Genomic DNA, 115,112 nt, shown 5'->3' on the forward strand with positions numbered 1-115,112 from the left:
TTTATAAGATCATAGAAACCTTTTTGGCTTCATTCTTACTGTCTGCATATGTTTTCATTAATTTGTTAATTTCCAATATTTTCACAAGTTTTCAATTCAGTTTTGATGATAACTTAACCCTTTCTAAAAAATTTGGACTTGCATTTACCATTGTCATGTACATGTATTAATATTTGTTTGGTACATGTATTGCTGGCTTTAGATTGATTTGTAGACATGTACTGATATTTCATGTAAACTTCATTAACAAATCAGCGATATTATTTGGCTTAAAATTATTTCCGAATAAAGGCTATTAGCGCTGGTGAAAGTTTCCTGATTAGTCGAAAAGAAATGGCTCAAAAAAATTCTCAAAGAAGATAAACTATTTCCCAGTGAGTAGTCAAAGGGTAGAATATGGTGTAGAACTGTTCAAAATTACATTGATTGATTCTGTATGAATTATCTTTCTCGACATCTTCTAGAAAATTAATCATTTTAAATAACTTAAATTAATCATTTACAAATTCAAGGTTTTGCATGCTTATTCCAAATTTCTCAATTTAAAAAAAAATGATGCATATTTAAATTTCCCTATGAAAAAAGGAGGAGGTAGTTTTGAAAAATGCAAACAATATCAATGTAATTTCATACCAAAAACTATAGAACAGTTGAATAATTACTATTTATCCAAAACAAAAATATATTTTCCATGGTACCCATTTAATGATATTACTAATGTCCCAGCTGACTTGGGTATAATGTCCAAATTTCTCCCATCTTGCCTGTTTGGTTAATGAATTAATAATTAGTTTTTATTCATTAGATTTAATTGGTGTTCACCTTCATGTTATTGATTAGTTTTCTCTGACATAAGTCTATCTAGCCCTATCTCATTAATATTTAAAATGGTTTGTAATTAACTATTGTTACTATCTTTTGAAGACAATGATACTTTTTCTAATAGAAATCTTATAATAGTTATGTGTACTTTACTAAATTTAAAGAAGGAAATGAGCATTGTGTTATTTGATATTTTGAACTACATGTATTCTGTTATTAAAAACTTGGGAAAACAGACTGAAGATAAAACCAGGTAGGAAATTAAAGATTGAATGTTTTTTTTTCTTTTCTCATTTATATAAATTCTGATATGAATTTACTTCATGGCAGAGAAAGAAACAAGGTTCACGGGTACATGTATTATTGGATTAGCTAGATTTTCCAAAAAAAAAGGGTCCTCAGTTCCTAACCCTCTGGATTTACCACTGATTTACATGCAAAAGTTTGCTATTCTATTGAAAGAACTACATGAACACTTTGTATGTGTAGAAAAATTAGGCAAAGCAAAGTGAAATTAAGAAAAATCACATCTGATTTTGCATCAGTGAAGTAATAGTCCATAAAACTTCTGTAGGATTTATCAAACTAATGTGTTAAGTAATGTTCTAAAGCCATAATCCTTATAGGGCAGTTGACACTTTTGTAATGATAGTTTTATGATTTTATGTCAGAATTTTATGGATCAGCTACTTTAAATACCTACATAAATGTATAAATCTTCAGGCTGTAAACTTTACTTTAGGGATTTAACCAGATAATACAGTGATGATTGTTACATAGGAACGTTTTATGGGGAGAACTTAAAGATCAAGCATTTTTTGATCAACTATTAAGGTCAAATACCCTTTATCATCATTTATGAAGCAAAGGGTCAAAAAGGAAAAATATATTTATGTAGTTTGAATCACAGATGAATGAAAGGCATATTGAATGGTAGTCAAAGTTCAGACAATCCTAAATGTTATGAATATGCTTTCTGAAATAATCAGTGGTTCAAGAGTTGAAAGAATCTTATTTAAGCTACAAACTACATTTGCAGATTTTGTATTCATCTGCACCATGAAAACTATTTGTTCAACATGTCTTAGTTTTCCTTTCCTCTTTTGTCTACCATGGACTTAACTTTTAATGAGCATTTCAACAGGTGTTTCTAGAAAACCAGAGGACGCTTACCCTACCTGTGCACCTGGTCCATGCCCCCAGTTTTTAATGGAGTCTGAGTTGCTCATTTACTTATGTTATGTTGTATGAATTATTATGGTTAATTTATGTTCTTTGTTGTGTGTCTGTTTGCCATATCTGGCCTTTGTCAATGGACAACATTCTTTTGATTTCCGCTAGAATACTGATGTGACAAAGTGAATGAAATAATCAATAAGACTAATATACTACACATTAACATTTGTACATCATGTACATTATATAGGCACATATGCATGTTATTTATTATGTTCTTTTAATTGTAAAAGTAAACACACTATAATATACATGTAGCTAACTAAATGAATGGATCATGTGTTGCCTTTGTTTGTAATTCAAAATCTATCTGTCTTTGATTAACTATATGGGTAAGTAAAACAAACAATTGATTACAACATTTTAGAAGTAAAGATAACCAATTCAAATACTTCAAATGAAGTAAAATCGGTCTCACTTGTAAATGAATTCCTTAACCAGAGAAACTGAAAGTCTTTTATACATACATAAATAGTGTTGTATAGATAAAACAATCTGCCTGACAACTGGTATACGGTAATGTTTGTCCAGCCAACACTGATAATGGAGAAGTAGCGAACTGGCTACCTGTTTGTACCTGTGTTAAAAAAATTGCTACTTGAAATAATTATACCTTTGTTTAATGATATGAAAAGATAATTCTGTCAATTGGAAAGGTGTCATTGGGAAAATGGAGTCGATTGTTCTAAAGTAAACTAATTATTTTTACTGGATAGGAGAGAAAATTAAGTTTGACTGTGTAGGATTATAACCAAACATGGAAGGTAGGTTAAAATGATAGACTAAATTGATTTATCAAAGCAGTTTGGTTTTAAATTCCGATAGTATGTCATCAATACATTTCTTCTTGACAGGTTGCCGAAATAACGACAGTAAATAGACAGCATCTATCAATACAATACTTTTTCATTACGTTTTTTGTTTCTATTATTTTATGTAGATAGAAAAAGAATATTAGACAATTATCAACAACATGTAATTTAGGTTTTCTATGACATGTATCAAATCTTCCCTTGAATTTAGTTTATTCTTCATGTAAATAATTACATGCACAAAACTTTATATCTCATGAAAAGGAATTGATTTTTATTTGGTACATTCTATTCCTTTAGCCTCTTGCGCAAAGGCTACAGCATGAGGTGAAATTCACATCAGGCTTGTGAAAAAATAAGTAATATTTTTATACAGATGCATATATTACAGCTGTTCATCTTGGCCAGTACCAAGTATTTAGAAATAAGAAGACTGTTAACCATTTATACCACTCGTACATAGTATATTGAGCATGATAAAAAAATTAATGTATTTTTATATGTAGATAAATGAGGGATAATGTACCATACTTCTGGACCAAGTTACATAAAAAGTTACTGAGGGCTACAGTCTATCCAAGTTTACTATATAGGGATAGTGATGTTATCTGAGACTAAACTGACAGTAAACAGGGTCCAAAATTCTTTAAAAAAAAGTAGGGCTATAACTGCCATAATAAGACCTAGAATAAATTCATTTACAGTTCATAAAAAAATTTTGGCTTGTTCTGAACAAGTGTTCCCTTCCTACAAATCTATGTTTGTGTAAAGCACATCTTATAATTTTGATGCTATAACACAACAATGATCTCAACATGTACATCTGTATTTTCTTGATAATTTCAGAAATTTTTTGAAAATTTCTTAATTTATCAGATTTTTTTTAAAATTTTGTGTGCAAAATTTATTAACCTCAACATCCTTGCACCGACAAAGTATTTTGTTAAAGTACATTGTATAATGTACATGTATATTTAACAATATTTGTGTTCGCAATGAAGGTAAGAGGATGCTAATCACTGATACTAAAACAGTTTAATGTCCTTCCAACTCGCATGCCAGTATGGTAGCACATGAAATTTTTCCTGTCTGTCCACCTGCAGAGGGAGTATTTATGATATTTTAAGTTCCAGGACCGTGAAGTGAGCACAGATACAAAATGTATACTTAGCTTGAACATGTACATGTGTCCATGTAGATGGATTGTGCCTATTGCAAACTGTCTTTTATGTTTAAGGAAACTTTCTAATGATATGCCAAAAACCACTTAAGATTGGCTTTTTGTAGATTATTGATATTTAAATCTTAACGATGCAAATAGATTAAATGGTTGCAAGAATTTTATGATTTATTTGTTTTCTATGAGATCTTTTCTCGTTTACCGAATTCCCAAATTTAAAGTGCTCTTTAATTTCTGAATCACTGTAATAATGGCAAGGTAATTAATGTAAACACTTTTCTATTTAACTGTGTTTGATGAAAAGATTTGATCCATTTAAAGTTTCATGTAAATCTGATGTGTATTCAGTCTGTTTATGAAGACTATCTTCTTTGAATTTTATGTAATAAGCAGGAAGTAATATTGGCTTTACGTTTTTTGGCGAAAATCAGGGAGTAAGTATTCCATAAGAAAAAATTGGGAAAATCATAAGAAACACTTTTGACTTAAGATAATATTCTATACTGATTTGTCAGGTATTAATGCCATCCTGTTATTGCATGGGAGAAAGGAAATGGGGCCATTTAATATTGAGGATGAAGGGCTATGATAATTTTTTAACTAAAATGCATGACCAGATGTCATATGAATTAATCACCCAAGGCCCCCCTTACACACACGCACACACAAACATACACACATGCACAACCCACAGTATAAACAACTGCCTCAATATCTTGGCTTGGAGTTCAGGAGGTCATGGGCTGAATCCTTGGCCAGGTCCTACAAAAAAAACTTTTTCTCTGCCAAGTATAGGGGATATACATTTAGGTGGTAGAGTGGGCTTGAGAGGCCTTTCTTGGGGCTGTTGTTTCTGTGTGAAACAAATTCAATATCTAGGTCACTTAGCATGTTTGATTATTGCAATGCAGGATCTGTCCTATTGATCAAATAGTTTTTATCCTGAAATGCATGAAATGTCTACCTATGCCATTAAATTATAATCAGTCAATCACAAATTAAATCAAGTGCCTGTTCCTTATAAAAGACGAAATCTCTGATCAATTTTATACAATATCCTTCTAGTTCTACAAATTCAGGATAAAATTAAAACAAATAAAGGATTTCACCCAGCCTTTCCACAATAAAAGTCTATAGCTTTTCCCTAATAGAGAATAAGGTAGTTTTAGATCAATTTTTATACTGTTTTATACAATCTTTGCTATGGTTTTTTTTTCCTGCCACCTGCTATAAAACCTGTGTATATGATCCTGTACCAGCAAACACTATATGTGAAGTAGTCCTGAAGTGTTTATTTTTTCCGCTGACAGTTGGTCTTATCAGCTTAATATCGTTTCTATGTAAGGTTTTCATTTCCAGTACAAAATAGGTAATATTTGTCTAGTGTTAGGTCTATAAAACGATTTGTATCTATAATCAAACATGATATTTGGCGAATTTCTTGTTTTCTAATTTCTTAAGGCTTACATTGTTTGTCATTGTGAGGTGCTTTGTTATAAATTTTGATATTTAAAACATGGGCATTTTCTACTTTTGAAATAAAAAAGGGTTATCTTTGTGGAAGTGGATGAGTCAATGTATTTCAAATTTTTAGTATATTTATGAGTGTCAGGTGTAATTTAAAGAATAAACACTGGTTGAGTTAATTTGTTTATTTTTGTGTTACCATGGAAACTGATATGTAATTAGAACATTTAACACCCCCTTTTAATTAAGGCTATTGCTTGAATGATGAAAGATGTACATTTTTTTGTTCTTATACTATACAGCAAAAGATTTTTTGATATTATCCATTAAAATTTCACAGATTTTCTACTTGCCTGAATCTATTTCAACCCAGCAATTACATGTAATAGCTGCAAACTCCTAATAGTACTGTCACATAGCAACAACTTGTAAACTTCTTTGGCATTGCATGGGAAATCTAATAATGAGATCTAGCATGACAGATTGTATTAAAAGTCAACATAAATTGTAGAAGATTGAATATCACCTTCAACAATAAAGGGTTACTGTTCTATGAATTGAAGTGCTTCTTCAAATATCCAATCTGATTAATTATTAAGTTTTAGGGAAACATTTTCTGTCAGATATCATGCATGCAAGGATTTGTTTGTGCAGTTAATTAACAGTTACACCCAACACATGTAAACAGAAAATAGATTTTTGAGATCAGATAGGTTTTAGTCTAATATGAAAAGGTTGGTTTGTATGTTTGTAAATATGTTATTTCATATTGATTTGAGGTCAGTCATATAAACTCATATTAGGTTGAGATGGCTGTATTTAAACCAAGGCATGGAAGAGGGCTAAATCAGTCATGAGGACCAATATGATTTGTTGGAAACCTATAACAGAGCCAATATGGAATGGCATTCAGTGAGGCAAAATCTAGTGATTAGGATTTTCATCATTTTGTCCTTCATTCAGTCCTTTTGTCTTTCACATCTTTATGTCCTTGTCTGTTCCTAAACCACTGAATGGATGATTTTTGTGAACATTCACAGATTGATTACTAAAACCATGCCATTGTGTCAGTAGTTTGATATTTTATCTGAGTGAATTTTACCTTTGATTTCCTAGTTTTAATCTTACAATTAAGGAACTGATATTCTTTGGTTTTGCTTGAAGAAATGTTTCATTATTACATGTGTATAATACCATTTTTCTATATTTTTACTGTTTCTTTTCCAGAGGAAACACCAAAGCCGCCTGAAGTAGAACCAACTTTCACATTTATTAAAGAGTCAAAAACAGCTGATCAAGGAACAGATCCTATATCTGAAGAACAGTCATTAAACGAGGAAGCTACCACTGAAGGTCAAGGTCAATCATTAAAGGTTGACCAAGGTACTGAAACAGAGGCCATGGGAGCAGGCGCCTCTAAAGATGGGGAAGTTGTAGAGGATGATGATCAGTATGTCAAGACAGAAAGGAAAAGGCCAGCAGACGACACCCAACAGCAAGGCCCATCATCACCAAGACAACAGCAGCCAAAGCGGCAGCGTTCAATAAGTAGGCGATTGGCACCTCACTCTAAAAATAGCTCAGAATCATCAAGAACCACTGACAAAAATGATGTTTTGAAATACATTGGTAAAAAAGCATGCAGCCCAAATAGTAACCAGCATCTTAACCTTTGACCTTTCTGAATTTCTTTCTTTTATCTTGCAATTATTCTGAATGAAAGCCATCACTAATAAATCTAGTTTTGCATTAATATTTTTTTGTGCTTAAATAGGAAGCTGTGCAAATTTGCAGCATTTGATATTTTTGAAGTTTGCTTGTGCACCAAAATCACTTATGAATTACAATTTTGAATTACAGAAAATTGCAAGAATGAATAAGTTTTCATTTTTTACATAATAAATCCTGTCTCATTCTGATCTTGATATATATGTTCTTGATGGTTATAAGTTTTGATTTATATTTTCTACCAGTTATTAGTGTATTGATGTTTGTTGCTAGCCTATTTGTATCCTATAGATAATTGAATTACCTCATAATGAGGTTTAATGTGAGAGTGCATGTGTATTCTTTAATAGATGATTTATTTGTACATGCATGATCGTAATTTATGGTCAACATTTTAAAATGTAGTGTCCAGAATTAGCATTTTCAAGCCATCTTTTTTTCAAATTCCTGAAAATTCCACTTGAACGTAATGATGAATTTCGATTAATAGGAAACAATGTTTGAATTTCCTGCAAAAATTGATATGTAAAAAAAATCCTCTTGAATAGTTCCATATTGACAGTACAATGTATATAGTATGCCAGAAATTTCTACATAAACTTCAAATCATGCATGAGATTTGTCAGTTAATATTTAAATAGTTGATCTCTTAACACTCCTGTTTACTGATATGTTTTGCCAAAAACTGCCAGTAAATGGGAGTATTTTTTTTTGGGGGGGGGTATCACTATCTTAATTAGATTGGAATTGCATGTACATGTATGTAAAATTCCAAAGTAGGGGAATCTGTTTAGTCATACCCATTGTTTTTAGAACAATTTATACCAGTGTTCTTCAAACATTTTTGTCAGGCATAAGGGTAATGGTTTCATTGTTTTGTAATGCATGTGATGGTTCCTGTAATCACCCATCTTGTCTGATCTTGCAAAATTTTGTTTTCCAATATTAAGGAACATTTTTTTATCATCTGGAACACAGTATAATGCACACAATTTAAAGAATAAAATGAGAAAAAAAATTCTGGAGACTTAAGAACGGTGATTTTTTATAAGATAGGTTTTACCATAGATTGTATATACATGTACAAAAAGAAAAATAGTCGCCTTTGATTTAGATACTGATAATATCATGTGGAATATATTGATGAGTGCCTGAGGGTGAGTTGAGAAGTTCCAGATGATATTGTCCGTATTAAAATCAAAAGTGACTATTTTGTTTATCGGTAATCTAATAATTGCATTTTTGATCATTTTAATGAATTTTTAGCAAAAAATCTAGTACTGTGAGTGCAAACTGTTCATGCAGGACATCATTTTTATTCAAAACTCTAAATAGGGTCTAATGATGCCACAGATACTCCATATATTTTGATGGATATTTTTTTTAATATCTTAGAAAAGGTAAAAAAAAAGGTACAGATTACCAATAAATACATGTATCTTAGACTACCTGCACAAAACAGACTAAAATGGATCTCACTTCACCATAGATATGCTAAATAGCTTTAATCCTAATTAAATTTTAAAAATAAATATATGTAATTTAGGGTTATCTTATGGCAGTGAAAATTATATTGATATAATTCTATGATCTTATAACCACTGATTGTGGGAGCTTTAGTCTGTGTCAAAAAAGTACATCCTGAACCATTGGTTTCAATGTGTTTGCTCTCATATGGATTTAAATTGCTGTGTTATTTTCACAAGCCACTTCAACTTGTTTCTACTCCTTAGCATGGAACTAGTCGATCAGGACATATTAAGGCTGAATCTCCAGTTTTGTGGCATGATGATTTAACATTTTTAGTACTGTAAATCGTAAAATTTTTGTGCCATCGTTTTTTCTTGGTTTCTGCTATAAATCTGCTTTTGCATAGTTTTAAATTCTTGTTCGTTCATCAAATTGTACTGCAATGTCCTTCAAACAAAATATTTGGGAAAGTTTAATTTTCAGGTTACAAACCTTGGCGCGAAAATAGCAAAAATAAAAGTCCCGCGAAAATTTCATGATTTACAGACCCGTAAAGTACTGTTGTAGCTTGAAAATTATTTTTGTGTTTTATACGAGAAATTTCTCATGGATCTTTATTACAATGCATAAATTATAAACCAAATTTCTTGTTTTATAGAGGGACATGAGGAACCCATTATATCAGTCTCTTCCTCTGGATTTAACATCCCAGAGATCACCATCATGGAAGGGCAGGTAAAATGTTGTTCTCAGTTAAATAAATAAATAAATAAATAAATAAATAATGGTCTTTTTGAATTACTCCAAATTAATCTATTACATTTGTTTATGTTCCACAATAAGAACTATTAATCACTGCATGTCAAGTCTCAAGATTTCCATTGACCAGGCAAACCATGTATTCCAATTCCCAACAAAAAGTGACGTTTCTATGATTGTTAGCTTAATAGAGGCAATCCTGAAATTCATGAGTTCAAATACCACTAAAATCGTAATTTTGACAAACCATAAAATTGGTATCAGTTACTGCTATACACTATGTGACAATCATTTGATATCATACCCTGTGTATGATGCTTCATAAGACCAATACGTCATTGATTCTATAGTAACACCTCCAGTAGATAAATTAACAAAACATCAAAAAAGCACATCAGTGACGGATTGTATTTAATTAGATTATTAAATGTTAAGTGTGTTGGACCATCTTTCTATTGATTTCTGATAAATTACTAGCTATTAAGAATAATTGTGTAAGTGAACTTGTAGGTCAAGTGAATAATTTATTAAATACTAGTACATTTGGTACTATCTTGATCATTGGCTAACCAAAAAACACCTTTTCTTAAATTTGATTTGTTATACATGACTATTCACAGACTTGGATTACTATGGGTGTGTCCTGCTTTTGATGCAAGGCTGAAGTGGCTATTCATGCACCTGCTGGAAATGTACCAAATTAAATTATTGTGTATGAATAAATGAATTAGTTTTGAATTCATTGCTTTTGTTTCAGACTGTGTCATTCTTATATGAAGAAGCCAGACCAACCAATAATATTATTCAGGTAATGAATTAGCCTTGTTTTCCGAATAAAACATGATATTTTTAATGTTTAAAAGCATATATTGTTTGTACATCATTTTTTTTTGTTCAAATATGTAGGATTGGTTTTGACATACATGTAGCATTTGGCAGAATCAGACCATGCAACCATATATTCATGTATATGTACTTAACCAGGCAACATGTGATGTAAATATCTTAAATCTTCCTTCAGCCATACTTTAAAATTACTTTGCAAAGGAAAATGCCATATGAAAGTAGGTCTGATTTTTGTAACTCGTACCATTAATAATTTTATATGTTCATGCTTTTCCTGTCAGATTTTATAATCAAGTGAAAGTAACAACAATACAGTGAATCCTGTCTAAACTGAACCATTTTTTTTTACTGTAGAATTTGTCAGGTTTAATCATGTTCATATTGCATTTTTATTGACCAGGAAGGGATTCAAAAAGTGGTGTAGACAGGTTTTCACTTTCTATTTTTTCAGTGTTCATTGTAGACAAGTTTCACTGTACATAAACTCCTATGGTTTACTGTATAATGAGTAATTTTTGTGTGATACTTATTTCAGGTTTCTTGTATTCAATTCAATTACATGGTATTAACTAACACTTTCTCTGATATATATTCCTAAGTATAGGGACTTATTTGAAAAGTGATTCATTTCTCTAATTTCTCTCGCTCGCACAATTAGCAAAAGATAAGTTGCTTACAGCATAAATAGGTGTGCTTTGATTATGTTTACTTGTTTTATTAATGTTTATTTACCATGGTATATTCCAGGTAATACATGATGGAGAAAACTTAAGACCAGTGCTTGGTGGATTTTCGTGTGATGTAACTAAAATCAAAGACAAATATAATCAACAGTTTAATCTAGAGGGAGAATATAAATTTGCTTTGTAAGTAAAGTGTTTACCTGTGCATGATGTCTTTGTATATGCACAAATATCTAGTTAAGTTGCTGTCTTTGAAAGAATCATGCAGAATCTGAAAAATGTGATAAACCCCCAAAAAGGCTACATATTTTTATTTTTGTAATTAAGTTGTTTTATGGGTCTACACTATGAAATGAGCAATTTTTCATTCAAATCTGCCTGCTCCTAGGAGATAATCAACATTGAAAATCCAGTAGATTCTATTGAATTTCAGCGTCATTTACAGAGTTATCTCCCTTAATTTTGAAATCTATAGTGCATTCTGTATAATTTTTATCTCATAAGAGCACAGGTTATATGAAAAACCACATGTTATTTTCTATTTACTCTGACATTTCAAACAAAATATCAAAAACAAAAATATGTAGGTTTTTTACCCATGAATCACATTTTGCATGATTCTTCTCTGGAGTGCTACTTAAAACTTCTGAGAGGTTTTATGATATGAAAGTTAAAGCTTTCACCAATTAATAAATCTAATAGTTAAAAATTTGAAATGCATATATCTTTATTTGCAATTTGTACCTTGATCTATATTTGTTTTTGTCAATTAGTAAATTTTCCCGCAATAACTTTGTATTGAAGATTCAATTAAAATGGTGAATGCTAATTTTTTGTACAAAGTTTTTTCATGATTTCAATACTCTGTTAATTGCAGGAGTAATGTAAGGTGTACACCACTAACAGTTATTGTGAAGAGACGAATAGATCTTTTAGCCGAGGTTTCCGATGATGGCTTTAATCCTAAGAAGATATACATAGACCAAGGTCACAGTGTGAAATGGCAGTGGAAACAGTGCACAGCTCCTCACTCTATACAGGAAGTGAAATACAGTATAGAGAAAGGTTGTTTTAAGAAAGAAGAGGAAAATGCTGAGTAAGTCAGATGTATTTAAAGTGTCAGTCTTTGTAAGAATCAGGCAGCGGTTGAAACATGGTATGACAAAACCCACATTTTAAAAATTTAAATTTGACAATTTGCACCATCAGAATCAAAGAAAAAAGAAGAGATTTTTCATGTTGGTGCATTGAGTTATAATTTCATTCTTACAAACACTTATACTTAATTGTATATCTAATTATTGTCATCTAAATCAATATATTTTTAAACATCTATAGAAGTAAGCCGGATTCAGTTACACTACATAAACTTTGCTTGTTTGTATAAATAGTTAATTTATATGTAATATTATATACTCTGTATGATATTGAAAATTAATGGAATTTTTCTTTTTTTTCATTGTTTGGTTTTCATAATAATATTTCTTGACTATGATAAATGTACGATTTGTAATGGCTATGATTTTATTTCCAGAGTTGTGAAGACTGTTACTGGTAGTTACAGACAAACATTCATGTAAGTTTGAGCTTGCATGAGGCTAAAAAAGAAATATGATAGGTTCTCAGGCCCTAAAAACCCTCCTGCATCTGCAATTTTTATTACCGTAAAATACGGAAATTTCTTATCTGTTCTGGAAATTTTCATATCCAGTCTGGAATCGACTTTTAATTAGTTAACGGATTCGTCTTGGCACTTGACAGAAAGGTAAAAAATATGATGGGGATTAGGCTGTTATTTAACATTGATCATTAAAAACATTGAAAGTATGTCTCGTTGGGGAGAGGTGGCTCTTATTTCTTGCCACATCTCATATGCCAATAAAGTTTTAATGCCATGCGGTATTTTATTTAACTTCTCAACATCCTGTATGTTTACAGAATTGTTCAATTCAATGAAATTTCTTGAAAAAAAGAAAACTTGCTTGTTATCCAAAAAAAAAAATAAATAAAAATAAGCCTCCTTCCCGCATAATTTTTTTTAAAAAGTGGCCTGAGAATCTAGGCATTTTGTATGGCCTAAATTAAGTAAACATTGTTTTGCTTGTTAAAAATAACAGTCTGTTTGGAGACAACTAAAACAGATGCTATATAATTACATGAAATTTTGCTAAATGAGCATCTACCGTATTTTCTGGACTATAAGTCGATATTTTTTTTAGCAAAGTGTCAGCCTTGACTTATTGTCCACTTCAACTTATATAAGGATTTGTCAAGAAAAAATGTTCATCTACAATACATTTCATTACATTTGATTAATTCACCTTTGGTTGTTTTAATTCAAATTTTTTGGTAAACTGCAATATTTAGAAAGCCGTCTGATTTCTGAAGCAGGGAGACATGAAAGAACAAGTGAGATAACATTCCAAAAACTAAAATATGGTAAAAGAAATTAAAAATAACTTCAAAAATTGAAAATATGAACAAAACAGATTATTTGAAGACTGGAGAATACAATCATTCACTTTTGTCTGTAAATTGAAATTCATATAATATTTTTTAGGAGACCAGGGTTATATTTTTTTCAAACAGAAAGTGCTGAAGTTGAAAGATTACACTATTGTGTGGTACATGTGAGAGAGACACAAAGGTTGGTAGTACCTACATTCCTTCTTACAATTAATCTCACTCTAGGTGAAAGAAGAGAATGATTGATCTGTGATGATTTTTTTTTCTATGTTGAACATAGATAAGATTAGCATGCCCAGCCCTGCCAGACTGCTATGTTTGCATTGTTATGTTATTTTTAGGTAAATAAGGTATTTGTAGGATACAGTCAATAGTGAGGTCTGTCAAATGACTTTCAGTACCACTTGACATGAAATGAACCACACATAACTCAGTTTCTGAATTACAACCATCACACACATAACTCAGTTTCTGAATTACAACCATCATACACGTAACTCGGTTTCTGAATTACAACCATCACACACATAACTCGGTTTCTGAATTACAACCATCACACACATAACTCGGTTTCTGAATTACAACCATCACACACATAACTCGGTTTCTGAATTGCAACCATCACACACATAACTCAGTTTCTGAATTGCAATCATCACACACATAACTCAATTTCTGAATTACAACCATCACATACATAACTCAGTTTCTGAATTACAACCATCACACACATAACTCAGTTTCTGAATTACAACCATCACACACATAACTCAGTTTCTGAATTACAACCATCACACACATAACTCAATTTCTGAATTACAACCATCACTCAGTTTCTGAATTACAACCATCACACACATAACTCAGTTTCTGAAATACAACCATCTCACACATAACTCGGTTTCTGAATTACAACCATCACACACATAACTTGGTTTCTGAATTACAACCATCACACACATAACTCAGTTTCTGAATTACAACCATCACTCAGTTTCTGAATTACAACCATCACACACATAACTCAGTTTCTGAATTACAACCATCACTCAGTTTCTGAAATACAACCATCTCACACATAACTCAGTTTCTGAAATACAACCATCACTCAGTTTCTGAAATACAACCATCTCACACATAACTCAGTTTCTGAAATACAACCATCACACACATAACTCAGTTTCTGAAATACAACCATCTCACATAACTCAGTTTCTGAAATATAACCATCTCACACATAACTCGGTTTCTGAAATACAACACATTCTTACCAAATGAGGGGTCATTGTCATCATATAGGTTGGATTTTTTGTCATAATGGGAGAAATGATGTCATTTTAATCTTATTCCAGAGGAAACACTTTTATTCTATTGACAGCAGCATAGATATGTCATATGTTTTAATTTTGTCACATGACCAATGCTACCTGAAATCGCAACAGTGATGGAAATAGGAAATAACCTATTGGATTATTTCTACACCATGATGTCAATTTAATATGTAAATTTATGCTAATTTATGGCAATGCCCTGAATGTGACAGGCAGTGGTAATGTACATGTTTACCTTACACTTACAGGGAACACAAAGTAGAATTACTGGATAGATCCTTTCAACCAATGATATTACTGATAGAAGAAGGAGACAGAGTCTGGTGGTTCTGGGATAAGTTTAAGGTAAATTAAAAAAAAAAAAAAACCTTTGTAAAGTAAAATATCATCACAAAAATATAGTGATGAATATCAGTTCAACCAACTTTTTCAGTTTTAAATGAACATAAAAGCAGTTTAAAAGCTTTCATATTTTACATTGAAATAATTAAAAGTAATATATTGATTCTCAGACCCTCAATTGTAACTTTTAAATGTGTCTCATGTACAATTTTTGTCACCATATCAATAAAATGAAAATAAAAAGGACCTCCATCAAGAAAAGTGTAAAGTTACTGTTTTGGGACAATAAAAAGGTGAGAAGAAATGTTTCTCTTCCTCAATGGTTTCATAAAAATTGGTATGAGAACCAAGAATTGACATAGAATGGCCTTCTTACCGGTAGAACAGGAATTTTAAAAGCATAGATCCTTTCTGTATTAAAGCACATAGGACATACTATTGACAAGAAAAGTACTGAGTAATCTTCATGGGACATACTTTTGACAAAAACCGCTGAGTAATCAACAAAAGCTTGATGTAATTTTGTCAGAATTTGGTCATTCAGTCATCGTGATGTCATCATGGGAATTTCCTTATTTCTATTTGTATTTATTCCTTATATATATGCTTTCTTTTCAGTGTAAGAAGTTACACAGTGTTTACCAGATTGAGGCACCAGAGAGGGACCATGGTGATGATGAACCTTATGTGGTAAATATTTCTGTCCTGTTTAGAGATGGTTTAAAATTTTCTATCAAATAAAGGAAACACTGACTATCCTTAAGTATTTAATGATGTCATCGTTTTAAAAAAGCTCTGATAGAAAATCTCTGATACTATTTAACATTTAGCTTAATATTTTTGTGATGGATTCTCTGTGATACTTTTCATAAAAAATATTTTATTTGTATTTTATTTTCAGCCAGTACAAAATGGATTTAGAAGCTCAAAGCCAAGGTGAGTCATGTATTGAATATTATCACGTCAGTATGGCATGAACATTTACCATTGTGTCCATAAACTTATTATTAATGATTTCTAGAATTTGGAGAAAAAAATTCAGTGATATCAAAATAATCCTATTACTCAGTGATGTAATAATTGAGTTAAAATACATTGCAAATTAAACCATAAAATATCAAGTGGCAGTTAGGCCTAAGATTTGTGTTTCTGAATCAGATGACATGCTTACTTTCGAATGTTGCTTCTGTGAGCTGTCACATTAAACCTTCAGATGAGAACATTGTATTAGTAGTATACAGGGTCTTTTTGTTTGATCCAATGCTTTTGTCTGTTATTTACAAATAACCATAAAACTTTTATTCTCATCCGACATATTTTGGTTATATTTACAGTAAACAAGGCCTTTTGTCATATGAGTTTTACACTCCTGGAGTATACTATTACTCAGACCAGAATTACCAGGAGGCTGCAGAATACATTGGTACTATTATTGTGAAACCTAAACAGAAAGAGCATTACATAGAACTTACAGAGAAAGGATTTACTCAAGGTATGGTATATATGTGATTGATGAAGGCTTCTTGTGATCAGCTATGAGCATGCTGGTTACTGGGTACTTATAAAACCTATTTCTGCCTAGAAAATACTCTATATGCTATGCTATGTTATTTAATGTGACTTCAAATTATGTTTTTTTACTATAACTTTGGAAATATTGATAAATTTTTATAAGCTTGTAAATTTATGCTTGTGTTTTACATTACTTGTATATTAGTCTTATTTTAGAAATTTTGGTTTGTATGAGATACTAGCCATGAAAATGTACATGTCTCGTTCAGGATGCTGTATTTTTTTCCTTGTTCCTTAACAAATGATAAAAGATGTGTTTTTTTTTTAATGAATATCAGCAATTTTCTATTGAGTTTTGTCCACTTATATGATTTTAAATACATTTTTATGGTTGCTTTTTTAACATTTTTAAACATGTATTCCTTCCGCTTATTAGATGTTGTCAATGCCCAGACTGGAGACAGAATATGGTGGACATGGGATGCAGATAAAAGTCTGGAGAAAAATCATATCTTCCATATTGCTGAAGAGGATAGAATTCTGAACCCTCTTGCCAAGGTTCCAGAAGAGGCTGATGGTAATTATATTTCTATCATGCTAAGCTGGTGATTAAAAATGCAAGTGATATTTTAACCACCAGCTGATGATTAAATTTCCATTTTCTAAGTTTTCTACAAATTTCATGGGAGAAATTGATCCTTCTTTAACCTATGCTTGATTTAAACTAGAGTTCCACTCTCTAAGTAAAATTAAAGATTTAGACATGCTTGTTGAAGTTTGCATGATGAAAATCTTAAATTTTACCATTTTATATGTAGAAATAGCTAAAGAAGAATCTATATTTCTCCTCTGTCATTCTGGTAGTATTTTTTTTTTTTAAATAATTATTTTATATATATCCAAAAGTAATAAAGTTTTAAGTATATTGATTGAATTCCTTGCCCATGTAAAACAAACCAAATGCTTTTACCATAACTACCTGTATATATCAATATAAGTGTAAGTTTCTCTGTACTTTTAAGTAATTATATAATTTTCAAGTAAGTTGATTCCAGGTTACACAGTTTGACTATTACTATGACATAACTTTGGATCTAACATGGCTGCTTTTAAATATTTTGATTTCAGAATGTGAAAGTGCATATTTTATAATCTATGTTTGTGCAGAAGTTTGATATTATCAATCTAGAAATACAAATGCTCCCTTTGATAACTTATCTTACCTCATTTGACAAATAGTGAATGTCTCTTGTGTAATTGCAATGTCATGTTTGATTAAATACAAAAAAATTGATACATGTCAATTTATCATTTGTTATCAGCAGATAATTCTTAAATGCAAGTGATTAGTTTTTTTTTTTATGAATGTTTGTTGTTGAATTTACAGGTCTTAATACAATTTTGAATGATAACCTTTGACCTTTTATTGATTTTCCAGAAGAAGACATGTTTGAAAGCTTTAAACACACAAAATCGGTTAAAGGTGTGCCAGTGTATTAAAATGTTCTTAACATACTAACAGCTTCACATTATTGATTAGAACCCATAATGTTGTATGTCTCCTTGCCTTGATTTAATGAAGGAATGACTCTAAATTGATGTTTTTTTTTAGTGTAAAAGAAATCTTGGCTGTTTCTGTTGAGAAAATATACTGTAATTCAGATATTACTGTATACATTTTGATTACTGCTATTTTGTTATTTTTGCCAAAAGTCTGGTTTATTTGTGGGTTTTTTTTTGTGATTTTTGTGAAATATCCCCCAGCAATAATGTTACAAATTCCATTTTTTTAAGTGGAAGGAGGTAGACCTAAGGTAAGGGACACAACTCTTACAAATCATTTGAATGTTTGTATTCAGCATTTTACATCAGGGTCATGTATGCATCAAAGTAACTTGGACTGATTTCATTCTGTTTGTAATGAAAGCTTGATAGGCGTTGGTGAAATTGAATATGATACAAACATATCACTGATTTCAAGAGTCATGTTCCTTAATATCTACCCCCTTAAATCAATTACTTTCTTTGTGCAGTGATAAAAATATTGCAATATTTTCTGAATTTACTATAGTGTAAACAGCTCATTTTCTGTTTCAACAAATAAAAGCATTGAAATTAAGAGTCATTCCATGTAAGTAAATTATTTCTATTGAAAAAAGTAACAAAAATGCACCATCTGTCAAATAAACCTAGATTGAATAAAAGTATTTCTGGTCTTTGGGACTTTCTCACATAAAATTTGATTTGTCCAATCATATTACATGATATTTATCTAAATTTATTTGTTTGTATCATGTCAGACAGAAAATGGAAACGTCGTCATGGTATTATTGTGTGCAAAAAGTGTTTATAGATGCACAGTTATGTGAGGAATGTCTTTTATAAATATCCTCTTCTTAATCTTGTTTTGCTTGTTATGAACTTTATTTTGTTTTAGAAAGTTTGCATCTCAGTTGAACCCAGACTACTTTATTAATTGTTCAGCTGCTTCTTGTTAATAACTGGACTAAAAAGGTCCAGTACAAATTTTAAAAAATTGCAGTGGAGACCTGATAAATTCTAGATTTAAAAATAACCTTCTGACCTCATACCAAATTTAAAAAAAGTATTAGAACTAAGGTAGTATAAAATTGGATAAAATATCTTTTATTTTAGACTATTAAATAAATACAGCGGAATAAATAACTGTTGTATATAACTTTCATATGTACAATTTGTTTGACCAGGTGTTCCTCTTTATCTTATGGATTCATACTTTTAAGGTTACTCAGTCGAAAATTAAAATATGATATTGGGTATATACTGACTGTCAATTAACTGCACAAATACTTCCTTAATCCTTATCATCATTAGATTCCCTTTGCATTGGAGTGTTGAGAATGCCCAAAACTCACTGTTACAATCAAATTAACAACTGTCACTGTTTTGTTATGTTTGCACCATATAATTGTACCACACATCAATTAGAAGTACAAATATGTGTGAAGAAAAATGATTTATTGTAATGATTAAGCTTCAGGGAAACTATTTGATAAAAAAAAATGAGTTGAAATTGTTAGTCTATTTATTTGTTTTAATGACTATTATAACCATGTCTATATCTCTTTCAACATATTAATGCTTGTGAATCAGAGTTTATTGTGAAAATTAAGTTATAACAAGTAAAACATGTAATTTTGATTGTCTATTATAGAAAAAGAGAAGTACCAGCACCTAGATGAAGAAGCTATCAGACTATGTACCAGTATTGGTATGGCAACCACACAGTATACAACTATAGGAGTCTATAACTACAGAGTAGTTAATGCACCAGATAGCATGAATACATGTTCTGTTATTGTTAACCCTGGACCAAAGGTATGTGCTGTTGTAACTCAAGTCTCATTGGGCAAGCTTATGTAATAAAAACATTGTCAAATAGTTAATATTGTGAAGCTCATGTTGATCAAAATAATATAGCCCCTAGAACTTTAGGCCCTGTGTTTTTAGGCTTATTTTTATAGGTATTTGAAAGTTTTGGTTTTGTCTCTTGATTGGTATACTTGGTAAGTATTGAATTCATCAACATAAAAACACAGTCAGATTCACTCTTCAACTTTACTTAAAGATCTTTTATATTGTCATGAAACTTCTAGTACATATACATAATGGACAAAAATACCCAAAATATCTTTGTTTGCAACCTACTTTGTTGGTATACTTGAATGCTTTCAGTATCTTTTTTCTTAAGTGTAACTCTGATTTTGATAAGGAAACAAATGCTCAGCATGATGAGATCTATCTGTGTTCATGTAAATCTGTTCAGTCAGCCATGTTGGAGTTATTGCCCTTTTTCAATGTTTTTTTTTTTTTTTCACTATTTTGGTTGTTATTTCCTTCACAACTTCTCCTTTAACACTGCTGGACATTGATATGATTGTTCCTTAGGTTTGAGCATTAGGAATTTTTATCCAAGAAAAAATATGGTAGCTTTTACAAAAATCGAATGTTGCTAAACAAACCAGGTGAGCCATTCATGCTCTTTAAAGCCTCTAGTTTTATAAACCCTATTGATGTGTACTAAGAACTCCATGGCTTTAGTGGGTTTACTAAAAGTTGACATCATTGGATAAATCTGTATTTTTCAGAATCATACCATACATCTGACAGACAATGGGTTTGAACCAAAAGTGATAACAGTCCGTCCAAATGACAGGGTCTGGTGGGTTTGGCAGTCCAGTAAGAAACCACATGATATTATACAGGTAAGATAAGATGTATGTTATACATAGTGTATATGATTGAATAACTTACTACATGTACTGAGAGTTGTATGTAAGACTGCGAAAGGGATAAATTTAGTTGGGATAGTGTAGAGGAATTCTTTTGAAAAATAGTAAGCCATTTTTTTCAGTAGTATATTCTATTATTAATACATTATTTGTGGAAAATTGTAATCCACACTGTAATTTTTGACTTACTTAGTGTTTATGAACATATTGAAGATACTTCTGTGCTGACAGTATTTATGGCGATGAAACAAGTGTAGACATTAACTGGTCTTGTTTTCATTACAAATCACTACATGATCAGTCAATTTTTTATGATTTAAAGTAGTTCTTTAATTACTAATGGGACATACTAGATGCATTTACACTATTAAGAAAGTTGACAATAGTATATGGCTTCATCACTCTCTGCATGATTTTTAGGAAAAACTGTACTTAATGCTTGGTAATTACCTTTATTGTCAATATTTTAGGTATCCCATCAAGGAAAGCCAATAGAAGGAGGATTTTGTAGTGGTATGGCTAGAGATGCTCCATCAGCCTATGTTCATCAGTTTATGACACCTGGTGTTTTCTATTTTATAAGTTCCTGTCTGCCTAAAGTATTTGGTGCTATTGTTGTGTCCACACAACCTCAGGTTTGTTTGTTTGATAGGAAAATATTTAAATGAATGTTAATGGGAGATAACCCTACTGAAATCTGAGGTGCATACATTTTTTTCTACTATTGCCATGTTAGTTTACTCTTCTTTCAAAAGATGTGATGTTCAATGAGCATCATGATAGGTGTCATGTGAGAAGCAATTCTTAGCACTTAAGTTCATGCCTGGTTTTTGGATGTTTTTTTTTTGTGTTTACTGTTTGAACTTTTTTATTTAACATTAATTTCTCCATTTCATTTAAATTATCATGCATAATAAGACTTTTGCATACTCGGTTTTTAATTTTGACAAAAAGATTTATGAAACTTATATTGTAATTTTTTATAGGTACATGAGGTGAATGTAGCCCTTGAAATCAAACCTGACCCAGTGACAATCAAATGTAATGATATTGTATGTTGGATATTCCGAGGGTTGAGATCCTATGATGTCTGTGAAGTACAGAATATTGAACAGCTGACGTCGGAGGAGCTAGACTCAAAATCTTTAACCCCAAGGTTAGTTAAATTATTTGATATCAGAGCATCCTGTGCTTTTCAATATTGGTTTGGATTTATTAGTTTTACTTTGACAAGCATTTGTTTCATACATGTACCTTGAGTTTTAGAGGATTTCTTGAATTTTAGATGATAAGAAATTTGATTTATAAAGACCTACTTGCATTGTATTTTATAAGTGAATGGAATCTGGTTTTCATCATTTAATGCTTTTTAAATGAGAAAACATCAAGTAGTTATTTCACACAAGAAACCAATGAGATTTTAGTGCTTTAAAAATTTTGGCAGTTTATTCAATATTTAAATCTCTTTTACAATTATAAGTAAAGTGATAGTTGTATCAGTCATTTTAATTTTGATAATTTTGTCCCCTGACTGCACATCTTAAAGAGGATCTGTAAAATATAGATTGAGATGTATTTAAAAATACTTAATATTGTACATAAAATCTGATTGCAAAAATTCAATGAGATCAAAATTTTTGTGAAAAAACTAAGAATAAAATCATTTGATTTTTGTAGGAGATGTATTTGCCAAGCAGTACAGAAAACAGGAGTCACCCATTACTATAGCAAATCTTTCAAAAGACAGAAGAAAGAAGCAGAAAATGTAAGTGTTATTCCTTGTGATTTGGTTAAATGTTTAAAGTAATTTATAAAACCTTACTCTTAAGATCAAATAATCACTGAGTAAGGTAAACATTGTGAAATTGTAATCAAAATTAAAATAAAATAAAAATAGAATGTGTTCATCAGTCACCAACTTTATTTCAAATATAAAATAAAATTCAGAAACAGGCATTTTATGTTTAGTAGTACACCAGCTAAGAATCATGCAAAATGTGATTCATGGGTGAAAAGCTTACATATTTTTATTTTTTATATTTTGTTTGAATTGACATAGTAAACAGAAATTAACATTTGGTTTTTCATGTTACCCCAGTTCCTAGGAGATAAAAAATTATATAGAATACACTGTAGATTTAAAAAATTAAGGGAGATAACTCTGTGGGTAACACTAAAATTCAATAGAATCTGTTGGATTTTCAATGTTGATTATCTCCTAAGAGCAGACAGATTGGAATGAATAATTACTCATTTCATAAACAACTTAATTACAAAAATAAAAATATGTAGCCTTTTTAGTTTGTATCACATATAGGGTGTGTAAGTCTCGTCATGTGACCCCGTGATTTCACAAGAATGGGTCCTAGTCTACCATTCAAAAGCATAGGGATTTTTCATTTAGAGAGTGTTGAGTTCAGTGTTGAGTGCAAAAAACTTTCTGTGTAAAAAATGCCAATTAAAATGACAAATAACTATTTCTACTTGATAAATGAAGTAAGAAAATACAATTACTATAATATTTCACATTGTTATACAGCGTTTCAAGGACCCGGAAGTAAATAATAAAATACAGATCGGTCTTTGGTCGTCAATATGTTCTACGTCGGAAATTCCAGTAAAGAAAATGAAACTAAAATGAGACTTACATACCCTATTACAGAATTTGCATGATTCTTACAAAGACTACTACTTAACTTTTTGAATATATACAATGAATAACATATTTTGAATGATTCTCATTGTGATTCGTTGTCTATTTTCATTCATCAAAGTAGCTTTGAATTTTAGCCTTTACCCATGCAAGAAATTGAGGTTGAGAAATATGGAGTAAGTTATAGGGGCCTAGATTGCTAGTATAAATCACTGTTAGCATTCAAATTTAACCAAAAGGTGCCTGTAGGTGCTCTTGGTTCATGTGGAACCTTAGGTCTATGCATTTGATGTATTAAGAAATATCTGCCATGGAAACCTGAGCATACCTTCAGGTTAAGGTAGATACTACTCAAAGATATAGTTGAACTGGATTTGAACAAGCAAAAAATGCTAAGGCAAAGAAAGAATTGAAATTTATTTCTAAATTTTGTATTACCCTGATCATGCTTTAAGAGTGGAAGAGCTACCATTTAGATTTTGTTGTTGTTTGTCTATTTCACTGAAGACATGTTTTAAAATTGTGACGCTAGAAGCCCTCATAGGAGATATTTAGAATAGGTTAGTTGTGTGATACTTTTGTCATGCTTACGCAAAGTATTGATGTTGCTTCCCCTAGTGGCTTTGGCAGTAAAACAAAAAAAACATACATTAAAAGATTCCTTACACCTGGCATTTGATAAAAAATTCTGACATCATTTCTTTTATTGATGCTTCATTATTCATTTCTATTGTATAACTGTAAATGATCTTTCTTCTTGTTCTTCTTTCTTCTTTCTCTTCTTTTATGTTCTTTGTTAAGTATGTCTGTTTTCCATGTCTGGTCTTTGTCCCTGGATTACATTCTTTTGATTACCGCTATTCCCTTAACTACTTTTCTCCACTTTTCTGGCTATGAAAGCACTTGCATCTTATAAGGCATTTAAAAAGAAAAATAAGAAATTGCCTCATTAATATTCTTGAAGATGACTTGAGAACTAGATCCTTGACATGCAAAAAAGCCTTGTATGGCGGATCAATGGTATGTGGTATAAAGTTACATTACCAATGTATTTCTAAATTTTAAACCAGCTTATGAAGTTTCATGAGTACTAATTCTGAGTTTATATGCAGTTGGAGTGACATGTTGCTTTAAAAAAAAATTCTTGTAAATAATGAAAAAAAACTTTTTCTTGTTTTTTTACCAGTTGATGGATGATGTTAGGATTAGCAGTGTCATATGTGATGAACGGTATGATAACCAAGTGTGCCGTGTAGACGGAGAAGGATTTCATCCACACTTTCTTTATGTTACTAAGGTAATACTCACTTTGAAACTAATTCTTGTTCATTTGAAATATGCAAGTCTTTTTAACATCTTGTAGATACTTTTCTTCTAAATTTATGGTATCAAATACTGTATAGGGGGTAATTTTTGTGGATGCCAAATATTGCGATTTACTCTGAAAATTTTTGCTGTCTTTGTTTTACACATCTTGTTTTAAAGAATGATAATTATAAATCTAATATCAGGACATAAATATGGCAAGCTTTTATTTTTACGATTCCCCAAATCACAAATATTGTGAAAATCAAAACCTGATGAAAATTTCCCTATATAAGGTATGCTGAAGAATTTGTATTATTTTTGAAAAAATAATTAACTTTTAACTTGATAACTTTAACTTTTGTAGTGTTGATATTTAATAATTTTTTGCTCTTGCATTTACAGGGTCAGAGTGTTTTATGGACATGGAAAGGAAGTGAAGAGTCACACAACATCATCCATGTGTCTTCACCAGAAAGCACAGTAAGTTTTCATCTTAAATGATAGTCTGCTCTTGTTGTAACATTATTGTGACATCTAAAGTTGACAAATAAATCTAAAATTTTCTTTTGTATAAAGTATCAATCTTGTTCTTTCAAATGTTGTCTCTTAAAGTGATTGACTGTATTAAATGTAATATAATGTATCTCTAATTCTATAATATGAGGATGTTTTTACTAGGAGAAGATACCAACAACTGGACAAGAGGGAGTAAGTTATCAGCCCTTGATGCTCTGTTATCTCCCTTGTATAGAATAGTTTTATGTCATTTGCATTGTTATTAGCACTGTTCATAGAAAGTTTCATCCATTTTTTCTAAAGAAATGTTAAATTAGAAATAGTTTTCATTAATAATTAAAAACTAATTATAGTGAATTCTTAATTTTCATGGTCACGTGACACTGATTAGAAGAATAACTGTAGTGTTTAGTGTAACTTCTTTTTGCATTTCTGATTTAATTCCAACTAAAACTTTCTTGAAAATTTTCCTATGTATTTTATAAAGTTGATGCTTAATTTTTTGTGTCTAACGAATACTTGACATGTTTTAAAATGCTTCATAAGTTATGATGTCCTGCAAGGGTTTTTCTTTTTATTTTGATGAGCTGATAAGTTAGATATTCCACAGATGGCATTGGTTTGTGGAATAGTCAAATTTAGGCCAAATAGGATAATTTTATAGTTCTCAGGTTCTCTCTTATAGTGGTTTTATAAGAAAGTGTTATTGACATGTACAAAAAATCAAAAAGCTTTTTATTATTTCTTGGGTTTGAAATTACAACAGGTCAGATAGCCAAAGGCTGGGAGATTTGGGTATTTTTTTGTGGGCTAGAAGAATAGGAATCTGACTAGCCCTGCTGTCTAGACTAGGATCCTCATTAATTTCTACCCCAGATTTATCCATCATTATTAACAAAGTTACTTGTCTTCATTGATTTTCTTGAGATTTAAATGGCAGGAGAACCATAAAATTGATTTTAAATGGCCTTAGATTATCATTATTGGCATTTGTTTTGCTGGATTGTCTTGCTACATTGTAGGGTATCTTCCATGCCGTTTATTTTTTTAACTTGTAGATTTATTTTTTAGTGATGAATATTGCAATATTTATAAGAAAAGTTTACTTAGTATGTGCTTCTAAAAAGACAATTTAGTTTATTATATTGTGTATCACATAAACTTCAGACAGTGAATACTAATTTTACATTTAAAACTATTCAATTGTAGACATTTTTTTCAAAACATGGAAATAAGCATATGTTTGAATCACAGGAAAGCTGGGTAGCATTATTTATAATATTTTTTAAATGTCCATGCATGAAATTGGCTCAGTAATTCTAATATTTGGTTATTTTAATTGTTGCAGGAGCCACTGAATGTGATATCTGGTCCGAAAGCCTTCAACAGTGGTAAACCCATGGCCGATAACAGCTTCCTGTACACTTTTGATGAGCCAGGGTCTTACACAGTGGCATCCCAGGGTGCACCTGGCTACTCCTGTGTTGTCTTTGTCCTGGCTTCAGGTAAGATGATTGTTACATTGTGTATACTGGTAGTTACTCAATTCTTTCACACCATAGAAATAGGATTTTTCTGTTTTCTGGATAGTTTCATTCTTTTTAAGTAATTAGGCAGATATAAGACCACAAAAATACCCACCTATGATGAAAAAAAAAGACATTTTACATCGTTAATGATGATATTATTTTATAACTTACTGGTAGTTGTCTAAAGAATTTTTTAGTAAAGCAATGTGCAAAGACATGAAATTGACTGTTTTCTGTTTTGACAGTCTGTCCACTTGTCAGTGGTATTTAATTTTCAATAACTTACCTAAAAACCACTTGCAACTGACATGGATTATTGAAATATAAGATTTAAACAAAAATAAAAACCATAACTTTGGAATTGGAGATTTTTGTCATTGAAGTATTCTTTGTCATCACATCTACAGCCTGTCTGCTAAAGGTATTTTAGCATACTGTAATTTTTAAATTTTAATCAGCTGGCAGAGTGTCAGATCCTTACATAGCATCACATACCAATGGAGGAACAGTAGACAGGGGAACAGTCATTAATCTTGAATGTGATTCTCCTGGAGCTAAGATATTCTTCACCATTGATGGAGCACCACCAGAACTTCATTTAGACTCTGCTAAGGTTAGTTAATTATAAGACATTTTTACAGAAGTTGTCTTTGTTACAAGATCTAGATTAATTTTTTGACCACATGTAGTGATTAATTATATGATGGGATTACAAAAAATGACTAATGTAGACATGTTTTGGGTTTATTTATTATTCCATTTAGATAGGCGTCACTGTGATACATCATAAAAAGTTGCTCATTGTAAGAGTTTAAACTTTTCTTAAGTCAGAATATTATATTGCTACCAAAATGACATTTATATGTACCTCATATTTTGTGCAATATGATTTAAATCTTGCAAAATCATTGAACATATAATCTGTAGCTAAATAGACAATAGAGAAATAAATAATACAGAGAAACCTGTTTAAGGAGGTAGACCTAGGGTAAGGGACATAACCCTTGAAATCAGTAATATGTTTGTATCATATTTAATTTCACCAAAGCCTTTCAAGCTTTCCTTGAAAACAGAATGAAATCAATCCAAGTTACTTTGATGCTTACACGAGATTGATGTAAAATGGTAAAAAAAAAACAAAAAACAAAAAACGTTCCAATGATTTCTAAGAGTTGTGTCCCTTACCCTAGGTCTACCTCCTTAAACCAACTACCCCCCTCTATTGTCTGCCTCCTTAAACCAACCCCCTAATGTAGTATTTATTTTACTCATTTACTATTGCAGCTGTACAATGAGAAAGGAATTAAACTTAAGAAGCCAGGACTCTGTTTTATCAGATTTATTGCAGTGAAAGAAGGCTTCTTAAACAGTCATATTGGTACCTCAAGGTTTGTAAATATATGCTTTTATTTTCCCACTTATTTGATTATGTAATTGATGTCATAAATAAAAAGTACTTTAAAAGTGTTGTTAAGTAGCAGTCTTTGTAAGAATCATGCAAATACTGTAACATGTAGTACACCTTGAAAAAGGCTACACATTTTTATTGTTTTATTTTAAGTTGTTTTATAGGTCTATATGATGAAATGTATAATTATTCATTCCAATCCATCTGCTCTTAGGAGATAATCCTCATTGAAAATCCAACAGTTTCTATTGTATTTTAGTGTCATTTACGGAGTTGTCCCCCTTAATTATGAAGACTTTACTACATTCTATATAATTTTTATCTCACATTTTGTATTATTCTTAGCTGGAGTGCTACTTAAATACCTGGTAGTACTTTTTTTACAGAATTTATTACTGTGGGCATTTATTAAATGTATGCGATTTTAACAGATACCATATTTTTTTAATTTATGTGGTATGCATTTTATTTTCCTGATACTTGTAAACTGATTTGAAAGAAGAAATTTGCAGAATGTTTAAATAAATTTTACATTGTTGTACAGGAGATTCTATGTATTATCTGGTGATTTGGAACAAGGTAGTACTAGTGATTCTGATGCTGAGTCAATGGATGAAAAACCACCATCACCAAAGGTAGGCCCATTATCTCATTGTGGGAATAGTTGTCTATATTGTATTATACAATGTCACCTTTTCAGAATAACACCATCACTGATTTTTGTGTATAGGGTTTTTATAGGATATTTTGACATTACACTTATTCTGAAAATTATGAAAGTGTTCTCATGTTTTGAATTATTTTGTTACTAAACCAATTAACAAAATATAGTATGCTCAACTTTATATAGAATTTCATTGTATGATGTACTGGTATTTCTGATAATGTTAATCAACTGTAATAATCAAAAGTCACTTTGGGCCTTTGGCCCTAAAATGCAAAAGTGATCCAAAAGATAGGGAGGCATGGGTCAATGGCCCATTTTTTTTTGGCAAACATTAATGTATTATTCATATTACTATAATGTAGTAATATTTGAAATCACCCACTTCATGTCACAAAAATGGGTCATTGACCCAATATTAGAAAATTCAAGAGTTAGTTATCTTTGATTCATAGATAAGTCTTGAATTTTCTCATATTGTGTCAGTGACCCATTCTTGTGGCATGAAGTGGGTGATAATAAAAAACATTACATACAAACTAACCACAGAGTTCTGTGTAATTGGTTAAATTTTGTCAACAGAGGAAGAAGCATTGGACATGGTGGGATTGTGTACCTACAGTGAAAGCTTGTTTCACAGAACCTGGAGTTATGGAGATATTTTGGGAACCAGCTGAAGAGAAGAATCAGTCCATGATTAAAGGCTATCAGGTAAGGTATTATCTGCTATTTTTTTTGAGTAAACAAGTGTCCTGCAATTAAAATGGCTGTTATATGAAAATAATCTTGTTGAATATGTGTAGGTACCAGTATATTATTAGCTCACCTGGCCAAAGGCTGTGTGAGCTATTGCCATCACTTGGGGTCCGTCGTCGTCGTTGTTAACAATTATTCAAAACTCTTCTCCTCTGAAACTACTTCACCAATTGGAACCAAACTTGGTATCAATGTTCCTTGGGGTATCCTGCATAGAACTCCTGTGGGGATTTTTTATCCGACGAAAAAAAATAGCCGCTGTTACTAAAAATAGAATATACGGGTCAGACAGTACTTTTTCGCATTTATCTCCAAAACCGTTGGGTTTAGCCAAATTCTGACAGCGGGTATTAGTGTTCAGCATGATGAGATCTATCTGTGGTCATATTTTCATGTTAATATGTTAAGCCATGTTGGAGTTATTGCCCTTTTTCAACTTATTTTTTTGTTGTTGCCATTTTGAATGTTATTTCTTTCAAAAATCTCCTCTGACACCACTTGACCAATTGGAACTATATTTTCATGTTAATATGTTAAGCCATGTTGGAGTTATTGCCCTTTTTCAACTTTTTTTGTTGTTGCTATTTTGAATGTTATTTCTTTCAAAAATCTTCTCCTCTGACACCACTTGACCAATTGGAACCAAACTTACTTCGAATGTTCCTTGGGGTATTGTGCATAGAAGTGATGTGGGAATTTTTTATCTGTTGAAACACAGGGCCGCTGTTACTAAAAATAGAACATAGGGGTCAGACAGTAGTTTTTCTCATATATCTCCTAACTGTTAGGTTTAGCCAAATTCTGAGATGGGTTAAAGGTGTTCAGCACGATTAGATCTATCTGTGGTCAAAATTTGGTGAGAATCTGTTGACTTATGTTGGAGTTATTGCCCTTTTTGGACGTTTTTTGCTTTTTTTAATGTTATTATTTTAAAAAATCTTCTCTTCAGAAATTATTTACAGAATTTAATTAAAGTTTGTATTTTTGTTTTGTTAACAAAGTGACCATTTGGATTTTTTATCTGTTATAAGGCATGGCCGCTGTTACTAAAAATAGGACATAGGGGTCAGACAGCAGATTTTTTAATACATCTCCCGAATGGTTAGGTTTAACCAAAATCTGATTCGAGTAAAATTATTCAGCATGAACTGATCTATCTGTGGTCAAATTTTGGTGAAAATATGTTGACCCATGTTGGAGTTATTGCCCTTTTTGGATGTTTTTTGCTGTTTTTTATGTTATTGTCTCCTATCGGCAAATGGCGAAGGGGACTTTGGTTTGCACTCCGTCTGTCTGTCTGTCCGTCAGTCTGTCAGTCCGTTAGTCACACTTGGTTTTCCGGACTTTTTTTTGTAATGCTTCATCCAATTGATTTCATATTTGGGATATAGTCTTATCATGACAAGGGTCAAGTTAAGTTCAAATGACATTATGGTTGAACGATTTTTACAGAAGTTATGGCCCTTGGACATAGAAAATTTCATGAAGTTTTATGTTTTTCGGACTTCTTTTTGTAATGCCTCATCCAATTGATTTCATATTTGTTAGCTAGTCTTATCATGACAAGTTACAAATTAAATTTAAATATTATTGCGGCAAAATGGTTTATATGGAACTTATGGCCCTTTGACATAGAAAATTACATAAAATTTTATGTTTAGTCTTATCATGACAAGTTACAAGTTAAGTTTGAATGATGTTATGGTTGAATGATTTTTACAGAAGTTATGGCCCTTGGACATAGAAAATTATGTAAAATTTTATGTTTCATCATTTTGATGCAAATTGCTGCTGTCATTGTAGAGTTATTTGCCCTTTAATTCATAATAACAAAGTTTTTTTCAACTTTCCAGGTGATAGAAAGAGAATGTTTTTATGCAGCTTTCTGTAATGCAAAAATGTTATTATCTACTGTAAAATGAAGCTCAGGTTTAATTTTGATGGAATTTGCTTTTGCTGTTCAAGAGTTATTTTCTCTTGATTGTTAAAAAAATAACACCATCCATTGTTAGTTCACATATATAAAAAAAAATCTCATAAAGGCAATGAGTTCAAAGGCCGAAAGGGGACACTGTATTGCATCAGCAATACTGTCAGAATGCTTGTTACTTTAAAAAATCTGCTCCTCAAATGCTATTCTGCAAAATTCAGTGAAAGTTGGCATTTTTGTTTTGTAGGGTATCCTTAACGAAATGACCGATTTTTGATTGCTGAAAAAACATGGGTGCCATTTCTAAAAATAGAACAATGGGGTCAGACAGCAGATTTTTGCATACATCTCTAAATCTGTTAGGTTTAGCCAATAGCTTTCAATTGCTGAAATGATCCTTATTATAAGGCTTACAAATGTGTCCAATGAATCAAATGGAGTCAAAATTGTCTGACAACTCCTTGTTAGAGTTATTGTCATTAAAAGGTAAAAATTTAACTAGGTAAGCGATTCAGGCTCCTAGCAGCTTCTTGTTGTTTAAGTAATGCCAAATAAAGAATCTGTGGTTCCTACCTTGTCTTCCATGTTTATATTCCTATTATAAACTTAATCTCTATTTCATTTCATTGAAAGAATTGCTGCTAACAGATTTTCATTGTATAATATGTTTAGAAAAAGAAAAAAATGTTCGGCGCGAGTTAAAAAAAAATCTTGATGGAGACATTGTAAAATTGTTCATGGAAAAATAATATTCAAATAATTGTTTTAATTTTTTTTTCTAAACAGTTATTCCTGAATGGAGTTTCTTACTGTGAGATGTTCCCACCTAACAACAATAGTGTAAATGTCAGTGGTCTGGCTGGTGGACGGTTGTATGAAGTCATGGTAGAGGTCTATTCCAACAATTCACAGCATGCTCCACAGATGTCTAATAAACTGGTAGGTTACAAAAGATACTCTCAGCTTTTTTTTTTTTTTTTGAAGCTTAGAAAAGAAGATATTAGGTTACTGTTAAGTGTACTGGAAATCAGTATAGGATGAGTTGTACAGTTGGTTTTCAGTACAATGTGGAGGGTAAAATAATTTCTGCATTGTGCCCTAAACTCTATCATACCCTATTTATAATATTGCTACCATTAAATATATTAGTAAAGTAAGTAGCTAAATGTATATTTGTGACCAGTAAGTATTGTTGGTGTATCATTTTGTATTACTTTTCCAGCATCTATTACAACATTCATAGTGTTGTTTTAGAAGGTGGATAACTGTTCATACTTCTGTTTGTACATTATTGAAATGTAAAGGATGGTCACATGAGGTAAACAAATTGTATTATTAATTTGAAGAATATATCTGTATAATTATAGTTAATATTGTGAGTTGCGTGTACTGAGTTTGAATATATAATGCAATTATTGCCTTGTTTCAGATGATGAAATGCCCTCTGGTGTCAAATGATGGTGGCCCAATTATCTCCCTTGAAAGAACAGATAAAGAAGATTCAATATCTGTTGTATGGATGTCTATTGACTCCAGATCTTACCCAATATCAGGATATCTTGTTTTCCTCAATGAACAACAGTGTGGTACAAGAGTGAGTATCATGAAACATTACAGCTATTCAAAAAGCATGAAACTGTGTAATGTTTTAAAGTTATCTCCCTTTTACAGACATTTTTGCATTTTGTTTTGAATTTGAATTTTAGTATTATTTTTGATTAAGATGAAAATTATGAGACTATAACATTACATTTCAAATGAAGTATTTACGCTACCTTTTTTTTCAGCTGGTTCCTGACCCAGATAGTAACAGGTGTAAGGTAGTGATTGGTGGATGTGAACTTGGCATAACACACAAGATTTATGTAGTAGCTCTGCCAAAAGGTGTGTTCTATTAATCAGTTTACCTGTATTAATTTCTATTTTTAGTTCATTTTGTATACTTTTTATTGTGTTTTTTTTAAACAAAAAATAAAATTTGTCTAGGATTCCTCAAATACATGAAAATATATTCTCCACCCCGAAAAGCTTATTACATGAATTTTAGTATTGTTTTTAACCATGACATATTTATCATAAGTAGATATGCCAGATGAAGGTAAGTGGTTATGGGTTGGCAGTAGAATTCAATATGGCTACATATTTCATACAACAACAAACAATTTGTGGTTGTTAAATGATATGGCAGTGTCGTTGATGTCTGGTGACTTTGCTGTCATCATCTATGTATATTTTATTTCCTGGCAATAATTAGAATATGAGTATGGATTTTTATGAAATTGTTCCAAACGTTTCCATAATACATATAATGGTTGATGCCAATTTTGGAGGTTAAGGTATAAGGAACATGGTCCAACTTCAGTGATAAGGGAGGAATCTGGGTTTTGAATCCCTCATTTTTTTTTCAAAAAACTTTTTGTGTATTTGCAAAATTAGGCAAAAATGATCTTGTCATAGCTTGGAACTGCTCCTGATTTCCTGTACAAATTTCTTTATCAGCCCTGCTTTTATCTGATTTTCAGACAATAACTTGTGAATAAATGCATAGATATGGATCTCTGTGAAATTGTACAATGTTCCATGCTACATGAATGGAAAAAAAGGAGGAAAATGTGTCTGTTGCCTGAAAATGATCATATTTGGTGATTTTTTGTCATTTTTCACCGGATGTGGTGCTCACCAGGAGTAAGATAGTGTCCAAAGTGCAGTTTTTGCAAAGCTTGTTCCCTCTGATGGTCACTTAGGCCAAAGATTGTTCATTACAGTCATAAGTGGAAGGGCAGGGGTCCCCAGAGTGGTCACTCATGAGAAAAAATGAGGATTTTTAGCAATTTTTGGCTTCAGATTGGCTTAAAACCGAAAGTGGTTAGTATATGGGGTTGACATTGTGGGAGTGGTTAGAGATATCATTATTCTATAGAAACCAGGTGAAATGAAGCACTATGGATCTATTCTGCTGTTGTTAGAGGTTGAGAATTGAACCCTACCTCTAAAAAAATCACAACTTTTTGTTGCCTTCTTAACTCATGACCTCTTGTTCAGCTGTCAAGACCTTATTTTTGATAAAACTCTGTATAAGATAGCCTCATTTTAAAGCACATTCAGTCTTCTTGCATATGAAATCAAATTGTGGTTTCAAAAGTTAAAAATAAAATTGCCAGAACCCAAAAAAAACAGAAAACAGCCCATGACTGTATATATATATATATGGTTCCTGCATGGTAAGGGTTAAGTTTCGTCATCTGTGGTCATATCAAGCTGTGTCTGATGAAACATTATATTATCTTGCACTTGCTTTCCTTACTTGTCTCGATTTAAACTATAGATGCATGATTAACACAATCCTTAATGCAAATTTTCTTCTAAAATGTATTCTAATTTATAAGCAGAAATGACATATTGCATTTATTGGATTACCAAAGATACATTGTATATTGAGTTACTAAAGATTTTTGGCTGATTTTTGTGTGTTTTTTTCATAGTTTTATTTAGCTTGAAAAACATGTTTTTCTTTACATGACAATTGTTTATATAGGGCTAATTTATTATTAGTGCTTTTGTTACCCAGACATTTCTCAGGGATATTGGAACAAAATTCCTTAGAATTACAGTGTTCCTCAAACACCTTGGTTCCAGTTACTGCGTATTTTTTTTTTGTCTATAAACCCCCAAAAAGTGGCATTTTTTTTAAATATGTAATAAAATTACTGATAAGCCTTTTTTGTCATATTGAAATCATAGTTACTTGCACTCTGATCTTGAAAATTCAGAACTAAAAGCATGCAATTATTTTGGCATTTTGGTTTTGCAATATTTATGTTTAAAAAGAAAGACCAAACAAAACTGACGGTAAAAGTGGTTGAGATTATGATTAGTCACATTTTGTTTGGCAATAAAAAAAAAGAGTGCAATTTTTTTTTTTAAATTTAATACCAGTACAGTATTTTGGAAAAATTCTGCTTGCAGTAAGATAGACATGTAAGTCTGACTGTACTTCTGGCTTTTTAATAAAACCAAATCTTTAACACAAATGCTGTATTAGCTGTATGAATACATGTAGCAGGAACCATATGAACTTTAGAAATATATGTTTACATGAGTTAGCCATCACTTTTCAGGTGAGGTAGATGATTCCAAAGTATCCAATCTTCTAGAAGTGACCTTGCCCTTGGATACAAGTGAGTTTACTCTACCTCCTGAGGGTAAGCGATTAGAGGAAGAGGAACTATATATGGAGTATATAGAGGTCCAGGAGGGGTCAGGCTACCTACCGGATATGGATGGTAAGAAGTCTTCTTTACTTTTGTGTGTTGTGTCATAGTTACAGAATCTGGTGAAAAAAAGCATCTTAAGGCTTTATTTCACAAACTCATAAATTGTTTTTATAGTCCTTTTTCATATTTACAGAAGGCAAGCCATTTTAGCAAGTTTTCAAACAGATTTTACTCACCAACACATGTCAACTTGGTTTCATTTGGGAAAACTTTTCTTTGGAATAAACTTTTTTCACTCTGATAAGTAGCCAAATGGTTTAAAATAAGCTACAATAAATCAAATATTTAAATTTGAACTCATTGCCATCCAGTGTCTCAATCGGACTGTAAACCAGTTTGTCAAGTTGGAAAGTTACTTCCCTTTGCTAATAATTTGAAGAAAACAAAGACTAAGTCCGAAATATGAAAAAGATTTTGTATTGAGATGCTTTAGAAAGCCAGGTTAAAAAGTGTATAGTGTTGTTCATAGCTTTAGTGTCATGGATTTGTCAGATATGACATCTTCAGTGCTGTTAAATTCTTCGTTTAGTTCAAATAAAGAAAGTCATTTGTTCATTGATATTTTTTTTTCTTGACATTATAACTTTCATCTTTTCTATTCTTATAAAATATCTTTTCATTGTCAATGACTTAAAAGATTAGACTGTTTTTTTTTTTGGTTTTTTTTTTTATCAATTTGGTTAGGGCTCATACAGAAATTGTATGGAGAGACATATAAAAAACTCTTTCTGTTTACAATTTTGTGAGCATTTATATGCTTCTTGGATTCAATTTAAAGAATTTTAAGCTTGATTTTTTGTGAAATTACGAGATGAATTTCTGTACAAGGACATGTACCAGAATTTGGAAAGGTAAAACCCATAAGAAAACTAGGAATTTTAATTAGGATTTCTCCATTCATTATTTCTGGATTGCCCTAGTGTTTATATATTATGAGATTAGTTTAATTTATACTGCAGTCCTTCTATTTGAGTAACCAAATGTTTGGCAGTAGGTTTATTGATGATATATTATCAATGTCAGTATATGTCACTTTGGCTACACCTGCTTTGGCAAGCATTTAATTAGGCCAAAAAAATGATAGTCTCGTTTCCTGCTACCAGCAAGAAAAAAATAGGGTAGGTAGGTAGGGAAATGATTTTCTTTTTCAAAAACATTTTACATTGAGTTAATTGGGAAATATTCTAGACTTTAACAGTGCTTGAGCTAAAATGGCCAGAAAAATTATAGGGTAGGCCAAAAAAAAAAACTGTGGTAGCAGGAAACAGACGTATATTTTTTTTTGGCCTTAAGCATCTTTGGCAGAGGCAACCAGTAGGGTAAAAATGTAAGAAACATTCTAATTTCTAAAATCTAACTTGTTGAAGAAAAATTCCTTAGGATTGCAGTATAAAGACAATAACAGTATATTGACTGAAAATAAGAACGATATGTGGTTTACCCTGATTCAAAGCCTCACAAGTGTATTGTTTTTATTTCAAGTCACATTGATATTGTGTATTTCCTTGCATGTTTGATGTTGTTAGCATGCTATATATGTGTTCCTACAGAGAGTGTCAATAGAGCTAGTAAAGCCGAAGTTAGTGAGCGAATTAGAAATCAGAAAGATAAGAACTCATTTAGGTCACCACGTTCTCACAAATCAGGTAAGGAGGATTTGGTTTAGCATTTTACAAAGGACATTTCATGCAGTATTTTGGAGTTCTCTAAGTTTGTCTTCAATTAAAGTAGAAATAATTAAATGACCCAGTATTGAGCTTGATACAATGTATTTTGGTAGAATTTTTTTTCTTTACTTATTAACATATATTTCTTCTACCTAAAACTTTGAAAACCATGTAACAATTGTAATTATGATAATGATTTGATTCATTTATATATCAATCTGCTGAAAATTTTTGTAAAGACTGTTTATTAATCTCTAAGGCGTAACTGCTAACAAGGTTTTAAGAAAGCTTTAGCTTAGGAAAAGCTATTATAACATGGTGCTTTTTGTTTTAACATTTTAGCTGTTAGATTAAAGCGTCGCTTAGGTGAGACTATAGCAGTGTGTGAAAAATCATTCATGTCATATGTTATCAGTAAACTGCCATTTCTTCATTCTTAGCCCATTTAAAACCCTTGAGAACCCTTTACAGAATTCTAGAAAGTTTCCAATCTTCATTCCAAGAGTTGTAACACTAAAACTTTTATTATATGCCCTCCTCAAAGTACATAGTCATTGTCCCTCTTCAGAGTTCTTGTTTTAATATTTTGGACTCTCCTTCTTATTACAGCACATAAAATGATGATGTTCAGTAGATAGAGTTTGTCTTCCCTTACCATCATCTGTTGAATTCCCTTAGATTGTTGACTGGACAATTGAGGAGGAGATTTAAACTTTATATTAATGTCTGGTTGAAGTTTAAATCTCTTTTTTAAGTCACTAATATAGTTAGCAACATCTTTCACTCACAATTTCATTACATTATATTTGCAGATGATTTGCATAATTATATAAAACTACTCCACATTTGCTGCTGATCGATGTCGTGTTTACCATCATAGCTTCATAGTTCTAGCTTCATACGAGATCAGACTGTACCCCTTAAATATCATATACGTGTGTTCTACGTGTGATTTTTGCTTGTATGAGAATGGGAAGTTTACATTAAAAGATGAAATGATTGGTTGGCATTGAGCATCACCCAGTTAACGATTCAGACACAGGGGCTTGTTACAATTGAAAAAAATAGGTCATATACATTATCAGGTCCCAGATATATATATATATAGTCATTGCCAGTTGTTTATTCTGATTCTAATTCCTAATCTGGTTCCCTGGTCAGTATCATAAGCAACCCAAAGATTGCTAAAAGTTGGAAAGAAAACATTACCTTCACTTCCTGGTAATCAGTTAATTAGATTGAAAAATATTGGGGTCATCACGGTTACAAAAGAGTAATCATATCAAGGGAACCAAGATTCTAGTTAAAGTCACCCAATATTAGAGCATTTCGCATTCATGCCATTTTGGATGTTGAAAGCAAGCAAGAATCAATGGCATAGAATATTTGACAATTAGCAAATTTAGACTTCAGTCATTGATTAATAATCCAGTCATCTACTTATAGAAATTCATCTGATGATTTTTTTTTTCAAGGGAAGACAATCTTTATCCATTGAACATCATCATTTTATGTGCTATAAAACTTTGCTTAGTAGCAATGGACACTTATATTTTATCCAACAAACCTTGAAGTTTCAGTACAGTTTTCTAGAAGTTTTAAATATAGTATCTATCTCAGTTCCATGCCTTTAATTTTTTTGTCTTAAGCTTGCCATAACTTTTATTAATGCTATACAAGCACAAGCAAATGTGCCTCTTCATAATTAATATATATATTTTACTACAATATACACTAATGCTTCATGCTTAATTTTGTAAGTCTTTTTGGAAAAGAATTATCTAAAATTTTAACAAGACTCACTATGAATTTTGCTACTCATTTAAATCATTGAATATTTAAGATAATAATGTCACTTGCCAAAGCATTATTTTTTATCTGTCCGATATGTATCCCTGTAAGGGGCAGGGGGTCCAGCAAAACAAATATAAGTCTTTTTTTAAATGCCAGGCATTATGTTTTAACTAAGGGTTAGGCAATTTTCACACTCAACACAGAACTGTTATACCCACCATACTCATACATGGATTGCATACGTGTGCAGGGGAGGATCCAAGAATTCAGGTTAATGGGGGTGTCAGTAGAATAAAATGAAGAGTGAAGCAAGGCAAACAAATTTTTTGAGTTGTAATTTGTGAAAAATCAAAATTACATGTAAAAATTTTTATCTCAATTTTATGGGGGGTGCTCCAATGATTATCCCTCCCCCACCCTCACCCCATTCTGAAACTGCACCTGCTGTGATAGGTCATTATCCTGCTCAGATAACAGCATGGGGTTTGATGTGATGAGTGCACATGAAAATGGGGTCATACAAAAGAATATTGGTGAACTAGTGGTTATCTTAATATCAATTTCTTTTGCTAACTTTGAAATTCTTCTCTTTGTCCACTCCTTTTAACAACATAAAAAGATTTTATTTTTTGTGTATGATAAAAATGTTATTTTTCTTATGACTACACATTCCAAAAAAGAAAACGTTTGGAACAAGTTCATTATATTGTGGTAGAACTGGGAGAAATTCTGAGCCTGTACTTTATTGAGGAGTTGAAAGTCTTTTGTTGTTTTTCTAGCAAAGTTTCACTAAAAACATGAATTGCAGCAGTGGCCATGTAAAAACTTACCATGTCTTCTAATTATATGACATGCCTTAACCAGACATTGATAAAAAAAAAATTAAAAGTCCTTACATTGTATTTTCATGTACAGACAAACAATCAAAGAAGATAACCTTTTGTTTATGTCTTTAATGTTATTAGCAGTAATTAATCAATGATTATGTGTATTAAACTAATTACTGCAAGAATTAGGGGAAATCTCCATAAATAATTAAAGTGATTTAATCAGTACTTTTGATTGATTTTCTCACCCACCTGTTGAACTATGTGGTTAATTTTGACTTTTGTTACTTTTTATGTATTTATGAAAGAATAAGGATAGACTATATCTTGAATTTGGTTGATATTATATTAATGTGGATTACTTTGAGCATTGCCCATTTAGCCTGATTTCTCTATCTTAAATTTGTTTTTTATCCTTCAAGGAATATTTTTGATATGTGACACCGCTGGATTTTTTAGTATCTTCCCTTGGATCATGTAATTATTTCAATGTTGAATTCTCATTTATTTCTTTGTTTTAAGTGTGTATGTTATTTATGATTATTCATGGATTGAATAAGACTTGTCTCCAGAGCTGCAGAATTTGATGTGTTTACTTTTCTTATTCTTTAGATGATAACAAGATGAAGAGAGTACCAGAGACCATAGTTGAAGTGGAACAACCAAAACACAAAGGTATAGAATTAAAATGTATTACAGAAACAGTTTGTGCTAGACAATTATTTTTGTATTTAGATCTGTGATATATTACCGTCCTGATATCATCTTAACATGTCTATAACCATGGTCATTTATATATCTGTAATGTCTTAATACGGGTAGAGAAGTTTTTTTTTGAGATACAACTTTTTAATATATATTTTTATGGGAAATTAAAAGCAACAAAATATGTGTATTTCATATTAAATATTAATACATTAATATTGAATATAAGCAGTGAAACCCATCTCAATTGAACTCAGAATAGACTGTACACTTATCTAAACCAAACACTTTCTGAGTCCCTTCATATTGATTTAAAGGTATTTTTAACCTGAGTAAACAAAAAATTCTGAAGTCCAGAATGGGTTCAGTTTAGACTGGTTTTTCTATAAAGAAAGCAATGGCCAAAGACTGTTATTCATTATCATTTTCATCTACTTAGCTCATTATTATCTACCTTTTTCATTAGACAAAATTTTGTATGAAAAACATCAATCTCTCTTTCATTGGTTTTCATATAAGATGATTTGAAAGTCAAGAAATGAACATTATATGGCTTAAGTAGGAAACCATGGATTCCTTTTTTTTTTTTTTCTTCGATTGATTTTCTCTTGCAAAGAAGGACATTATCTGATGAAAAATGCTGACACTTATGTGATCTTTAAAGCATCTTCCATACTTCACTTTGAAGAATTATATATAATCAACTATCATTATAAAATCTATGTAGATGTAAAATCTCTGAAGAAGAAAGGAACTCTGCCAAATGTTGATAAGGAATCACATGGGAACATAAAACCAGAGGGAAAGTTACAGCAAGGCAGTCAATTTAACAGATTAGTTGGGACATCAGTAACTACAAAAAAATCAGCCAATGAATTTGCCAAGCCCTTAAGAAGTCGAGAACAGAGTGAAATCCCTCAGGAACGGCCTCAACCAGATTATTTCTCTAGATCGGTTACTGTAGGCAGAGGTGTAAATAGATTTGAACAACCAATCAAAAATAGGAAAATAAATGCATTAAATAATGAGGAATATCCATATTCGCCTGAACCTCCTCAAACAGACAAAATGGATAGCAGAAGACTATCTATGGCTAATCGTAGAGATTCAAAAAGAGGCTCATTACATCCCAATGATGCTTTTCAAGAACCTTATGCCCTTGAAAGGTCAATGGCACCAGCTCAAATGCCACTCTCTAGACTAATTACACAGGAATCTTCAGGAAATATGACTGTCCCTGTTATAAATGAACCTCGTAGGAAACCACCTGTATCATTGAAAACCATTGGAAAAGTCGCCACCTTGTCAAAATCAACTGAAATTAGAATGGCTGAACAAAAACCTTTTAGAGGATTGACGTTGAAAATGGTTGCTATGGCAATAAGGAATTTTTTAACACAACAGAATATAATTATGAGAGGGCTAGCTCCAAAAATTTACAAACATAAACCTATTGTAAAATTTGATTGGGTTAAATTTAGACATTTTATCAAATCAACTAAAGCATTTGAGAAACCAGTTCAGCAGGCAGGTACAGGGGTTTTTCAAATGATGGCACCTACTGTTGTGGCCAGCAAGGAGAAAATTGATCAATACATGGACCATTTTCAAGAAATGGAAGAAGATGACGATAGTGAATATGAGAAATATTATGTACCACCCAAGGAGTCTTCATATTGTGGAAGAAGACAGAGGAGGATGTCAAGGTCACATGAGAGTATACCTCAACCCAACTATGGTGATATGTCTCCACACCCTCCAAAGAGTAGGAGGAGAGACACAAATATGATTCTTCATCAACCAAGATCTTTTGATGGACCAAGCCCAGACAGAATCAAGCGATATCCAGTTTTGTCTGGTGCTAGAAATATGGAACGTGCCAGAAACAGAACTCCCGTCAGATATGGAGGAGACCACTCAACTCCTAGATACCAACATGAACAGTCTCAGCAATATTATGAAAGAGATCCACGACACAGTAGAGGCATTTCTAGGTCAAGATCAAGGTCGAAAAGTTTTACACAGCAGGAAGTAGATCAATTTCTACATGAGCAGGGTATGCCAGGATCCTATAGAGAATACAGTGACCCTGACTTGCATTATCATAGGGGTCAAGGTTTTCAAGGTCAAGGTCAAAATTATGATATTGACCAACCAGTTCGTGACGATGGATATTGGGATGAGGAAGATGAGTCTTCTGAAGACTTTGAACCTCTGCCACCATGGCAACATGAAATGCCACATGGGGAAAGGTATAAAATGTTGCCTCCAGAAAGTTTTCCTCATGGTCTTAGACAGAGGCATTCTCCTGGTCGTCATGAAATGGCATATGATAGCAGTCCAGATGAGGCTCCAAGAAGCCATAGGAGTAGAAGGTCATATTGGCAAGGGGACCATAGTCCTGAAAATGGAAGGCAAGATGTACACAGACATCATGAGGAATATTATAACAGTAGCCCAGAAGATAATAGAAGGGCTCATTTTAACTTGAGTGGCCAAGAAACCAGTAGAAGGTCACATAACAACAAATTTCTTGATCCAAGATATGATGCTGGAGAAATGTCGAGAATGAGAAGTTATGCAAAAGAACAAACTAATTTAGAAAGTGAGAGATCCAGGAGCAAACATCAAATCTTTAATGAACAAATGTCTGGGAAAGGCCATAGTTACAAGGGACATGAAAAAAAGAAAAGAAAGAAAAAGAAAAAAGGTGGACCAATGACAATGAAAGAGTTTAACGAATGGCGGGATGACTTGAGCGACAGTGGAAGTGACAACACAGATAAGTTAGGTGATAACGAGGTTGCTGAGGGCTTAAAGTACTTAGATACCTATGGAACAATGTTCAGGAACCAGGTTGTCATGGATGCAATAGCTGTTCAAGGTTTGTTCAACATCAGTGTCGTCTGCTAATCACAGTAAACACTTGTTTCCAAATGGTCGTCTGCTACTCACAGGAAACACTTGTTTCCAAATGGTCGTCTGCTAATCACAGTAAACACTTGTTTCCAAATGGTCGTCTGCTAATCACAGTAAACACTTGTTTCCAAATGGTCGTCTGCCACTCACAGGAAACACTTATTTGTTTCAAAATGTTGTTATCTAATTAACCACTAGAACTACAAGGTCTTAGTAATGAATATGTCATCTGCCGATTACAAGACAAATAACAAATGTCTGCATGTCACTGTTTATGGATTGAGTTGCATACTATGCAGTTTTTGTTGTCTGCATGTTGATGTTCATTTAAATACATAAGCTTACATTATAATTCAGTATGTCATACTCACATATACTTTTTGTAGACTATTGAAGAAGGTTCAAATACTGTCTTTCACATTGTTTTCTGTCGTAACTAACTCAAAAAATCTTTTTTTTTTCAGAACTATGATTGAAGTATTTGTACATTATTTCATGCATGATACTTACATTTCAGTTCATTCAGCTGTTTTCATATTTGCACATTATGCAATGAGGATTTTTTTTACTGTGCCTACCTGGCATATATACACATTTCGAAGGTCTTTCTTCTTCAAATGGATTTTTTTATCCTTTTTTTGATATTTTCCATGTGCAAAATCATATATTCATTGGATTAGTTATAAATTTTTTGTACTTTTAAATGAGTACTATAGGGTTAAAGAATAAAATTCAAGATAAGTAAAACAGGGTCATTAATTTATTTCTATAAATATTATGCAAATTACAGGTGATTCTGATTCTGGTAAGTGTATCAGCTGTGTCTTAACAATTGATTGTTTTTTGTTATTGTTTTTTTTTTCAATTTAGAAGGCTTACAGAGTATTGTTATTTTTTTCTCTTTATTTTATCTGGCTTTTGGTGATTTTGTTTTCCCCCTAACATTTGACCTATAGATCACTTAGATACTTAAAGTAGCATTGTTCTTTTCTTTAGATTTTTCTCTGTGTAGTGCACAATTAACTACTGGCTTTAAGGGCCCTAGTAGATTTTTTGCCTTCACAGTATTTAAGACTAGTAATGATGGTATTTACAGAGGGATTTGCTTTAACAGATTCTCCATTGTTTCTATGAATTTGGACTGCAAATTATCCCCTAAGTCTCTTCATGTTACCAATGTTAAAAAAATACAAAATTCAGGATTTCACAAATCATCTTCATAAAATATGGCTAAATTTATGATATGACTCAAAGTTTCATTAAGAAGTCTGTATTTAAGATAAATACTGATCTATTGGTGGTTTTTGATATGACATTGGAAAAATACCACTATTTTAGTGTAGTTGAAGAAGAGCTTTAGTTAATATGATTTGAGGCATTGCCTGTGAGGGACAGGGGCCATGGGGCTACAGTTTTTGTACTAACATTAAATTTGACTCTGTTGATAATGCACTGTTGTTATGTCGCTGATGTCACGACCATCGATAATATGTGAGACTTCCTATAACACACACACCATATGTGTCTGTGTGAAAAGTTCAAACAATCTTTTTTCTAACTGCATGCATCATTTCCAACTTATGTCACTTTCGAAAGAACAATTCAATCATTGTTCAGAAAATTTGACATGTTTTCATTTTCACCTTTTTATAGCCAATCAACTGCAATGTTGCACGTGTACCAGGATAGTTTCTTGTAAAGGGCATGTACTAGTATGGGTGGTTGGAAATTATTGTATATTTTATAAATGGTGTATTTAATCATGAAATTACTATAATTTTCTTTTAAACCATCAGCCAAGTTTCTTGATGAAAGCAGTTATGGGAGTAAAGGAAAAAGTGACATTAAAGGGATAAGAGATTGCTGAAGTGTTTCTGCAGTGTTCAAGTACATGATGAACTTTATTTTTTGTTTTGGGTGAAAATAACTTTTTTTTAAAGTTTACTCAAGGTTTTTTGCATCTATCTCTTTCAATTCCGAAGTAATTGCAATACGGATGATTCCACTTAATTGCATACCTGATTATTGCATAGCATTTTAAAGAACCAAATCATTTCCCATCTCTTCCATGTTAAAAATTCCTCTTAATTGCATAGGTCTAAACAGACATTCCTGCTTATTGCTTTTTTTACTAAATGTTATAAAAATTGACACTTTTTGGCCTCAACAATGTATTTTTATCAAATACTCAATTAAAAGGTGTAGCTAATTCAACTATTTGATATGTTTTTTAGTAAAATTAGTCAAAAAGCCATATAACTTTATTTCTTTGTTTGTAATTACATTATGTTGGTTTAATCAATGCCCTAGATTTGTTTATGTAGGAACAGGAAGATGTATAGGAGAATAAGACCATTACACCATACCAAATTCAACATTCCTGATAACGGCATAATCCTGTTAATTGCATATTTTTTTTCTGAAAAATTTGGAATCCACTGTACCTATATTATTTCAGAAATTTTGCAAAAAGAATAAAATCGCATAAATAATTTGCATGCAAGCATTACTGGTGTGAAAAATCAATATTGTCATATCGTTTTTTTTTGTTTTTTGTTTTCAATTTTAATAACATACTAACAGAAGACATGCCATTGTTAATATTTAAATTTCTATCGTCATATTACTACCAAATAAAACTGGTCCATTGTTGAATTTAAAACTTTTCTTCATGGGTAAAAAGCATATTTCTTTTTATGAAACTGAAGTTATAATTTAAAATATAGATAGATTATTATTAAATCATGAGGCCACTTCAGTATGCAAGGAAAGTTTCACTGATAGAAATTTTTTTCAATATTGAATTGATTAGCTGTAGTACCAGTATTCAGTTTGGTTAAATTAATAATGGAAATAATTCTGTTTGTATTTTTCAGATGCAAGCAGCATGACCGATGAAGGGAAACCAGTTAGTGCTAGAGGCTTACCAAGAAAAAGGATGGCATCATTATCAGAGGAAACTGAGAGTGAGAGTGAGACGGAAACAAGCTCATCTGAGAGTGAAACTGAATCAGATTCTGATGATTCTCTACCAAGTCAGGGTAGCATGGTGGTTATGGATGCTCAGAGACCGTATGAAGATGTCCGTGTGAGGAGACGAGAGAGAGAGGTTGGACGTGGAAGTTCACGTAGGTTGAAGGATGAAGTAACTGTTGTTCAATCTGGATCAGGATATTCTCCACGACCCCCAGATACTCCAAGGTCTAGCCGTTACCATGGGAACAAAAGATCAAGGACTGCTATTCTAGAGGTCCAGGATGAGGTAGAACTTAACAGTAGTCAGCTGGAAGGAAGTTTGCAAGAAGAGAGAAGACTAGCTGTTCCTGGAGACAAGACTGGAGCCAGGAAGAGGAGAGTTATTGATGAAGGCCAGGTAATTACAGCACATACAGTGATGATGTTTGGGAGATAGAGTTGGTCTTCTTAATCACCTGTGGAACTACCTTAGGTAGTTAACTGGAAATTAAGATGGATATTTAAACTTTTTTTAGAAAGTTTGATAAATTTTGATAGAAAATTTATATCTCTTTCTCATTTGTACAGTCAACTATCTGTAGAAGTTCATCCGATATCTGTCATTTTTACATGATAAGACCAACTCTATCTTTTGAACATTATTAATGTATTTGCTGTAACTAAAAAAATAAGAGTAAAAATCTAAAGTTTTTTTTAAAATTTTATACTTTAAATAGATTAAGCCACTTCACTGGTATGTATTAATGTTAAGATTAAGAAATGAAGAAGTGATAAGAATTGTTAATGGTGGAATTTAAGATTTCTATTGTGTTACATATATTCATAAAATAGGTTAGTTATTTTTCTTTAAAGCTGAAAGCATGTCATAGAAATTTATTTGTAATTTGGTTCATTGTTGTAGTTGGCAAAAGATGTATGGAGTAAGAAAAAAATATTTGTGTTCCCATTAGTTCTTGTGTAACACCTAATTAACATTGTTGAAAAGGTATTAATTTTTTACGTTTACTTTTTTTCTGTAGATGATAACAAGTGATGGAGATGGTATTCTCCCTGCTCCATCTATAATGGTAGAAAGTCATGGTAAAAGTGGCCTTACTGTCAACTGGCAACTCCCCAACTCTGTTGATTCTAAATATAGACTTGTTCTCTATGTTGTCAACATCGTTGGAACTAAATTTACAAAGGAAATCACCACTAGTGATATAAGGTTAGTATTTAGAACTGATTATACACCTTGCTTGCAAAGTGTGTGTGTGTGTGTGTGGGGGGGGGGGGGTAAATAGCGATAGGGGTGTCCATCCTTCTTCCTTCCTTCTATTACAATGGGGGGACCCATTTCTTATCTGTTACTCCTCCCACACCATTGTATGAAATTGAATGAAACTTTCACAAAAGCTTTGTTTCATGCTCCCATTGTGCACCTTCTATTTTAGATTTTGATCCGAATCAATTTCGGCGTTTTGCATAGCAAAACATGGAGTTTACTTTTGATTTTATTTCTGTCAACAAATTTATTAGCAGAAACAAAAATTGGTACAAATTGGCCTATGAAGAGTTAACTTCTCATCCAATCATTCCTTATATTGCATGTGATAGAACCTTTCTGTGATGGATTTGGCTTTCTTTTCAATAGTTTTGGTTTTGACTACTCTCATATGCACTTAGGTTTTGGGTAAAGATCTTTCTAAATATTGATTCTAATGCTGCTGATGAGAGGTTACTCCTTAAAACACCTGTAGAACATATCAAAATTAGCAATATATATTATTGGTATTTTTGTATTTCATAAAGATACATTTTGCTACAATGTGTCTCTTTCATATCAAATGTTTACTATAAATCAAAATTCTGAGAGTGTATTTGGGTACATCCGTAAGGTATGTATAAAAGAAAATCTTGTACATTAATTGAATTTAGAAAATTTCTTAGATTTGTTTTTCATGTGAGCTTATGCCATCACTTGGCGTACGTCGTCATGGACAAGTTTTAAAAAATCTTCTCTGAAACTACTTGACTGGCATTTATGTTTCTTAGGGTGTTCTGCACAAAATTAATGTTGGGATTTTTGATCCATGAAAAAACATGGCCACTGTTACTAAAAATAGAACATAGGGTCAGATTGCAGTTTTTTGCAAATAACTCAAAAACCATTGCCTTTAGCAAATTTCTGGCTGGGTAATATTGTTCAGCATTATAAGATGGATCTATGCCAAAATTTTCAAAACGATTGGTCAGTTGATGTAGGAGTTATGGCCCCTGAAACAGTTTTTTTTTGCATTTTTCGCATGTTCAATTTGAAAATCTTCTTCTCAAAATCCATTGCACTTCAATGAAAGTTGGCATTTATGTTCCTTAGGGTATCCCACACAAAATGACTGTTGGGATTGTTGATTCACGAAAAAACATGGCCGCCATTACTAAAAATAGAACATAGGGGTCAGATGGCAGTTTTTGCAAATAACTCAAAAACTGTTGCCATTAGCAAATTTTTGGCATGGGGGAAATATTGTTCAGCATCATGAGACGGACCTATGCTAAAATTTTCAAAACCATTCATTGACTAATGTAGGAGTTACGACCCCTGAAACAGTTTTTTTGTTGTTTTTTTTCAGATGTAAAACTTTGAAAATCTTCTTCTCTTAAACCAGTTAAGATCATTGAATGAAAATAAGCATATAGTTCTTTAGTGTATTGTGCTCAAAATGACTGTTGTGATTTTTAATCCATGAATAGATATGGCTGCCTATACTAAAAATGGAAATTAGGGGTCATAAGACAGGTTTTTGAAAAAAATTCAAAAATTGTTGCCTTTAGCAAAATTCTGGTTCAGGTCATGAAAGTGCTATGAAAAGCATTTCTTGCATTTGACAATTTAGTTGATTTTAACTTAGCCTGTCTCATTCCTCAAGTTTTTCAAATAAGCAAATGGTTAACCAGGTGAGCAATTCAGGCTGTCTTGAGCCTCTAGTTTTTTTTATGTTTTATCAATACATAATTCTTGTATACAAAATGTTATGAATCACTTGATTCATATGAGAATCATATGATTATCATATTATTATAAATATATGATATTCAATATTATTCTCATATGTAAATATCGGCCCACTAACACATGATTATGACATGTTAATGAAAGATATATGACTGCCGGTATCTTGTAACAAGCATACAGTATGCATATGTACACTGAAGTATATGTTTATCATACCATGCTTGATTAATATGATAATCATATGCTACATTTCATATGATTGTCATGTGTGGCACATTTTAATTTCTTATCTCACTTTAAAATCAACTTTTTGATAAATATGACAACTTAGAATGTCCTGTTTACCGGTATTCCTTTGTTTTTAATCACCTGAGATGAGACTGGAAATCTCACATGCCTAAGAATGTGAAATATTTTTTTCTGAGGAGTGAAAATACATGTAGTTATTGTTTTTGTTGGTTTTTTTTTCAAGACTTGTTTAGTAAAGTCGAATTTTAAATTGTTTGGAGATTCACAAAGGTGATTACTTATACAGATTTTCTGTATTTTCTACCAATTTTGATTGCAAAGTACGCACTACGAATTGTGAATATCTCCATAGTACTTTTGTTTAAATTTCAGAAAGTTCAGGGTTTTACAGATCATTTCCATAGAATACTGTGAAAAATAGGGATTGTAATCAAGTAGAATAAACAGATCTGGATTCGGTTAAACCAACTTTCGGCAAAGTCTCCACAAAAAGATGGAATTTAATGAGTAAATTTTTTGAAATACTTTTTATAGGTTCACTTGTTAAATAAACTTAATTTAAACTGTTTCTTTAATAGCTTTGATATTGAAAAATCATTGCATCCCATGTAAATTGAGTAATGAGCTATTGACCTAGAAGTTTTTTTTGTTTACAGTTTTGAGTGTAATCTAGTTGAACATAACAAACAAGTAAGAGGAGTACAACACTGCTGGAACATCAGACCAGATAAAACGAAATGTGATATCAAAGGTCTTGTAGCTGGAATGACTTACAGGTAAATTGTTGAAAAAATTTGCAAAAAAAAGTTTTTACAAGAGTTACCTCTCCTGTTTCATTGAAAATTCTTTAGAAAATTTGAAATCCTGAATTTAAGTATACCCCACTCCAAGGAGAGGGAGGTACACAACCTCATAATCTTAGTATTGAAATGTTATTCTGTTCTTATTACAGAATTTACGTGATTGCTAACTATACCATGTTACATGGAGAGCAGCCCTGTGAGATACAGACATCATCTTCTGTTATATACTACACAACTGTTGGTCCACCAAGGGCACCGAAGCTCAGAATCATCAGTGTAGACTTATATCAGGTATGTTTTTACATAGTCACCCTTATTTTTTTTTCATTGCCCATAAATTTTGTGCGAGTACCCACGGATAGGTATATGTCTATAGAACTATTATTCATGTGGTTGTGATTTTTGTGATTTGGTCAAATTTCAGTTTGAATTTTAGAGGCTGTAATACAATCCATTAATTCAAATTCTATGAACTAATAAAATTTTGAAAAACCTAATTGATTGATTACCAAGAGAAAAATAACCTCTAAATTTATGAAACTTGAATGTACTTTTTTGTATCTGTGTATATTTTAATTCTTACTGGCATTTTTTGGTTTGAAATACTGAATTAAGATTCATATTTTCTTCGAATTTAATGCTATCCTTATTGAAAAAGAGGGAATGTTACAACTAATAATACTAGCTTAAATCTATTACTGTGAAAGTACTTTAATTCGTGCATACCAATTTTTGTGAATTAAGGAAGAAACACAAGTTGGTGGATTCTTGAATTTGTGGTTTTGAGGTTTCCATCATACACATCAATGGAAATCTCCTTTTTCATTGGGAATTGAATTTCATGGTTTGGCCTTCTCACAAAAACCATGAAAATTTGTACCCCACAAACAGTAGTACTTTCACAATATTTAAATTTTTACATTTTATTTCACCTGTTCATATTTATTTGCAGGCCTTACTTGAATGGGAGCCTCCAAGTTTCCACAAAGAACTTCAGATCAAAGGTTTCCAGATTTATGTAGACAACAAAACATTAGGTGGTGTAAGGAGTAAAGATACCAGGCAGATGCTCATTAACAATATGGTGGCAGGTAAGAATTATCTCCCTTTCATTCTAGTTGATATATTTGGTGTCATACCACTATTTCAAGTCTACTTTTTATGTTAATTTTAGCATTTTTAAAGCTCATACCTATAAAATGGATGGTTCATGTGAAATCTATATCTTTTTTAGTATATAAATAATTTCTTAATTCAAGTATAGAAAGAACAGAGGGAGGTTGCTGAATTTACTCTGAAAATTACAACACTTGTAATCTCTTGAATTGTTTCACATTTATGTTAGTAAAATTACAATTTTATCTTTTTACGTAGGTAAAACGATGAGTGTTTATGTTGTGGCTGTAGCCAAGCAGAGTGGTATACAAAGTGAACCCTCTCGTAAAATCCACTTGACTTGTCCGCGGAGACCACCTCCTGTTAACATCAGTCAGCAACCATCCTACAAAGCTGGATGTGTATTGGTCTCCTGGAACAGACCAGATGGGCATGTTTATTCCACCAATGAAGAAGATATTTCTTTATATGGGTAAGTAGATTCTTCTCTGTTTATAGTGAGAACAGATGATTAGTATAATGTTTCTCCTAATATTAAAGCTTACTTGTATCTTGAGCAAGTTATTTGTATACTTTAAAAGTTCTTTCATTCAGAATTGCTTTTCATGTTCAAGATTAATATATAGTTTTAATATGCAGCTATTCATGTATAAATGTCATCAGGGGTTAAAGTGCTCAAATGTTTACTTATGCTTTCAGCAATTTGAATTTTTTTTACTAGTTTTGTAAAATCATGTCTGTGTGTTAGAGAAAATTCATTTTGGTCGCTTAGTATGTAAAAAATATGGCTTCTTATTAATTAATTAAATTGTATTCTTTTTGTTTCAGAATTTATGTTGACAACAAATGGTATGGAGAAATAAAAGCTAACAAAGCCAGCAATCGTCATGGATACCAGTATTACTTAAATGACCTCCCCCCAGAACAGACATATGACATTAGTGTCAAGTCCATAGCTGGGTATAAACGTGTGGACCCTGACAGTACCCATGTTTTCTCCCTCAGTGATAGTCCTATGTCTAATATTCTCCCAGTCTCAGCTCCTGCAGCACCCAAGTCCCCTAAGTTAATGTTGGAGGGACTACATCCTGAGGGTATTGATGTTAGTTGGCAGGCCCCTCAACAGTTTGGTGATGCTGCTATCTCTGTAAGTCCTTGTTTCTGTATGATTTGAAGAGATTGATTAGTTATTTAATCATTTTTAGAGTTTCATTCTTTTAGACTACAAGAGAGTTGACAGTATGGTGTGTATTAAATAAATAACTGATCACTAGCACTTTTAGTACATTGTATCATGTTTCCAAATTTGTTTGTATTCTGATTTTGATTTAATCATATTTTATTCAGTAATTAAGCCTATTCAATCCCTTTCCAAAGAACAAAGTACAATACAACAGATCATATAAATACATTTGATATAAGTCATTTAAGGAGGTAGACCTAAGGTAAGGGTCACAACTCTTACAAATCATTGGAATGTTTGTATCCAGCATTTTACATCAATCTCATGTAAGCATCAAAGTAACTTGGATTTTATTTCATTCTGTTTCAAATGAAAGCCTGAAAAGCTTTGGTAAAATTGAATATAAATTTATTATGATTTCAAGAGTTATGTCCCTTATCCTAGGTTTACCTCCTTCAACAAGATCCTATTATCAGTTATCAGTATGGTTTCTAAATGAAATTAATGAGACAAATAACAAATATGTATTCTGATTACTTGTAACTTAGTTGATACTTACATATTTAAGGATAGTAAGTTAATGTATTCAAAAATCTTTATTTTTTTTTCAGGGTTACCAAATGTTGAAAAATGGCAAACTTTATGGCTCCATAATTCCTGCCGAGGTAAACAGCCTCCGAATCCGTGATGTCACACTTGGTGAGAAGATAACTCTTCAATTAATAGCCTTGACTGATCATCCTGTTGGAAAGCATGAAAGACGACATGAAACTACAGCAGATAAAGATTCTGGGATTGACGGTTCTGGACATCCTGAGGATAAAACTACATCAAGTGGTAAGTCTGAAATTTCTGTGATGTTTCTTTTGTATTGTCATCAATTGTGACTTCACTTTCTTAATAGAGCTTTGTTTAGTACACTGAAAGTAAGACTATATTTAGGTTTTATTAAATGATGAATATGAAATGTGAAAAGTGTGATTTTTCATAATTCAGAAATGGCTGCACTTCTTAATTGTTTATAAAATGTTATCAGTGTGAAATATTTTGAGATGAAAATCATAAGATTTGAAATTGATATGAGTTGTCATCAAGCATAGAGGTTTATATGCAGCATAAATTTGTTTTATTTTGCATACTAAAATGTTGACCCCTACTGATTGAAATGACCTTGACATACTCCTTTTAGTCAAAGTATCAATCAAATTAAAGAAATTTTAACCAGAATGCACCAGCAATGGTGAAAGCAGTTTTAGTTACCCTCTAAACTCTCCATTCGTCTGTCTGTCAAGGGTACTGTCTCTCTGTTACTGTAATTCAAAAAGTATTCAATCAATAATTTTCAAACTTATTTTTAATTCTCATTGATTGTAAATAAGTGCAGTTTTTTCTGACAACACAGCATTTCACTTACAAATAATGCACCATTGTATATCTTCACTGATCTTTTTTTGTCCAGCACGTATAGATAAACAAAAACTGATTTTGTTTACACGAGAAGTTATGGCTGCTACCGTTGATGGTTGGCCTTCTACTAATACTAACATTCAGGGTAAATTATAGAGCTAGTGCTTCAGTATACATCTCCTCTGTAGATATAAAACATACCTGACTATTAGATGTTGTATTTGTCTGTGTGTTTGTGTTTGTTGATTTATGCTTATAAATAAATTTTTTAAATCATGCAAAGGTGCTTAAAAGAAATGCCTATATGAAGGTTATTTTCAAATAATTGTCCAGTTATCAATTTATATGTAACTTATGGTTTTCAACATTTTTTACTGAACCAACCAGAGTTATGATCATTACATTTGGTCGGACAGACATTGACACCACTTTCAAAAAATGAATTATATGAGAAAAATATGTGTATATGTATCAACAATAAATATATTAAATAATTGATCATTTTAGATATTAAAATGGTTTTCATCCAGCACAGACAAGTGTCTTTAAACAGATAAAATAGGTTACTGTGAAAGTATTATTGTTCTTTGGGTACCAATTTTTCATAATTTTCATGGGTGAGCCAGACCACTAAATTTGGTTCCCAACGAAAAGCAGATTCCAATTGATGTGTGTGTACTGAAAACTTAAAAACCATGAATTCAAGAATCAATGAACTTGTGAATTTTTCATAATCAACAAAAATTGGTATCCAAGAATTAAAGTACTTTCACAGTAATTGTTGCGTAGAAAGTTTCAATAGCTTTTTCAAATTGTTAAGTTAACTACCTAGGGAAGTTTACCAGGTAACTATTAAAGCAACTGTATTCTGAGAAAATAAACATTGTATTTTCAGAAAGAAAGACAACTCTTAAATCCTAACATAATTAGAGTTCAAATGTATCTTAATTCCAGCATTGAATGGGAAATGCAGGGGCCATGGACCTTTTGACAATTGAAGCTGAAAATGGTCAATTAAAGTTACAGGATTTTACTTAGAATGTTAATAAATGACTCATTAATATCTTGAAAACTTGTTATATATGCTGAAATTGGCCCATTTGAAAAAAATTCTTTCCTGCTGGAATCCAGTCATAGAAATGTCTGTTCCTTTTTTTAAGCAGCTAAATTTTGTATCAATATTGAAGATATTTAGTCTACATACCCCTCCATTGCACATTTAATTTTTGATTATCCATGTGCAGTTCATTTGTTCTAGTGAAATTGACCTTTCGTAAGATATCAGTCATGCTTTTTGCCTTTTGTCTGTGTGTAATTACATTCTCAGATTTGCAAGAAAATCATCTGCTTGAAATAAAAGTCATATATTTGAACTGACAATGATCAAACCAAAATAATTATTTAATTTTCTATTAACACTTCAATATTTTTTTAAGAACATTTTAAACTTGTTAAATGATTTCTGGTTGACTCAGCTCACTCAAATTCTAGCTAGTCCTGAATACAATTTTTCAATGTATTTACTTTATAGCTATATAAATTTTGGCAAAACAAAAATTAGCCAGCCCTGCCAGAAAATAGCCAGTTTCGGGCTGGCATGCAGGCAACTATTTCTAACTCTGGTTGACTGTCATATTTCATATGAACATCATCGGTCAAATCATCCTTATTGATGCCATAATTTTAGATAAATTTTGACCAAATAAAACTTATTTTTAGACCTGTTCCTTGGTGACAAGTATGCTGGCTGTAGACCAGGGGCCAAGTTAGTGGTCCACTACACTGGATTAGTGCAACCTCCTTCGGAAGTGTGGTGTGAACAGGTATCAGGACACTCAGCACTTATTGTATGGAACAAAGGTAGGCATTGTTGATAAGTACTTTTATGAAATAAAAAAAATTTGAAGATCTTTTTAGGGTTTTTTCCATAAATATCTAAATTTATGTCCTATGTCATACCAATAACATCCATAATTTGATTTTCACTAATTTTTGGTAAACTGTATTAGATACACATTTAAAATGATGGTTCAAAACATTGAACTTTACTGGGTACATTCTAAGTATTTTAAATACAAAATATACCAGTTTTATATATTGTGAATTTTGATATACTGTACATGTAACCTCTCATCAGCAGCATTAAAATCAAATATGTAGGAAGATTATAATCAAAATATAAGTTGTATACAAGAAGTACTCAAAACCATAACTATCAAAAGAGAAAGCCAAATTTATCACCGAGAGGTTCTGCCATATGCAATGCAAGAAATGAAGCCTTAGTGTTTTACATATTTTTAAATTTGGAATACTGCAAGATTTCATAAATTGGGCAGATAAAATATGATATAATTCAGGTTCAGACAAAAATATATTGAATATTATGGGTGGTTTTGATGCCTCTGAATTTTTTCAGATTCCCATCTGTGGTGTTTAATCAAATCTGATTCACTCTACCTGTTGTTTCCAAGGAGAGACTAGTACCCTCCTAACATTATGAATCATTTCACATCTAATCTTAACCCCTTGACCATAACATGATGCTGAAAGGTTTTACTTAAGCATATGTTTAAGTTATAATGAATATTTTTTACAAGTTCACAAGTGTTTGCTATTGTAGAAACATTTTTATCAATCATAACAGGTGCAAATGTATTGTTGAGATATCAATCAGTGCCATGTAATTTTTGGATTTACTACTCCACATTGTATAATCCTGATATAGACTTGGTCCTCACTTTACCTATCGATAGGGTATTGTAAAGTGTTGATTGAGTAAACAAAAGACACTAATGTATAGTCATTCATCATGATTTACGGTAGTTAAGTATAATAAAATTGGACTATTCTTTATTCCTTCTCTGTATTTATCTTTAGGATTGGACCCTCTGAAAGATAGAAATCATATGCATTGTTAGGTTCCATTTAAAAACTATAGATAAAAAAGGAATTTCATCCTTAAACTTTGTTTGACTTAATGTTTGAGGACCTGCTATATCTTAAAAGATGATTTTATTTGCTCAAAAATAGACTTTTATTTGTGATGCCCTGCTTAGCGTTGATGTTGTTGATTAGTTTTAAATTCCCTCCTTTTCAGTATTTTGAAGTAGATGTTATCTTCTCCTTAACAATTGTAAACTATATATGCTATTAAATATCATAAATTGTAGTCAAGACACGGTACAGACGGCACTAAATAATGTAGCCTTGTTCACACGACTGTTCAAATACCACTATTGACACAATTCATCGACTGTGTATTTATTTCGGCAGTTTTGCATTGATATATTTTATTGAACTTTTTCATATGGAACGTTTGCTCAATTTAATATTTGATGATTTTGTAAAATGTAGGCGTGTTCAGCCTTTACTTTTGTGCCCTAAATATCAGAGAGAAACCAAAGTTACTGTGATGAATAATAGATTCAGGTCAAAAATTACATGTCAGGAAAATTAATCTGCATTAAGGTCTATGGTGGATAGTTTTGTATCATATGGATGTATTGAAACTGGATCATGATAAATTTTGTTCTAGAGGAATTAAAACTTAGTGAAATATCTTGATCTTGTCTTAAACATCAATTCACTCTGGCTATAAATTGATTTTATCTAAGGATATATTCATTGATGTGTGGATTTTACATATCTGTATGTTGGTAAGTGATAGAGGTGCTTTTAAAATACCTTAATGGCCTTTTTGTTGATACAATCAGACATTTTCCATAATGGATCATTAAAAATTTGTTATCTTTCTAGATTTATTAAATTTAACATTGTTGTTAATTTTGAACTAAATACATGATATTTTAGATGAATCGCCTTTATGTTTTTAAGAATAATTTTTTTTTGAATATTTTAAGTACAGCAAAGAAATCATTTGGATTAAAAATTAGTTTAGCCAATTTTCTCTGTGTACATGAAATAACTGCTGTTACCATAACTTTTACAACTGTTTCGTTTTGTTTTGTTTTTGTTTTTGTTTTTTTTTGGGGGGGGGGGGTTAAAGTGTAAAAATATCATTTTTCCACTGTTGAAGTTGAAAATTTGAAAATGTGGGATTAACACAAGCTTTGAAACCTTGTTTTCTTAATCCATTAGGTTTTACTTGGAGTATATGTTTGGTACAAATTCCCTATTTAATTTTCTGATATCTGTCTTTAGTTTGACACCTGACTTTTCAAACAGTTGATGGTTTCCAGACAACAGACCATGATAGTACACCCAGTTGTTGAACAAATATATTGATCTTATAATGGTAAAATTTAATATCAGAGTGCAATTTTCAGATTAAACTTATCTGTCAACGCTGGCAAGTTTAATAAATTCTGAGTTGAAGTTTAATTTGATAAATCTATAATACATCATTATTTACCATTATCTTGTCTATCTTTATAAAGTTACCACTGGGGATATAAGGCTGATTGTGGTATGGGGAAGAATTATTCATGAAATGATGATAATATTTTTCCTTAGAAGTGTTTCAAAATTTATGAAGGAGAGGTTTGATGATTGTAGAATGTCAGAGTAGAAATATAGTATAGAGTTACTTGGGATAGTGGAGATCAGATGGCAGGGTTGCATAGTATTGCTATCGTATAAAGAAACATTTATTGGTAAAATGCCTGAAAAATGTTTAAAAGAAATTTGTGATGATAACCACATTTAAATCCATGGTGGATGTTAGACTTTAGATTAATTGTCCATGAGACCGGACTGATAGGTGCTGGGATCCAGCTTTACGGATACTACAGCAATCCCTGGATTTCATTTCTATACCTCATATTTATTGAGGATGTATTTTCATAGGAATATCTTCTGGCATACGTACATTACATGCATGAAATTATCAAACATTTCTAACAAATTGAGGTTCAAACCTCTCCCCCTTTGGATCTGCAACAGATTTCATAAGTTGGACACGAACATTTTAATAGCAAGTTTTTTCAAGCAGTATTTGTCTCAAAATGGTGTGTACCTATAAGTTAACCGAGAATAAGTTTGAACAAGTATTCATTCATGAACTAAATGTATAAATATCAGTTAAACATTTAAAAAGTTTAAAAAGTATAAATTCAATCTTTTTTATTTGTAACATCTTGCATGAAATTGGTACTCAGATACTAACAAGTGTACTGGTGTATAAATATCCTTTAGACATAATAAGAGGAGCAGATAAGAAAAAACAAATAGCTTTCAAAATGAAGTCAAACTCTGAGGGTATTTAAACATCACTTTTCAGTACAAATTCATGCATTGAATTTAAAATAAGAAAAATGAGGTTTAAATTTCTATACAAAGGGAGTCTTATCAACTTTGTGCATGGTGAAAATATTGGTAACCATAACTGATAAAAATAATGACTAGTATTTTGATAGATTTGAGTAAATTAGTATTGATAATATTCATAATGTTGTTTTAGTTCGGACATTTTAATTGATTCGGTTGACAAAAGTTGCATACAGGCTTCAGACTTTGTAAAGACTGACCCTATAGATTTTTATGGGCTACCAATCAATAACACTTTCAAAAGTACTAGTCCAACTAATGATAATGCAACATTTCCTAAGGTTTAAATGTAGTCATGTCTGAATATTGAAATTTGTTTAGGTGACCCTTAACTATTATTTGAAATTATATCCCTATGTAATGTGCAAGAAATAAAATCTTTAAAAAAATCATAAACATGAGGACTCTTCTACTGTCTAAAAATCAAGTTTCATGAATTGTTTATAAAATTGAAATCTTAGTGTAAATATATGTTTGCCAAACATCTTCAGTGAGAAAAACTAGGAAAATATAGGAACCAAATATATTAGATGTAATGTACCTTAATTTTGATTCTACACAAAGCTGGAAAATAAGTACATTTACCTTTCTGCCTGACTTTATTTAAAACTGGTACCAGACTTCAAAACAAATTCAAACAAAATATTTTATTTGTCACACTCTTATTGAATAATAAAAAATGATAAATGCATGGTTATTTACAGGTTTATTGTGTGTTAAGTTGTGTTTACCCAGATAATAAAATTAATGGAGTTTAAAGTTTTGATTTGGTAGATAGAAACACTATTATAAAAACAATAATGAGCTACTGCAATCATAATTGGGAAAATTAAATCGTTTATATTTATATATGGATTTTGACATTTAATTGCTATGGTAAGCTTGTTATGAAGTTTGTTTTAGTCTTTTGTATACATACATTACATACGAACAGCAACTCTATCTCTCTGTAGGAAATATGGCTTGGGTATTTATTGGGTCTTAGAATTTTTTTTATCAATACTGAGAGAAAGTTTGGATGTTTTAATCTAAGATATTTTTAATCAATAAAGTTGTGAGACAGAAAACACCAATAGTTTACTGTAGTTGTGCCAAAATGTGCCTTGGCTATCTTAGGGGATATGGTCATTATCTATTCTCTTTGAAATTTAACTTTAATAATCATGTTTCAGACTTTATTCATAATAAATACTGCCATGTTAGTATTTTTCTCAGGGTTTTGTGTCCGACAAAGTGTACAAAAAAAAAAAAAAAACAGATTTACATATTTTTTTCTTAAGCCTTAATTCTATGCCATAAATTTTGCTTCAGCTAAGAAATTCTGATCTCAGAAATTTTTTGGGAAATTTCTCAAATTATGCCACTACTGGTAAATACCCTTACTGAAACTGAAATTTTCATCCAGTAAAAATAACCGTATATTCAGAATTATTTTTTTAAATAAAAAGTATTGTAAAGATATATTATGGCTTCCTTTCTAAGATTTACCAGTACTGATCAGGATGATTTGTTTCAATATAGGAATACCACTACTTGAGTTACCTACGGAGCAGATAGAGAACACCCGTATTCCATTTCCAGGTTTTAACCTTTTTGTTTAAGCTTTGGTGCTTTTTGCTTGATTCGGAAGATTAATGCTGTTGTAGACTGAAAACTAATGATTTGAAGAAATTTCTTTGATATGTATTTTTGGGAATTGTATTATAACAGATGAAGTTTATGTTATTCTGAATCTAATACATATGTGTTTGGTGTTGAAAATACCTAGAGCTTTTTATCTTGTACAGTGGAACCTTTTTAAACTTTAGAACTGGTTTGGTTTAGATAGGTGTTTAGTTCACAAAGGTTCAGAATATATTTAAATTGATATAAAGTGTCTTGTTTAGACAGGTTTTTGAATTATTCAGGGTTTGGTTTAGACAGGTTCCATTGTACAATAAACCCTATGCCCTCAAATGCAGGTAATCGGAAAAGAGATTGTTCATTTTTTGTTGAGTTGACTTATTTTTACTTCAATAAAGGCATACTTTTCCTACCTAACTCCTGAACTGAACTTTGCTACTGGTCAGGGAGTAGATCTTGTTGTTTTCAGGACAGATGCAATTCTCACTAATCTGCTCACTAAAATTTTATTCCTCTGTGAAAATTGTTGTGTGATGGCATTTTTGAGAGCAAAATATCAACAACCTGTAAAATGTTTTTTTCTTAAATTTTGGGCATGAACTTGTTTCACAGGAGAGGATGAAAAATCAGTTGGCAAGAACTACTCCTTGACCGAGATATAAGAAGAAACATTTCTCTCACATATTGAATTAATTTTTCGAGAGAAGTATACTTTCTGTTACGTTTTTCTTAACTGAGTTGTTGGGTGTGTTATGTCTAAATTATTCACGCTCATTTTTCAAATTGCTTTTTAAAGGGCTAATTTAAAAGAAGAAAATGATGTGACAGTTCTATTATATTTTCTTTTTACTATATGAGTAGAGAGTACATGCATTATTTACAAACTGTCAAATATGTCTCTATAGTCAAAAGGTCTATTTTATTTTAAGGAACGACTCTATCCTTTTAAACCCATATTTTGTTTAAAAGAAATTACAAATTCTTTCCCCTTTTAAAAAAACGTTTAAAAAAAAAAGTAGAAACATTATCTGCAAAAAAATAATTTCTAATATAAAAGTAACAAAAATCTAACACTATAAGCCAAACTGACATTTTGAGTTTAAGCTGGTGAGTCTACCATGAAAATCAATTTATGGGATTTAAAACAATTATTTTGCCCAATCAAATTTCAGGATTTAACTTAAATTCTTCTGTTTTCAGATGATGAGCCTAGAAGTCACTTCATTCGTCCTGAGAGTTATCAGGTGACATGGTGGCCTGGAGATCGGCCTGAAGATGATATTAACAGTGATAGTACCACTGGTGAGGACAAAAAACTCATCTGAGTGCTCATTATTCTCTCAATTCTAGTAAATGTATAGAAGAGGATGCCTTGAAAAAGGATCTGCTTGAAACCCCTTTCATTATTTAAGTGTGTAAAGTGCTGTACTATTGTTCTCTCATTATAGCAATATAGGAATTTCTTTTTGATAAATATGGTTTTAATTTTGTGATAAAAGATGTACTTCAGTTGGAACTATTTTCATGAAGTGATGAGTAATTCCATGTGACATCTTTCCAAATGTATTAACTGCGATGCTAAGGACTATTTTTCTATTAGAAGACTACATGTTATGATATAAATTGGATCTTAGATGAACTTGTCCGTCTTCATGTCTTGTAATGATATGGATGTACAAAACTGTCTCAACATGATACAAGTAGATGAATCTATTCAAAATTTATGTAATAAGTATAACATAGGAGAAGCTGTTGTTTTGCTCATGTCCATCATTTACAACATGTCTATATCATTTTTTTGTAGATGACCACTTACTGATCACCAACCTTCGGCCATCCACATCTTACACTGTTGTGGTAGAGGCCAGGAAGATGGAGAAATACAAAGATATTGATGAAGGTCAGTTTTGAAAATAAATTAACAGATGCTATTCTGAGACATAAAATGTTGCTGTAGAATGATTGTGAATATTCAGATTTCAAATTGATTACACTTTTTAAAAATTGAGAAATAAGATTATTTTGATTTTGATTCAGAATAATGTGTCTTTTTTTGTTTTTCTGGCTGCTGCTTTTGTGATCTAGCATCAAAAATGTGGCAAGGGATTATGTATGCATTTGACCTTGGATGATCTTATAATAAGTATTGTACATTTATATTTCAGAGGAGACCAAGGGGAAGCATTCCTCAATGAATGCCTTTATTATTGGATCTAAGGCTGAACCCCTGACAATAAAGACTGCCAGACCACCAGATCCTCCCAGTAACCTTGGTGTCATTACTACAACATGTTCTGGTATCAGGTTAGCTTGGGACTCTCCCAGAGAACATGGTGTAGAAGTCATAGGTATGTTCAACTTAAGTAATAATTTTGATAAATATTTGGTTATTCTAACATCATTATTTGCCAATTCTAAATGGTGTATGGTATACCTCATGGTAAGATAACTATTGCTGATACGATGAAACCTGTATTAATCAAACATATTTGAAGTTCATTCATATCATTATTAGTACATTCTGAACCTGTATTAAGCAAACACCTTTCTAAACCTAATATTTGTTTTTTTTTAGTATGAAATGTTTATGGTTTACTTAGGTTTCACTGTATAACGTGAATTAGACATTAAAAAAAATCAAAAAAAAAGATGGTATTTTTTAATAGTAAAATACGTAACTTTTGTGAATGATTTGAAAATATATAGCTCTGAACATAAACAGAAAGGAAAAAAGAATTTTTTCTGATATTCATTGATCATGAGAGAGATATAAGAATTTTTTTCTTTTTACAGGAATAAGAATTGATGCAGTCTCACTAAACACTAGTGAACCTCATCATGTCAGTGTTGATGTACTGCCTGACACCCACGAAGCCAACATTGAGAATCTACGGGAAAAGACAGATTATATCCTACGTGTTACTGCCATTACTGATGAATATTTTGACCGTCTACCTGAAAAACATAGACTGAGAAAGCTGAGAGCTTTACCTAGGGATACTATCACGGCACCTGAAGATTCAAAATGGTTACCTAATTCTAGTATTATTTGTAAAACGGCCGGCACCGAACCTCCAGCAAACATTCGTGTTTCCAAAGCATCAACAAATAACATGAAGTTGACATGGACACCACCTATAGTGTATGGATCTAATAGATTAACTGGCCAAATTATTCGCTGGTGGGATGTTAAGGCTACTAAACAAGTTGATGATGATTTCCACATTGCTTGTCATCAAAATCTAATGCCAAATGATGATAATGTCATACTTCAGGACTTAGTGCCAGGAATTCAATACAAGATTGTAATAGAAGCTGTTGTCAGTGTCAAAACTTCATTGGACAAGGACAAACATGATCATGGCATGGAGAAAAATAGACGAACAGCTCATGTTATGTCCAAGCCCATGTATGCCAGAGCTAGGGCTCCAACCGAGCCTCCTAGGCTGTATGTAACAGGGTACACACAAACCACTTGTCAGCTTTACTGGGAGAAACCACTTCTTGTTACTGTTACAGGGAAGGATGAAAATGGGAGAGCAAAATACCTACGCAGATATCTTGAAGGATATAAATTAGAAATTAATGGAAAGACTTACAGTTGTCTAGGACCCAATGCTCAGAGTTGTGCATTGACCAAATGTAAACCTGGCAAGAAGTACTTGATTACCCTTGTAGCACTAACTTGTACAGAGGAAGGAAAGAAAGAAAGGAAGAGAAAGGTAAACAAATTTCTATGTGTCTTAATAATAATAATGATAATAATAATAATAATACTTTATTTCAAGAGGGTAACACAGTAATGAAGGACAGTGGATAAGGGGTTGGATGAGGGAGTGAGGAGAAACTTGAGTGAAATCGACAGGACTTTTTTCTTATTTCAAATTTAGGGAAGGATGTTTGAATGAAGGGGAAGGAAGTGGGAGTTGCTACATCAGCTCATTCCATTCCACACAAAAACCTTTGCCTATGTTTTAAGACAAAATATTTTTCTTTGAACAAGTAATTGCTTTACACAAGCCCCAAATTGCAGTTATATTGCTGGAACCCTGTTGTCAGTGAATTCTTGAAATTTGGTGTCATTGTATTTAATGTATCATGTGCTGAAAAGAATGTGTAAGTGACAATGTTTGTGATATACTGATATCCATTTGTTCAATATTTTTATTTGAGTACAGATAGACAGAATGCGTCCTTTATTAAGTCTTCAATTATCTATTATTACATAATGCAATAAATATCAATTTTTAATTTTTTTTTTCAAAACCTATTCAAGAGACATCAGAATTACATAACAGTGTGAGACTTATCCTTGTCATTGACTATTTTTATAATCTATTAAAGTTTTATTAACATTCAAAAGAATATTGAAAGCAGCGCCACAGTGTAAACCTGTTCTTTAATATATTCAAAAATATGTATATGTTTTAAATAAGATCTTAAAGTAGGTTGGACAGTATAACAATTTATGTGTCAGTCCCTGCAAGAGTCAGGCAGTCAGTGAAACATTGTATTAAAAAAAAACATCATTTTGATAGTGCACTTTATTTGCACCATCAGAATCAAGGAAAACTGACAAGATTTTCCGAATCATGTTGAACCATTGAGTTACAATTTCATTGAAATGCAATGAAATGAACATTTCTAGGGCAGATAACTCTGTCAAAAACCTCATTTTTCTAAGATTCTGTTGAAAAAGTTATGAGCAAATCCAATGATGCAGGGATCAAATAATGGTCTTTTCAAGTAGAGAAAGCATCCTTGAGTGATATTATATTGTATGATCGATGGGGTTTTGACATGCATGTTTCTGATTTTTCCCATTTTGCCTGATTCTTACAAACACTTACACTTAAATACCACATACAAGAGATGACATAATAAACTTTTGTCTACTCAATTCAGACACCACCAACACCCTACAGTTGCCACATGCATAGAGCTATCTTATATTATGTCAGTAGGGTTTTAATCAACTTTAATTACTACCTGGCAAAGACCCAGTGAACCTAATTAAATGTAAAGTCTTAGGTAAAGTTCCCTCTAAGAATCATGTAATGTAATGGGTTGTGAAGATATGTACATTATTGTATAGCTATATATTTGTTCAATTCTACCAAGAAAAAATACAGGAAAATTTCATCCACAGTTTGTACACTGTTTGGTTATTTTTCTGTAACCAGTCAAAATTGCCGCATAGTTAAAAGCATTCTTAGGGAAACCAACATGACAGGGATTAAACACCATATAGGGTACTTCAGGTTAATTATCAAATAGGTTATAAATTACTCTTTTCCTGATTTTTAGAAGGAGTTATACTTTTTAAAAAAAATATCATTGTTTATAGTTGCTGACACATACTTTGGAAGGCTGATTTAAGTTAAACAAATGATACTGTTGGTAGTATTACACATCAAAATGATATTCTGAATTCTTTTGCAGTATAAGGGAGTATACAGAACAGTAAACCCACAGAACATCAACTACTCTGCTATCTTGGATGATGAGGATAATTTAGATGCCTCTCCATCAGATTCAATAGAGGTTGTTTTACCCAGGAACCAAGAAGGTAAGATATTATCAGGAGGTAGTTGATTCATTTTGAAGCACTTAATTTAGACTTCTTTGGGGGTTTTATAGCCCCACCACATATAGTAGCTGTTTGTACTCAAATAACATTTGACTTTGTTGATAATGCATCACTATGTATTAATAATGAGTGAAAGTTGAATATCGCAAAATATCAACTCAAGTTTTTTAATTTTAACGAAGTTCAAACAATCACTTGCTAACTGTGAACATCATTTCCAAAATATGTCACTTCTGAAAGAACAATTTTTAGCCGTATTTCAAAGTAGGACATAGCCTATACTCTGTCAGTTTTATATGATACAATGTACTGTGAAGGTATTATTGTTTATTGGGTACCAATTTTTGTGGTTTTCGTGGGTAGGCCAAAGAACGAAAAGGAGATTTTCATTGATGTGTTTACTGAAAATCTCAAAACCATGAATTCAAGAACCCACCAACTTGTGCTTCTTCTGTAATCCATGAATTAAAGTACTTGCATGGTACCTTCATTTTAATCTGCCTATTTGTGTTTTGGTCCTTTGGTAGTTTCTTGATAAAAATTTTGTAACTTTGCTCATTTGTTTTGCTTATTGAGCCCCAATATCACTAAAAAATTTATGCCGTTTTAGTATTGTTACTCACGATATGCTCCTACTCTTTTAGCCAACCTTAATACCTTGAACTGTCGCTACACCCATACAGAAGATAGAGACAATAAGACATTTGGTGATCTTGAACTTGACTGGGAGGTACAAGGGGATGGAAATCTGTTAAAACAGTTTAATGTTGTCTGGTACAATGATGATGATAGAGTTATCCAGACCAAATATGTCAGCCCTGACTTCAGACATACTGTGATACCAGTCATTAAGAACAAGTAAGTATTTTTTTTTAATTTGAAATTCTGTGTTTATACTCACTTATTGTGACTCATTCTTATTTCATGTTTAAAAGATTGAATACATGTACTGTTCGTATGATATTTACAGTATTTTCAACTAACAAGATTTACTATAAATTTTAAAATATTTCAAGAAGATTAGAATCTTTCATAGTTTTTACAAACGATTGATTTTTTTTATCTTATTTTTGGAACTACCAGAATACTGATTGTTAACTTCATTGTGTTGAAATTATGTATATGGATGCTGTTTTCTACAAGTTATTTTAATTGTGTAAGTTTTAATAATAATGAACAAAAATAAATGAATTCCATTTTTTGACTCCCAATACAGATCTGTTTACAACATGACAGTAGAACCAGCCTATTTCACTGAGACCCTACCACAGATACCACAGAGTATACAGCTGGTTATCCCTGGACCCCCAGACCCTCCTGAAATATTCCTCAAGTCCGTCAGTCCTGAAGAGTTTGTTGTAGAGTGGGGTGAACCAAGGTTATATGGTGGGATAAAGGTCAGAGGTTATCAGGTAGGTCATGGTTACTTAATTTTAAGTTTGGCCAAGGTTAGGGGTAATTAGGAAGGTCAAAGTTTAGTGCAATTATATAGGTCATGGTCATATGCTCCAAGTAGGGTAATGTCAGAGGTTATTGTGTAGGATATATCAAGGTAAGTTTAATATAATTTATTAGTTGTGTTATCAAACAAACAGATCATAAAAGTCTATTGTAGAAATTTATAATGAACCAAGAGTTAAAAAATATCGTTATTACAAACTATCTGATTTTATGAGACACTATTGAATTTGGTGAATTTGAATTGTGTTCGTTGTCCATAAATTTTTACACTATTGAATTTGGTGAATTTGAACTGTATTCGTTGTCCATAAATTTTGACACTATTGAATTTGGTGAATTTGAACTGTATTCGTTGTCCATATCGTTGTCCATAAATTTTCATTTTAAAAATTCTTAGAAGCTTATTCTGCTTTAGATTTTACCATTTGAGCATAGCTGATTTTTTAGCTGATGATTGAATTTTCCATTATTCTCTTTCATATGCACAAGTTATGTAAATATTGAATGGAGCATTGTTAATAAAAAAGCACTTTTCTCAATCAATGGGATAATATGGAAGTCAACAATTGATCCCAGCTTTTCATCTAAGTGTTCTTATTGTGCCGCATTCTACAAACAAGAGACAACCCAATAATTAATACCCTTTTATAGTAATAAATTTCCTTTCTTTGGATATTGATATTTCATATCAAAGGCTTTTACTATTGATTCCTAATATTTATTTGTCTTTTTCGTTCTGATGATTACTTTTTTTTTTGATAACTATCTTCCATTATCATTTTAAGTCCAATATTAAAGAATTTTTTACAGTAATGTTACAAGATTATTCAAATAAAATCAGCTTTTTTATATCAGTTATTGTTGGAAGAATAAAGAATTTCTTAAGTTTTATACCCCGCCACAGGAAGTTGCAAAGTATAATGTGGTCCTTCAAAAAGTTATGTGGTAGTCCGTCTGTCTTCCAATGGATTCCAGATGATAACATTAGAAGATATTGAAGGAACTTTGTCAAACTTTTTATAGTTACATGTATTTGAGAATCATAAAATACAGATCAAGTTCAAATTTCAGTTTGATCTGATTATTTGCAAGTTTTAGCCAGTTTTGAGTTGTTTTTAACACCAAAAGTTGTTTCCAACATGGTATCATTTAATGTCCCATTAGATGCCTGTTTGCTGTCCCAGTGTTCAACCCTTTATCTATACCTGTTGGTCTAAGCATTTACTTTTTAATCTTAAGATTGTACTAATGTTGGGCCATACCAAGTTAATTTTTTTGGTTCTCATGCCATTTTTTTTTTCATGTAAACAAATATGGAAGGGAGACATTTCTCTTAATATTGTTCATAGCCAGATTTTTAAAAAAATGACAAGGAAGATGCTATTTTGATTTTATATTATTGATCAGTAATGAGGTACCCTGAAAAAGACGAGGGATGGCCAAAGAATTAAAGGAAAATTGAGTTTGCCTTCACATTGTTAGATTAATTTGTGAGATTCCAGAAGCATGAATGAATAGTGTATGATTAGAGGCTTATATGTTTGCTTTTCTGTTTTATTTACCAGTACTTAATTTTATATTAGATTACATGTGTATTGTGTATATATGAATATCTTTTTTGTAGGTGTACTTGAATGACAAGAAAGCAGGAAATGAACTGAACCATTCCCACAGAAAGGCTGTTATACCTTGTAAACCTAATAGGTCAGTTGCATGATATTTAAGGCAAAAAATGATATATGGACTTACAATTTATAAATATTATTACTGCATTAGGAATGTTTCGTTGAATAAAGGTATTTGAAATCAGTTCAAAGGATGTTTAGAAACACCATAAAGATTCTGTGAGGTGATTGCTAGCTTCATTAAAAGAATCCTAGATAATTTAACATTTTTGTGTCTTAAAACTTTTTGATAAACAGATAGTTTAATTCATAAAACAAATATAAGGTTTTAGCTATTTGTTTTTAACAAAACAAATTCTCTTTTTTTTTCAGGAATTACAGAATACAGCTAGTTGCCCTCAGCTCAAATCCTGAGTACAGTGACTCACCAAAATCAAATGCCTTGTTTATTTCAACCTCCATACATTCTCCACGCCAAACTGAGGCTATGGATGACTGGGCATTAGCAGATGACCAGGATATACCAGTCAAGGTCACTCAGATCACTGACTCCTCTATACATCTGGATTGGAGTACTTTCTTAGAAATCGATGGGATTTCTGCTTACAAGATTCAGTGGAGTAGTGTTGCTCAACCTGCTGTAAGTGGTTGATCTGTCTATCTGTCTGTTTGATAGTCCTTTTAGAAGCTGATTTTGTTGTTGTTATTGTTTTTTTTTTGCATTACATGTATTTTATCAAACTCATTCAACCATTTAGAATTGTGACAAGACAAAGAAATAGAGCTTAGAAAAAGAATTAATGTTGCTTAGAACTTTTTAAGTGCTGTACTTTTAGGTTTTTTGCTTGTTATGATATTGGTAGATTTTGGTTCTATTTTTTTTCTTTTTTTGCTTAAAGAAGGTAATTGGAAGTGATGGTTTCATTAAAAGTACAGATTTTTAACTTTTAACTGTTCATAAAATTTGTCATAATTTTTCTTTGGTTTAATTTTGCAGCAAAGAGAAGTAAGACTGGCAAGTCAAGACAGCAGCTGTGTCATCAACAACTGTTTACCTGGAACTACGCATTTTGTCCGTCTGCTTGCTTTGGATGATGATGGCCAGATCAAAGAGAGGTCAAAGCAGTACACAATACAAACTTCTGCTCCACCAGACAGTCCCATACTCACTGTTAGGTAAGCTAGAACCTTTTGTTTCAAGTTGAGTGAAAATAGAGATTTTTACTCTAGTTTAAATTCAAATTTTGTGCTGCTTTATGGATTGCAATGTCACTCACACAAACATTTCTCCTCTTTCATTTATAGGGCTTGTAACTTCCGTTACATTGCTGTACAGTGGGACAAACCCAACACCTATGGAGATGCTGTCATCACAGGCTACAAAGTCTATGTAAATGGTATAGTAGAATCTATACTGAATGCTGATCAGCTAAGTTTTACCTTTACACATGGTAAATGGTGCCAAGAATATGCATTTCAAGTTCAGGTAAGCTGAATGGTCAGTTCTGATCTGGTAGTAAATAGGGATAATTTTCTTCCACTTATTAACCGACTTCTGTCATTATTCAAATCTAATTTTCTGCTATGGTCTATATTTACTGAATACTAGTATTTACGTCTGATATGGCCAAATTCCATTCTCTGTTGTACCAAATGAAATTATCTTTTAGTAACTTGACTCGGATTTTAACATGTTGTTTCAACCTTTTGGTCAAAATCTTTGGAAGTTAATAACAATAAAGCTTAAAATAATTTTCTTTTTCAAATATGAAACTTATTCAAAATTTTATAAATATATCAACACTTACACATTTGCATAGTAAGCAGCAACTTGGTTATTTATGCATATTCTTGCTTTATAAATTACAGCATGAGTTTATTGCTGGAAGCATTTCATTTTTTAAAGTATTTCATATTATAATGTCATATTTCAGGCCTTAACTGCATTTGAGAAGCTCCACAGTAAAGTGAGTGAGCCATTACTAGTCACATGGCCTGGATGTAAACCTCCAATGCTGAAACGTTTGCCAACACACAGTAGCTCTAACATGAGGATTGGTTGGGAGGATCCTTACCTCACAGATGGTGTCAAGGTCAAACATTTCAGAGTAAGTAAAAATGGAAGGAGACTGCACTTTCAATATATAATAGAAGGTTGTTTAATGTTACAGTTATATTTCAATTTTCTCCAAGTCAGGAGATAAATTTTGAAGGAGTTGATGGACAAAATACTGGCATTCCTTTTCTAAAACTTGAAAAATGTAGCTGTTGCCTGAAATCTTAATTTTTCACACATTTTTAACCCAAGTTTTTAAAGCGCATTGCTCCAACTTAACAGTAATGAGAAGTCTTGGATCCAGAAGGTTTCTGCATACATGAATTTCAAAATATTGAAGATATGCTGTAGGTATTAAATCTTTGTCGGATATTCTTTGGTTTTTTTCCCCCTATTATTGGGTGATAGGTCATTAAAATTTCATCCACAGCTTTTCCTGTCAAGTTATGATGCTTTTATTCAAATATAGATTGTAAAAATTTATATGCCATTGATAGAATTTGTGAAACTTGGCAAGTTTCATCAACTATATTATGTAACATTTAATTTCTTTGACCCTTATAGGCTTGTTGTATGGAGGAAGGTACAGAGAAGATGGTGCAGAGTATAGGACCTATCCACCCTGACAGTAGAGAGGCCGAGTTCAAACATCTGAAGAAAGGCGGCTATAGTGTTTATGTTGAAATTCATGTATGTATGCTCTCTGTGTGGACAAGAAAAGAATTAAAAATCTAAAAGAAAATTACAGTGATACGCATTTATAATAATGCATGGCTACACAATCAGTATGTCATCTTGATGAATTGGCAAATATTAGAACCCTCAAATATTTATGCATTTGAAGTAACACTTATTTTAGTAACAATTAAGTTTTTTATGAAACTTTACAAAATGATCACCAGTCCCTCAGAGTTAATGGATTTTCAGCAAAAAATTTTGCAATTTTTCCTTGAAAATGACAGGTCTTATATGCTTGATAAGCCTATTGATTTTAGCTATAAAAACACATTTTTAAAACCAGTTTTATGATTTGTTTTGATAGTTGTATGGTACCAGTGAGATAATATGTACAGAAGCCATCAGACTTCAGCCATCTTTGTCACCAGATGCCCCTCGCATCATGGTTACTGTTGTCGGTATGGAGGAGCGTAGAAAGATTGAGAAAGTCACATGTGATCTAGTCAATATTAGAGATAGGTAGGTACAAAGGAGACAGTGTCGGTTATGCATTCATATTTTATATTAGAGATTGATTAATTTGAAATTTGAATGTCTTTCATTTGATGTCCATAAGTGCATGTCTCTTCTAAAACTTCATTTTGTAAACCCATTTGTCATAGACTAGTAAAACCTTTACATGTCTGCCTTAACTTTGAACATTTAAATAGTGATAAATTTATTTAAAAATTCATAGCTGACTTGAGTTTTAAATCCTGCTTTTGGAGACTTTTGCAAAATCAAATTTGACAGCCTTCAAAACGAGTGAAAAACATAATAATTTGAAACATGATATACAGTCAATCAACAATGGCATTTTAGAAATTAACAGATGGGGTCCAATGAGTGAGAGAGAAGTAACCTTATGTTCATAAACTATAGACTTACTTTAGAACCCATGTGGTCACTGTATTTTTTCTTCTTCAGATTAATAAGGAAAGTTGGGCACAAATTGAAAGAGATAGGTGCTTTGACAAACCCTCTTCGTGCTGAGAAGAATCGTGGTGTGATAGAAGGTGCACATACCTTGTCCAGAGTGGAGGAATACTTAGAGGAATGTTTTGTAGCATTACAGCATTTCACAGGTATGAATATCTCTACAAAAAAACATACTTTGAACAGAAAGCAATTTTACACCCCATTCCATACCTATCTTGATCACCAGAAATTGATGTCTTGGAAACTGAAAAGTGAATTTAATGAAAGGGAATTCATTTGAAGACTTGAGATTTTCATTCACTATAGTCTTTTACAAGTTCTTTTTCCATATTTTACATAAGGTTATTTTAAACTACATGTAAAGGAAGATTATTGTCACAAATTTCTGTATCTGTTTTTGATTACCAATTAAAATCTTCCTCAACATTTTTAGATATTATCAGCATGTCATACATAACCTTGTGACTTTTTCTAATTGTGACATTTATTATATTTCAGGTCATTTAGAGGCTCATGTGAGCTGGTCTTGCCCCCAAACAAAACCAGAAATGGTTGTGACTGGATACAAAGTGTTAATAGATGGTAAACAGTATGGAAGTGCTATGCATGAAGGAATTAAAACTGTCAGGATTAAGGTTTGTTATAATAACTCTTTCATTTCTTAAACTTGGAAGTTGGTAAAATATAAGCAAGGTTTTCTTTTGTTGTTGAATAACCCATAAAGCACTTTGCTTTTCAACACTGTAATTTTTAGCACTGTGATCTCTGAAATTAATTTCTGTTAAAATGCACCGACTGTGGTATAATTTGGGGAGAATGCATAATTAGCTTGGGCATGCCTGTAAGCACTATGCTACCTCAAATTTATAGGAAGAAGGCTGCTGTTCTACTTGTAGTTTTTCCCATTTTTGCTTTGTTAATTGATCTGATAAAATAAGGCCTGATTAAAGAGTCCTATATTTATACAGATGATTTTCAGTCATTTTATCTTCTTTAAACTTATAAGTTCTTTATGACAAATTTCATCACAAATTCATTTAATGTTTCATAGTCAAGTATCATGTATCATTTCTGTTACAGTTAGGATTAGAACAACCAGTGTATAGACTTTCAATGATATCTATGTCGGAGAAACCTCAGGCCACCAGTGAGGACTCCAATGTTGTTGAGCTGTTGTCTGAACAGTTCAGACCTTTCGCTTTCTACTGCTACCATGCAGTACATAATGAAAGTGCCAAGTAAGTTTTGTAAAGGTTTTTTTTGTTTGTACCCACATTTTTATGAACTCATAAAGAACTGGAGATCATTGAATCTATAGAAAAAATGCAAAATGAGTTCTGTTATATGACTTTCTTGTATAGCTTTGTACCATTCACAACCTTTAATTCAAATTTATTGAGTACATTGACTGTGCATCTTTGATGTTTGTGTCCAAAAATCAGTTGTATTGAAAAGATGTATTGAATAGTTTGAAGACTAATTACCATACATATTATCTGGCCTTTAAATGCATGCCAGTTTTTATCATTTCTTTTTGTAGATGAAAAATGAAAGTTAACTTTCTCTCTGGATTTAATCATCTTTTTAAAAACAATAATTGTATTGATTCTTTATTTTTTAGGTGGCCAAACCAGGGATGCTGTAAATTCTCAGACTCATTAGCCTATGAAAGACAAGCTGCTAAGAAGCTAGCTAACCAGGGACTACTGAAGAAAAGAGTACCTCCACCTTCCTGTAGTCTTTTAGATATATTTGACGGAGAATACAAGCCATTCTTATCAACACACAATAAACAATATGCAACAGCAGTCCTATTCTGGACTCCTTGGTATGTATGGTCTGTTATTGGTGATGAGGGATCTTGTCCTACCCTTTGATTTTTATAGAGGGGTTAAGTTATATAATTTGGGAAATTAATTGGCTAGATTAAAATTTGTGGTGTTGAAAACAAAGGATAAACAGTTTGGTCAAACAAATAATAGTAGATGTACAATTAGTATGGGAAAAATACAAGGTAACAATATTATCTTCCTTCCAGAAAAAAAAACAAACAAGTTATTCCCTGATGTCTTCATTGTAAAATTTGTACAAATGATATTATTGAAAATGAGAAGATTTGGAGAAAAAAATATTCATAGTTTTATTTTTGCATTACCCTTTTAATTACCCTATTAATTTCTCTAAAACCTTTTGAAAAAGTTGTGCTGATTAAGGACAGAATCTTTAAGTTGATTGGAATACATCTACTCTTTCTTAATACTTTTGTCTTTTCTATGTATAGCATGTTTTATAACCTAATAGTTTTCTTTTTTTTTATTTCAGGTGCCTTGCCTCTCAAAACTTCATTAGCTATTACACCAGATTTGCCAAAGAAAACTCTTCACAGGTAAACATATAAGGTTTGATGTAAAAGGCACTGTTTTTTTTTTTTTTTACCTGCAAAAGTTTCTGAGAGCACAAACAAACAATTTGTATCATTTTACCTACCCTTTAAGTGTAAGTTTTTGTAAGAATCAGGGAAAATGGGAAAAATCAGAAAAGCGCATGTCAAAAACCCACCATCCGACAATGTAATTCCTTTCAAGGATACTTTCTCTATTTGAAAAGACCTTTATTTGCTCTCTGTATCACTGGATTTGCTCAGAAATTTGTCAATAGAATGTGAGAAAAATAGGTTTTCGACAGAGTAATTTGCCCTTGAAATGTTCATCATCAGTGCATTTCAATGAAATTATAACTCAGTTGAACAAAATGATATGGAAAATCATGTCTGTTTTCCTTGATTCTGATGGTGCAAATAGTCAAATTAAATATTCATAATGGTGGGTTTTTCATACCATGTTTCACCCACTGCCTGATTCTTACAGAAATGGACACTTAAGTGAAATTATTTGGAATTGTTAGTAAAACAGTTCTTGTCACACATATATATACATGTATATTTTATCTCATCAATGTGAAAAAGTAATGATTTTGCAAAGGTCTACCATAATTTGAAAAGTTCTAATGAAATAATACTTATTTGTGACAAGCATACCTTTCTAAACAAATACTTAGCTTTCCACACCACTCTGAATAAACTTCTATTGCATTTCAGTACAACTTCATAGCAGTTTCATGTGGAGTGACTGCCACTGCTGCTTCCAACAGGAAGTCACTGATACACAAGATCACATCTAGTGGTTGGAGAGAGGATAAATCTGTCTGGCATTGTACCTCACAGTGTGCCAGCTCTATTGATGAGGCTAGCAGTAAAGTATGGAAGACTACTTCATCGGGTAGGTTATTTATACACAGAACTAACTATTTAGCAGAACATAACTTCTTTTCAGTTAAAGGATTTATCTGGTTTAGGCTTTTGTGTACAAAATTAAAATTAAAAAAAAACATTGAAATAGATATAAAGAGACTTCTGAAGGTGTCTGGTGTAGACAGGTTTCCAGATTATTCAAGGTTTTTGTTCAGACAGGCTCTCAATGTAGCTCAAGTGAAAGTTACATTATTTTGGTATGTACAAGTCATGTATTTCACATAATTCACTTCATATGACTTTGGCAAGAATTCACTTCACATGGACTATGCAAAAAAAAAAAAAAAAAACACATGGACTATGCAACAAAATACACATGGACTATGCAAAAAAAAACCACATGGACTATGCAAAAAAAAACAAAAAACACATGGACTATGCAAAAAAAATCAAAATCAGTTGTTAATCTGAATTTTGTTTTGTCCTGGAAGTTCAATTTTCAGATTCTGTAATTTTAATGTTGACAGAAGAATGTGCTTTATCAAAGCTGTGCTTCAGAAAGGATGTTTTAAATTCACCCCTACTACCCCTTTGATTTTTTTGCTTACTACAGTTACATGAAGTACAGTAAGAATAAATGCTACTGTATCAAAACTTTAAATGCAATGGTATGTTAGCCTTTTGTACATTCTTCAGTAGATTTTTCAATAAAACAATCTACATCCTATTAAGTGAGTTATAATATGTGTTGTAGCTTCCATGAAGAGACCAGATGAGAATGGGTCCATGGTGGACTTGACAGAAATCCTTGGAATAGCTGGCGTACCCACAATGTTGGTCATACACCCTGACGGTATGTTATTTTACTGTGACAAATGATTAATTTGAATATACCATATTTTTCAGACTGTAAGTCTTTCTTTTTTTTCAACAGTAGGCCAATCTTAACTTATCGTCCATTTTATTTTAGAGATTTTTCATTTTTCAAAAGAAAATGTTTATTTGCAATGCATCATTGAATAATTCTTTAGATACTGGTAGACTATTTATATTGTAGTTCAGCCTCTGGTGCATTGTGGGATGTATTTTTCTGATAAAGTAACATTAACTTCCTGTTTGACGAAAGGGGATAGGTTACCATAAATGTTATCATACTGCTCACAGAACAGCTTATTCTGTTATCTATTTAAACATTATACTTTTGTCTAATGGCTTCCAGAATTTGGAAGATAGATGAATAAACTTTTTAACACCTTTCTTTTCATACTTTAAATTAGTAAATAACTGTTCTTCTTACTTGAAGTATTTATTTTGATTATGTTCTACAGGCTACATTGCATGGCATGGAAGATATCGTGCCTACGACTACGCAGGATTTTCAGCATTCATGCAACATACCTTTAGTGAAGTTCTTAATGTACCTAGCCCTGCTTATGGATATGATGCCTTTAAAAATGACCTGACCTTGGATGAAGAAGCCATCGGTAAGAAAATGTTTCAGTCCTTGAATGGGGGTTTCGTTAATGTGATGTTCATATTTCAGCTGTAATTATATCAACAAACTTTAAGGATAATTGCAACTTGGAAGCTTTGACAAAATACAAAGTTGTGCTTGTGAATGAATGATGAATAATGGAAAACAGTGCACTGTAGAACAAGTGCTGAAACACTTAAACAATAATTATTATACTATACATGTGGGTGGCATATAAATATAAATGGGAGCATACATTGACAGTGATTTTAGTTGCTTTTTAGATATCAACTTTTTATACAGAGGGTTGGGGGTATACCTAGAATGACAACATGTGCGACTTAATGTTTGATTTATATAAATTAACGTACATATAAGCTGACAATGCAACTCAATTCTCTGTTGTTTCAGAGCATACCAATTACAATGTATGTTTTAGGTTTTAAATACAAAAGCTGTCCAATGTCACTAAGAAAAAAATTCTAACTATTTTTGCATTGAGGTAGGTATATTTGCACCTAATATATTTAAAAGATGATTAGAATTCAGTAATTAATGATATACTTGTAACATTTTCAGAATCAGCATTAGGAATCGTGAGAGATCCATCAAGAGTTCCTACAATGAGAATACCTGCTGAGAGGGCCCCAAGTCCTGATAATTTGGATGTAAGCAAGTATGCCGATGAGAAGACAGTTGAACAGTTGTTTGTCAAGCGTAAACCACACAGCCCCCGCTCAATGAGGAAGAAATTGTCTGTCAACAAAAGACCATATTCTGCCTCAGCATATGTACAGCTTCTAAAGAGCCCTTACATGCAGAAAGTTGTACCTTCCCCCAAAGTTCTAAACAAAATGCTACGCCCAGCCAGCGCTCATGGTACTAGCGGCACAAGATTAGGATAAACAGATAATAAACATTAGATTTTGTTCCATGTGAATTCTTGTTAGGTTCTTATTTAAATTTTCTGTCTTGTTTCTATATGCATATTATTACTCAGTCGATATTTTAGACACGTTTAGGTTATAGATATTGGTTTCTTGTCTAGAGATCATGTTAGCAGATTACTGAAGTCAAGAGATGAAATCAAAATATATGTGATTATGAGTTTTATGTTTTTGCCAATTTGCATTTATTTATTATTGTCAAGTAGGTGTTGGTTACGATATTTTGTCTTTGACAGGACTAGTCTAAAGTTTCTGTGTGATATGACACAAGCATCTTGTTTTTTGCCTGGCTAGAAATATTTGGATATTCATGGTACTAATTGTATTTTTGAAATGAAACTTCAGAAAATATTTTTTTAAATTTAAATTTTCTTTATATATTAAAATAGCTCATCAATTGTTGAGTTAAAGTTTGTTTAATGTGAGTGTATGGTAAAAGTTAGTTAGAAAAGATTACCCATTTGAATTTGTTTTTTGTTGGTTTTGTATATGTATGGTACCAAGATTTTTTAATTTTTTTGTTAGCAAATTTTGTATCATATAAATTAAGCATGTAAAGTCAGCACATTTTTATATAGCACTTGTTAATTAAATTATAATCACTAGTAAAGGTATTTTGCCAATTGTTCATAAAATCATAAAATCTGTATCCAAATAATGTATAGAAATGTTTATACCGAGTTCGAATAGAGTAATCATGGATTCTATAAACTGGCCAACCTTATATGTGATAATTGATGTTGGTTTGTGATTCTTCATCATGAAAGACTACCTTGTACATTTTAAAGTATGAAGAAACTTAAGTTATTGTCTTATGGCAAAATCTGGAAAAAATCTGTTTAAAATCAGGGTTGCACTTACAATGTTTACTTTGTACAGCGTATTGATAAGCTTATCTGTGATATCATATTAAATGCACTTTGTACCACATTCTCTTGCGTCAGGGTTTTGACAGGAGTGTTTGACTCAAAACCTTGACTTACTAGAATTCATGCATGAACCACTGTTAACCAAAGATTTATTTAAAGCAACGAATTATGGTTGGTCATTCAGTTGTGTTTGAAGCTTGAGATAATTGCAGATTCATTTGAATGACTGTTGCTAAATTTGTTTTGCTGTTAATTTACCTCTTAGTTGCTATTTCAATGTTATAAATGCATATAATCATTTTGCATCTACATTTAATTGCTTGAAAAATTGGGTATTTTTGACAATATTGTTTTCAACTATTTTTACTACATTCCAGATATTTTGAAAAGCTTACTAATAGTTAAAGAAAATTACGTATGTATATCTATTTTTTATTTCTTAAATATTGTATCTCAGAAATGTTTTTCCGTCCAGTGTATTCTGTGATCAAATAAAACTTGGTTTTTCCTGGTTGTGATAATTATTATTTATATATGTATTATTTTAACGATTTATCCAAAGAGTTGATTTAGTAACCATTTTTACTTTTAAGTATTTTGTATTAATTGTTTACATTTTACGAAGTTATTTTTAATAGGTCCTGGTGTTTGTAGCTTGTGTCATGGTTTTTTTTTTTGTAAGCTGTCTAACATTTGGTTAATTATTGTTTGGTTGACAGTATTGGTGTAGACGACAACATCAATTGTTTGGTAAATAAAATATTAGAGAACTTTCCTAGTTATGATTTACATATTTAAAGAAGGAATGGAAGAGAAAGGAATGTTATTAATTTATCTTCAACCTACTGACAGTCATGATTTCCACACATACATGTAATTAAATGCCTTGCTGAGAGCAGCTTGATACATTACTCTGGACAGCGTAGGCAAGTATGGACATACCATTCAAACGTGATACAGCTTTAAAATTTGATTACAGTTAAATATTTTACACAAGATAAAAATTTGACTAGAATTTAAGTTATCCAGAAATCAGAAAAAAAATACTTGTTTCTGGCCCTTTTGTGGCCCTTAATTCTTTATTGGCTTGAATCACACACACACACACACACACATACACACCAAAAAAATCAGTCTCTATCTTGCTTTTGTGCTATGGCACCTTGAAGTAAAATTTATTTGAGATCCATTTACTTTTACTCAAGTTATTGTTTGAATATAATGAAAATGCTCATTTCTGGCCCCTAATTTCAAAAATGTTCTAGTCTTTACCCCAAAAATCAATCTCAGTCTTCCTTTGGTGGTATGGCACCTTGTAATACAATTCACAGAGGTCCATTGAAGAAATGTTTCTAATTTTGAACAGGTTATACAAACTAACCCAGTTTGTTACAGTTTACACTTAAAAAATATGTAAACTGACCCAAACCAGAGTGTTTAGTATCTGTTCAAAATTTAGAAACATTCCTTATAATCAAATTTCTAATGGATGACAGTCTAAATATTGATAATTGATTCATTATCAATCATATGTAGATTTGTTTGGGATTATAACCGTATTTGCTCAGAGAACCAACCAGTCTGAAAAGTTGTCTCAAATCAAATTAAATTAATCACTGCAAGTCAAGTCCAGAAATCAGGAAAATCCATGTTTTGGTCCCCAATTTCTAAAATGTTCAAGTCTTACCAGCAAAATCAATCCCAGCCTTCCTTTGGTGGTATAAAATATTGTGAAACGATATAGACATTCCTATGCTTTTACTCGAGTTATATAGTTAAATTCTATGAAACACTTATTTTTACTTCTACTTCTAAAACTGTTGGAGCTGTAATCCTTAAAACCAATACTGTACCAACTTTTGTGATGTTGCAGTGTTTTTGTCAAATTCTATGCACTTGAACTTAGCCAAATTGGTGTTTTTAATTTTAGTAAAGTAAGAAAACTACTTTCAGAATAATTATATTCTATCAAATCACAACACCAACCTTCCTTTTGTCGTTCGGAACTTTGTAATACAATTTGTCAAAGATCAACCAACTAATATTCTAGTTATTACATGAAAATTACGTGTCAACAGTCAACAAAACTGCACCATACCATTATACAACCACAAATTGTTTGTGATCGTATAAAGTGATTTACAGCATACATCTTCTCATAGAGATACATTTACAGTCCCATATTAAATTTATTTCTCTTTGTTTCATTTTTTTAAGTTATGCTAGTATTATCCTGAACAATGAGTGGTTTGTGGTCCAAATAAGATTTTTTACTTTTTTGTAATGAGAAGCAACTCTGAATTTCACAAAAAGTCAATATTTGAAGTCTAGCAGATATGTCAATAATGACCATTTTCATGTACCTGGTGTTCAAAATATAGTATTAAGAATATGGTTAATTTGCCAAGTCAAAAAAAAAGTTGGGACTCTCTGTATCCATCTCACAAGTGCCAGAAAAAAGTTAAGATTGCATAGTGGACCCTCAAAAACAGATTTTTGTGTAAATCATAAACAAGTGCACATCTATACATGAATATCCCCAAAGCTATTCCTTTCTTGTTTCATTCTAATCCAAGGTAATGTGATTGGGATAATATAATAACAAATTATCCTTCATCTTGCTTTACCATAAGTTTGGTAAACCTTTAAAAAATGAGATAGCATTTACATGGTCATCTTCATACTGAAGTTACCGCCTTGCTGGTCTCAGGGTAGTGTACATGTCTTGAGTGCAGGAAGTCAAGGGTTTGAACCCAGAGTAATTCACACCATAATTTAAAGTCACAGCTCACCCACCATGCACTCAATATTTCAGGGGATAAAGTGACAATTGGTTGGCTCAGTCAGAATATGTGTTGGAGTGAAGCATGCCTTCCTGTGGGCTGTCGCTTCTGTAAGCTAGCACAATAAAGATCCAGCTAAGTGTATTGGACTAGTACAAAGCAAGGTCTTATGATGTAAGATTTAGGAGGTACTAAGTAGAAAAAAATCTAGACAGATAGAACAGCCACCAATGCTTAGAGATTATTAACCTAACAACTTATGCTTGCTTTATTCCTTGTATTGCACATGGTAGAACCTCCTGGTGATGAATTTGGCATTGTATTTTGACAAGTACTTCTTGTAAATAGTTAATTTTAATCTTATTATGTATTTGATTTCTAATCCTGCTGATGAGAGGTTACTCCTCAAAACACGTGTACAGCATATCAAAATTTGAAATATTACATGTAAAATTATTGGTATTTTAGTATTTGATACTGTTTATTTTTTAGAAAAAAAATCAACAAGTGAGTAAAATGTAATATTTACCATTCTCATCTAACTCCATGTATTTTTAAGTTGTCGAATCTTGACTACTGTAACTATGCAATTGAGCAAATGGGTCATTTCCAACTTTCCGGTTTTTGCCCTGATATTCACTTCTGTTATACAGACTTTCCTTTAACCTATTCCTTTTGAATTTATCAGTTTGGTACTTTTTTTATTTATATTACCCTTCATTGGACAATTTTTCACATGACTAGAATATAACTTATAATTTATTTTATTTACATAATTACATACTATAAACACTATTCACTAATTGAAAAACAAAATATGCCCTAAAACAATATTCTAATTCGGGAACCTAAACCAACAACATATTGGCAGGTAATCAAAATTACATTTAAGTACTTCTCTGTCTAAGAATCAGGCAAAATGTGTACATGTATAAGGAGTGGCACATGAAGTAAAATTACACAGAGATTTTAATGCATTACCCAAGTATTTATATCTCATAACCTCAAGAAATTACTGTCAAAGTGTTTGTACAGTTTGCCTTTTTTAAGATATCGATAGTTCAAATTTAGTTGAAATGCACAATGGAAAAATGGTGGGAAAATTTTCCGGAAGTTTTTTCTTAAATAAGCAGTCAAAAAATATCTATGTCACCTGTGCTTCAGGATAAATTTAAATAGCTTTTCAGTTGTTTTCTAGATCTATTTTAATATATTTGAGGCAAAAAAGACCAAATTGAGAAAGGTGATGTGCCACTCATTGCCAGAACGGTACTTAAAAACTTACAGCTTACAGATTGTAAAGATACAAATTGTGTGCTTTGTATTGATTTTGTTATTTCCTGAATGCTGAGGGAAAAATTAGCTCCTTTGTCAGTACGTTAAACTTTCCACATACCATAATAAACATGTAATATTTTTATATCGAGATAATAAAAATGCTACTAAATCAGTTCACTTTTTATCCAAAATCATAACAGACATTACATGTAATTCACTATTAAATGTAGTACTGATACATATTTTTTCATGCAAAGAAGTATCTTTTGATACTTTGAAATTTGTTTTTAAATTACAGAAACAAAATAACTTTAAATACATTCTTATGAGAAAAAAATTTCTTTTGCATTTTACAAGTTTCAAATAAAAACATACAAAAATATAAAACTCTTTACTCAGGTGTATAATGGATACATAATGTTATTAGAATATCTGTCAGTTGCGCATTTCTACATTAGGTATTGGAAGAATTTGTACAATATTTCATTAGAAAATTTAAAATACCAACACTAATGCAGATAAAACAATGAGCTTTTGACCAATAAGAATACAGCTGATTTATGACCAAATTTGGTAACGACTATGGCAATAATATATTCAATTCACAGATCTTTACTTTAATTGCTGTGTTGGACATACAACACTGAATGCACATATCGAAATTTTGTTTCCACCAACTAGTTATCCACATATATCCCATGGCTACTGCAATGTCTCACCTTTCGTCACCTGCAATGTATCAAAATATGAAATGAAATTGCTATAAATGTATGAACACATTATATAAGTTGAAAATTTTATGCAAAAAAAATAAAAGTCACAAAATCTAAAAATTACTGTCGGCACTTTTGGAATTGACATTTCACACAGTAATCCGGTATTTATTTAGGTTGGTTGAACTATTTACTAACAGGGTAGAAAACTCACTCAAATTCTAGCCAGTCATCAATACAATTTTTCAATATATTTACACTATGGCTATGTAATTTTTTTACTAAAATTAGCCAGTCCTGCCAAAAAAAATAGCCAGTCACGGGCTGGTGGGCAGGCTACTATTTCTAACTCTGTGACAACTCCATTGGTATGACAGGTTTCAAAGAAGGACAATGATAGTTTTTCATTGGTTGCATATCATCACAAGATATTGCCTTTTCTACTAAAGTTAGATATCATTGAGATTGAATCCCTGTCTGTGGGCCCCTGCCATGGCAATTAAGCCATATATCAAGGTCATAAGCCAAAATCTATGATACATGGCACATCATCATTTTTATGTGATCTACCCACACACCAAATATCAAAAGCCCACATCAAAAGACAAAAAAGTTACAGCCCAGGCTTGAGGTTGTCACCCAAAATAAAGGACCTACCCACATGCCAAATATCAAAAACCTACATTGCAAGACCAAAACGTTACAGCCTGGACACGAGCTTGTAACAGACGGACACATGCACGCACAGATAGAGTGATCACTATAGGGTGACCGCTACTGTTTTTGGCACAACCCTAATGATTTGATATAAAAATCACCTTAATTTTTTATGGATTTCAATTTGTATATAAATAGTGAAATGGGAAAATTTTACAACTGATGTCAATTTTTAACTCTTTTTGTATACAAGTTTGTCTGGTATCCAATGCAGACATGAAAATGCAGGAACTTTTATCTTTTGTTATCAAAAACTACATCCTCCCAACCTAAATACACACAGGAATTTTTCAACAAACTCGCAGAAATATACAAAAAAATGCATATTACCTTAAAACCTCAAATATATCATAAAATATGTTGAAGTGAGAATGTCTAGACATTTAAGAAATAATTTTCTCAGTAGCTATGAATGTGGCATAAGTTCAAAAGTTTATTACTAAAATTTTATGTTACTGAAGTTTTTTTTCCAAATCAGGAACACCTGAACTAAAATATATAAACACACAAATTAAAATGGGATTAGTAACACAAGAAGAAACAGCACCACCAAATATCCCTTTAAATGAAACTGAAGATCCCAAAAGCCAAGTGAAACTGGGCAAAGACATACAAATCATACTCATTTACTTTAAAATAACTTATATTTAAATAATGCAAAATAAAAGAATGTATTTTCATGCTTACAGTCCAACAGTCTTGGGGAAAAAAATAAACATCAACAAACCCAAATGTTTTAATATTTCCTATAAAAGTTTTTCAAAAAATTTAGTAGCCCTATTCAACTTTAACTTGTTCTGAATTTGAGATTGTTGCTTTAGTCACATGATGATAAAAAAATAGGAATTGTAACATATTATGAAAACCTAAACTATGTGTAATCTACACTCCAGCCAAAACTGATGTGCAACCAAAAGGATATTTCAGTCAAGCTGCTTACTAAAGAGAGGGTAATACGTAGATTTCACTTAACTGCATACCTGTTAATTGCATATTTTTGATAAATACAAATGACTTAAAAACACAAATCCATCCCTTTTTTGTTCATTTGCAAGATTTTTTTTTCAAATTTACTTAATACAACAATTTAGGTATGGTGAATATATCAAAGAAACAACAACCCAACCTGCATGAAAATGTCATCCCAAGGCCAATGAATGACAGGGAAATCGTCACACCACAGGGCAGGCTGCAGCTAGCCCCAAAACATCATTATACACAGGTACAGCAAAAGAGTTGCCCATATATACTAAAGTAACATAGCAATAAACTAAAGGTGAAAACAAAACAAGACATACAGAGGCCAGAAATTCCTGACATGGGACAGGCGGAAAAAATGTAGCAGGGTTTAAATAATTTGACGTGATCACAACCCACATCCTTTTTAATCTGGCCACTAAAGTAAGTTAATCTGGCCACTAAAGTAAGTTTAGGTAATACAATTAAGAAGTTAGGGATCACAATCAAATGTAACAAGATAATTGGTTACTAACTAATGTTGTAAAAGTACGTGCACCGAATTTAGGTCACAAAGAAGTGTTATCAAGTACAATGGAAATCACAGGAACATTATAAAATTTCCTAGGTTTCAAAAGCAGTGCATAATATCATAACACCCTGTGCAACGAAGACCAATTCATGTATTTTACTTCTCTTGAGGCCTAGAGAATTATTGTTCTACAGAATCTGTATGTTCAACTAGATCATCTTCATCACACTACAATTTTGAATAACGAAATCATAACAATTATGTGTACTGCACACACACACACACCTATACATTCTAAAACACATCTACTCAATGCATTTAAATTTATGTACTGACAATCGAAAAACTTGTTAACATTCTTTTATGTTTTTCTGTAAATTAATAGACATTTTTATGATATCAAGACTACTAAATGTGATAGAATTATTCTTATTATGAAATTCATTACTTGTTTATGGTTGTTTCTGCATGAAACATGATGTTTATTTACATTTTTATGTGAAAATATTATTACCCTTGCTTCAATATATTCTACTTTTCTTTCTAACTGTGTAAGCTTTTCATTTAAAGTTGCAAGCCTTGATCTACAAGATGTGTCTGAAAAAAAGGAAACAAAGGTACTTATCAGCCATTACAATCTTATATACAACTTCATTTTTTATAAATGAAGTTATATTGTATTGTAAATTCAAACAATTAAATAAAGTAAGTTCGGGATTCAGTGATATTGACATTCCAGTGAACAAGGTTGTAAGATTATAATAAATAGTTGTTTTATCCAACTGACAGGAAGTTGTTGTTTAATTTTTCCAAAAATGAATGACAGAATCCCACCATATGGCATACACACAAAAATAATGTGTTAAAATTTTAAGCCGCTTTGATGAGTAGTTGCTGAGACAAATGACAAAAAAAATGTTACAGACAGAAACAGTACAGCACTGACAATGATAAAATAGTATATCCCCAACTTGTAGCAAATACTGGCTTTTGATTGGTTTGTTACCTGTCAGTACAAATCCCATACCCCCGTCTGGTTGCTAAACATCATGGATATATTGTTTGTGTGTTGCTAATGATGTTAGAATGCCATGGCAAACATGTATAGGTGTTCTTTTTCAAAGGATTTGTATCCTTCCATGTACATGTAAATTATTCCATGACGAAATATTTTCAAATCTCTTAAGTCTTTAATATTTATATTATAACACTGTATATATGTTTTACATTTACACTAGCATAAATATTTCATGAATGAAAGCAGAACTTTACATCATGATAACATGGCTACAGCTGTCACTTTACCAGTGGAAAAAAAATATAAAACAGAATAAAAACTAATTAATCCCACATACACTACACTAAGAGTGGAATGGTTCTCTAACACTAAGTCCAACCTGAGTGAAACTTGGTGTTACACCGACATAGTCTGTGTTTAACACCAAGATTCTACATGGCCAACACTGACCTTTTGTATATTGTAATTCAAAATGACAACAAAGCAGGGTCTCTTGTGAAAAATGATATAAGTCAAGTGCCTACAGGTGGCATGCCTGTGAGTGTGTAGTAGGAAGTGGGAAGTAACTCAATGAAATAGGACACCAACATTCATTAACTCCATACCAAAAGAGTTTAAAAAATCTGAAATCTTCTTGATACTGCCAGTTATCACTTCAATGTACTCTCTGTTTGCCCAGTCTTGCTGGATAGGTCTTTGATGTGCTTGTCCGTGTTGGGCCATGATTGTTGACAAATAAATTAAAAACCGTACTGTTTTGTTAGGCGCAATTTTATTGGACAAATAGCAAAAACTATCCAATTAAATTTGTCGTCACTCCACTTTTACGGTAGATGTCTCAAGATGGAGGCATAAACAAAAAAGATATTTTAGCAGAAAACATTTTATTCGTCTCTAGGGTTGTTTACTTAGCATTGTATACTGTTGATGAATAAAGTAAGTTAACATAATTGCTAATTATTGTAGCAAAATTGAAATTCTTTCGTGAAATGTTGTTCATTTGTTTGGGAAAAAAAATTTATGGTTACCAACACGGCAACAGCCTAGTTTTAGTTTGATGTAGTACAGTATTTTATTTTTATAGTTCGTATGCTATGTCCTCTTTACAATACAACCATCAGTCCCTTACGGTCATGTGTGACATGCTTTTCTATCTCCTTTCTAGGCAGAATACATACGTGTATACAACATGTAGTGGGTCAACCCAAATTCGATGATCAATATATTAAAACTGATAAAAATTCCATACTATTGATGGACATGTTTTGTTTCTATATACATGTGTGTAGTCTGGATATTCTTTTATTGAGTGTAGAAAAAATTTTATGATTGTAAATGAAGTGGATGAAAGGCAAGGGTCATTGGCCGCCTTTATTGTTTTTGTTGGTAGCAGGTCAATCTGTCACCATATTGTTCTGTCTATAGTTGATACGTTCCCAAGTTGATCCATTCCCTCTAATAATTATATTGTATAAATTTATGTGGACATAGAATTTGGGGTCATATACCAAAACTGGTTCTTTACAGCCAATTTTATTCATGACTACAGTCATCACACTTTAAAGGTAGGTATCTGAATTTGAGAAACTATAAAGTTTTGTTTATTTATTCGGCAATAGAGACATTCTTTGCAGTCTCTTTCATTTACACTTGTATATGTTCACAAAAATTTTGATTAAAAACAAATAAATAGAATACAATATACCGTCAATGATAAAAAAAAATTACTTAAATTAACTAATTACTTTTCATTTTGTAATGTAAAAATCATATGTTATTACTCTAAACTGAACTCATAATAATATTTTATGAACAATAATCTATTCATTTTTGAATTGTGAAATTAAAGAAAAGACATATAGAAAAGGATAAGATAATTTATGTATTCAATATTTATATTTAATATTTTAATTGTATGAATTCTTAATGCTGAATACCTGTACATCAAGTTTATGATAGGGGATGGAATGACATGAAATATTTTTGTTTAACCTGGTTCTGGTGCAAAGGTGAAATTCTTGGGTCATGCATGCATTTCATATTTTTCATCTTAAAATATGAGTTTAATTTTGAATGCTTGCACAGATTTTTTAGAATGTACAATAAATCACAATGACAAACTTACAGATAAATAGAATAAAATGCCATATGTGGAATTTTGAGCTGATTTGAATATGTTAGTAAACACCTCTTGATCTGACCTTGATGATGTATGATCCACACGCGTAGGCCCCTGTTCTTCATTACAAAATAATTCAAGTTTGTTTTTGCACCGTAAAAAGGTTGCACTGTCAACAGGTTAAACCACTGTACATGTATTATATACAAATTGTACATGCTACTTGTACTTAGCATTATGTTGCATACATATACAAAATGTATGTATCTGCCTCTAACATGTCAAAACAGATGAAACAGATGAAAGTTTTCATTACATACTGTTTAATTGTGATTATGGTTATCCCATTTTAAATAATAGTGCTGCCGATTTCACTAGGAGACAACACAATGTATAACTAGGTCCAAATTTTATTTTTCTGGTGCTGATTTGTCTTACACCCATCAGACCTAGTGACCATAATTCCATGCATTGCATGATTGGTGAATCAACATAGACATGCATATATGTTTATGTACATGTATGGCCTCTCAAATTTTCTTTTATTTATTGACTGGCTTGTAAATGTTCAAATACACATGTATATATAATTTTCTAATATGGGGAAGGCTAACAACCTTAATTATTAAAGAATAAAGGAAAGAAATTTAATTTCATACTAAGTAAAATCACATCTTATCTCAAATACGTTTGATCCAGCAAAGAGTTCTGGTAGAACTTGTTTTCAAGAAATAATTACATTCTATGCAAACATCTAGTACAGAAACAAACGAAAACTGAATGAATGAATTTTACCATGTAACAGTCTTTCAAACACTCAATTTTATGGTATTTTTATTTATATAATAGAATTTCTTGTCTTAACTCTAATCATACTAATGTATATTGTATTCAATGCTTGATATACATTTTGTGTACTTCTACGTTGTAGGGCTTCAGGTAGAACACAAAAAAATTATCATAGTTAAGACTAAAGGATCAATTCCAGAGTTTCAAATAAGCAGCGGTTCAAGGTTTGGATCCTTAGTTGCTTACCAAGGACCTTTAAATTCATGTGACACTTATTAAGGACTTTTTGAGTTTACTTAAGTAGAGTTTTCTACAGCAGTTTCATTGGGGCAGGGGAAATTTGGACAGTTGGCAGGACATGACATTTTGGATGCAAGTTTTATTCCTTGAGTACTTTTATTTGTGGATATCAATTTTCATGGATTGCAGTCAGATCACTGGTTCATGGATTTTTAAATTTCTCGTTGGACATTTCCCATAGTACAAATAAACTGAATATTTGTATTTCATCTGGAATTGAATTTCGTGATTTTAATCAACGGGGAATCCACAAAAATTGGTACCCAACAAATTTAAGTACTTTCACTGTATTCTGCTTATTTAACTCCTTACATGTTTTGGAATGTGTATGTCTACAAATGTATATAAAAGGCAGAAGGATGAGAGAGAAATTCAGTAGCACGGCCCAGCCTTCTTAAATGGTCTAAGGGAAACCCTAATAAATTTGTTACATTGATTTAAAATTCGAAAAGTTCAGGACCTCATGCTTTTGAAAGAAAATGTGGACTGCTGTATTCATAAAACATCACATAGACATTGACTGGTGTACCAATTCTGACAAAACTTAGTGGTCCATATGATACATGTACCGGTACTGCATGTACATAACACATTATAGTTAATAATTTTTCTAGTTATAAGAACTCATTTTTCTTACTTGCATACAAGATTCTGTAAGTTGGCAACTACAGCAATAAAAAAGTTTTTTAAAAAATCAATACCTGGTATTTTGTCAGTTCTTATTATGAAATAACTTTATTGTGAGGTCCTTCTGAATCCAGGCCCCCGCACCACATAAGTTGAAAAATGTTTAAGTCTGAGTATATTCTTAACCTTCATGGTAACTCCAATCAAAGTCTGAAATTGATGACATTACAAATAGTTAAGAATTTTCTCAGACTTAAGTAATTTTCCTAGTTTTGTGGTGCTTGGACCAGGTCTGGTACTCTAATCTTGTTCACTCTTGTACCTCTTTGTCTAATTACTTGTTTCCCCAGGATACTATTGCCCTAAAATGGGAAAAAAATTAAGAAAACAACAATACAACATACTTTTCTTATTTCTTTTGTTCTGTTACCATTTGTTTGTTTTGTTTTATTATTTACTTTATTATCAATATCTTGAAATTGCAGATTTGGAAAAATGATGCCCTTGAAGTCTGTCTGGAAGACATTAGTATCAAATGACCAGAGAAAACCTCCAGGTAGAGATGCAAAAACAGTTGTAGCTGATTCCATGATGTCAGAATTGGATCACAACATAAAAGAAATAGAGAAAATGAAAGTTCAGAAGGAACAAGAGGAAACAAAGAAAAAGACAGGAGTTGATTATAGTTGGTTGATAACAACTCCACCAAAGGGGTATGAAATCCCCCAGTTAGAAAGACTTGAGTTAGAAGAATTATTTTATCAAGTTAAACCAGAAGAATGTGGGAAGATTTTGACACTATTTAGAGATGCACTATTAAATGATCCTCAGCCATTTGAACTTCCGTCCTTAATGAGAGCATGTACAAGACAAATTATTCAACAAAGACCTAAAGAACAGTCTTTAACGGAATGGGTTACTCAGAGAACGATGAACTTAGCAAGTTTGAAAGGTCGCCATGCTGCTAAGGTCATGCCTTCTCATGATTATGATGATCCTGGAAATATTCCTTCAAATGAAAGTTCAACATACACTAATGACATTGATACCCTACCAGTTTGATACAGTCTAATTGCAAAGTTATAGTAGAAGTTATTTTTTATACATGTATATGTACTAGTCAATATTCCATCATTGTTGCCTTACCTGAAAATTTAAACATGTTTACCTGTTGTTGTCTAGGTGCATTTCAATATACCCTATATTATGAAATTTTTGCATGGCTATAATTTTTTATATATATTCCTTATGTTCAAGGAATCCCAAAAATAAGAACTAGCCAAATTTTTGTCTACATATTTCATAATGTGAGTAATCTACTGTAGACTATTTCTATAGACACAATAAATAAAGACAACAACAAAATTTATACTATTACCAGGTATACAGTATTGCATAATTTTATACATAGTTCATATACTGGTTAACTCCAAATAGTTTATGGTACTTCTGTTTTTCTTTGTATAAATCTTGCAAAATTTGAATTACATGTAAGTGATCAATTAAAAAAATCATTTATTCTTATTTTTGAAGGCATTTTTTGGTGGTATTATATGTACCAATGATATTGCATAGATATTTGTATGGAGTGTTCTGTGGTGAAAATTTTACTAAATTATCTCCCTTTGAAAGAAAATGATAGTGCATTCATTCGATGAAACCTTTAGTGAATTTAATAATCTAAAGCATTCTTAAGAGTCTTAACAAAATATCAAAAATGAAAATATTTGATCATTTGAATCCCCCCTGCATTATTCTAAAGGGAAAGTATACTTAACATGTCAATTTATTTGGCAATACACATCTACTCCTATCTGGCTATGAATGTATTTTATCAAATGCTTCAGGAATTAGGAATTTGAAGTTGTTGCACTTAGCTTTAAGAAATGTTTACCTGTACGTAAAATACATTTTACAAGCTGTACTTGTGAACCTATCTATTCAGTGTAAATAGTATTTTATTCAGACATATCATTTCAAAACAGTTATGGTGTTGGGGAAATACATATTTGTTTTAAATATTTGTGTTTAAAGTAATTAAATTGGATAGGTACATGTACATAAGTATCAGCAGGTAATGCTTGAAGTAAATTTGGTATAGGCTATTGAGTCAGGTAATTTGTTTATGTTTAAACCAACAGAATATAAAAAAGTTTAATTGGTAACTGAAGCTGGAAACCATTTCAACACTTAAACTTTAATTCGACTGAAATTTGTATATGTTAGCAACGCTCATTTTTGTCTTAACTTGTGTTTGTGAACATGCCAAAATGAAGTCCTACATTATATAATAATCAGTAAGTGCAACTTCGCATGAATTTTTAAAAATTTTATTACATGTGAGTAGATGCAATATTTTTACAATTACCTGGTAAACGAGAAAAGGTTTATTTTGCCATTTTTTATTTGATATGTGTAGTATGTCTTGTCTAACACATTTTTTTGCCCCTCTCTTAAAATCTTTGATTTACAATCTTTTTACAGTTCATTCATCACTATACATGGATCAATGTTTTTATTATATAGATAGCAGTGACTTACCAAATGTTTCCAGTATAAAAAATTTTGCTTTTCACACTGTTAAATAAATTCTGTAATTTCACTCTCAGGCTTCTCTCCATTGAAACCTCACAAAATGAATATCAATCCGCCGTGCACAAAATTTGAAATTTATGTTGAAAATAGCAGTAAATAATGGAGGAAATCTATCTAATAAATAATAGGATAATCAGTTGGTTTCTTGAATAAATAAAAATATGATCACTCATGCCAAGAATGCAGTAAGATTTAACTTGTCTACTGAACAAGTTCCACACACTCGTTAAATTAGGCATTCTTAGGCACTCATGATCGTATTTTAGTAATTCAGTCGTTCTTATTAATTATTCTAACTACAGGGTATCAAGTTGGTTATCCCTTGATTAAATGATCGTTACATGATGAAATGACTTGGGTAGTAAACAATTTCACCAAATGTAATTTTTTTTTCAAATTTGGAATATGGTATAAAGAAAAATCTATTTTCAGGAAACTAAAAATTTGATGAATGCAAGTTTTACTGTTTTGATGACAGCCTTTATAGTCACATTTTTTCACAACTAAGACACTTTTTAGTTTTATTCTGAAGTTATTTATAGTTCTTGCTGTATTATGTTGTTTATTTGTTATTTTAGGTTTTAATGCACTTTCTATATACATTCAGTGTTATAGGATTCCACTTTCCATGTCTCTTAGGGCAAGTGTAATTTTGGTGTGAGGAAGTTGTTTAAGTAGCAGTCTTTCTAAAAATCAGACAGGAGGTGACACATGCATGTCAAAAACCCAAGGAATTCACTTTATTTGTTATTCAGAATCAGTTACAGACCACATAACCATTCATAGTTTTTCATTTGCATGTATCGCTTTAGAGATAAAATTTATATATATTGAACATGAAATTAGCACCTTGCAAGAGTTATTATTTTTGATTTTGTTCAATAGTGAGAGATAAATGTATGATTTTCTCAAAAGTACAGATCTGAATATGGAAAAGACAACTGTTACGTAAAAATTTAAAGTGGACTGGTACTTAATATGCCCACTTTCCCTGTTGCAAGTAGAAAACTTGATTTGTTCAGTTTGGAAACAAAACTTCATGTGTGGGAAAGTTAATCTTCATTTAAACTTTTCCTGTGGAAACCTAAAATTTACAAAATCCTAGAACACTGTACATGTAATAGCAGAATGCTAGGCAGTTGAAATTTCTCCATTTGCCTTATCACTTTTGAAAATCTTGTTGCTGTAGAAGGGCAGGTAACATGCAAGTTTAAAGGTAATATTTCATTAACTAATTTTGTGGTAAAAATCTAGTCAATATATCTTTTGTGACTCAATTACTCTTATAAGTAGTATCATTTGACTTGGAGTTCAAAGGATAAACCATAGTATTCAAGTGATTGATCAGTAGGTATTCTGTTATGGGTTGAATTCACCATTATTCACACTCTCTAAAGGGAGGTAACTGCTATTCTGATTGGGTCACACTAACCACTTCCGGATCAAATGGCCACCCCCTATGTAGTACCAAAAACACACTGAACCAAGACATATGCATTATAAGTGCATTATTTGTGTGTATTATGATTAAAAGTAGTCAAAATAAAGCTATGCATGTGTACTTTAAAATCATATATGTAATTAATTACAAAAGTGTATGAATATTGTTTACATGTGTGAGTAATTTGCCTCCATGCTGTCAATTAGCACAACAGGTAAAATGTGGATTTTCAGTATTATTTATTCAAGTAAATTTTGTGAAGAATTTCTATTATCATCGTACCATTAGCATAATGATTTTGGAAGCCTTACTTTCCAAGCTTCGCAACGGTATGCAACTTTAAGAAGTCATTTGTCCTGGGAATTCACAGTGAGACTTTGAAAATTACTTTTTTAACATGTAAAGTAATGGAAACGTTAGAAGTGGTTAGTGAGACCTTGGTCTAGTATAATGAAAAATGAGACATCACGTTTAATTCTTATTTTTAATGCATGTTCTGGAAAAAAATGTCATAAAAACATTCCAATTTTATCTGCTAAATATGTAGCCATAGGACAAAACAAAGCTATATTTTTCTCAGTTGCCTGTATGTGTATTTGGCCCAAGGTAGCAAATTTTGTAGGTGTTATATTTTATTGCTTTGGTTGTCTCAGGTTTAGTGGTTATTGTTTACACATATTGTTATTGTTTTACAACTATTTGAATTGTATTTTTTTTTTATATTAAAATTTTTAAAAAAATCTGTTTTGGTTTTTCTAAGTCAGAAATTAATCTAGTAGTAATACTAATGTAGTAAAAAAAATAATCATGAATTAAGACAGACAATGGATGCTTATACATAAATGGCAGAAGTCTTAAACTAACATATCTTTGAACCTTATTGTTTTAGCTGAAGTTCTGTACATTGACCTTTGACCTATAGAACTGAATAGATCTCTCAACCCTAACATTGTAACTGAAGCTTCTGACATTGTCTTATCTCAAAATATATCTCTGAAAAGATTTATTTTGCTAATGTTCACCTTCTTTGACCTTTAGAATTGGACATATCTTTGGACCCTAAAGTTGTAGCTAAGCTCTAGACTTTGACCTTTACCCTAATTATGTAACTGGTTACAGATATTTATAGCAACTTTCCAATGTTGCTAATTATGTAAGATACAATGTATAAGATTAAAAAGCAGGCACATTCTGGTGTGTTATGCATGTATAGCAGGAGTTTTCCCTTTCACCTTTGTCTGGGCTGTAACTTTTTTTTTCACCTTCTGAGAAGGCTTTTAATGTTGGTCATGATGGCAGATCAGCTCAAGACAAGGTGTTGCATCCATTGGTTGGTGAACTTTAACCCTGAACTATGACCTAAAGGTCAAATTAATGATTTTGTGCATGGCAGAGGTACAGCATTTTTACTACAGTGACCAACAGAGATAGATTTCTAGTTACTACAGTGGTGAGACCCTGATCAGTCAAATGTATTAGAATTAAGAAAAAATATTAATCACTCGCCAAAGAATTTCCTGCACTCAGTTGTTTTTACAACGGGAGCGTCTTCAAATTATGAGGCTAAAAATTAACAGTAGATGGATAACTACTAGTATTATATAACAGGCTATTTAATCTTATATCAAAAAATTAAATTTACAACAAAATACATAATAATTTAAATATGACTTAAATGAAATAAAAAAATGACTAAGAAAAGATAACAATTTACTGCATAGATACATGCACAAGTTATGAGGAAAAAAACAAAAACAAAACAAAAAGTCTAATGTTAATGTATATGTGAGGAATATCATAAAAAAAAGAGTCATTGCTTGCATAGTCAGATCCTAAATGGAGGGTTCCTTATTTTTAAAAATTTTGGTTGATTATACATGTATAGAAAATTATTAGAAAACCCTGGAGCAGTTTCTTTTTTATGTCAGTCAGCTACCCCCTCCTTTTTACTTAATTTCTGGATTATTTTACTTTCAGCAAAAAGTTTAGAACATAACCGAATATCGAGTACAATAAAAAATATCTGATAAACTTGGTTTTTTTATTTGAAGCCTATGCAAATAGCTTAGTAAGCTACTGGAAAGCTACAAAACATTGAAAAAACGAAAAAAAATTTTGTAACAATTCCATGAAACTAAAATTAATAAACAAAATGAAAGTTTTATTACTACAGAAATATCTTACTTCACAACATGAAAAAACAGATGTAAAATATAATATTATGCAAGATAAAGCCTAGTATATGGTCCTTGTTAATAAAACACAATATTCCAAATTTGGGGAAAACTCATTAATTAATAAGTTCCCCTATTTCCCATAAAGATTATTTGGGGTAAAATAGCAGGTCACACAGTGAAGAGCAAGAGACATTTTCACACGGGATATTTTTTTTTTTTTTTTTTTATAGATTTAAAGTAAAATATAGGTTCTTAAAGCCTAACAATGCTCTTACTGTCTACAAAAGGAAAATTGGCTTCAATTATGATCATTTTGGAAGGCCAACAAGGTTTCAGACAAAAGTTTTGCTATATGAATATGTTTATTCTGGTACCAGTTTTTTTCCAGTAAGATTGTATAATTACAAAATGATTTTGGAATAACGTCTATGAGAATCTGTCATATTTAAGTACATTAAAATATTATCCATTGCAGTGTGAGATTGCCTTACCTTTCATATTCTGACATTGTTAATATCTTTAATGTTTTAGATAAATTTTTGGGTAATTAATTTCTTTAAATTCCTTTGTGTTAACACAACCACATCATAGATTTTGCTGAAGGTACATTTTTAGCTAACATACAGGAGACCAAACAAGAGGCTCCCAGGAGCCTGAATTGCTCACTTGGTTGAATTTTGTCTTTCAAGGGCAGTAAATTTAAATAGTTTTTAAGATATTAGCTGAAAACTGTGAAAAAAAACTAAAACTGTCATTTTTTCCCTTTCAAGGGCAATAATTACAAAGAAACATCTGACAACTTTTTCCTCTGAAGACTTATATAGTCCTAATAATAAGGATCATTTCAGATATCGAAAGAATTTGGCTAACCCGAACAGTTTTGAGGATATATGCGAAAAACTACTGTCTGACCATATGTTCTATTTTTAGTAATAGCGGCCATGTTTTTTTATGGATCAAAAATCCCCACATCAGTACACTATGCAGAATACCACAAGAAACATTCATACCAAGTTTGGTTCCAATTGGTCAAGTTGTGTCAGAGGAGAAGATTTTTGAAAGAAATAACAAATAAATAGCAAAAAATATTGAAAAAGGGCAATAACACCAACATGGCTTAACAGATTAAAATGAAAATTTGACCGCAGATAGATCTCATCATGCTTAACACTTTTACCCATGTCAGAATTTAGTTAACCCTAACGGTTTTGGAGATATATGTGAAAAACAACTGTTTGACCCCTATGTTCTGTTTTCAGTAATGGATGCCATGTTTTTCGACAGATCAAAAATCCCCACATCAGTTCTATGCAGAATACCCCAAGGAACATTCATACCAAGTTTGGTTCAAATTGGTCAAGTAGTGTTAGAGGAGAAGATTTTGAAAAATTGTTAATGACTACAGATGCCAAGTGATAGCAATAGCTCACACGGCCTTTTGCCAGATGAGCTAAAAAATCTTGTATGGCAAAAAAATAGAAATATTCTGGTCTCAAAAGTGAAAAAAATCTGCTATAAACTTTAAAAAAAAAATGCCTGCCCCTGAGCAGAATGCCAAAACATTAAAATATAAATATAAAAGAAAGATAAATTGAGAGCTAATATCAATAAATGTTTTGTGTACATGTGCAATGTACGAGTCAGTCACATTTTAAGTACCAGTCTATCTAAAAATCAGACAGAAAGTGATTCATGCATGTCAAAAACCAACCTAATTCAGTTTTATTTACTGATCAGAAACAATTACTGATAACATAAACAGTCTTAGTTTTTCATTTGGTTGCGCTTCCATGATAAAAATTACATACGGTAGATTGTACATAAAATTGGCACTTTGCGAGAGTTATCATTACTGATTTGGTTTCATTTTGTTGATTTTAGTGGGAGATAAAAATGATTTTCTAAAAAGTGCAGATCTGAATGCAGAAATGACTATCATTATGTGAAAGTATAGCATATGTAGACTGAAAATGCACTATTTGTTAGGTGTTTTTTTCTTTATCATGAATCACTATACCATTGGCAGTGTCTGAATTTTATGTGGACTAGAACTTAAGCTGTAACAATTTCCTTAAATTTCACATACTTCACAAACTATTCAATGTATTTGAATCACTATTAATGAAAAAAATTAAAAAAAAAAAACCTGTTATGAATGCATCAAACACATAAAATGAAGGAGACACATTGATATTAATTGCACATCTGTGTCTGACACAGTTCTCAAAAGCATCCTAGTAGAAGACTGAACAATATCTCTTGTATTAAGTTGTACTAACTGATATCATACACTTTATCTACATCAAAATTCAAATACAAAAAAAAAACATTCTACAATGTAAATCTTCTCTTAATTTGAGTGTGGAGAACCAATATAAATAACGTCATAACATAAACATACAAATTTCAAAAACTTTTGGTACATTTTGTCCATGTGGACAAGTAGAAAAATTTACACATTTATATAATGAAAAAACTATTTAATTATTATGTACTAATTTTACAATAGGACTAGTAAGTCTTGTCACATTACTCTGTGAATTCATGAGTAATGGTCTCTAACTCCTATACGAAAATGGTTGTTTATAGAAATACAAAAAGATGCAAAATAATCTAATCAACAAAAACTCCTTATGCACATATCCTTATGATAGAAAATAATAATAGACTTCAAAATAACACAAAACAGAAAATTCTGACAACCATGCATTACATTAATGAACCTAGAAGTAGGAAACTAAATATTTAATACTTTTAAAAATAGAACAGTAGAAATTAAGTATTAAAAAATAAATCATGAAAGAGGCTACAATAATGAGTATTATAAACAACAAAAAGTTTTTGAACATCTTTGACTTTTTACAATATAAACAGACTCACATATCATTATAACACAACTCTTTTCCTTCCATTTGAACGAGACCTAGTGGAGTCACAGCAATTTAAGGGGCAAAGTTCAAATCTTGTGATCAAGATTTTATCCATGATTATTTCTGGCTACACATTTCATTATTTTCATCATAAACATCTCATTTATAGTACTAGTATTTTTTACTAAGAATCTTTCATTCAAAATTGAACTTATCTTTAACCTATTGAAAATAAAAAAATCACACCCATTCTCAATCAAGACTACTATAAATTCACTTTTAAATAACCTCCTGTACATTTTTTTTTATGAATATAAGTTGAGTTATCTCCCCTTTTCTATGTACATAACATCTCCAGGTGGTTTCACAAAGTTGTTTCATTGCAATCCATCAAGTACTTTTTATGGAGTTGTCCAAACAACATAACATACCTGTAGACAGGCAGAGATGAGAAACATATTATATCAAAAATTTTTTTTCTCCAATATTTTACTATATTAAAACGTGAAGGTTTTGTTAATAAGTTAGTAAAAATGTATAAGATTATGAATTGCAAGCAAACATTGTCATTTACAATTACACAACACATTTAGAATTTCCCTACAAAATATCATCCACTGGTACATAGTACCATAAATCAACCATGTACATTTTCTAGTTCTGTGTAATACTCTATATCTGCTTACAATGCAAGATTTTGCTAAAATTACTGTCTCTCCAATGTATATACTACAGAGCGTACAATAATGATGTTCAGAGGAGAAGACTTTGATAGGATGACCATTTCCTGATGAACTACAATTTGTACCTTAAGGAGGTAGACCTAGGGTAAGGGACATAACTCTTGAAATCAGGGATAAATATACACAGATTCAAATCCAGATGGAATAATAACAAAATTAAATTTCATTGTCAAGCCTAAGACATTTCATCAGGTAATGGTCATTCAATCAAGGAAAGACCAAATCTAACCCCTGAAATTCACAATTTTACTTGCTATAAATATAATGTATAGAGTTTAATACAGATACATGTTACACAACACAGCACAACATTGTCTTTAGGAGCACACTTACAAAACAAATTAAGATAAAGAGATTACTTGTTCTCAAATAAAAACTGAATTAAGAACTAGAAGTATTGACAATATAGACTGTATCTGCAGTACATGTGTTTTGTTTTGCTGTTGTTATAAACCTTTATACTTGTGAAATTCCAATGTAAGAAGTCAAAGTAAAAAAATGCATCAGACTATTATTGGTAAGGGTAGGGAGGAGGCTCATCCATGGGAGGGGCACTAGCTTTAGATTCTGGTTTTTGTGAGTACCCTGTATTTGGAGACTGAACATATCCTGCCTGTGCAGTAGGTGGGTAAGGAGCTGTGTATGTTGTTTCAACTGGACCCATTGGTTGAGGTTGTGGTGGCTGCGGGTATGGTTGTTGTGGTTGAGGTGGATAATGCTGTTGGTATCCCATAGGTTGTTGATATCCAGCAGTATAGCCCGATGGTTGCTGGTATCCTGCTGGTTGTGCTGAATATGTCTGTCCTGGATACATCCCCTGATACTGCGGCTGAGCTGAAAGTTCAAGACAGATGAATATCAATTCCCGTCTTTCTGTTTAGATCTGAAGCTATTTCAGAAATATTGTTTAGATCTTAAGCCCTTTCAGAACTGAAGTACTATTCATAAAAGGTCTTACAAGTTTTGCATATACAGTGAAACCTGTCTGAACCAAACACTGAAAAATCTAGCTTTTCATCAGTTAAAATTATTTTGAATCTTAGTAAACCAAACAGCTGTCTAAACCTATCTAATTTTAAATTCTACAAGAAGTTTGGTTAAGCCAAGTTTCACTGTACTGATGAGAACAACATGTATAAATGAATAATGTGTTCATGCATGCGTCTAATATTTCAATCCATATTACAATCTTGTTAAAATTTCATTTACCTTCCATAAATACACAGGCAGACAGCATCTGGTGTTTTTTATTTATTCATTTTGCATTATTCTATACAAAAAACCATGATTTTAACATATTCATGAGACAATGAATGGATTTGTTTTTAAAAAATTAATAGACATGCAATTAAGTCGAATCCAATGTACATGTACACGCATTAACAGTGTTTTCTATATTTTTTTTCTGAATATAAAAAAATCTAACCAGCACTGGCAGTAACCACAGTTGTTGTAGCCACACCACCGGTTCGTTGGCCTGGTCCAAAAACAGTTCCTGCATTCCCTCTTTTCTTCACACAACAACACACTATAGCAGCGACAACACCAATAAAACATCCTGAACCAATTACAATCCCAATGATAGGACCTACAGCAGAACAACATACTGAGTCTCCTTCATACCAGGCAGTAAACCCACAGCAACCAAAGGCACAGTACTCATAGTATCCACTACCAAACAAATCATCTCTATCATTGACATGGCATTCTCCAGCTTCTGAAATACCTGTGAAAATAGACAAAATAATCTCAATGATGTTATATGATTAGACTTCAAAGAATTCTGTGATTGATCGCTTGTATAACAGTTATACATTTTTGTAGTTGTTACAGCCTGAGTTTTCAAGGTCGATAGTAGAAATTATAAGCTTAAAACCATACCTGTTAACCTTTGGTTCAGTTCATGTGGGAGATTCTCCCCCATTGATACCCTCTCATGTGGGAGATTTTTATGCAAAGATATTTTTATGTAAAAATTCAATTATTCTATATTTTTCACAGAAAATATTGTAATTTTAACATTGTTATGTGGGAGATTCTGAATATTTCATTGAATTTGTGGTAGTCTGTCCCTAATATGAGAGTGTTAACAGGTATACATGTTAAAATAGTTACTGTAAACGTTTTATTTTTTTTTTTCTCAGATTCTGTAGAGAAAACATATTCGTGGTTATCAATTTTCCTGGTTTCAAAAATATGATTAGTGTTGAACAATGTTAAAAATAAATTTTGGATGTCCTTTTTCTCAGTTTTCTGTCCAACACAAAAATAGCGAAATTTAGTACACTGTAAAAATTAGTATGTGCACATTAATTCAATTTTTATTCATATCAAGCCCTATGAATGTGAGTGAATTGTAGTGTTTTACAAAAGTTTATGTAAAACACTACAATTCACTCACAATCTACCTAAAAGGGGAAAACAAACATCATTTTTTCTTATAATTGTTACAGCAACCAAATATTGCCAACTCAAAAATCCCATGCTGTTGACATGTACATAAAAATCATTTACAAACATGTCTATATGAAATATGATGAATAAGAGATGATCAAGTCTTTGAAATATCAGTAGAAGATCAAGATGAGTTAATCAGATATGTCAAAGAATCAACTACATGTACTTAGAATCCATACCAAACAATAACAGAATCAATACAGTGGATACATGTACATGTATATTTACATCCTTTATCGGGGCGGATCCAGACACTTTGAAAAGAAGGGGTTCCTCAGAAAAAGGGGATGCTAGAACATTATTTGCCATTTTTTGTCAATTTTATACATGAAAATGACAAATTTTCCAATTAAGAGGAGGGGTGCTAAACCCCTGCACCCAACCCCTGGATCTGCCACTGCTTTAATTCCAAACTGAAAATATTATTGTTATACTTTTGCTTTACTTTTCACCTTGAAAAGCTTTTCTTGGCCAATAAAGCACATGTTATTAGAATGAGAGACAAACAAATCATGACTGTTCAGGTTTTGGTGTTGTGTCTGAACTACAATTAAAAGATCGTAAATGCAAAGTTGGTCTTGCTTGTATCTGTGTTAATGTACAATGAACATGAATGCAACTCGAATGCAGACACTTTAACTGAAACACAGAAAAACCTTCAGTTCCAAGTACCCATAATACATGTACATTGTATATGATAAAACGTGTGACATAATACATGTACATGTGCAATGTATAAGTACACCTAGTTATATTTAATGTTATCTAATGTATACACATGAATTTTACCATTTTTAGAACAGAGAAAGATTGCTTTTGGTTTGACCACGTCAACAGATTGAAGATCACTTATACATGCTGAGACTAATTTTAAATGTGCTACATTATGTAGCTCAGAGAAGCAACAGCATGCAAGTACATGTATATGTCGGCATGTCATCCCACTCAAACACATTAATTTGACTTACAACTAACTAGTCTTAAAGTCTAGTATGATTCAGTCAGGGATTGAAACCACAACATTACCCACAATAGATTGAACTTACAGCCTTACTCATGCTGGATTAAACTTACCTCACTCACCACCTTACCCATGCTGGGTTGAACCTTAAACCTTACCCACGTTGGATTGAATCCACAACCTTACCCACACTGGATTGAACCCACAATCTTATCCACACTGGATTGTACCCACAATCTTACTCATGCTGGATTAAACCTACAACCTCACTCAACACCTTACCCAGGCTAAATCAAACTTACTTTTCCTACCTTTACCCCATTCATATATCCTGACAATGAAAAACTGATACCAGGGAAGATAACGTTAACTTATAGAAGGGTCTGAAAATTCCCAAAGATGTTAGAACTGTCAAATTTGCGAACGCAAAATTTCTTTGGTCGTTCCCTCCGCGGGACTCCAACTCATACCACTGTGACATCTATGGCAACACCGCCTGCACTAAGTCCACTTGCCCAGCTAGGCTATATAAAAATACAGCTTTCGCTGGCCGGGTCATTCCTCCTCGTAGGATTAGGGCACTGGACTAAGTGCAGGCGGTGTTGCCATAGATGTCACAGCCGTACGATTTTGAGTCCCGCGGAGGGAACAACCAAAGAAATTTGCTTCGCAAATTTGACAGTTCTAACATCGTTGGGAATTTTTCAGACCCTTATATATATATATATATATATGTGTGTGTGTGTAATGCATTTATGTAATCCATTCATTTATCTGTATCTATATATCATAGCAGGATTCTGGTCAGAACATAATGTCTGTATCTGAAGACATCATTATCATGTCAGGGTTAATTGGATCCCTTCCTGTGTATCAATCTGACATCTGTTGAGGTATTAAATCTTTAATACTTTGATAATTTCAAGAAAAATTTAATTGATGTCAAATCAATAACCATGTGTAAATATATAGCCTACTTGTAAATCTTAACTCCTATCACATATACTGCAACTAAAATGCCTTCCCTTTTCATATATCACTAATCATATAAAGTAGACTGATATGGGGCGTACCTCTGTACGTACCCACTGAACTTAAGTTTCCCCCCTCCCCCAATTTTAATACTGAAATATGTACATGTACTACAACTAGTATTATTATTTTTAAACAATTAACTCCATGAATGAATAATCATGGTTCATAAAATTCTTAAACTCAGGACGTCCTTAAAATAATTAGTTATTATTACTTCAAATGTGAACAGAACATTATAAGTAGAACTGTACTATTTCTCATTATTTTAGGTTGGCCTTTTGTGTACCCTACTTAAGTAAATACTTGCGATTTGGACAAATTGTACTGATACCCAAAATGTTTAATTAATTCCTGGCTCTAACGTTACATTGTTATACTTTGGAAAAATTGCATTATATTTTTTTAAAACCATTTTATATAAAAATTAATACTGTGCCATTTGCAGAAAAAGAGGGGAACTTAAGACCCCAAACTTCATCTGCTTAAAATACCAAAGAATCAAGTCGGTTATGATATGAATTTGACTGGAAAAAAAGTCAGTTTATATTTCCATCATTGTTTTAAAAGGGGGAATTTTTCAAAAGTTTTACTATTGTCGCCTATAGGAAATAAATAGTACCATTCTACCAATAGGGCTAATGATGGTATGAGAATACAATTAATTCCCTTTGGTTTTCATTGCATACGAATATAGTTCCAACTTTGTTAGTAAGTATTGTAACTTCCACATTTTTTCATATTTTTACTGGAAACTTATTTGCTGAAGTTTCGCCTCCAATTGGTAGAAAATAGGTTAAAATTACATGGGATTTTTTTTCATAAATCAATTCTGAATAAAAGCTGTGATTTGGTTCAGTGGAAGAAGGTTAAAATTTGGGACATATAACTTGATTCGTTTGTCATGTTTACCCCATCTCCGGGTTATATGTATTAATTTCAATTTGTTTGTTTGTTTGTTTGTTGGGGTCTAACGTCTGAGCAGCAATATTTCAGCTATACTCAGACGATGAACATGAAATTGATGATAAAATGAACATGAAATGATGATGAAATGAAAAAGGGATGGGACACAAGGACAATGGGGTCGACAAATTTTGATTGCTACTGGAAATAGGGAGAGGTGGGTAGGGTCGGGCAATTTAGCCTCCTGTGGCGGAGCCCTATGGTTCCTACTCCAGGAGAATACCACATTACGGCTCTTTAACGTGCAAGGAACGTGGCATCTTTCCCAACACGGTGCACCACTATGGTTTGCGGTCAGGTTTTCCGTATTATAGCCTGACAGTCCCAGCATGTAACACGCCAGGGGTACTCCATTCCACCACCTGGGGCACACATCCCAGTTGCTCTGTGGGCAGAGCACCCTAGCCCCTGGCTAGGGTTCTGAGCACTATTTAGTCGCCTTTTACAACAAGCTTAGTGCTGCTGCAGGCTTATTCTTTTAACACCCGGACCTGCACGGGGCTATTAATTTCAGAAAATTATGGTAAAATTTTCTACAATTTATATATAAAATCCTGTTTGTACATATCTTTAGGCCAGAGAAGTTTTATTCAGTTTGCGCTGGTGGAATTTTTTTAATCTGCTCAAATGTGTATATTGAAATGCACTTGAAAATTGTGGTTTCGTGTCTAATAAGGGGGTTGCCAGAGTATCAGAAATTTTATTTGCTAGTTTTGCTGGGGGTAATTTGATGTTTATTTTCAAGAATTCAGTAAATCTACATGAAATATGAAGATTTTGGCACTTTATTCTCTATTTTCTGAAATTTAAATAAAAAATATGGTTTCTATGGTATTTTCCATTGAAATTGCACTTTACTAGGGCGTTAGGTATGAAATATAGACCAGTGTGGAAAATATTGTACAGCTTTGAGTTTTTTTCCTCCAACTATACACTGGGAACATTAAATCAACAAAAAACATACTTTATGAACAAGGCTTAGGCAGAAATGTGACAATTTAGTATAATTTTTATGAACCCAGCTAATGCAATATGGCACATCAGGGGTTTCACAGCCTTGTCTTAGGATCTATAAAATCACAGATATGTGTTTTATTGGTCTGAATCTTTTGTATTTGCTAGTAAATAATATAATAACATAAACAAAATCTCATATATTCTTCCATTGATATTCATGCATCTAGTGCAAGTCACTACATGTATATACCTTGTGATGTCTCAAAAACACCTAATTTTAGTGTACCGAATACACTGTAAGGTTTCAAAAACAAAATTTGTAGAAAAACTGGAAAAATACAGCTGACTGCCTGCTTATGTACCTGATAAGAATAGAACCTTATATTATTTTACATTTGTTTCTGTTTTTTTAGCATTCAAAACCAAAATAAAGGCTAACTTTGAATATCGGACACAATCACACTTGAACAAGCTCTGTACAGGTCTGGTTTAAATTGATCTGGAGTGACAGTTTTAGCTTTGAAGCCACTTCTTATTGTTTTCAATGTACATTTGATTTGAGTAGACCACTTTATGATTGAAGTTGATCAATTTAAGTCATTGTCAGCATCATTATAATGAGTTTTCATATGTGTACCCCTATACATGGTCTAAAAGTGCACTGACCATGGCCGCATGTATAAAAACCCAATTTTTGGTCTTACAGCAGCTGGAACTTGAGTAAACTGAACTTCATTGCATCAAATACACATAATATGATGCAACCAATGTAAAAAATCACAAAAATATTGCATTTAAAAAAAAAATGTACATTTTAGAGGGGCCTTATTTCCTTTGACCATTGGACATGTGAATCATGCAATGCACCACTGATACTAAATTTGCTATAACTAATATATGTTTCAACTAATCATGATGAAACTTTGTAGCTGAAGTAAAAAAAGGTTCATCTTGACACTAGTGCAGTTTTTATCCAAAGTGAGCACATTTACTGATCTAATAGGTACGAGAACACAATTAATTCCCCTTGGTTTTCATTGTATATAGTTTCAACTTCGTTAGTAGGTACCTTCCACATTGTTTCATACTTTTACTGGAAACTCAATTGCTGAAGTTTTGCCTTTGATTGGTAGAAAATAGGTTAAAATTACATGGGTTTTTTTTTTCATTAATCAATTCTGACTAAAAGTTGTGATTTGGTTCAGTGGAAGGTTTGTCATTTTGTCATGTTTACCCCATCTCCGGGTTATATGTATTAATTTCAGAAAATGATGGTAAAATTTTCTACAATTTATACATAAAATCCTGTTTGTACATATCTTTAGGCCAGAGAAGTTTTATTCAGTTTGCGCCGGTGGAATTTTTTAATCTGCTCAAATGTGTATATTGAAATGCGCTTGAAAATTAATTGTGGTCTCGTGCCTGATACGGAAGAACATGAAGCCTCGGGCTGACACTTTATCATGCCCAGTATGATGTCCTTGACCCTACCCTGGCCTAAGTAATTGTGAGCGAAATTGGATACTGAATTTTGCTCGGTAGAGTTCTAGTCCTTACCAATTATCGAAGCCACAACGAAAAGGTAAATCGTGTCCATATCAATATTTATGTCGCACTTGCTTACATACATGAAATGATAACAGGAAGTTGTTAAATTACTGAAAGATTTCCGTAACCGTAACAATCCAGGTGATTAACTGTGCTAATTTTTACTCCTTTATAGGGTGAATACGGTTGACATGGACTTGCTACAAGTCTCTCTGTAATATATATTTTATTTGATTAAATATCATTACTATCAAATATTCATTCACTATCCAACTGCTGTACAAAGACACGGCAATTGGCGGATTCGGAGGGATGCTGGGGTTAGCACCCTATTTTTATTGGAAAATTATTCTTTTTTTTTCATGTGTGAAACGACAAAAAAAAGTCCCGAATAATGTCCTAGCACCCCCTATTTCAAAGGAACATGGGCTGGCACTCCTCATTTTCAAAGTGTCTGGATCTGGGCCAAGGGAGTTCATACTAAGTCTCTGTTCTATGTCTCGTGTGGATCCCTTTCTGCGACTTTTCGTTTCGATTTCTCTTTTCCAAGGATTTATATATTTATATATTTAACTCTTTGTCTTTTCAAATTGTTTATTTTCCTTTCCTTTCCCTTAAATAAGAAAATGAAAGTGTGTTTCACTGATTTTTTTTTCTGCCATTAGATATAGTATGCCGACTCTCTAAAATTCTTTTCAGAATATTTTTAAATATCGTGATGTTTCGACCCATAAATCACCCCTGCATGATTCATAGCTGGACTGCTAAAAGACTAGACAATACATGTAGGTACAGCTGTATTCTTTACACTATATAATACATGCTAATGGACAACAAACATACTACAGATTATTTTAATGCTTTTTAGATCGAAGCACAAGAGGCACAATGTTTCTCCTACGCAGGATATTGACAAAATGTACAAGGTATTTACAAAGTTTGTACTCCGACTGTTTTCCAATCTCATTTTAAGTTATTTAACAGATCATGTGTAACCCGAGAATTCGTAATACTATTTCCACGGACAAGTAGCTCTAGTGGCAATCAGTTCTGAAGTCCATAATCTGAATATCGCATAAAGGCTTGTTAACTGATCAATTCATAATTACACATACATTTAAGGTCCCTTTAGAATGTTCCATGGTCAATTGCTATTTCATATATGTTTATTTGATTTCAGATCCAGTACTCAACTGAAATGTTCAAATAGATGTTTGTCCGAGATGCAAAAACAGCGTTACCTTGGTGCACTTGAACAGAACATGTATCATGGGCGCAAACTAATACCAAACATGGCCACTCTCGAATGTACCAAGAAAGTTGAAGAGTCTCACATAGTTGCAGCTCTGGGATCATTGATTACCCGCCATCCAATGCTGAGGATGTGTATTCAGGAGGACGGGAATGGTCCATACTTTATTGAAAGTTTAGACAAGAAGATCGATATCCATATTTATGAGAACGCTGATTTATACAGTGTTGCTCAAGACCAGTATATTCGCCATTTCGAGAATGGGTCAGAAGTTTGGAGATTCAGCTGGGTGAAGAATAAAACTTCAAACAACTGTAATATGTTCCATTTCGTGTTTTCTATACTTCATTGTGCTTCTGACTTTCCTTATTCGTATTTAATTGTTCTTGAATTTCTGGAATCACTTGTAAACGTCCAAAATGGGTCGACTTCCGATTTTACCCATTATTCATACCAACCTGCATGCGAACAAATACCAAGTTTACAGCATGACAGTAACACAAGTAAGGGTTCTATTCATAAACCAATGCTCTCCGCGAGACCTGCACTACATGCATATAACCACTATTTTAGGGATGAAATAAAAGAACAGTCTACTACCAAGAAGCTAATATCACCTTTCGAGCAGATTATTGTTTGCTCTGCCATCTTGAAGTCATTTTTATCAGCGTGCAACGAACAGAAAGTATCAAATACTAGTGCAATATTAGCTTTGCTTACTTTATCTTTTTCTCAACTTCTAAGGTCAAAAGGATGCGAAGAGCCGATAATGTACGACTTCGTTACCTGGGCCAATCTAAGAAGATATATAGACCAAAATTCTGAATTTTTTACAGGAATGGCAGTTGTTCCCATTAAGATATCCGTCGCTGTAAACACTCAATCCAATGCGGAGAACATATTGTGGGATTTAGCGAAAGACATTAACTCTCAGGTTCGTTCATCTATCGACGACAAATTGCCTCTAAAGATTTTACACGAGGTTTATCCGAAGTTAGTTAAAGAGGGTCAAAAGAAAGGAAAATCGGATAATATATTTTCGTTGTCTAATGTGGGTAGTGTAGTCGGTATCAAACCAGAAATTCAGAAGAATTTTACGTTAAAGGACTATACAGTAATCGCAGATATAGATGTGGACTATTCCCCTATATTTTTGGTTGTTTCCTACATTCTAAATGGTAGTTTATATATAAGAGCTTTTTATACGTCGACATACACTTCCAGAGATACTGCTAAATCATTCATGTCTCATGTAGGCGAAACAGTTGAAACTGTCTAACGATAAATTTGCCTTTTGGGTGTTTTTTAACATTATTTGCATCTACCTTCTAAGACCTGTTATCATTTACTGTTCTGTAGTATTATTTTATATCTTATATTGAAAATATTTATAAAGATAAAAGTTGATTTTAATTAACTACTCTGGAGGGTGCAAGTGTGAAAACTGTTACTAACTCTCGTCAGGTACAGCGAAACCTATGATAGGTTTCAGGTTTTATTCTGGGTTCGCTTTGGATAGTATCTAAAGCGAACCAGAATAAAGCTTGAAACTTGTCTAAACAACAACCTTTTTTTAGTCACTTTAGATACAAGAATATTTTGAACCTGAGAAAACTGAACACCTGTCTTACCCGAACAAAAGATCGAAGTTCGCTTTAGACAATTTAAACTCATACGTTATGCCAGAGCTTGCCGAAACTACGCAGACTTTTTGTATCGCTATAGATTTCTAACAAATAGGCTTCTGGAACAAGGTTATGTTGCTACAAGATTAAAGTCATTACTGCAGAAGTTTTATGGTCGTCATCATGAGTCGTGGATCGTTATGGTGTATCCATCTGCGCCATGAAAACTGATTTATTCAACGTGTCATAGTTTTCCTTTCCTCGTTTGTCTACCCCGGACTTGACTTTTTATGAGCAACTCGGCGGGTGTTTCTAGAAAAGCTTACCATGCCGGTGCACCTGGTCCATGCTCCAAGTTTTTAGTGGAGTCTCGAGTTGCTCATTTGCTTTTGTATGTATGATTTTAGTTACTTAATGTTTTTGTTGTGTATGTCTGTTTTCCATTTCTGGTCTTTGTCCCTGGATAACATTCATTTGATTAACGCTATAACCTTAGTTCCCTTGATTATTCTCACTGCATCCACTTAAATATTGAATTAAATTATATCTTTCAAAACAGGTTCTTGTTCTTCGTGTTAATTGTGGTATAGTTGATGATATACACTTGAAACTTTCCTATACCTCGCGAAAGTATGTATATCACTCCCGCTCATAGACTTAGCACGAAACCAAAACTATGCTGAACCTGTTCTGATATAAATGTTTGGATCCCCGAACACTTGCACCGTCCAAAGTAGATTCCGCGATGATATTAGTTTTTAAAAACGATGCTTACATCGTCTGAATGTTTTTAGTTATATTTATCAAATGTTATTCCTATTCTAGACGGATTTTATAGTTTTAAATCCATCACCATAAAATTATCTGAAATTAAAATTATGTTTTAATATCTGCTTCTATGAATTCTCGTACCTCTGAATTCTAACCACTCTCACAAAAGAAACCGTAATATATCAATTTGATATAAACCTGGCCTTGAACTCTTTGTCTTCGGCATATGCGCGGGGATTTTTTATTTATCTATTTACAAGTTTGACCGTTCATTTAAATATACGAAATATTTCTTAGCTAAGAAAGTCATTTTTCTTCTTGATTCAATAGTGAATTTTGTTTTGAATCGTCTCTCGGTATTTCTGATATTTGTTTATTAACTTAGAAGCCAATGCAGCAGTAAGATGAACATGCAGTGGGACGTGTATTCCTCGATATATTTTTTAACTGAAAGACAATTTAAATCCTAATTTTCACACGTCTTCGTATCATTACCCGCATTACAGCGTATAGAGGACATTTTTCAAATTTTGTATCAGGCGATCATGTATGACTATGATTTTATTCTCTTAAACTATGACTTAGTTACAGAGATAATAACATATAAACAAAATACAGATATGAATGCATGTGTGAAGACCCAATAGTATATTGGTCACGTGACAAGTACGGTTTGTCAGTTTATTGCCACCTCGACACCAATTCTGGCGTTTCAAATTCATTTTACAAATAGAACATGTGGCTGTTTTCATTTTTTGATTTTCTATGATATGAATTTTGGCATGTTCTGATTTATCTGCATTTATAATTATTGTCAGAGTTGTGCTCTTAAGACAGTCATCACTTTATGTTCTAAAAAAAGGTTTCCACTCCTTTTAGTTTGGTGTTTTCTGATCGGTGCCTTTGTTAAAAAGACTTATTGTTTCATATTTCATTTATCTATGGTTTAAGGCTAGAAACCACTAATTCCACTTCCCATAAGCTTTTATGCAAATTTCACAATATTCAATGGCTTCTCTGGACTTTACCTTAACTTTAACCTCCAGAGGACTATATATCAGCATGATTCTACATATGTCAGCTCACAATCCTCAGAATGGCATGTGGGGTTAGCAGACTTGCAGTGCAGTACTGGTCACCGGAAGTGAAGTGTCTATAAATAGCATGGGAAATCCCAGTGTTTTCACAAGATAGGGATATATTTAGAAATCATTATGTAGATTAGGCTTCACATCACAAGAAGTAAAATGCACATATAAAATGTACAGAAATGTTTTTCCTTTCAGAAACTGTTTAATTTTTTTAAATAAGGTGAGAACATTTTTTCACAGCACTATGAGGAACAGGGGTAATTTCTGCGTAGGACTATTTTTGCGTACGTTCCAAATGCTCATTGGTTGAATTGGTGGTCTGTAACCTAAATTTAACACATGCTAACGTAAC

General features: G+C 31.9%; 5 protein-coding genes across 13 annotated transcripts; 3 read left to right on the top strand and 2 right to left on the bottom strand.

Annotated features, from left to right (window-relative positions):
• Window positions 1-2,612: 2,612 nt before the first annotated feature.
• Window positions 2,613-81,212, top strand: LOC148627952 (uncharacterized). Of its 7 annotated transcripts, XM_088582085.1 has the most exons (71): window positions 2,613-2,822; window positions 6,745-7,146; window positions 9,374-9,450; window positions 10,232-10,282; window positions 11,068-11,186; window positions 11,881-12,099; window positions 12,538-12,579; window positions 13,564-13,650; window positions 15,049-15,145; window positions 15,761-15,832; window positions 16,044-16,078; window positions 16,477-16,634; window positions 17,091-17,231; window positions 19,848-20,011; window positions 20,782-20,898; window positions 21,396-21,560; window positions 21,912-22,081; window positions 22,603-22,690; window positions 23,716-23,754; window positions 24,765-24,875; window positions 25,289-25,366; window positions 25,565-25,594; window positions 26,751-26,907; window positions 27,390-27,544; window positions 28,216-28,319; window positions 28,884-28,974; window positions 29,586-29,714; window positions 32,476-32,628; window positions 33,119-33,283; window positions 33,477-33,573; window positions 33,773-33,787; window positions 35,808-35,972; window positions 37,514-37,609; window positions 37,973-37,996; window positions 40,864-40,926; window positions 41,684-43,840; window positions 44,666-44,680; window positions 46,752-47,248; window positions 47,871-48,058; window positions 50,752-50,871; window positions 51,048-51,189; window positions 51,851-51,989; window positions 52,273-52,486; window positions 52,843-53,161; window positions 53,809-54,034; window positions 54,657-54,749; window positions 56,324-56,464; window positions 61,412-61,471; window positions 62,714-62,815; window positions 63,318-63,413; window positions 63,679-63,861; window positions 64,307-65,235; window positions 66,956-67,082; window positions 67,748-67,961; window positions 68,320-68,515; window positions 70,189-70,268; window positions 70,562-70,829; window positions 71,187-71,365; window positions 71,495-71,675; window positions 72,124-72,297; window positions 72,810-72,935; window positions 73,288-73,442; window positions 73,890-74,047; window positions 74,400-74,536; window positions 74,982-75,139; window positions 75,523-75,729; window positions 76,224-76,287; window positions 76,999-77,179; window positions 77,906-78,004; window positions 78,480-78,635; window positions 79,205-81,212. In XM_088582085.1, the coding sequence occupies exons 1-71, from the start codon at window positions 2,816-2,818 to the stop codon at window positions 79,528-79,530; spliced, it is 12,690 nt and encodes a 4,229-aa protein (XP_088438211.1). In that variant the 5' UTR covers window positions 2,613-2,815; the 3' UTR covers window positions 79,531-81,212. The 7 variants fall into 7 exon arrangements, with proteins under 7 accessions (XP_088438211.1, XP_088438219.1, XP_088438229.1 ...); XM_088582093.1 differs by lacking the exon at window positions 41,684-43,840 and having other exon boundaries at window positions 2,619-2,822; XM_088582103.1 differs by lacking the exons at window positions 41,684-43,840; window positions 44,666-44,680 and having other exon boundaries at window positions 2,619-2,822.
• A 2,760-nt stretch (window positions 81,213-83,972) lies between these two features.
• LOC148627953 (putative protein BRICK1-A) lies at window positions 83,973-89,195 on the bottom strand. Of its 2 annotated transcripts, XM_088582151.1 has the most exons (4): window positions 89,045-89,195; window positions 87,936-88,018; window positions 87,582-87,649; window positions 83,973-85,231 (listed from the first exon to the last, which is right to left on the bottom strand). In XM_088582151.1, exons 1-3 carry the CDS (start codon window positions 89,160-89,162, stop codon window positions 87,602-87,604), a joined length of 249 nt encoding a protein of 82 aa, XP_088438277.1. In that variant the 5' UTR covers window positions 89,163-89,195; the 3' UTR covers window positions 83,973-85,231; window positions 87,582-87,601. The 2 variants fall into 2 exon arrangements, with proteins under 2 accessions (XP_088438277.1, XP_088438287.1); XM_088582161.1 differs by lacking the exon at window positions 87,582-87,649.
• Window positions 89,196-89,260: 65 nt separating this feature from the next.
• On the top strand, window positions 89,261-97,052 carry LOC148627954 (protein RD3-like). The gene is made up of 2 exons (XM_088582204.1): window positions 89,261-89,375; window positions 92,760-97,052. The coding sequence occupies exon 2, from the start codon at window positions 92,770-92,772 to the stop codon at window positions 93,334-93,336; it is 567 nt and encodes a 188-aa protein (XP_088438330.1). The 5' UTR covers window positions 89,261-89,375; window positions 92,760-92,769; the 3' UTR covers window positions 93,337-97,052.
• Window positions 97,053-97,907: 855 nt separating this feature from the next.
• LOC148627955 (uncharacterized) lies at window positions 97,908-110,149 on the bottom strand. Its single transcript, XM_088582192.1, has 3 exons — window positions 110,031-110,149; window positions 103,527-103,826; window positions 97,908-102,934 (listed from the first exon to the last, which is right to left on the bottom strand). The coding sequence occupies exons 1-3, from the start codon at window positions 110,101-110,103 to the stop codon at window positions 102,612-102,614; spliced, it is 696 nt and encodes a 231-aa protein (XP_088438318.1). The 5' UTR covers window positions 110,104-110,149; the 3' UTR covers window positions 97,908-102,611.
• On the top strand, window positions 109,888-113,785 carry LOC148627956 (uncharacterized). 2 transcript variants are annotated; one of them, XM_088582172.1, is made up of 3 exons: window positions 109,888-110,055; window positions 110,890-110,947; window positions 111,202-113,785. In XM_088582172.1, exons 2-3 carry the CDS (start codon window positions 110,910-110,912, stop codon window positions 112,550-112,552), a joined length of 1,389 nt encoding a protein of 462 aa, XP_088438298.1. In that variant the 5' UTR covers window positions 109,888-110,055; window positions 110,890-110,909; the 3' UTR covers window positions 112,553-113,785. The 2 variants fall into 2 exon arrangements, with proteins under 2 accessions (XP_088438298.1, XP_088438306.1); XM_088582180.1 differs by lacking the exon at window positions 110,890-110,947.
• The last annotated feature ends 1,327 nt before the right edge of the window (window positions 113,786-115,112 follow it).

Source organism: Perna viridis, chromosome 1, assembly GCF_037379345.1.
Source record: "Perna viridis isolate PV_CMFRI_1.1 ecotype Kerala chromosome 1, ASM3737934v1, whole genome shotgun sequence".
NCBI lineage: Eukaryota > Metazoa > Mollusca > Bivalvia > Mytilida > Mytilidae > Perna > Perna viridis.

Coding starts and splice junctions, on each gene's coding strand:
- LOC148627955 (XM_088582192.1), bottom strand. CDS start 110,103: ATGTATGTAAGCAAGTGCGACATAAATATTGATATGGACACGATTTAC. Junction 103,827..110,030: donor CGTTGTGGCTTCGATAATTG/GTAAGGACTAGA, acceptor CTATTTTCACAG/GTATTTCAGAAGCTGGAGAA. Junction 102,935..103,526: donor TGTGGTTACTGCCAGTGCTG/GTTAGATTTTTT, acceptor TTGAACTTTCAG/CTCAGCCGCAGTATCAGGGG.
- LOC148627953 (XM_088582151.1), bottom strand. CDS start 89,162: ATGGCCCAACACGGACAAGCACATCAAAGACCTATCCAGCAAGACTGG. Junction 88,019..89,044: donor AGATTTTTTAAACTCTTTTG/GTATGGAGTTAA, acceptor CCTTTTTTTCAG/ACACATCTTGTAGATCAAGG. Junction 87,650..87,935: donor TAGAATATATTGAAGCAAGG/GTAATAATATTT, acceptor TCAAAATTGTAG/TGTGATGAAGATGATCTAGT.
- LOC148627956 (XM_088582172.1), top strand. CDS start 110,910: ATGTTTCTCCTACGCAGGATATTGACAAAATGTACAAG. Junction 110,948..111,201: donor ATATTGACAAAATGTACAAG/GTATTTACAAAG, acceptor ATTTGATTTCAG/ATCCAGTACTCAACTGAAAT.
- LOC148627952 (XM_088582085.1), top strand. Junction 28,975..29,585: donor AAAAACCACCATCACCAAAG/GTAGGCCCATTA, acceptor TTTTGTCAACAG/AGGAAGAAGCATTGGACATG. Junction 40,927..41,683: donor GGAACAACCAAAACACAAAG/GTATAGAATTAA, acceptor AAATCTATGTAG/ATGTAAAATCTCTGAAGAAG.
- LOC148627954 (XM_088582204.1), top strand. CDS start 92,770: ATGATGCCCTTGAAGTCTGTCTGGAAGACATTAGTATCAAATGACCAG.